This window comes from Bufo bufo, chromosome 5, assembly GCF_905171765.1.
Source record: "Bufo bufo chromosome 5, aBufBuf1.1, whole genome shotgun sequence".
NCBI lineage: Eukaryota > Metazoa > Chordata > Amphibia > Anura > Bufonidae > Bufo > Bufo bufo.
In genome coordinates this window covers 437,691,375-437,833,177 of record NC_053393.1, presented here as the reverse complement: position 1 = coordinate 437,833,177, position 141,803 = coordinate 437,691,375, and the positions used below count along the sequence as shown (strand labels likewise).

General features: G+C 44.3%; 1 protein-coding gene across 1 annotated transcript; it reads right to left on the bottom strand.

The window, feature by feature from the left end:
• Positions 1 to 24,010: 24,010 nt before the first annotated feature.
• Positions 24,011 to 135,589, bottom strand: LOC121002189 (cytidine monophosphate-N-acetylneuraminic acid hydroxylase-like). The gene is made up of 12 exons (XM_040433532.1): positions 135,457 to 135,589; positions 124,882 to 124,991; positions 114,167 to 114,357; positions 112,956 to 113,103; positions 111,781 to 111,862; positions 103,848 to 103,985; positions 85,111 to 85,246; positions 81,605 to 81,745; positions 76,548 to 76,722; positions 35,611 to 35,727; positions 33,102 to 33,217; positions 24,011 to 24,155 (listed from the first exon to the last, which is right to left on the bottom strand). Exons 1-12 carry the CDS (start codon positions 135,539 to 135,541, stop codon positions 24,044 to 24,046), a joined length of 1,551 nt encoding a protein of 516 aa, XP_040289466.1. The 5' UTR covers positions 135,542 to 135,589; the 3' UTR covers positions 24,011 to 24,043.
• Between the last annotated feature and the right edge of the window lie 6,214 nt (positions 135,590 to 141,803).

Below are 141,803 nucleotides of genomic sequence, written 5' to 3'. Positions count from 1 at the left end.
ATCGGTGTGAATGTCCCTCAAGCATTCACACAGATGCAATCTGGTTGATTGTATCAGAATGACCAGACTGAGGTCTGGTCATCCTGATAACTTCAAAGGTCTCAGATTCCACAGAATCTGAGCCCTTTGATATAATTGTCACCAGCGACGCTGGAGACAATTATACATGATAGAAGAAGGGGAGAAGCCTCCTCTCCTTCTATTATGCGCATTCCGGCAGCGAAATTAACATCTCGCTGGCCGGAATGCTGAATGCCACAGGCGGGAGATCAAAGGCTTCCCCCGCCTGTTGGCATGTAAGCGCGGCCCCGATGTGGGCAGTGCGGCAGTGCGGGCCGTGGGATATAAATATCCCACGGACCCAGCACTGTGGAAGAAGAGCCGTGCCGCCCCCCCGCCGCTGAAGGAGATCCCCCTTAGACGAACGAGCGACCCCTGGACAACGAGCATTAATCCTAAGTATCACTATATACCCCCCATACTCTATATCTATATACCCTCCGGACCCCCCTGCATTATCTGTATACCCTCCGGACCCCCCCTGCCATATACCCCACTACTCTCTCTCCCTATATACCCCCTACCACTCTCACCACCCACTATATACCTATATATCACCCCACTATATACCCCCCTACTATACCCCACTACTATATACCCCACTACTATATACCCCACTACTATATACCCCACTACTACTACTATATACCCCACTACTTTATACCCCACTACTACTATATACCCCACTACTATATACCCCACTACTATATACCCCACTACTACTATATACCCCACTACTATATACCCCACTACTATATACCCCACTCTGATATACTCCCCTGGTAACCCTATACTCCCCTGGTAACCCTATACTCCCCTGATAACCCTATACTCCCCTGGTAACCCTATACTCCCCTGGTAACCCTATACTCCCCTAGTAACCCTTTAATGCTTTGAGGTCGGCTTACACCCTTGTAAGACCACCGTCAACCTTCGTCTACCCCATAGGGATAGTTTATAGTACTAGGTGGGTGGGCTGTTAATATTGAATGTGTGTATCGTATAGTTAGTTTATGGGTGGAATTGGGAACGTGTAGCGTAGTTGAGTACTGTATAATTAGTGCTGTATTGTTAGTGTATTGCGCAGTGTATTGTTAATAAATACTGTTATATTTGTATCTATCTGTGTAACGTGTAGTTATTGGCGATAGTTAGTAAGGCGCATGCAGCTAGTGTAGCGATCAGTGTAAGGCATAGTGAAAATATTGTTATTGTTATATAAGAGCATAAATAGGCGGAGTTAACAATAGTTGGCTCCTCCTATTTATGAATATTAATTACCGATATTTACATAAATATCAGTGATTAATATTCCCCCTTTACATAACGCAGGTTCGTTCCACCCCAACTCAGTAGCCCATCTCCTAAACTCTACGCAGTAAACCTCTGCAGTATGTTCAACCTGTAATAAGTTACGCAATTTAGATTCTGCCACCGATCTGGGTCATCGTAAATCAATCCCAGGGCTTTGAAAAATTCCTCCACCGACCGGAGGGCCAGAGAACCGGGCGGCAGAGAAAAAGCCCAGGATTGCGCGTCCCCCTTAAGCAGAGACATGATGATACCAACCCTCTGACTTTCATCACCTGACGAAAATGGACGCAGTCGAAAATACAATTTGCTCTTTAAAGCGGACAAAATCATCCGCACCCCCTGTAAATTTCTCGGGAAGAGCGACTTTAGGCTCCCCACCAATTTGACCTGCACCTGATGCCAGAACACTCTGACACTGTGTGACCGAACTACACAGATCCGCAACCTCTAGGGATAATCCCTGCATGCGGTCAACCAGTGCATCAATTGACGCCATCACAAAACCGCTGAGTAATGGCAGTCACAGTATGGCGGGTTAAAATGTCAGGGCGGACAGGATCTCAGATACACAGACAACCAAATACACAAGTGTCTAGGCTAGATGCTGGGGAAAGGTCACCTCCTAGCACATCCCTGACTTCTCTCCCTATGCTGCTAAGCCCACATTCAGACCTTGATGGTAGGAATGATGTGTCCTCATGCCTGGACTGCAAACACCCTAGAATCCCTGAGATGGTGAAAGGGGAGAAGGGGCAGACGACACACAAATAGCCTAGACCGCAAACAACACAAACAGAAACCAAACTCATCTGAGCTGGAACAGACAATCCTTCCTTCCTTGAATCCAAGGCCAGACTGAATTCTATAACCCGCACAGCCCTCTGGGATATAAGGCAATTTAAGCCAATGACCCCACCCAGAGCACCTGAAAGAAGGCATGATTCCAAAACAAACAAAAGGTTTGACACGTGCTGCCAATCTGACAGACCTCCGCACACCGTCCGAGCAGGGCATGACAGCCCGACACTCACTGGCAGGCAACTGCAATTATATTACAGAGAAAAAATTCAATGACTTTCTTATCTGCAAGGTACTGTGCCACCTGATATGAGTGGTGGGCACTGGCAGTGGGCACAGTACAGTCAGTGGGCCTGACACACACTGGCAGGCAACTGCAATTATATTAAAGGGTAAAAATTAAATGACTTTTTTATCTGCAAGGTACTGTGCCACCCGATATGAGTGGTGGGCAGTGGGCACAGTACAGTCTGTGGGCCTGACGCTCACTGGCAGTTATATTACAGAGGAAAAAAAATATGTTGCTATTCGGAATTAGTGACTTTTAAAAATACATTTATTAGTGATAGTGCAGGTATAGGTATGTATATACCAACAGAGTGTACTACAATTTCAAAAGGATTAAATATAAATTTCTTTTGACAGGGGAGTAGTAACCCCTAACCAGAACATTTACTCGTGATACAAATACTGTCAATAGACTTAGGCGGTTGGAGGATCACATCAAAAATAAGACAGGGTCTGAGGAAAAAGGGCAGGGCAGACAGGTAGCTTACCCTAAAAGTCCTAAAAACTGCTCAGCCCAGGGTGACCCCCTGATGGTGGGGGTTCCCTGTCCCCGAACCTAAGACTGTCAAAACCCTAGATTGACCCTAGCCAGAGAAAGATAATGGGTATACAAAAACAGTAATAGAGATAAATCGGACGTGAGAGGTGGTTTAAATGATTAGGGTCGCCACCTATCCTCGCCGAAATACAAAAATATAAATAATGAATACAACAAAGAGTAGGAAGGGGGTCCAGATACTGGGGAGATCACCGTTCCTCTCAAGTATACAATACGCACGTTTTAAAATATCCACATCTTAATATACAGACCTCAACGCGTTTCACCTGTATAAAATCAGGCTCATCAGGAGGTAGGTAGAAATGTGGACAAGGTCCAACAAAGATATAGATGTGGTCAATGATAAAGGGACGATAATGTAAATAAAGCGATACTTAGCTACAGATGTTCAATGAAGGAGGCGTAGATACAGCATTTACCAGAAGGCAAGATAACTACATCCATAAGTGATACATGATGTTGGTGCTGGCCATTAGCTCCCCCAGTAGCCTGCTTTAGGCCCAGGTTACTGTCTATTGACAGTATTTGTATCACGAGTAAATGTTCTGGTTAGGGGTTACTACTCCCCTGTCAAAAGAAATTTATATTTAATCCTTTTGAAATTGAAGTACACTCTGTTGGTATATACATACCTATACCCGCACTATCACTAATAAAGGTATTTTTAAAAGTCACTAATTCCGAATAGCAATATATTTAAAACCCACGTGATAATATAATCCATTCAAAATCAAGTTACTAGGCAATTTATTGTTTGAAAAAAAAAAATGACTTTTTTATCTGCAAGTTACTGTGCCACCCGATATGAGTGGTGGGCAATGGGCACAGTACAGTCTGTGGGCCTGACACTCACTGGCAGGCAACTGCAATTATATTACAGAGAAAAAAATGAATGACTTTTTTATCTGCAAGGTACTGTGCCACCCGATATGAGTGGTGGGCACTGGCAGTGGGCACAGTACAGTCAGTGGGCCTGACACACACTGGCAGGCAACTGCAATTATATTACAGAGAAAAAATTAAATGACTTTTTTATCTGCAAGGTACTGTGCCACCCGATATGAGTGGTGTGCACACAGTACAGTCTTTGGGCCTGTGGCCTCTCACACACGGGCAGGCAACTGCAATATATATATATAAAAAATAAAATAAAAAAGCAGACTGATGTACCAGCCCTAAAAAGGGCTTTTTGGGGTGCTGTCAGGATGCTGTCCTTACAGCAGATGAGTATTTGAGGACTGGAGTGGACACAGAACACTGGCCTAGCTAACGATTTCCCTATTAATTCAGCAGCAGCAACACTCTCCCTGCTCTAACTAACACTGCAGCTTCAGAATGAATCTAAGATGGATGCTGTCCTTGCTTTTTGATAGGAGGTGGGAGGGTCTGGGAAGGAGGGTATGCTGATTGGCTGGAATGTGTCTGCTGACTGTGAGGTACAGGGTCAAAGTTTGCTCAATGATGACGTATAGGGGGCGGACCGAACATCGCATATGTTCGCCCGCCGCGGCGAACGCTAACAAGCAATGTTCGCCGGCGAATAGTTCGGGACATCTCTACTCAGAAGGCAGGGTTAGCATGGCCGAAATGTGGAAAAGCTTTGTCAGCACGCCACAACAACCAGCACCACCAGCTGATATGGAACGTCTTAGCAGGAGGCATTATTTTACCTGGTGGAGCAGTATGTGTGCACACGCCTATACGTATTGAATGACGGGTCTGCCCCCTTCAACTTCTGGGTCTCCAAATTGGGCACATGGTCTGAGCTTGCCCTTTATGCCTTGGAGGTGCTGGTCTGTCATGCAGCCAGTGTATTATCTGAACGTGTATTTAGCACGGCAGGAGGCATTATCACAGACAAGCTCAGCCGCCTGTCCACAGCCAATGTGGACAAGATCACATTCATTAAAATTAACCAGGCATGGATCCCACAGGACTTGTCCGTACCTTGTGCAGACTGGACATGTATACCTGCCTTAACCACCCATTGTTATACTGCAGCGCAATTGCTCATTCTTGGTTTTTGGATATTTCACACTCTTTTGGAGTGTACCCTAATTAAAAAAAATAATAATTAAAACAAAAAACCAGTGTTGGCTACCTCGTCCTCCTCCACCGCCGCTTCCACCTACACTGCTACGTCCACCGCCTCCTCAAACTCCTACTCCATATGGAATTTTTTCATTTTTTTATTTGTACATATTTTATTTTATGTCATTTCACTACTTTGTCAGTTACATTTTCGGGTGAATTTCACTAATTTTTGGGTGTGAAGTACCACTGCTATACCTAGAAGACAGGTAAAAAAAAAAAATGTCAGTTACATTTTCTGGTGAAATTCACCAATTTTGGGGTGTGATGTACCACTGCTATACCTATTAGACTAGTAAAAAATTAATAAAAAATTGTCAGTTACATTTTCTGGTGAAATTCACCAATTTTTGGGTGTGAAGTACCACTGCTATACCTAGTAGACAGGTTAAAAAAATAAAAATTGTCAGTTACATTTTCTGGTGAAATTCAGCAATTTATGGGTGTGATGTACCACTGCTATACCTAGTAGACAGGCAAAAAAATTTATAAAAAATTGTCAGTTACATTTTCGGGTGAAATTCACTAATTTTTGGGTGTGAAGTACCACTGCTATACCTAGTAGACAGGTTAAAAAAAAAATTGGTCAGTTACATTTTCTGGTGAAATTCAGAAATTTTTGGGTGTGATGTACCACTGCTATACCTAGAAGACAGGTAAAAAAAAAAAAAAATGTCAGTTACATTTTCTGGTGAAATTCACCAATTTTGGGGTGTGATGTACCACTGCTATAGCTATTAGACTAGTAAAAAATTAATAAAAAATTGTCAGTTACATTTTCTGGTGAAATTCACCAATTTTTGGGTGTGAAGTACCACTGCTATACCTAGTAGACAGGTTAAAAAAATAAAAATTGTCAGTTACATTTTCTGGTTAAATTCAGCAATTTTTGGGTGTGATGTACCACTGCTATACCTAGTAGACAGGTAAAAAATTTGTAAAAAATTGTCAGTTACATTTTCGGGTGAAATTCACTAATTTCTGGGTGGGAAGTACCACTGCTATACCTAGTAGACAGGTTAAAAAAATAATTGGTCAGTTACATTTTCTGGTGAAATTCAGCAATTTTTGGGTGTGATGTACCACTGCTATACCTAGAAGACAGGTAAAAAAAAAAAATGTCAGTTACATTTTCTGGTGAAATTCACCAATTTTTGGAGTGTACCCTAATTAAATTCACTAATATACTCTGTCTGACTCTATCACCTCTGGAATCTCATATCTGCAGACTAATTCTGACAATATTTTCTTAGCAGTGTTTTTGGCTTTAGCCGTAGTTACTGGCCAGGCTTCTAGCCAGCTTGAGAATACATCAATGGCTACAAGGACATACTCATACAAGCCCACCTTGGGTAGCTGTATGTAATCCACCTACACTCTTTGAAACGAGTACAAAGGTTTGGGATTGTGTTTCTTGGTGGTCTTTACAAACCTCCCAGGGTAATGTCTGGCACATGTAAGACATCCCTGAACAAACTTTTCAAAGAGGGTCTGAATTCCAGGGGCAAACCAATGTTCTAACACTACTGCGCTCATATGTCTGATCCAATGATCAGACACTACTTTGCCCTAAGAGGCCATCACAGCCATGCCTACTAATGGCATGGCTGTGATTGGCCGAGTGCAGCATGTGACCCAGCCTCTATATAAGCTGGAGTCACATAGCTCCGCACGTCACTCTGCTCTTGTCAGTGTAGGGAAAGCTGCTGCTGCTGTGAGGGACAGATTAGGGCAGAATTCTGGTGTTGTACAATCTGCAAACTACAGCGATAATTGAGGGTGCTATGCTACAATATTGTACCCAGCCCTGAGCCCAGTGATACTCCAAAATAATTTTTAATCCATCTGTTAGTGAGGTCGGCGTCGGCGGCAATTTTGTTAAATGCAGTCACCTTGAAACTGCATGTTAACTGCCTGTGTGCCAGGGACATTAGTCTACTTCTGTTCTGGTAGCTCAGTGGAGGTGAAATTCCCTTTTTTGGCAGGTCAAGTACCCCTACAGCCGGAAGTGCATACCTGGCATTGAAAATTATTCAATTACATTAGTCAGACTGTCACATATTTTTGTGACCTAAAGCGAGTTTTTTTATATGCACTGCATATCTGACAGTCCAATAAAACCGTTAAATAATGCAGTTACCTTGCTGCTGTAAAAAGCACAATTTTTGTGCTAGATAACACTTTTGCATACAGCGCAGTATTACCTATTTTATAATTAAGCAGTTCTAGTGCCACAGTGCACTTTTGCGTACACCTCAGTATTAATACCTATTTTATAATTAAGCAGTGAAATACTGCATTTCTATAGTTGGTTGCCAAAAAAAGTGTTTTAGTGCCACAGTGCACATTTGCGTACAGCGCAGTATTACCTATTTTATAATTAAGCAGTGAAATACTGCATTTCTATAGTTGCTTGCCAAAAAAAGTGTTTTAGTGCCCCAGAGCACTTTTGCGTACAACTCAGTATTAATACCTATTTTATAATTAAGCAATAAAATACTGCATTTCTATAGTTGGTTGCCAAAAAAAGTGTTTTAGTGCCCCAGAGCACTTTTGCGTACAACGCAGTATTACCTATTCGATAATTAAGCAGTGAAAAACAGCATTTCTAGAGTTGTTTGCAATAAACACTGGTTTTGGCCTATATAGCTGATCTGAGGCCTACCCTGTATTTCTTTCATGTGAAGTAACCAGTGGAACTCTGCATTTACACAGTTGGTTGCCAAAAAACACTGTACTATTGCCCCAGAGCACTTTTGCGTACAACGCAGTATTACCTATTTTATAATTAAGCTGTGAAATACTGCATTTCTACAGTTGTTTGCAATAAACACTGGTTTTGTGGTAGATTGCACATTTTCACTGTACGCTGCGTTTCTGACAGTCAAATTAAACCATTATCTTCTGCAGTTTTTGGGTGTGAAGTACCACTGCTATACCTAGTAGACAGGTTAAAAAAATTAAAATTGTCAGTTACATTTTCTGGTGAAATTCAGCAATTTTTGGGTGTGATGTACCACTGCTATACCTAGTAGACAGGTAAAAACAAACCCCAAAAAATTGTCAGTTACATTTTCGGGAGGAATTCACCAATTTTTGGGTGTGATGTACCACTGCTATACCGAGTAGACAGGTAAAAAAAAAAATAAAAAAATTGTCTGTTACATTTTCGGGTGAAATTCACAAATTTTTGGGTGTAATATACTCTGTCTGACTCTATCACCTCTGGAATCTCATATCTGCACATTTTCAGTGTACGCTGCGTTTCTGACAGTCAAATTAAACCATTATCTTCTGCAGTTAAATTGTTGGTTTGAAAATTAAAATATTTGGTCATAGTGAAGTAATTGTATTCAATTGCTCTGTTACACTGTTGTGTGACCTAAAAAAAACTGTTAATTGTTGACTATTGGCAGTTTAATTGACACCTGGTGGGTGAACGCAAATAATGAGGAGAACATCAAATAAGGGACGTGGACATGGTCGTGGTGGTGTTGGTGGAGATCCTGTTGCAGGGAGAGGACGTGGCCGTTCTGCGCCAGCTACACGTCCAAGTGAAACACCTTCCTCAGGTGCGAGTAGGCGCCAGAACCTGCAGCGTTATTTGGTAGGCCCCAATGCCGCTCTATGGATGGTGAGGCCAGAACAACTACAGGCGCTAGTAGATTGGGTGGCTGACAGTGGATCAAGTTCCTTCACGTTATCTCCCACCCAGTCCTCTGCAGAAAGCTCAGAGTTGGCACCTGCAGCCCATGCCCATCAGTCTTTCACCTCACCCCCTTGCAAATCAGCCAAGCAGTCTGAGCCCCAAGTCATGCAGCAGTCTCTTCTGCTTTTTGATGACTCTGCTGGCAGGGTTTCCCAGGGCCATCCACATAGTCCTGCCCCAGAAGTGGAAGACATTGAATGCACTGATGCCTAACCACTTATGTTTCAGGATGAGGACATGGGAATACCACTGCAGCACGTCTCTGATGAGGACGAAACACAGGTGCCAACTGTTGAGGATTTCTGCAGTGTGCAGACCGACAAGGAGGGCAGGGGTGAAGACTGGGTTGAAGATGATGTGGAGGACGATGAGGTCCTAGACCCCACATGGAATGAAGGTCATGCCAGTGACTTTCATAGTTCGGAGGAAGAGGCAGTGGTCACACCAAGCCAACAGCACAGCAAAAGAGGGAGCAGGGTGCAAAAGCAGAGCGGCCGTCTCGAAGACGCCTGCTACTGCCCACCGCACCCAGGGACCGAGCACACCAAAGCCAGCTCCAAGGAGTTCCCTGGCATGGCAGTTCTTCACACAATGTGCTGATGACAAGACCCGAGTGGTTTGCATGCTGTGCCATCAGAGCCTGAAGCGAGACATTAACATTCTGAATTTGACCACAACCTGGATGACCAGGCATCTACATGCGAAACACGAGCTGCAGTGGATGAGGACCTTAAAAACCAAGAAAGGACTCAGGACCCTCCTTCTCTCTCTTCTGCTGCAGTCTCGGCCTCTACCTCCACATCTGGAGTAACAGTGTCACCTGCCTCCCAGCAAACAGAGGATGTGCCACCAACACCACCAACTCCGTCATCAAGCATCTCCACCATGTGACACGGAAGCATTGGAGAGAAAGCACCCACCTACCCTCCCTGGCCCTGAATGCCAGCATTTCTAAATTACTGGCCTTTGAAATGCTGTCATTCCGTCTGGTGGAGATGGACTGTTTCAGACAGCTGATGACGGTTGCTGTCCCAAAGTACGTCGTTCCCAGCCTCTACTACTTCTCCAGGCGAGCCGTCCCTTCCCTTCACAACCAAGTGGCGGATAAAATCAAGTGTGCACTGCGCAATGCCATCTGTGGCAAGGTCCACCTAACCACAGATACATGGACCGGTAAGCACGGGCAGGGACGCTATATCTCTCTAACTGCACACTGGGTAAATGTAGTGGTGGCTGGGCCCCAGGCAGATAGCGGTTTGCGCATGTCCTTCCACCACCAAGGATCGCATGGCATTATTCTTTACCTCCTGTTGCCTCCTCCTCCTACTTGGATTCCTCCTCATCTTCTACCACCTCCTCATCCGGTCAGCAAAAGACCTTCACCACCAACTTCAGCACAGCTAGGGGTAAACGTCAGCAGGCGGTTTTAAAACTGATGTGTTTGGGGGACAAACCCCACACCATGCAGGAGCTGTGGAGGGGTATAGAAGAACAGACCGATGAGTGGTTGCTGCCAGTGAGCCTCAAGCCCGGCCTGGTGGTGTGCGATAATGGGCGAAATCTCGTTGCAGCTCTGGGACTAGTCGGTTTTACGCACATCCCTTGCCTGGCGCATGTGCTGAATTTGGTGGTGCCGAAATTCATTAACAACTTCCCAGACATGTCAGAGCTGCTGCTGCATAAAGTGCGGGCCGTCTGTGTGCGCTTTCGGCGTTCTCATCCTGCTGCTGCTCACCTGGCTGCGCTGCAGAGTAACTTCGGCCTTCCCGCTCACCGCCTCATGTGCGAGGTGCCCACCAGATGGAACCTTGCATATGCTAGAGAGACAGCAGCAGGCAATAGTGGAGTTTCAGCTGCAGCACGCATGGGTCAGTAGCTCTACAGAACAGCACCACTTCACCACCAATGAGTGGGCCTCCATGCGAGACCTGTGTGCCATGTTGCGCTGTTTCGAGTACTCCACCAACTTGGCCAGTGGCGATGACACAGTTATCAGCATTACAATACCACTTCTATTTCTCCTTGAGAAAACACTTAGGGATATGATGGAAGAGGATGTGGCACAGGAGGAGGAAGAGGAGGAAGAGGGGTCATTTCAAAGGGTTTCAGGCCAGTTATTTAGAAGTGGCTCAGAGGGTGGGTTCCTGCACCAGAGGCCAGGTACACATTTGGCCAGCCAGGGCACAGTTCTAGAGGAGGAGGAGGAACCATGTTCACATCAGGGTGGCACCCGACGCAGCTTGTGGCCATCACTGGAGCATGGCTTGGGGGATACGGAGGACACAGACGATACACCTCCAACAGAGGACAGCTTGTCATTACCTCTGGGCAGCCTGGCACACATGAGCGACTACATGCTGCAGTGCCTGCGCAATGACCGCAGAGTTGCCCACATTTTAACGTGTGTAGACTACTGGGTGGCCACCCTGCTGGATTCCCGTTACAAAGACAACGTGCCGTCCTTAATTCCCTGATAGGAAGAGGTGCGACTAAATGCGCACGCTGGTAGATGCGCTCCTAAGAGAATTCCCAACTGACACCGGGGGACAAGTGGAAGCACAAGGCGAAGGCAGAGGAAGAGGAGGAGAAAGAGGTCGCCAACGCAGCTGGGTCACCGCCAGCACCTCAGAAGGCAGGGTTAGCATGGGCAAAATGTGGAAAAGCTTTGTCACCTCGCCACAACAACCGGCACCACCAGCTGATATGGAACATCTTAGCAGGAGGCAGCATTTGAACAACATGGTGGAACAGTACCTGTGCACACGCCTACACGTACTGACTGATGGTTCTGCCCCATTCAACTTCTGGGTCTCCAAATTGTCCACATGGCCTGAGCTTGCCCTTTATGCCTTGGAGGTGCTGGCCTGCCCTGCAGCCAGTGTATTGTCTGAACGTGCATTTAGAAACGTCAGGGGGCGTCATTACAGACAAGCGCAGCCGCCTGTCCACAGCCAACGTGGACAAGCTCACGTTCATTAAAATTAACCAGGCTTGGATCGCACAGGACTTGTCTGTACCTCGTGCATAATAGACATTTATACCGCCATCAAATATACATTCTTGTACTCAAGTCAAGTGCAATGATTCTTTGTTTTCTTTTTTTATATTTGTCCCAATATTTTGGGGGCTACCTACCGCAAAAAATAAAAATAAAAAAATACATTGTTTGCTACCTCCTCCGTCGCTGCCTCCACCTATAACACCACGTTCACCGCCTCCTCAACCTCCGACTCCATATCCACCTCCTCCTCTGAGTTGCAGATTAATAATTTGTAATTCTGAGTTATTTTATTTTATTTTAAGTTATTTCTGTAAAGGATGCCCTTCTATGGTGGTTCGCATGTTTTCTGCTCCCTGCTTAAAAGACTTTTACTAAATTTTGAACCCTGGTCTAATTCGTGCCAGGTTGGGATATGTTACATGTCTATGTGTATTGTAAAGGGTGGGACATTGTATAGGTTGAGTGGTGATGTCTGTTCCATTGTCTATCTGTGTGTATTGGCGATTGCCCTCTGTCCTGAGAGATAATTGAATTACAACTCAGTTGTCTCCAGGACAGAGGACATTGTGTATTGTCCTGCCTGAGATGATTATGTTAACCATGGTGTACCATGATTATATCACAGGCAGACGGGAGGATGTTATGTGGGTTGTAACCTTTGTGTTATGGGTTAATGTATGCTTGTTGTGGGTGTCTCCCTTGCATGGGAGCAGGGGATAAAAGAAATTGTATTTTTGAATGTGGTGTGCTTCCACTAAAGTCTTGTTCCAGTATCCAGCTTTGGCTCATATGTGGAATTATTCAGCGCTACCAGTGATTTCTTATTTGGCGAATGGGGGATTCTTCAACTAATTGGAACTAAGGAATTACAAGGCGGTGAGATACAGAGATACCATCACAACTGGTTGGCAGCAGCGGGATTTTCCTTTTTCTCCCTAAACGAAGAAGTGGGTGTACAGCGAATGGAAAGCTGGTACACACAGCTCAAGCGCAGCACATTAAAGGACCTATTTGAAGTTTGTGGGAAAAGTGCAGGCGGCAAGGCTAAGCGGGTCATTATAGCCGAATTGATGGAGCTAGACCGAGGCACCTTGGCTGAGGCAGTAATGATCGGTCAGGAAATTGAAATACCGGCCGTTCGGGAGATGGATATACCAACGGTTCGGGAAACTGAATCTCACATGAACCGGGAGATGCGAGAGAGACTGGCATGGTTTGGACCGAACCCAACGCCGGAGATCATCATGCAGGTGATGAAAATCATAGCAGAAGAAAATACGCAGAAAGCACAGCTGGAGCTACAGTTAAAACTGGCAGAGACACAGCAAGCAGCCGTAAGTTCCCAGAGCGGAACCAGCAGCACTGGGGACTCCAGAAAGGTTCCCTTCAGTGCATTTAAAGCATTTGACGAAAAGGACTGTGAAATTGATGGGTACCTGGCAGACTTTGAGCGCCAGTGTATCCTACATCGAGTACCAGCAGAAGACTGGATTTCCATACTCGCAGGGAAGCTATCTGGCAAAGCAGCAGATGCCTTCCGAGCGGTACCCTGGGAGGACGTTCACAGCTATGCCCGGGTTAAGGAAGCCCTCCTCGCCCGGTATGCAATAACTCCAGAGGCATACCGGCGAAAATTCAGGGATTTACGGAAGCTGGAAAAGGACTCTTATGCAGAATGGGCCTGTCGCCTGCAACAATCAGCTACCCATTGGATCACCAGCTGCCAAGCTACAACCCTGGATGACATCCTGCAGTTGGTACTACTAGAGCAGTTCTACGACCACATCCAAGCAGAGGTGAAAGAGTGGGTAAGAGACCGCAAGCCCCTTTCCCTACCAGAGGCTACCAAATTGGCAGACGAGTATGCAGATACTCGGAGAACTACAGCACCTACTCCAAGAACCCAACCTCCATGTCCCACAGTACCCACAGCTTCAGCGGCCCCAGGTATCAACAGCCCAGCAGGCCGGTGACAGCTACACCTGGCTATTCCCGGCCACCCAACAACAACATCACTTGTCATTGGTGTCTCCAAGTGGGGCATATTCGGAACAACTGTCCATTGGAGCCCCCCAGAACCAGCTGGACCCGACCCGGTTTCCCTCAACCCCAGGCGGCCATTCACTGCGTGGATTACCAAGCACCCTCTGTGTGGGATGCTAAAGAATTAAGCCGGGAAGAACCCCTGGGTAACTTGTATGAAGCCCTTAGTGTTCAATCCACCATCATTGACAACCGCAAACATCATTGTCAGCTGGTGATGATTAATGGGAAAACTGCCCACGGACTACGAGACAGTGGCGCTACCATAACCCTGGTACAAAGGCACCTCATTGACAACAAAGAGAGACCGGGGAAATCGATTGCTGTGCGAGTGGCAGGGGGGGCAGTGTACCGGATTCCTACCGCTCAGGTACATCTGGACTGGGGTGCTGGAGCAGGCAACATACAGGTTGGGGTAATGAAAGAGTTACCCGCTGAGGTAGTGTTGGACAAAGATATTGGCACTTTGACTTCCGCTTTTGCAGCCACTTCTCCGCAAGAAGTACAAGCTGTGACAACCCAAGCCCAAAGTCGTGCTACCGAGAGCCACCCACAACCAACCGAGACCCAGGTAAGCAAACTGACTATACCCTTGACTGTAGCCCCCCTTCCCTGGGATACTCCAGAGGATTTTGGGAAGGAAGTGGGGGGGGGGGTCCCACCCTCAGCCATTACAGGGAAAAATCTCACCCTCAGCCATTACAGGGAAAAATCTCACCCTCAGCCATTACAGGGAAAAAGCTAAGGGAGGGCACGGGGGGTTAGAAAAGGAGCAGCTAGTATGGGAGGAAGGTTGCTTGTATCGTTTTACTGAGACTCAGGTCAATGCACCCGGGCCACAGCAAAAGCCCCAGCTGGTAATACCGAGCTAATACCGGCAAGAGCTATTGCGAGTAGCGCATGATGTCCCGTTAGCTGGACATTTAGGAAGACGCAAGACGTTACACCGGATAACCCAGAACTTCTTTTGGCCTGGGGTATCCAACGACGTCCGGGCGTACTGTCAAACCTGTGAAGTATGCCAACGGGTAGGTAAGAGAGGGGATCACCCGAAGGCTAAACTAATTCCCCTTCCTATAATAGAGGAGCCCTTTGCGAGGGTTGCAGTGGACATTGCAGGACCCCTAGCGAAGCCTAGTCACTCCGGTAAGCGCTATATACTTACCGTAGTAGACTACGCCACCCGTTATCCGGAGGCCGTAGCCCTCCCAAATATTCAGGCCGAGACAGTGGCGGATGCCCTGGTCAAGATATTCTCTTGAGTGGGATTTCCCAAAGAGATTCTATCAGACCAGGGCACACAGTTCACTGCCGAGGTCACCCAACAACTATGGAAGTTGTGTGGGGTTAACTCGATAACCAGCTCCCCGTACCACCCCCAGACCAATGGGCTCTGTGAGCGTTTCAACGGAACGTTGAAACAGATGTTGAAAGCGTTCATAGGAGCCTATGGGGACTGGGAGTGATTCCTGCCGCACTTACTGTTCGCCTACCGGGAGGTGCCGCAGGAATCCACCGGGTTTTCACCCTTTGAACTATTATACGGGAGGCGGGTGAGGGGGCCACTAGATCTCATTAAGGATCACTGGGAAGGTCACACTGAAATAGAAGGGACCCCGATTGTACCATATGTGTTGGAGCTGCGGGACCGCATGGAGGAGTTGACTCATGCTGTCCAGAACAACCTCCGGGCGGCCCAGCGGTGCCAGAAAGTATGGTATGACAGGAAAGCCAGGTACCGAAGCTTTTAAGTAGGACAGAAGGTGAAGGTACTGAGACCCGTCTGTACCGACAAGCTTCAGGCTGCCTGGCAGGGACCTTATAAGGTTATAGAGCAGGTATGTGATACAACCTATACTGTAGCTAGCTGTGAGAATGAGGAGATGAAACGGACGTTTCACATCAACATGCTCAAAGCATATCAGGAAAGAACGGAAGAGGTAACTGCCATCTACGCCCCTGCCGGCGAGGACACAGAGGCACTACCATTACCCGACATGTTAGGGGGTACCCGAGAAACAAGAACGATAGAGTTAGTCCAGTTAGAGGAACAACTAGCACCCCAGGAGAAAGCTCAGGCAGTCCTCTTACTCGAGTCCAAAAGCGCCACATTCTCCCAAGAACCCGGGTACACCCCACTGACTGTCCACAAAGTGGAAACTCCAGGGCAGACGCCACTAAGGAAACCCCCTTACCGCATCCCTGAAGCGGTCAGAGATGGGATGTGGAAAGAAATAGAAGAAATGCTCCGGCTAGGGGTAATAGAGCACTCAGAAAGTCCTTGGGCCTCCCCTGTAGTTCCAGTACCGAAGTGGGATGGTACAACCCCCTTCTGTGTAGACTACAGGCGACTCAATGACAAGACGGTCACAGACGCTTATCCCATGCCTCGGATGGATGAATTACTGGACCGCATATTCACGGGGAGGTATCTGACCACGATCGATCTATGTAAAGGGTACTGGCAGATTCCTCTCGCTGAGGATGCGATCCCTAATTCCGCTTTCATCACCCCGTTCGGCTTATACCAATTCCGGGTTATGCCGTTCGGGATGAAGAATGCCCCGGCCACATTCCAGTGGATGGTGGATCGCCTATTAGAGGGTCTCCAGGATTATGCATGTGCCTACCTGGATGATATCGCCATCCATAGCGATACCTGGGAGGCACACTTAGAACATGTAGGGGAAGTATTGGATAGGATTAGGGGGGCCGGTTTAACCTTGAAGCCAGACAAGTGTCACTTCGGTATGGCAGAGGTACAATACTTGGGCCATCGAGTAGGTTGCGTTAAGCAACGACCGGAACCGGCTAAAATCGAGGCCGTTGCTAATTGGCCCACTCCCCGTACCAAGACACAAGTCATGGCCTTCCTGGGGACAGTCGGCTACTCCCGATATTTCGTACCCGACTACAGCACCCTAGCCAAACCCCTGACTGACCTCACAAAAAAGAAATTACCCCGACAAGTCCTGTGGTCCGCGGAGTTTGAGGTGGCTTTCCAAGCTTTGAAAAATGCTCTAATTAATGCTCCTGTGTTGGCTGCCCCAGATTCTAACAAAAGGTTTATGGTTCACACAGATGCCTCAAGGTTTGGACTGGGGGCAATATTAAGCCAGGTCGGTGAGGATGGAGGGGAGCACCTGTTGATCTACCTGAGCCGGTCTGGGCCCTCAAAAAACTCACCCCCCATCTGTATGGCCGTGCCTCCACTCTCATGACTGACCACAACCCCTTGGTCTGGCTCAACCGGGTCTCTAGAGACAATGCTCGTTTATTACGGTGGAGCCTGGCCCTCCAACCCTATGATTTCACCATCCATTACCGCCCTGGCAAGCAAAACGGCAACGCGAACGGGCTGTCAAGGCAAACTGACTTACTATCTGACTGAGCCTGAAGCACCGCCAGCCCCTACTAGACCAGGAAAGGTCAAACCGTGTCTGCCGGAGCAGGGAGAAAAAGGGGGGCCATTGTAAAGGATGCCCTTCTATGGTGGTTCGCATGTTTTCCGCTCCCTGCTTAAAAGACTTTCACTAACTTTTGAACCCTGGTCTAATTCGTGCCAGGTTGGGATATGTTACATGTCTATGTGTATTGTAAAGGGTGGGACATTGTATAGGTTGAGTGGTGATGTCTGTTGCATTGTCTATCTGTGTGTATTGGCGATTGCCCTCTGTCCTGAGAGATAATTTAATTACAACTCGGTTGTCTCCAGGATAGAGGACATTGTGTATTGTCCTGCCTGAGATGATTATGTTAACCATGGTGTACCATGATTATATCACAGGCAGACGGGAGGATGTTATGTGGGTTGTAACCTTTGTGTTATGGGTTAATGTATGTTTGTTGTGGGTGTCTCCCTTGCATGGGAGCAGGGGATAAAAGAAATTGTATTTTTGAATGTGGTGTGCTTCCAGTAAAGTCTTGTTCCAGTATCCAGCTTTGGCTCATATGTGGAATTATTCAGCGCTACCAGCGATTTCTTATTTGGCGAATGGGGGATTATAGGGTGGGGGGGGGTCTGTGGATGGCACTGTTATAGGGTGGGGGTGGGGTCTGTGGATGACACTGTTATAGGGTGGGGGGGGGTCTGTGGATGGCACTGTTATAGGGTGGGGGGGGGTCTGTGGATGGCACTGTTATGGGGTGGGGGGGTCTGTGGATGGCACTGTTATAGGGTGGGGGGTCTGTGGATGGCACTGTTATAGGGTGGGGGGGTGTGTGTCTGTGGATGGCACTGTTATAGGGTGGGGGGTGGGGTCTGTGGATGGCACTGTTATAGGGTGGGGGGGGTCTGTGGATGGCACTGTTATAGGGTGGGGGGGTCTGTGGATGGCACTGTTATGGGGTGGGGGGGTCTGTGGATGGCACTGTTATAGGGTGGGGGGGTCTGTGGATGGCACTGTTATAGGATGGGGGGGTCTGTGGATGGCACTGTTATGGGGTGGGGGGGTTTGTGGATGGCACTGTTATAGGGTGGGGGGGGTCTGTGGATGGCACTGTTATAGGGTGGGGGGGGTCTGTGGATGGCACTGTTATAGGGTGGGGGGGGGTGTCTGTGGATGGCACTGTTATAGGGTGGGGGGCGTCTGTGGATGGCACTGTTATAGGGTGGGGGGTGGGGTCTGTGGATGGCACTGTTATAGGGTGGGGGGGGGGCTGTGGATGGCACTGTTATAGGGTGGGGGGGGGGTCTGTGGATGGCACTGTTATGGGGTGGGGGGGTCTGTGGATGGCACTGTTATGGGGTGGGGGGGTCTGTGGATGGCACTGTTATAGGGGGGTGGGGGGTCTGTGGATGGCACTGTTATAGGGTGGGGGGGTCTGTGGATGGCACTGTTATAGGATGGGGGGGTCTGTGGATGGCACTGTTATAGGATGGGGGGGTCTGTGGATGGCACTGTTATGGGGTGGGGGGGGTCTGTGGATGGCACTGTTATAGGATGGGGGGGTCTGTGGATGGCACTGTTATGGGGTGGGGGGGGTCTGTGGATGGCACTGTTATAGGGGGGTGGGGGGTCTGTGGATGGCACTGTTATAGGGTGGGGGGGGTCTGTGGATGGCACTGTTATAGGATGGGGGGGGTCTGTGGATGGCACTGTTATAGGATGGGGGGGTCTGTGGATGGCACTGTTATGGGGTGGGGGGGTCTGTGGATGGCACTGTTATAGGATGGGGGGGTCTGTGGATGGCACTGTTATGGGGTGGGGGGTCTGTGGATGGCACTGTTATAGGGTGGGGGGGGTCTGTGGATGGCACTGTTATAGGATGGGGGGTCTGTGGATGGCACTGTTATGGGGTGGGGGGGTCTGTGGATGGCACTGTTATGGGGTGGGGGGGTCTGTGGATGGCACTGGTATGGGGTGGGGGGGTCTGTGAATGCCAGGGGGAGAGGTGAGAGGCACTATGATACTACTGGCACATTGGGGGGAGGCACTATGATACGGGCACATTATAGGGGGAGATGGCACTATGATACGGGCACATTATGGGGGGAGGTGGCACTATGATACGGGCACATTATGGGGGGAGGTGGCACTATGATACGGGCACATTATGGGGGGAGGTGGCACTATGATACGGGCACATTATGGGGGGAGGTGGCACTATGATACGGGCACATTATGGGGGGAGGTGGCACTATGATACGGGCACATTGGGGGGGAGGTGGCACTATGATACGGGCACATTATGGGGGGAGGTGGCACTATGATACGGGCACATTGGGGGAGAGATGGCACTATGATACCGGCACATGGGGGGAGGAGAGAGGCACTCCGCACTTGATACTGGCACATGATTAGGGGGCATCTATGGGGACACTTACTGGCACATTATTGGGTGGCACTGTGGGGCCACTTCTTATTGGCACATTATTGGGGGGCACTATGGGGGCATCTACTGAGGCCACAAAGAAGGGGTATTTTTTATGGGGGGCTCTGTGTGGCGTTAGTATTATCAGGGGTATTATCTGTTTCTGCAGTATAGTATTGGGGAGCACAGCGGAACAGTATTGGGGGTGTTAGGATGATTTGTCCAGAAGATGGGAGGATGATGGAAAAGTAGTAAACTAAGATTTTTTTTTTTTGTCAAGCTGCAGAGACGAAAAATGGCTGAAAACTGGTGGTCTGGTCTGAAGGTCTGAAAGGAGAAGATGAGGAAAGAGAACATCTACATCAAAGAGACGTCACTGGATGTAAGAGGTATGTGGCTGTATTACCCTGTGTGTTCTGTAGTGATAGGAGCAGGGGTCATAGCGGTCATATAGGGTGCGACCGTGACTGGGAGGTGGAGGTTCAGACAAACTGACGCGGTCTGACTTTGTTTCTTACACCGCGCGTTCACACAATTATGTACAGGATTCGTAGGATTCGAGATTCGAAAGATTCGATATATTCGAGAACCTTTTCGGATTCGGATTTGAAAAAAATTGGATTCGTCCCACCTCTAATTTTAATGCAAAAAAAGTGCCCATTTTAGTGCCCTAAATTAAAAAAAATTCTTCTTTTTAATTGTCGGGTGACATGTTACCATGTTTTTCTGGGTATAAAACCCTGCTCTGCATAGGTGACAGGGACCTAAATATTAAAAATTCTTATTTTCAATTGTCGGGTGACATTTTACCATTTTTGGCGTATACAAACCCCTGCTGTGCCTGGGTGACAGGGGCCTAAATCTCTCAAAATCCTCTGTTCTATTGCTGGGTGACAAGAACCCCCTTTTGCCGTGAATGAACCCCTTCTGTACCTGGGTGACAGGGGGCCTCATTCTCTCAAAATCCTCTGTTCTATTGCTGGGTGACATGAACCCCCTTTTGCCGTGAATGAACCCCTGCTCTGCATTGCTGACAGAGAACTAAATTTAGTGAAAACATCTGTTACTGATCGGAAGATGTGCGACTACAAGCGCACGCTGGTAGACGCGCTGCTGATGGCATTCCCACCTGACAGAGGGGGCACAGTGGAAGCACAAGGTGAAGGCAGAGGAGGAGGAAGAGGTCGCCAACTCAGCTGGGGCACCGCCAGCACCTGAGAAGGCAGGGTTAGCATGGCCGAAATGTGGAAAAGCTTTGTCAGCCTTGGAGGTGCTGAGCTGCCCTGCAGCCAGTGTATAGTGTGAACTTGTTTAGCACGGCAGGGAGCATTATCACAGGCCACAGCCAATGTGGACAAGCTTACGTTTATTAAAATGAACCAGGCTTGGATCCCACAGGACTTGTCCGTATCTTGTGCAGAATATAAATTTATACCAGCCTTAACCATCCATTCTTGTACTCAAGTGCACAAATTCTTAGTTTTATTTTATTATATGTCCCAATATTTTGGGGGATACCCCAATTTAAAAATAAAAAATAACACAAATCAGTGTTGGCTACCTATTCCTCCTTCACCGCCGCTTCCACCTACACCGCCACGTCAACCTACACCGCCACATCCACCCATCCACTGCCTCCTCAACCTCCTACTCCTAGATCCAGATTGTTATTTTTTTTTCTGTATTTTATGTTAGTTTAAGTCATTTCCCTATCCACATTTGTTTGCAGAGCAGTTGCCATGCTCTTAAGCACATTTTGCTGCCTTTTGCAGCCCTCTAGCCCTTTCCAGAACTATTTTAGAGCCATTTTAGTGCCCAAAAGTTCGGGTCCCCATTGACTTCAATGGGGTTCGGGTTCAAGTTCGGGTCAAGTTCGGGTTCCGAACCCGAACTTTTTTTTCAAGTTCGGCCGAACTCATCGAACCCGAACATCCAGGTGTCCGCTCAACTCTAATTGTGAGCCAAAACCAGGATTGGAGCCTCCACAGAGATAAAGTATAAGGGGAAGATCTGCACGTGTTTAGAGCCGCACCTGGTTTTGACTCAAAATCACTGATGGAAATCACTGACCAAAACACTGACTGTGTGATAGAGGCATTACACAATAAAAGTATTATTGATAAAAACTTGTTTTTGTGTTGCCATTTTCTGAGAGCCATATTTTTTTAATTTTTCTGGTGATGGTCTTCTGTGACTACTTATTTATTGCCAAATAAGGTGATGTTTTCATTGGTACCATTTTGAAGTACGTATGACTTTTTGATCAATTGATATGCTTTTTGCGAGGCTAGGTGACCCAAAAAGGGCTGTTCTGGATTATTATTTTTTTTACAGTGTTCAACTGATGGGGTAGATCATGTGATAATTATATAGAGCCGGTCATTATCGATGCAGATATACCTAATATGCCTATTTTGTTTCATACCTAATATGCCTATTTTGTTTCAACTGTAAATGAAAAACTTTATTTTTATAAAATACTTATTTTTACTTTTTATTTTTGTCCCATGAAGAGACTTTTGGGGGTCTGATTCCTTCTACAATGCATTACAATTCTTAGTTTATTGTAATGCATTGTGACTGTCAGTATTAAACTGACAGTTCCTTATGAGACCCAGCCTAGGGTGCTGGGCCTCAAAGGCCTCCATAGCTGGCAGGCTCTGAGGCCTTTGTAAGGCCTCAGGCTGCCTTAACAGCCATCGGCACACCACAATCACATCATGAGAGCTATTGGGGTCAGAGAAAGATCTCCCTCCCTCTGTAAACCCCTTAGATAGAGCGGTCAGATTTGCTGGCATCAGAGTTTTCACTGGCAGTTACAACAGGGACCCAGCTGTCAGTCTTCTCCTGTGCCAGCTCAATCAGCGCGTCATAATAGAATGGCGCTGGTCATTAACTGGCTTCCAGTCTGATCAATAAGGGGTCAATATTAAGTATGTCAGAAAAACAAATTAATTGTAATGGATTTTTTGCTGTATGTTTTATTTAGTGACATTAACTTTGCTACAAGATGTAACTTTTGTAGCAATCACTACAAACCCTGTCATTTAACCCCTCGGATGTCACAATCAAATGTGACTGCTGCATCTGTGAGGTAAGGCAGAGGGATGCTGCTCCCTCTGATTTCTGATCTGAGCCCCCGTAGAGAAATTGTGGGGCCCCGATCAGTTACCATGACAGCCTGGGGCCTGCTGAGGCTTCCCAGGGTTGTCATAGTAATATTCCTGTTCAGCTATGCATGAGGCATTACTAAGTAAATAGAAAATAAAAAGTTATGGCTCTTGGAATTCGGGAGTTCAAAATGATAATGCACTTGGTTTTAAAGGGGTTACCTAAGCAAATTATTTTACAAGTCTGTACTAGGACTTGAACCCGAGACCTTCTATATAACAGGCATACCACTACTCTATAAAATTGCTCTTTTATAAAGAACAGATTTTCTATGCTTAAAAAACCTACTATATAGTGTTACTGTTTTCTTCACAGGCATAATATTAAATAGTATAAGTAGTAATACTATTTAGTTGCTTTTTAGGCACAGAATATCATTATAATAGTGTAGTTCTATAATATAGGGGTAAACCTGCTGCCTTCTATAAAGAAGGTATAGGGTTCAATTCTTAGTAAATATCTGCAAAATAATTGTTAAGGTTATGACAGAAAAAAATAACTTTTAGTTTCCAGCTTTCCTTTTATGGTTAAATGCTGAAAAGTTAAAGTTACATTTCTGTAAAAAAAAACATAACGGATGAAAAACCATTATAATAAATGCATTTTTGTAACATTATATATATATAAAAAAAGTATTTTGTAACATTGTAATCATAATAACCCTTACAATACAGTGAACACATTACTTATGGTGATCAATAGTGTAAATAAAAAACTGTGCAATTTTTTCACTTCATTTCAGTAACACTATTCCCACTATATGGATTCTGCTGAAACCTTTTCCAGTGAAAGCAACTTAATTTATAACATTTGTAGTAAATACATTTTACAATATAAATTAGAATACAGAGGTGATTTTAGAACTAATGTAATCAGCATCTTGAAAGGTTGAAGTGACTGTACAGTATATATGTCCTGAATGGATCACTTTGTTGATAATAGCGTTGGTTATTTTCCAAGGTACTAAAATGAGGTCTAAATACACAATAAAATGAGTTCAAACATAATGCAGGCAACTGTTTCTTCTATGTTAAATTACTTGATGATTTTCTGTTTCTTTCCGCTCATTTATTTTTATTAAAATATTAATTAAGATTGATTATTAAAATCAAAATCTGACAATCTCTGAGGTTACACATAAACTTCCCATAAAGCAGTAAGTTTGTGGCCTGCAAGCCATTCTTGATCCCATGGTTCACATCATGTTGCAGCTCTGTGAATTATTCCTATTTTGTTTCTCTCTCATCAAAAATGCATCCCACTCCGGTGGTGACAACGGCAGTTTGATCTGAAAATGGTTCCAAAATCTATAATGCATAGAAGAAACATGGAATGGTTATGTAAGGGAACAGTCAAACCATGTTACTAGTAGTATAGAATACATGGATTCTTCGCACAACATATCAGCAATCATGTTACATAGAATGCTGGATCTGTTACATAAATCAAATGCTTAATTATCAACATTTATTATATTGTACTTTCATGTTTGGAGCTACTTCAGTAGCATGTGACTAAACATGACTCAGGGTCACATCTTCTGTGGAACCTTGGCAAAAGCATCTTTCGACCTATTGTTTGTGCATAATCGCAAGGATTAAGCCTAGAAATGAATCTCATCTGGATCCTTCATTCATGTTTTGCAATGGAGTGGACCACTGTCTTAAAGATATTAGGTAAAGTTGATCGATACAGGCATCTACAGCCGTATGAACTCATGAGCCTTACACTTTTGCCTAGGCATTGAGTCAGGACAATGAAGAGATGGTTGGGAAAGACTGCCAGATACATTGTTAAGGGCAGTTTACAGCTTCAGCATATAAACAGCCATAGATAATAGCAGTGTCTATACAGTGACAGAAGGAATTATCAGTGTGTGTGCTATGCATAAGCAGATGTAACTCAAACACAGCATACTGTAGATTCGTCTAGCAAATTCACTGCCCACTTCTGTTCTATTTATCCTGTCTGTTATAGCTGAAATATAATTTGCATCGTCATTCAGTCGGAGCAACAAGAGAACATGGATCTCAATCTGAAATCCAGTGAGAAAGATTAAACGCTCAGCTAATCCTACTTGGAATTTTATAAAGAATCTTGAAACTATAGCTCCAATCACTATTCATGGTAAGATGCTACTGAGAGTTTACCACAGAGAACATATACAGGGACACTCCGCTACTTATTGAGAAACAACACAAGTGGGAGACCTAAATCAAATGCTTAATTATCAACATTTATTATATTGTACTTTCATGATTGGGGCTACTTCAGTACTTAAAAGACCTAGAAAATATATTTAAAAATATTGGAACAAATGTTATGATGTTATGCTCCCAGTTCCCTTTCAGCTGTTGCCAGAAGAAAAATCCATATTTTCTCAGATACATTTGTGAATTTGTCCTAGGTAAGGCCAAAATGACTTAAAAAACATGCACACATCTGCATTGACCTAAGCCCAGCTGATAATAAAACTTGATCTGTAGCTGCATCAAGCCTTTATGACATGTGGTTGATGCCCCCATAATTTTTGTCTAAGGATCCCTGTTTAATTCCTACTGACACCATCTATGAGATGACGGGTCCAAAGTCTGACAAGAAAATCAGGAACGTGGTCTTCCACAGTCCAAAGATAAGTCATCACTGAGCCGATGTTGGTTCTTACTATAGAAAGTAACTTAGTAACCTGAAGACGATTTTGTAAAATTTGATTTTGTGTAGAATCAGTTCACTCGTCTTTATTACTGGATTTTAGTATTTCAGACCAGATTTCCTCAGGGTCTAAATTATAGGGTGGACTTTTAGATTTATTGAAATTGTCCCATATTCAGTAAACCTATTTGGTTTCAGTGCAGTTTTCAGGAATTTTGTGGCCGTTAACACGTTTGTTCCTATTTTTGTTATGTTTGTGTGTTCATTTATTTATTTTTGTGGTATCCTTACTTGTATTATCTGTGGACCAAAATATTTATTATGTGATATAGATTGTATATTTGGCACGCTTGCGATTGACAAGCCTGATGTATTACATTAATGGGAAGTTTCATGTAACAATGTCATGCTATGATTAAGAATCAGTTGGTTTGAAATGTGTAAGCAGTTTATTCATACAGAAGCAATTTTTTAATGTATTTTCACAGCCTTGATTTTTATTTAACCGTGACAGATGCTGGCCAACTTTGGATTTCTCATCTTAAAGGGGTTATATTCCATGAAAAGTTATTACTATGCAATAAATCACACATTTCCAATGAAATTTTATTGTAATATATGTGCAATAAATATATTGTTTAGTTTTTTATGCACTGTATTGTTAGTGTATTTTGAAGAACTGATTAGTTCTGTCCTGTGAGTCTTAGTATTTGTTCACACAAAGGAAAGTCCAAAGCACAAAAACAGTCGCCTTGTTAGCAGGTTCTTTCAGCTTCCACAACAGTCTTTAGGGTGCCTGTTTCCCCGCATGCGGCTCTCAGCCCTTTAGTACAGCACCATGCATCAGATCCCAAGACAGAGACTCTGATTCTGAGCCCAGCTGCCTATTTAAAGGACAGCCACGTGCTGCCAAAACCCGGACCGGCACTAAACTCTGGTCCGGTATTTGATCTCACCTGGCTGAAAATCAGCCCAGCCGCCCATGTTGGAAGGGAAATACCTGCCTTCCCAAACAAAACCCCTTGCTATGTCACATACCCCCCCCTTTGTTCAACCCTGAGGGGGTGAACAGACGCCAGACAGTGTACCCGGGACAGGGCATCCGTGTTTCCCTGTAACCGACCTGCCCTATGTTTTACTGTAAACTTAAAGTTTTACAAGGACAAGAGCCATCTGGTGACCCGAGCATTTCTCTCTTTGGCCTGGCTCATCCACTTGAGAGGGGAGTGGTCGGTTACCAAATGGAACTTTCTCCCCAACAGATAATAGCGGAGAGACTCGAGTGCCCACTTGATGGCCAGGCACTCTCTCTCCACTATACTGTACCGGGTCATGGCTGGAGTGAGCTTACGGCTGTGGAAGACAACGGTATGCTCCTCCCCGTTGACTTCCTGAGACAGTACAGCACCGAGGCCTACTTCGGAGGCATCGGTCTGTACTATAAACTCTCTTTTGAAGTCGGGCGTCACCAAAACTGGGGACCCACACAGGGCCGACTTCAAAGCGGAGAAAGCCTCTTCCGCCTGGTCATTCCAGCGAACCATTACGGACTTCCGTCCCTTCAAGAGCCCTGTCAATGGAGCTGCTAAAGTGGCAAAATGGGGAACGAACCTCATATAATAGCCCACCATTCCCGGGAATGACTTTACTTGCCGGGAGGTGACAGGTCGGGGCGAATTCCTTATCGCCTATATTTTGTTTACTTGGGTTTTTAAGACTCCGCGCCCAATGACATACCCTAGGTATTTGGTCTCCTCTAACCCTATTTCACATTTTTTTAGGATTAGCTGTTAGACCAGCCTTTTAAAGGGAGTCCACTATGGCCTGTACTTTGGGCAGGTGACTTTCCCAGTCAGTGCTCTGAATGACAACATCATCCAGATAAGCCGAGGCGTATCACTGATGTGGACAAAGCACAATGTCCATTAGACGTTGAAAAGTGGCAGGGGTGCCATGCAGACCGAAGGGTAACACCTTATATTAGTACAGCCCCTCTGGTGTAATGAAGGCAGTTTAGTCTTTGGCAGCCTCCTTCAAGGGTACTTGCAAGTACCCTTTGGTGAGGTCCAAAACAGAAAAATACAGAGCTTGGCCTAACCTTTCAATAAGCTCATCCTCCCGAGGCATGGGATATGCATCGAATTTAGATATTTTGTTCAGCTTACGAAAATCGTTACAAAACCGTAACGTCCCGTCCGGCTTGGGTATTAAGACTATAGGACTGGCCTACTCACTTTTAGACTCCTCAATGATGTCTAGCCGCAGCATGAGCTGCACTTCCTTCGAGATGGCTTGTCGCCAAGCCTCGGGTACCCGTTATGGCTTTAACCGGACTTTTGCCTGAGGCTCAGTGACAATGTCATGTTGGATTGCGGAAGTGCGTCCAGGGAGGTCCGAGAACACATCCGTTTTCCAACTAACGAACTCCCTGATCTCCTGAACCTGTTTAGAGGAGAGGCTGTCAGCAGTTTTTACTGTGGCAACCGCCTCCCTTGCATCAGACATAGGAGCCGGAACCTATTCCCCTAGAAAACCCGACCACGGGCTGTATTCAGTACAGGTTTCCCTATCTTTCCAAGGTTTAAGTAAATTAACATGATAAACCTGTTCTGGCTGGTGTACCTTGTAATTTACCTCTCCAACTTTCTCGAGTACCTCGTAGGGCCCCTGCCATCTAGCCAGGAACTTACTGTCCACGGTAGGTACCAGAGCCAAAACCTGGTCACCAGGGTTAAAGATCCAGACCCGACCCTGTCGATTATAGATCTGACTCTGGGCTCGCTGAGCGACCTCCATATGCTCCCTGACAAGAGGTAAAACGGTCTCTATCCGCTGTTGCATCTTGACAACATACTTCATGACACTTTTATGTGGAGTGGGTTGCTGCTCCCACGCTTCTTTGGCCACGTCCAACAGACCACGAGGATGTCTGCGATAAAGCAATTCGAAGGGCGAGAACCCAGTAGAAGCCTGGGGTACCTCTTGCACTGAGAACATGAGATAGGGCAGAAGAAGTTCCCAATCCTTCCCATCTTTAGACACCACTCTTTTAACATAGTTTTTAGAGTTTTGTTAAACCTTTCTACCAGACCGTCCGTTTGCGGATGGTACACGGACGTGCGTAATTGTCTGATATGGAGCAACTTACAGAGTTCACTCATGACCTTGGACATAAAAGGGGTCCCCTGTTCAGAACCTCTTTAGGTAGCCCCACTCGGGAGAACATCTCCATTAGCTCCTTAGCTATAAGCTTCGCTGATGAATGTCGCAGTGGCACCGCCTCCGGGTACCAAGTGGCGTAGTCCAGGACGACCAAGATGTGTTGGTGTCCTCTAGCGGACTTCGGTATTGGGCCTACGAGGTCCATAGCGATTCGCTCAAACGGCACCTCGATGATCGGGAGAGGTACCAAGGGACTGTGAAAGAAGTGTTGGGGGCTAGTTGCCTGGCAGGTCAGGCAAGATTTACAGAATTCTTCCACCTCCCTAAACACACTGGGCCAGTAAAACTGCTGTAGTATCCGGTCCTGTGTCTTCTGCATTCCCAGATGACCCCCGAGAACATGTTGGTGGGCTAACTCTAACATGAGTTTGCAATAAGGCTGGGGCACCACCAACTGTTCAATGGATTCACCTCGCAGCTGGTTTACCCTGTACAACATCGCCTGATGAACCACAAAACAGGGGAACACCGACTCTGCCCCTGGTTGTTGTGGTTCACCGTCTACTATTATATCTTTAAAGAATAAATCAAGGCAACTGGACGTACTGTAGATTTCTTGAAAACGTTTCACTCGTTCTTCCAACGAGCTTTCTCAATTCTGAGTGACTGTACAAGAATTCTCTGGGAATAAATATGTAACTGAATCAACATCTGGTAATTATACCCAGCATGGGGTCAGAGGTCATTATACCCAGCATGGGGTCAAAGGTGTTGACCCCATGCTGGGTAAAGACTTCACAGAAAAAGGTGTCAAGACAGCATTGTATGTGGCAGACAATAGATGTCTAACCGCCCCGCCTCTATTCAAGCTTGGATTCTCCATTTTTACGCAGATGGCCTCCTTCACACCTCGTTTGTACCAATCTGCCTCCTTATCCAAAACACGTACTTGACTGTCTTCAAAGGTGTGACCTGTTTCTTTTAGATGTAAGTACACAGCTGAATCTTGACCAGAGGTTTTGGATCTTCTAAGCTGAGCCATACGCTGATGTAGTTGTTGTTTTGTTTCGCCGATATACAGTTCTGAGCATTCCTCATTGCACTGGACTGCGTACACAATGTTGTCCATCTTGTGTTTAGGCGTTGTGTATTTGGGGTGAACCAGTTGTTGCCTCAGTGTGTTGCTGGGTTTAAAGCAGACAGGGATGCTTTAAACCCAGTTGCCTTGATTTATTCTTTACAGATATACCATGACCTGGATAAATGAGAACCTTCACAGACACCGTCCAACTATTAATACATTTTCCCAGGCTCGGGATAGGGTTGGGTCCCGGTGTTGGGTGGTACAAAAATTATCCCTGGAGACATTGAGGTCTGCCAGCTCAGGACCCAGCAGCAAGTCCTCGATGTCTCCTACCATCACACTTAGTGGGGTTGTCTCCCCCTCTTCCACAGAAGTGGCGGTCACCCCTACCACTGGCCCTTCGGACTTAGGTTCCCAGGCCACAGTGCTAGGAAGCCCGGGAAGTCTCTCCCTATTATAAGTTTGTAGTGTAGATTGGTGGTGACAGCCACCTCATGGGTCCACCTGCCGGAAACCGTGAATAGAGACACCATAGCAGTGGGGTAGTCTTAAGTCACCATGAATACACATGACCCCAACTTTCTGGCCAGTATACTCAGGGGTCCGTACCAGGGGAGCCCTTACCAGGGTCACCAGACTCCCTGAGTCCAACAGAGCCTCCACTGGAGTTTCTCCCACCTCCACCTGGCACAGGTGATTTAGAGTCTATGGGGCACCCGCTGCACACAGCTTCCTAGCATATAACAACTGGCAGAAGCAATAGTTCATGTCCATAGGTTCCACCTGATGTGGACAGACAACTCATACATGGCCAGGCTCCGTCAGCAGACTATCGGAGCTGGGTCTACAGGGGGCACATCCCGGGTGGGTTCAAATCGCCGGGTCTGGGGTGGAGAGTTATGGGTTTTGACTACCCCCCTGTAAATTCCGGGTAACCTCATAGCGCTCCACCAGGTCGACCATCTCAAGAGCATTACCTGGAGAGACCTGGTCGATCCATTGCTGGAGAGGGGGTGGGGGTGGCAAAGCCCCCCAGAACATATCAGCCACTAGACGGTCCAGCATAGCAGTAGGGCTCAGCACGTCAGACTGTAGCCACTTTTGCAAGAGATTAAGCAAGTTATAATACTGGGGTCTCACGGGCTCAGCCAGCTTAAACCCCACTGATGCACCCGCTGGGCCCGGACCAACACATTCACCCCAGTCTTGCCAGAATCTCACCCTTGACTCTCCTGTAGTCGGCCGCTTGGCGTCCGGCAAGTCGAAATACACCTGCTGGTAATCGAATGTCAGGAACGGAGCGACGACCTCAGCTCACTGATCTCGGGGTAGATTCTCCCTTGTGGCCACCTTCTCATACATCGCCAGAAAGGTTTTGACATCATCTGATGGTGTCATCTTGGAGATCACCGCAAGGACCGCTTTCCGGACATCATGGACGCTCCTGCCGTCTGTAAAGCCATCACATGTTGTAACAGCAGCTGGTTTGTTTCTTGCTGGTGTTGATTAGCCTCCACGAGAGATTTTATACAACCTCCATTTTGTCACGTGACACAGGTTTAAATTTAGCTGGTTTAATCCAGGACATCCAGCCGTACCCGAAAAAAAATATTTCAGAGTTTATGCCAGCCTCACTGCGTGTGCCCGCATCCACCACCAATTGTGAGGATTCGCTCTGGTAGGCAGGGTAAGCGGACGCAGAACAGAGGCAAAAGAAACAGTTTGTAAAACAAAACTTCAGTGTTTATTCACACAGGAGAAAAAAAACAAAGCCACATTGACAGTCTTAGTGTTTGTTCACACAAAGGAAAGTCCAAAGCACAAAAACAGTCAGCTTGTTAGCAGGTTCTTTCAGCTTCCACAACAGGCTTTAGGGGGACTGTTTCCCCGTATGCGACTCTAAGCCCTCTAGTATGGCACCATGCCTCAGATCCCAAGACAGAGACTCTGATTCTGAGCCCAGCTGCCTATTTAAAGGACAGCCAGGTGCTGCCAAAACCCGGACCAGCACTAAACTCCGATCCAGTATTTGATCTCACCTGGCTGGAAATCAGCCCAGCCGCCCATGTTGGGAGGAAAATACCTGCATTCCCAAATAAAACCCCTTGCTATGTCACAGTCACCTTTCTGTGTAATGATGTGCCTTGTATTGTAGTGGGTTACATATAGTTAGTACCCATCCCCCAGTGTGTTGATAAGATTACATTCCTAAGAGACATGTACACTGGAGGACTGGAGGGGCTCAAAAGGTTTAAACTCTGTTACACATTTGTTGGCACTCCAAGTATTGATTTGCCCTATTTCTTGTACAACCTGGGGTGTCAGTCATGTGTTATAGCATGATTGACTCTGTCCCCCCCCCCCCATATTGTAGGCCAGTGATGATTATTTACTTTTTACTATTCTGTATGTGATTTGTCTGTGTTATCTTATATTTAGTCACACTTAGTAAATATATTTATTCACTTAGCCTGTGCAAGCTTATTCATTTTCAAATCTTTTGAATTCACGTTTTGAAACAATTATATTTTCCTTTCTGGTAATGCCCCTTGATGTTTATCCTTCCGATCCAGCTTCTCCTGCATTCAGTGGTTAATTTCCATGCTCAGCAGCTTTGGTGTGCTCTTCCTTCTCCCAGTGTAGGCATGGTGATCTTATTAAGAAGTGGGTGATGTGGCCAACACACCTTTCATTGATTGATTTAATCATTATTTCATTCATCACTACTTCTAAATTCATAGAAATATATAGATATCTGTCTCTAAACAGTGAAATAGTATATTGATAGGGTAATGCATACAATATGTATATGTAGGATTATATGTGAGGGACTATTATCTATGCAATGAGGAAGGGGTTAACAAAAGATAATTGCAATGCATCTCAGAAGGTGCAGGTGCTTGATTGTGTCATGTGAGAAGCTGGTGCTCACTTAGTGAAAGGGAAGAAAGTGTTCCAAATATTTGAGTAAAAAATGTTTCAATTTGTGGGATAGCTGAGAGCTGTTTGATTGAAGTATGTGAAGTGTGCGAGGTCAGGATGACCCCCACCTCTAAGGAATTTGTAGTCTATCTTGTAGATATGCCATATATTGTATACTTAAAGGGGGATGTCTCATAAAGACAACCCCTGTTCGCATGCCTTATTAGCCTATGGACATCATAGATGCTGGATTCTCACTGTCTGATGAGACAACCCATTTAATAAAAACCAAGTACAGGCAGCTAATCCTAATTTGATGTTATTTTCTTCCTTTTAGTCTATCAACTGTTAGAATATTTCCTTTTTAGTCAAACTGTTTATAAGATCCTAGCAGCAGTTACTATTGCATTCACTATGGAATCAGGAAACATACTGATGGTGGTAAATGTCTGGGTCCCGTTGAATACGAGTTTGAAATCCGATATACAAATCATCCCATAGAAGTCCATTCTTTACTACATGTCTCATGACCGTAGCTCGAGTTCGTATCTGTTATAAAAAAGAAAATTGTATTGTTAGCATTGATATTAAGCAGTATTATTTAATTGTGAAAAGACTAGTGGTAGCTGTTGGCAGACTGGAATTTCATGGTGTCCAAAATTGCATCAGGAGATTCCATCACAGGTCATATTGGTCATTCCAGTATTTTTGACACAGTCCAACGTCTAACACCTAAGCCCTTAAGGACCCAATTAAAGTCAATGGGGTCTGACAGTGTCATTTTCTGTTCATTGGATATAAGTAGATCTATCACAGTGTCATGGCCTCTGTTACAGAATAAAGCCATGAGGCTAGTATGAACAAAGTGTAATCTATTTATGTCTGAAGGAAGCAAGGGAGTTTGGAGCTACAGTATCCAGGAGCCAAATGGAACCCTGGCCCCATGAAGATACATATTGAAATTAATCTGTACAGAATTATGAATCTCTTTAGATAAAAAATAAGTGTACATGCACCCTATGGACAATTTCACAACCAATTTTTGTATTTCTTAAATGCATCTAAAAAAGCTTCATTAAAAATGTACTACCATTTTGCATCTACAGCATCCACGTAGACCAATGTGTCTCCATAGTTAAAGGGAATGTGTTACCTATTTTCCTGCCAAATTAAAACCAAATAGTGACACATCATTTTTTCTCATCTGTTTTATTTTCTGATTGCATTTTTTTTCTTTCAAATTCTATTTTTTATACATGATTATGGAGACATCTTGTTAACAGCCACCATGGGGCAATTTACTTGTAATGCCTTCTTCTCCACCCAGCAGCTGTCATTCTTGTCTAGGTGATTGTGCTGGGGGAGATCAGGAACTGATTAGTTCCCGGAAGGTTACTACACTAACCAGCCATGCTCTGGCTGATTGGCCTATCAGAGTGAGAGGACGCAGAGGCAGCCAGGGCTGTGTTTCAGCATCCAATCAGAAGGCTGGGTGGTGGATTTAAACTCAGCAGCGATTGTGAAACTCTCCCTGTGATTTTGTACCCTGGTCCTATATAGTGCTATATACTTATCCTGTATAGTGACCCTCCTGGTGAACTCACTACTGGCTTGCTTCATGATTAACCCTATGTTTGCTGTTCCTGCTTATATTGACACTCCTGATTGACTGACTACTGACTTGTTTTTGGATTAACCCTGTGTTTGTTGTTCCTGACATTTTATGCTGGTAAACTGACCTTGGCTTGTTTCTGGATTAACCCTTCAATCTCTGCATAGCCTATGTCAGTTCCTCCGGTTGTTGATTCTGCTTGGCAATTTCTCTATATACCTCCCTGGTCATTTTGGTAGGTCTGCCACTAGTGATCCTGCACCTGGTAGCAGTATTAGGGTCCACTGGCTGTGGTTGGATGGTTTGTGTGTGTGTATATATACATGTATATGAATATATATATATATATATATATATATATATATAGTATATTTATAAATACTTCATATTTAATCTGTCTTTGTAGTCCTGCCTGTGATAATAAAAAGATGACTGCTGGAAAGCATTCTGTGCCAACCGAGAAGTAACTCCCATTATTAGGCTTAGTGGCCAGTTTGAAATTTGCAGTAGTTTAGGCCTTTTTTAAATATAGTGAGGTGGAAACAAAAAATAACATCACAATAACATAACAATAACATCACAAAGTCTTTAAAGATCTTAAAAGTCTTTAAAATATGTTTAACACAAAATCTTAATTTAAACAATAGGTCATTTTTATATGACACATTCCCTTTACAGGAAAAAAGCAAACCTTGTGTAGTCTGATCCTACAGTAATACGTCCTTCTAATTGTCCCTTTTTTCTTTCTAAAATATGAATAGCAAGAAATAAGGATAGGAAGGAATTTGACTACAAGATCAGACTACACAGGGTTTGTTTGTAGTCTATTACCAGGGTGAAAAAAAAAATTTGTATAGCAGCTGAACATACATAAAGATATATTTTAATAGAACTTTATTTAAGTTTTTTCATTTTAACCGCATTGGAGAAGTAAAGAAAGTTGGTTGTACATGTGGCCATAGCCTTCAAGGGGGTTGTATCATCAGATATGAGCTGCCACAGTAATCAAGTGATCACCGCAGATCAAGCTCCTGGCACCTCCAGCAAACAGCTATTTTTGCCAGGAGAAACAATGGCCAGCTAGGCTTTCCTGTCTTTGTAGGAAAAATGCAATACTACATGGTGGCTATTAAAGTAAATGGCCTTCCATGTAATACACAAATAACTCTGCCAGAAAGGGAGCTGCTCTTACAGAGAGACCTCCCATATTAGGTCATAGAGGGGAACCTGGGTGGATAAGGCCCCTCATTGATGTCCATATGCATTAATAGGTGACACATTGCGAGACTGATATGAAATAGTAAATTACTATATGAATTAAATAACTCACCTCTTCATATGCATGGTCACGACTTGGTCTTACAGCAGGGAAAGATAAATCAGAGAAATCTACCAAGTAGGTATATCCTCTAGATAGATCATTAAAATCATCATCAGTTTCAATCATCTATATAAAAGGAAAATGTACAGTATGTCACTAAACTTTAACTATGGATAAAGTGACATTGTTTTTATCTGTCCCAGTCTATGGCAAAATGAACAAATCTTTATTAATTTCAAAAATTTCAAAATCACACTAAAAAGGCTAGAGACAATCCCACACTAATGTGGTAAAACAGGACTGCACAGAGATATTAAATACATAAAAATTAAATGACACATTAAGTGCTCATGCACACGAACGTGGTTTGGTTCCACATCAGAGCCGCATTTTTTGTGGCTCGGATGCGGACCCATTCACTTCAATGGGGCCACAAAAGATGCGGACAGCACTCTGTATGCTGTCCGCATCCATTGCTCTGTTCAGTGGGGCCCCAAAAAAATATATTATATAATCCGACGTCCCCAAATATGCATAGACATGAACGGGGACCACTTTCAGCATATTTTGCAACTTATGGGTAGTTAAAAAAAATTATTCAGTTGCTCATCCATCTTGTCATACTATCGCAAGAGAGAGGCTAATTTTCTACTTTTTCGTGGGCCACCCTGTAGAAGGGGAGAAGGGTGAAGATGGCGGTGTCGATGATTGTGTGTTGGACAGGGCCTGGGAGGAATTGGTGAGGAGAAGGTGACATCAGAGGAGGAGGGTAGTGGTGGAGGCAATAAAGAGCAGAGGCAACGTATGGTCAAAACCTCCTAAAAACTCTCATTTTATCACGGTCAACTCGGGAGCTGGTGATGCTGATGATACTGTGGGCGCAAGCGCAAGATGTGTCAGATCTAAGCCAAGTTCTGTGTGAGTATCTCCTGTCTGGCATTTTTTAATTCCACAGTGCCAGAAGACAAAAGCATTGCAAGCCATGAGTGTTCAAACACAAAGGCAGGCACCACAGCTCTATTAGGCAGCATCACTAGTTGCTGTGGGAAACCAGAAGTGTCTGCCAGGTAGCACAACAAGTGTCCTTCTCCCGGTCTCCTTTGTGGAAGCCAGGCTGCATCCATGTCCAACAGCGTGTCCTTTTCATAATCATCAGTAACTGCTTTTCCTGCTCATACTCCTCCTCTGCTCTGTCAATAATGGAATGTGTGGCCAGGAAAAAACTGTAAGTGCCCAGCAATACATTGGTGCGCAAGCTTAACTGTCACCTGGCCAAGTTGCTGGCGGTGCAGTGGATTCTGTTGCCTTTAGGGAACTGATGGAGTAGGCTCAGCCTCGCTGGAAGATACCTAGCTGATATTATTCCTCCAAAAAAACCTATCTCTGTCTTGGACTCTCACATGCTGGAGAATATGGGCTGCTCCTTGCTATAGCTGCTGTCCGGAAGGGTGCACGCGAAGATTACAGGCAGGGACAATGCATGTCTTTCACAGAACACTGGGTCAATGTTTTTCAATACTGCAGAGAGGCAGTACCCAAGCAACAAGGCCAGGATCTATTGACAACTCCAAATTTGTGTTGGTCTGGTTCCCACACCAGGCACTTATCCGCTTCCTCCATGTCCTTCTTCATGAAAATCCTCCCGTCCCTAACAGCAGTACAGCAGAGCGTCACTCCCACTCCTCCTATCATATGTGTAAAGTAAAGGGTTGCCATGCCATGTTAGAGCTGATTGGCTTGTGCGAGAGTAGCCATACAGCCAACCAGTTGCTAAAGTGCATCAAGCAACAGACATTTTGCTGGCACTAAATCCAACTGGGCAAGGTGGTCAGTGAAAATGGCAGGAACATTGTGGCTGCTCTGCATTTAAGGGAAATAACACATATAGGGTAATTTATCAGACTGGTGTAACGTAGAATTGGCTTAGTTGCCCATAACAACCAGTCAGATTCCACCTTTTATTTTTGACAGCTCCTTTGGAAAATTAAAAGTGGAATCTGATTGGTTGCTATGGGCAACTAAGCCAGTTCTACTTTACACCAGTTTGATGAATTACACCAATAGTCCCTGTAAGACACACGTGATAAATTTTGTCGTGCAACGCTTTTTGAAAAAGTACAGTGGCTTGCAGAGGATGCTGGCCATGTCCAGGAGACTGCCCTCACATATCAACCATTCTTATGTTGCAAGAAACTATCTCCTGGGCTTGCAGAGACAGAACAGACTGTCATAGTGCTGCTTGAGCAGCGACGTTCCGCCTCCCTGAAATTCCACCTTGCATATACTAGAGTTTAAAGTGGTGAATGATTTTGTCATGCACCAGACCGCTTTAGCAGGGGGCATGTGTCATTTTCAGGTCAGGCAGTGACAGCTCATCAGACGCAGATTTGTCAGTAGGGACAACTGTGGTAATGTCATAGCCCTTATATTTATCTTAGAGCATACGTTCAGGCTGATGCAACAAGGGAAGGTGGAAGAAGAACAGCTAACGCATCTTACTGTCTGCCTTGTAGTTGTTGGAAATTCACAAAGAGAGAGACCCGTGGAGGAAGAAGTGGAGGATAAGGAGCTACTACTGGAGAAAGAGGAGCAGCAGCAGGAGGAGGAGTGGCTTGTGCAGAGGATGAGGCTGATGATGATGATGATAACAACACTGGCCCTGATGACCAACATCTCACTGGGGGAGGAGCCAGAATAAGCCTTCTGGCACGCTGGCGAGAAAGGCAAGCTGCATGCTTGCCTGCTTACATAATGACAGGCGTATCCTTATTATCAATTAATCTCATGATTACTAGATAGCCATACTTTTAGACGCTCACGTCACTATCAATGCAAAATGGTGGAATGTTTTTCGCAGTTTGGCTGGAACTGGCCGAATATGCTTTCTCTGGACAGTCTTGTCCAGCCTCCGGTGTCAACTCAGAGAGGGTTTTCAACGTGGCAGGGGGCGTCATCGCATCCAAAAAGACAAAATTGTCCTCTGTCAGTGTTCAAAACACTGCTACTTCTTGCTGCTAATCCCCCTACTGCCAGTTCCATTATCCCTACTGCCACTATCATTATCCCTACACAGCTGCCACTACTACAACTACTCCCCAACAAAACTGCACACACAGTACCTGGAGCTACTATTGCTGCTACTATTACCCCTACACAACTTACCCTTTCTACAGCGTGATGCTGCTGCTCCCATATAAAAGGGAGATTGTTTTTTAGGCTTGTTTCACTTCAGAAGAAGCCACTCCACTGTTTTTTATGACAATTAATAGTGTGTGTATAAATACAGACAGGCATTCTGTCTCTGTTAATGCATAATTTTTGGAAACTTGTGCAGAATAAGCCATTGTCTGTGTGTAAACCGGGACGCTTGATCCTAACAAGCCACTGCTCTTTTCCGATAACACTGTGTAATTAAGCACCATCTGCCCACAACAAGGGACACTTTTTGGAAGGTTTCTAATATAAAAAAAAGCATGCATTGGTCCCGTTTTTAAACTATCTGTTTGTTAACACTGTCAACCATGCATTTACCCATAGCTATATATGTCAGTGTTACTATAATATTATTTGTTATCGCTGTCATTGCATTAAAGAGCTTAAAAGTATAAGAAGGAGGATTGAAGGAGCAAAAATTTGTAAAAAAAAAAATCCTTGGAGACGTCCGAGTGTCACATACCAATTTTCAGGACAATTCAAGCATATTTGATTGGAGTATAATGAATTTTGACTGTTAACTGGGCCTGGATGGATTGCTATCATCGAAGGAAAAATGAATTCCCAAGTTTATCAAGACATTTTGCAGGAGAACTTAAGGCCATCTGTCCACCAGCTGAAGCTCAACAGAAGATGGGTGTTGCAACAGGACAACGACCCAAAGCATAGAAGTAAATCAACAACAGACTGGCTTAAACAGAAGAAAATACGTCTTCTGGAGTGGCCCAGAGTTCTGACCTCAACCTGATTGTGATGCTGTGGCATGACCTCAAGAGAGCGATTCACACCAGAAATCCCAAGAATATTGCTGAACTGAAACAGTTCTGTAAAGAGAAATGGTCAAGAATTACTCCTGACCGTTGTGCACGTCTGATCTGAAACTACAGAAAAAGTTTGGTTGAAGTTATTGCTGCCAAAGGAGGTTCAACCAGTTATTAAATCCAAGGGTTCACATACTTTTTCCACCTGCACTGTGAAACATATTGCAATACAAATTGCATACAACCATACCAGATCATACTCAACCAATCTGCAAATAGTTACTGCTAACTGCATACCGCCATTTGGTGATATCTTTTCAACACGTGTTTTGTACATGGACTATCTGCTGCGAAGGCGGCAGTGTTATATATGAAGAAAAGTTGAAGTTAATAAAGAAGGTATTTGAAGCATTTGGTGTGCTCTTTAAACCTACTGTTTCCATAGAACAGCGCTAGTGGAATTACAGAGTAATAGACAGTCTGGTTAGACTAAAAGTCAGAGATATCAAAATTCTTCTATAGCCACAGCGCAAAAGGCACTTTCTTAGTGCTGCGCCTGCCACAGTGGAACTATAGCCCTCGGAGGGCGAAGTGATAGCGCTCCTCAACTTGCACAGTAAAGAGCATATTAGAACAGCGGAGCGCCAGCATATACTGCCGTGCAGCAACTGTTCCCTGAGTGAGCAAGCAAAGACACCTCAGTGAAGCTACCATAAAGGCCATAGAACGTGTGCATTAGTCAAACTGCAGCCGACTCTTAAAGTGGCAGACAAACGGCAAAGGCAAGATAGTCAGAGAAAGAGCGCCAACCCTCCTGCGATCCCTAGAGAGAAAGATACGCATGGTGGCAGGCCAATGTCCAGAGCTAGAGTGCCTGCACCGCTATCCACGGAGAGACCACGTACTGCAGTCAGCTAGTTTCCCACCACTAGGCCCAAAGCCTGCATCAGCGTATCCAAGCCAGCGTTTTGCAAGTCATCACAGATCATCGCAAGTCATCACAAAGCATCGGAAGTCTGCACAGAGCATCGCAAGTCTGCACAGAGCATCTCAAGTCTGCACAGTGCATCGCAAGTCAGCGCAGAGCATCGCATCACATCAAGAAAAGACAAGTCTCCTTTAAGACAGACATTTGTTCCAGCAACCTTCAGAACCTGCTCTTCAGAATAAGGTCAGAGCTTTCATTTTATTACTTATCATTGCATATAGGCTTTGGCATAAAGAAAACATTTTTGTGTTTAGAAATAAGAGACTTTAACGGACAGTTTGTAGTACACAGACTCTAAAGCATTTAAAGTGAAAGTCATTTAATGCCTGCATTTATCGCTGTTGTATTTAAAGTGACAGTCATTTATTTCTGCATTTGTCATTATTGAATTTAAAGTGAAAGGACTCTTAATATTCGTATTGATTGTCAGTATTGCATGTTTAGAAAAATGTCTGAACCTAGTATTACCATGCCACTGTTAGAGGATACAAAGATAGATAGAGTGGAGGAGGAAGATCAAGGGAACCTGTCTTAGGTAGAAGAGTCTGATGCAGCATTAAGTCTTGCCAAACAGATGAACTAAGACGTTCATCACGTGCCAGAATACCTACCTCAAAGATGCTGGAAAATTTGGAGCAAGAAGCAGCAGTAAAAGAAAAAAAGTTTGCCAGAATGTATCAGAAGTGGAAATCATACATTAAAGACATTTGTAGAAAGCTAAAGCAAGAAAGTATAAAAAGGAACTTGAGTGATATGGTAGAGATGGTAGAAGAATCTGAATCAAAGCTTATGGCAGCATATGTCAACCTGCGATCACTTACAACACCTTCCCATGTACTGCAGTCACTAAAGATTTAGTAAAGCTCATGAGAGAACTATCATCTGCAGCAAACTATGATGAAGTTAAAGCAAGAAGTAGAATAAATGAGCTTTTTATGAGAGACTATGCTAGGTCCTTAGGTGGTACCACAATCTCAAGTGCGACTTCCTTCGCTAGCAGAAGTGCCACCCACATATCAGAATCCTCAAATACTTCAGCCAAAAGAAAGGAATAAGCTGAACAATTTGCTGTCAAGAGAGCAGAAATTGAGATGGAAGCTGCCATCGAGGCGCAGCGCCAACTGATGGCTGAAAAGGATGCACAACGCCATCAGATGGAAGCTGAAAAGGAGGCACAGCGCCATCAAATGGAAGCTGAAATGTAAGCACAGCGCCAACAGATGAAAAGTCTGGAAAGGCAGAAAGAAATTAAGATCATAGAAGCCAGACTTAGAGTACACGAGGAAGATATGAGTCAGAGTAGTCATAGGTTCAAATCTGTACTAAGTGAAGAACAAGACACCTATTTTCCTTTATACACTCAAGAGAATGAAAGAAAATCTCCAGCTTGTAGTGAGGAAATAAGTTATTATCCTTCCATCCCTGCTCAGAAAAACAAAGAGAGGCCTCGTCCAGTGTTAGGAAAAAGGTGTGTGAATTTACCCTCTATCTCTACCAGAAAAGATAAAGAAAAGAACTCACCTAATTCAGAACTAAGTGAGAAAATAGAACCGGATGATTCTATTCCTAGATGTCATGGCAATGCTCAGGAGAGTGTTACAACTATTGTCCCAACAGGACAACAGAAAACAGTCCTTGCTAGACTTCCCGTGCCGGAACCCACTTTATTTTCAGGAGACGTACTGAAGTTCATAGAGTGGAGTTTTGAAATAATCATTGAGCATCATTGCTTCAGTCCAATCGACAAGTTATTCTACCTTCAGAGATATATTGGTGGGGAAGCAAAGAAAGTTCTTGAAGGTAAATTCTATAGAAAAGACGAAGAAGCCTACAAGCAAGCTTGGGAAAAATTTAATGCAAGATATGGTCATCCTTTCTTAGTACAAAGAGCTTTTAGAGAGAAATTTAATAACTGGCCTAAAATAGGCCCTAAAGAACACTTCAGACTCCAAGAGTACGGTGACTTCCTGCAAGCATGCAGCAATGCCATCCCACACGTTCAAGGACTGGAAGTACTGAATGACTATCTAGAAAACCACTGGATGCTAACTAAGCTACCTGAAGAAGTACCTTTTAGATGGAATCGCTATGTGACTGAACAGTTAGATCTAGGCAAGAACTTCCCAAGTTTTAAAGAGTTCTCCGAGTTCATCAATAATGAAGCACGGATAGCATGTAATCCAGTAACATCATCTTATTTCTTAAAATCTTTAGAAGAAAGGTCTGCAAGAGAGATAAGACGTGCAAGAGCAACTAGCTTTGCAACCAACACAGCAGCTAAAGGTCTAGATACCTACGAGAGTAAGTTTAAAGTCACTACTGGGATCAATAGAGGGACAGAACCGACAAATCTTCAGACTACCTTCAAGTGTATGTTCTGTGGAGAGAACCACTCCATACACAAGTGCCAACAATTGAAGGCAAAGTCCCCAAAAGAAAAAAAATTGTGTTGGATAACCAACTGTGTTTCGGATGTCTAAGAAAAGGCCATGTTACTAAGGAGTGTAAGAAAAAAGCCACATGCACCATTTACAAAGGACGGCATCCTACACCACTACATGAAGAACGTCCAAAGAAAGATAAATCCTCAATATCTAAAGATACTGAGGAAGGAAAGAAAGTATCAGTATTCTCTTGCAGTGTGAGGGAGGGAGAGAGCAATGGCACATCAATGGTTGTACCAGTGTGTATATTAAATCCTAAAAGGAGGAACAAGAAGGTATACGCCTATGCGCTACTGGATGCCCAGAGTAATGTCACCTTCATTGATCAAGAAATCTGCAAGAAATTACAAGTGGCTACAGAACCAGTGAAGCTCAAACTCACCACAATGACGGGGAGAGACACATTAGTTAACAGTCAAAGGGTCAAAGGACTGAGAGTTAGAGAACTTCATTCAAACTGCACATTAGATCTACCTCTAGCTTATACAAAAGAAGATATACCTATAGATCGAGATACCTACCTGTAAAACAGCCAATGAATGGAAGCACCTATCTGTCATATCTCATGAAATGTCCCCGCTGAAGGAGTTTGGTGTTGGACTGTTGATAGGCTACAATTATCCCAAAGCCTTGGTACCACGAAAGGTAATCACAGGAGGAAAGGGTGAACCCTATGCTCTTCAAACTGATGTAGGATGGGGTGTTGTTGGAGGAAAACAGCAGATCGCAAACTCAAGACAGGCGACAGGATTGTGTCATTGAATATCTGTCCAAGAGTTACCAACTGTAAGTACAGCAAAAGTAATCAAGATCCTTGAGTCTGACTTTGCAGACATAAGTTCTAAAGAAAATAGTGTATCCCAAGAAGACAAAAAGTTCGTACACACTCTAGAAGAAAGTATTCAGCAGAATCAACAAGGTCATCTTGAAATGCCCTTACCTTGTCTGCCAAATAACAGAAATCTTGCCCTAACAAGATTGAAATGTTTGAAGAAAAAGATGGGAAGAAATCCCAAGTTCAAGCAGGATTATTTGAAATTCATGGAAGGCATCTTTGAAGAAGGACATGCAGAGAAAGTTAATAACCAGCCTAAAGAAGGAGGAGTGTGGTACATACCACATCAGGGTGTTTACTGCTCAAAGAAATCAGATAAGATTAGAGTAGTATTTGATTGCTCAGCAAAGTACAATGGTGTTGCATTGAATGATCATCTACTAAAAGAACCAGATCTTACAAATGCTCTGCCTGGAGTACTCTGTAGATTCAGAAAGTATCCCGTTGCGGTCATGTGTGACGTTGAAAAGATGTTCCACCAGTTTCATGTGAAAAATGAAGATAGAGACTTCCTGAGTTTTCTATGGTGGGAGGATGGAGATACAGATACAGAGCCAGAAGAATTCAGAATGAAAGTACACTTCTTTGGAGCAGCATCATCTCCAGGTTGCGCCAATTATGGTATGAAGTACCTATCCAATCAGAATGAAAAGGATTGCCCATCAGCTAAAAATTTTCTGAAGAAAAACTTTTATGTAGATGATGGTCTCATAAGTATAGAGTCTACACAATCTGCTAACAAACTAGTGAAAGAAAGCCAAGAGTTATGCGTAAGAGGAAACCTGCGCCTTCACAAATTCATCTCAAACAACAGAGAGGTACTGGAATACATCAGTGACTCTGAACGTGCATCAACAATGAAGAATGTGAATATCAATTATGATCATCTTCCAGTTCAGAACGTACTTGGATTGGGATGGAATGTAGAGAACGACAAGTTCTTCTTTGAAGTATCTATTGAAGAGAAAGTTGCAAATAGACGAACCATTCTTTCCGCAGTGGCTTCTATATTTGATCCATTGGGATTCTTGGCCCCAGTAATCCTCAGAGCAAAATAAATACTGCAAGAATTATGCAGACAGAAGTTGGGATGGAAGAGCCCATTCCTTGAAAATTTGAGGCCAAGGTGGGAGAGTTGGATAAGAGACTTGCAAAACTTAAGAGAAGTTCGGATACCCAGATGTTTTGTACCTCATGATTTCGGAGAGTACAACAAAATAGTACTTCATCACTTTTCAGATGCCAGTAGTTATGGTTATGGTCAGTGCTCCTACATCAGAGTAATAGGAGAAGAAAAGATACACTGTGGCCTGGTTATGGGGAAGGCCAGAGTTGCACCTACCAGTATTCAGAGAATACCAAGACTTGAACTGACAGCAGCTGTTTGGAATTGGAATTGAAAATAGATGAAGAATATGGACAGACTCACAAGATGTCCTAGGATACATAAACAATGAAGCTCGAAGATTCCATATCTTTGTCGCCAACAGAGTTAAGAAAATTCGGGAAATAACAAATCTGGAACATTGGCATCACATTGACACAAAGCATAACCCAGCAGATCATGCTTCAAGAGGCCTGAATGTAACAGAATTTAAAAATTTAAATTGGTTCACAGGCCCAGAGTTCCTTTGGGAAAAGGAAATCACGCCCAGTAAAGGTTACACAGAATTGTCTATGGGTTATCCAGAAGTAAAAGTTGTACAAACATTGAGCACTGCTTCCAAGTGTCAAGATGACATACCTGAAAGACTAGCCAGATGTTCAAAATGGAATACAGTTATAAACGTAGTAGCTCGAATTCAATGTTTGGCAAAGGGAATCAGAAAGAAGCAATTGTTGAATGTAGAAGAAAGAATGAAAGCTGACGAAACCGTCATAAGACTCATTCAACAGAGATTCTACAGTGAAGAGTTAAAGAGACTTAGTCAAGAACCTAAAAGGCTTCCAAACAACCACCCATTGTAGAAGCCTAATATTCTGCAGGATGGTATACTGAAGGTGGGAGGGAGACTGGAAAATGCATTGTTACCTAGCAGAGTGAAGCATCCAGCAATTCTACCCAAAAACTCTAACTTTACGAGATTGATTATTGATCACTACCACAACAAATCCTTGCATCAAGGAAGAAGCTTTACCCAAAGCTGTTTGAGAGAAGGATTGTGGATTGTGAAAGGAAGCAAAGTTATAGCAAAGTATATAAGTAAATGTGTTGTCTGCAGAAAGGCACGTAGACCTACAAAAGAAAAAATAATGGCATATTTACTGGCAGATCATGTATACCCATCACCACCATTTCTTTATAGTAGAATGGATTGTTTTGGCCCATTCATCACCAAACAGAACCGCAAGGAGTACAAGAGATATGGACTAATATTTACATGTCTAAGCTCCAGAGCAATTCACCTGGAAATGTTAGAAGATATGTCAACTGATGCATTTATCAACGCCTTAAGATGTTTCATAGCCATTAGAGGTACCGTCAGAGAGCTTAGATCTGACCAAGGATATAATTTTGTCGGAGCAAAGAATGAATTGAAGAAAGGGCTAAAAGAAATCGATAAAGAAAAAGTAACTATTTGTTAGAGAAACAGTGTGATATTCATAAGAATGCTCCATATGCAAGGGATACAGGAGGAGTTTGGGAAAGACAAATCAGAACTGTGAGAAATGTGTTAAGTTCAGTGTTGAAAAAGAACGCCGGAAGAATAGATGATGCTTCACTTAGGACCCTATTCTATGAAGTAATGTCTATTGTTCATATAAGTCGTCCACTTACAGTTGATAACATCAACGATCCAACAAGTTTGGACCATTTAACTCCCAACCATCTAATTCACCTTAAGGGAGCATTCACACGACCGTATAAATGGATCCGCATCTATTCCGCAAGGTTGCGGACAAGAATAGGCATTCTCTATATATCACTGGCCATGCGCGGTCCGCAAAATGCGGAACACACAGGGCCGGTATCCTTGTTCTGGGAATCCGCAATTTGCGGACCGCAAAACACTTACGGCCGTGTGAATGCACCCTAAGTCTGATTACATACAGCCACCGCCTAGCAAGTTCACCAAAGAGGATTTATATGCCAGAAGGAGATGGCGAAGAGTTTAATATCTATCAGATCAGTTTTGGAATAGATGGAGGAAAAGGTACTTAGCCAATCTTATGCTAAGAAGTAAATGGCAAACACCCAGAAGAAAATTTAAAGTTGGTGACATAGTGTTAGCAAAAGAAGAAGATTTACCTAGAAGTCAATGGAAATTGGCCAAAGTTCTAGAAGTTCAAAAGGATGAAGACAAACTAGTAAGAAGAGTGTTGTTACAAATAGGAGACAAAAAAGGAAAACGTCTCACTACTCCTCTCAAGTTGGAATGTCCTATACAGAAGTTGAAGAAAAGTTGAAGTTAATAAAGAAGGTATTTAAAGCATTTGGTGTGCTCTTTAAACCTACTGTTTCCATAGAACAGTGCTAGTGGAATTACAGAATAATAGACAGTCTGGTTAGACTAAAAGTCAGAGATATCAAAATTCTTCTATAGCCACAGCGCAAAAGGCACTTTCTTAGTGCTGTGCCTGCCACAGTGTAACTATAGCCCTCAGAGGGTGAAATTATAGCGCTCCTCAACTTGGATGAAGACAAACTGTGTTGTTACAAATAGACTTAAAACTTGACAAAAAAGGAAAACGTCTCACTACTCCACTCAAGTTGGAATGTCCTATACAGAAGTTAGTTGTTCTACTTGAAAGTGATAAAAGACACTTGGAAGTTGAGAACCTGATGGAAAATTCCTCAAATTCATGTTCAAGTCCTACCACTAAGAACATAGAATTATAGGTAATTTTGGTGGGAGTGTAGCCGGCCAGCGACGACCTGTCCTAGGTTGCTAGTATAGCTTATATGTGTATACAGCTAGACCTGCCAATAACCCTAATACAGTTCCTATGTGTATGTGTTAAAGACAAAAGCAGAGTTATTTACTGTGACACCATGTTTTGGATGTCATATAACTGTTATATTTTGTGTTCACAGAAGCAGGAAAAGATAATATGCCTTTAAGATTCATTTTGTAATGTAAGGTAAACTCAGTGACACAGCAGAAACAACAGAAAGCATAGTGTTAATCTGTTGTTACTGGGCAGAAGTCTAGACCAATCACAGCCAGCTTCTCATACAGCAAGAGTTTTCACCAATCACAGCCAGCCTCACAGACAGCCTGTCTGGGAATTCCCCCAGCTCCTGCTGCTAGAATCATTATTTTTATTTTTTTTATAAACTTTATTTATCGATGAATAAACATTCCAAACATTTTTCATACAAATAGATCATTTATACATTGCTAGAATCATTATTCACCAGAGACAGGAGCTGAAGAGACATTCACTTCACTGAGAGCTGAGTTTTATGGGAACAAGAGGCCAATATAGGTATTTAAAACAAGTTATATAATGTTCATATTGTTAGCATTGTGTTTAGAACTGTATACTGAACTAGATATATATGTGATTACTTACAGTTCCACCAAATCAAACTACAAAGTTCAATTGCAAAGTACAAATACAAATTGCAAGCAACAGTTGCAAACTTTGAACTACTACAAATACCATACAAACATATTACAATCCAAATTTCATACAACCATACCAGATCATACTCAACCAATCTGCAAATAGTTACTGCTAACTGCATACCGCCATTTGGTGATATCTTTTCAACACGTGTTTTGTACATGGACTATCTGCTGCGAAGGCGGCAGTGTTATATATGAAGAAAAGTTGAAGTTAATAAAGAAGTTATTTAAAGCATTTGGTATGCTCTTTAAACCTACTGTTTCCATAGAACAGCGCTAGAGGAATTACAGAGTAATAGACAGTCTGGTTAGACTAAAAGTCAGAGATATCAAAATTCTTCTATAGCCACAGCGCAAAAGGCACTTCATAGTGCTGCGCCTGCCACAGTAATGAAGCCACTTTGTGGGGCTTACATAGTAGAAACTACCCATAAATTACCCAATTTTAGAAACCCTTCCCCTCAAGTTATTAAAAACAGATTTTACAAGCTTTGTAACCCTTTAGGTGTTCCCCAAGAATGAAAGGAAAATGGAGGTGAAATTTGTAAGGGCACAATGCAGGGCTCAGAAGAGAAAGAGCGCTATATGGTTTTTAGAGAGCAGATTTCACTGGGATAATTTTAAGTTGCTGTGTCGCATTTGAAGACCCTCCGATGCACCTCTACAGTAGAATATCAAAAAAAGTAAACCCATTTTGGAAACTACAGGATAAAGTGAAAGTTTTATTGGTACTATTTTAGAGTACATATGATTTTTGATCGCTCAATATTACACTTTTTGTGAGACAAGGAACCCAAAAATGTCTGTTCTAGTACAGTTTTTGTTTTTTTACACGGTTCACCTGACAAGACAGGTCATGTGTTATTTTTATAGAGCAGGTTGTTATGGATGTGACGACATCAAATATGTGTATTTTTTTTTTTTGTTTCAGTTTCAAATAATAAAGCATTTTTGAAGAGAAATCATGTTTTTGTGTCTCCATTTTCTGAAAACCATATTTTTTTTATTTTTCTGTTGATTGTCTTGTGTAGGGGCTAGTCTTTTGCAGGAAGAGTAGATGTTGATAATGTCCACCTCTGAGTCTGGTGCATTATGTTCAAAAGTCACTTCATCAGAACAGCTACAACAGATCCTAATTAGAGATAAGCGAATCAAAGCTGACAAAGTGGAATTCAATCCGAATTTCAGGAAAAATTTGATTCGCACCGAAGCCGAATTTTCTCGCGCTTCGTGGTAATAAACCGCATTTTTTTCTAAAATGGCTGCTGCACATGTGAGGACATGGAGAAAGGAACTCTGGGAAGGCGGGCCAATCAGCAGCCAGCCCTGTTATGTCACAGCCCTATAAATAGCGTCAGCCATCGTAGATTCTGCCATTTACCAGTGTACTTGTGTGCAGGGAGAGACGTCAGCAGGTGCTATGGACAGTGTTAGACAAAACTAAATTGTGCTAAAAAAAAGGATTTACAAGTGCAGGGCAAGCTTATTCAAGGTGTAGGGAAAGGATAGGGAGGAATCATTCCACAGCATTTATGTTGAACAGGGTTCAGTAGGGGAGGTTACAGCCTGGGTAATAGGAACAATCCTATTACACCTTGCTGCACTGACTGGACACCCAAATTGCCATTATACAGCTCTGTAATTCCAGCAAACTGTTCTTATTAGGGTGCAAGTGCTGTTTGAAACAGGCATTAACAAGGTTTATTACAAGTAAATATTTATATGTCTTATTTGCCCTTGTGCGGTGCAGTTATATGTTCGAAGCGTTTTTAGGCTTGTATTAGTGGGGAAAAAAAGGGCTCATTAGTCGTTGTGTGGTGAAGTGCTAAAATTACAGCCCTTTTTGTCATGTATTAGTGGCAAAAGAAAAATGTATTTGCCGCTCAGCAGTGCAGTTATCTGTTCTAAAGCCTTTTGTGGCGTGTATTAGTGGAAAAAGAAAAATATATTTTCTGGTCAGCGGTGCAGTTGAATGTTTTAAAGCCTTTCGTGGCATGTTTTAGTGGAAAAAGAAAAAATATATTTGCCGGTCAGTGGTGCAGTTATCTATTCTAAAGGTTTTTGTGGTGTGTATTAGTGGAAAAAATATATATATTTGCCGGTCAGCGGTGCAGTTATCTGTTCTAAAGCCTTTTGTGCAGTGGAAAAGTTGAAAAAAAATAAGGGCCTATTTGCCGTTCAGCTGTACAGTTACATGTTCTAAAGCCCTTTTTGGTGTGCATTAGTGGCATAAAAAAGTATTTGCCGTTGTGTGGTGAAGTGAATAAATTACAGCCCTTTTTGGTGTGTATTAGTGGTAAACAAAAAGAGCTTATTAGCTGTTGTGTGCTGAAGTGAGAAAAGTTTTGTAACGGACCGTTTCAGCAGACAAGGGGTTAAAATCCGTTTAGGCGATGCGCCCCTTTCTGAGAGACAGGCATAGCTACTGCAGAACACCAAACTCCCGAACAGGATACAAAGTAGCACTCCAAACTGGAACCTCACGAATAGCTGCTAGCAGACGAACAGGAATCAGCTTACACTCCTGGCAATCAGTCTCTAACAGCATACAGCGGATCCCCCCCAATAACGAGACAAGGCTCCGTGTTGAGGGTCAAGCAGTGGTCTGAGGTGCTGGCACACCCAGCCTGTTTTTTATTACAGTTGTTCCAATTACAGGTCCGCCCACAGGGAGGTATAAAACAACCAAGCCCATCTGGTGTACACGCCCCTAGGGGACCAGAATGAAGACTGTGACATAGGACAGATATGCAGCACTGTAGGATACACAGAGACAATACATCCCCACAATGCATCATGGTTTCCTTCTCTCTGCCCTGGAGACACCCGAGGCGTAATCCAATTATCTCTCAAGACAAAGAGAAATCACTAGGGATGAGCGAACCCGAACTGTATAGTTCGGGTTCGTACCGAATTTTGGGGTGTCCGTGACACGAACCCGAACATTTTCGTAAAAGTCCGGGTTCGGGTTCGGTGTTCGGCGCTTTCTTGGCGCTTTTTGAAAGGCTGCAAAGCAGCCAATCAACAAGCGTCATACTACTTGCCCCAAGAGGCCATCACAGCCTTGCCTACTATTGGCATGGCTGTGATTGGCCAGTGCAGCATGTGACCCAGCCTCTATATAAGCTTGGGTCACGTAGCGCTGCACGTCTTTCTGCTGATTCAAGCATAGGGAGAGGTTGCTGCTGCGACGTTAGGGCGAGATTAGGCAGATTAACTCCTCCAAAAGACTTAATTCAGTGATCGATCTCCAGCTGTGAATCATTGAAGCGCTGATATTCAATTGCTCACTTTTTTTAGGCTGCCCAGAGCATTTTTATATCACTTTTTTCTGGGGTGATCGGCGGCCATTTTGTGGCTTGTGGTGCGCCAGCACAAGCTATCACCAAGTGCATTTAACCATCAATAGTGTGGTTATTTTGTGCTATATCCTACATCAGGTGCAGGCTGAGCCTGTGTCACCCAAGTGCATTTAACCATCAACAGTGTGGATATTTTTTGGCCATATACTACATCAGGTGCAGGCTGAGCCTGTGTCACCCAAGTGCATTTAACCATCAACAGTGTGGATATTTTTTGGCCATATACTACATCAGGTGTAGGCTGAGCCTGTGTCACCCAAGTGCATTTAACCATCAACAGTGTGGTTATTTTTTGGCCATATACTACATCAGGTGCAGGCTGAGCCTGTGTCACCCAAGTGCATTTAACCATCAACAGTGTGGTTATTTTTTGGCCATATACTACATCAGGTGCAGGCTGAGCCTGTGTCACCCAAGTGCATTTAACCATCAATAGTGTGGTTATTTTTTGGCCATATACTACATCAGGGGCAAGTTGAGCCTGTCACCCAGCGCCTAAAAAATAGGCCTGACATTTATATTCAACCAAATCTGTAATGTTTTAGCTGGTCAAATTATTTGTAGTGACCGTAAAAGCACGGTTTTTGTTCTGGGTTGAAAAACTATTCCCAAATTTGCCATTCTCATAAATAAGTAGTTTCTGCTATATCAGGCCTACTTTAAATCTATCCCAAAAAGGATATCTTAGATTCAAGGTGCTGATAGTGTCATTCTGAAAAACTTAACACACACGCTACAGTGCAGATACAAGTCTAATTCTGTGATTAAAGGTATATCTGTCACACAGCGCGTAAAAAATAGGCCTCACATTTATATTTAACCAAATCTGTCATTACTTGTGTGCCTGTATTAGTGTAATACGGTACCTAAATAGATAGCCAGACAGTGTTAGGTGTCTGTAAAAAAAAGGCCTGAATTTTAATTCAATACATTGGCCCGAATTATATTTTTCTTATTGTGGTGAACGGTAACAATGAGGAAAACAACTAGTAAGGGACGCGGACGTGGACATGGTCGTGGTGGTGTTAGTGGACCCTCTGGTGCTGGGAGAGGACGTGGCCGTTCTGCCACAGCCACACGTCCTAGTGTACCAACTACCTCAGGTCCCAGTAGCCGCCAGAATTTACAGGGATATTTGGTGGGGCCCAATGCCGTTCTAAGGATGGTAAGGCCTGAGCAGGTACAGGCATTAGTCAATTTGGTGGCCGACACGGCATCCAGCACGTTCACATTATCTCCCACCCAGTCTTCTGCAGAAAGCGCACAGATGGCGCATGAAAACTAAACCCATCAGTCTGTCACATCACCCCCATGCATATCAGGGAAACTGTCTGAGCCTCAAGTTATGCAGCAGTCTCTTATGCTGTTTGAAGACTCTGCTGCCAGGGTTTCCCAAGGGCATCCACCTAGCCCTTCCCCAGGGGTAGAAGAGATAGAATGCACTAACGCACAACCACTTATGTTTCCTGATGATGAGGACATGGGAATACCACCTCAGCACGTCTCTGATGATGACGAAACACAGGTGCCAACTGCTGCGTCTTTCTGCAGGGTGCAGACTGAACAGGAGGTCAGGGATCAAGACTGGGTGGAAGACGATGCAGGGGACGATGAGGTACTAGACCCCACATGGAATGAAGGTCGTGCCACTGACTTTCACAGTTCAGAGGAAGAGGCAGTGGTGAGACCGAGCCTACAGCGTAGCAAAAGAGGGAGCAGTGGGCAAAATCAGAACACCCGCCGCCAAGAGACTCCGCCTGCTACTGACCGCCGCCATCTGGGACCGAGCACCCCAAAGGCAGCTTCAAGGAGTTCCCTGGCATGGCACTTCTTCAAACAATGTGCTGACAAGACCCGAGTGGTTTGCACGCTGTGCCATCAGAGCCTGAAGCGAGACATTAACGTTCTGAACCTTAGCACAACCTGCATGACCAGGCACCTGCATGCAAAGCATGAACTGCAGTGGAGTAAACACCTTAAAAACAAAGAAGTCACTCAGGCTCCCCCTGCTACCTCTTCTGCTGCTGCCGCCTCGGCCTCTTCTGCTGCTGCCGCCACTTCGGCCTCTTCCTCCGCCTCTGGAGGAACGTTGGCACCTGCCGCCCAACAAACATGGGATGTACCACCAACACCACCACCTGCGTCACCAAGCATCTCAACCATGTCACACGGCAGCGTTCAGCTCTCCATCTCACAAACATTTGAGAGAAAGCGTAAATTCCCACCTAGTCACCCTCGATCCCTGGCCCTGAATGCCAGCATTTCTAAACTACTGGCCTATGAAATGCTGTCATTTAGGCTGGTGGACACACACAGCTTCAAACTGCTCATGTCGCTTGCTGTCCCACAGTATGTTGTTCCCAGCCGGCACTACTTCTCCAAGAGAGCCGTTCCTTCCCTGCACAACCAAGTGTCCAATAAAATCAAGTGTGCACTGCACAACGCCATCTGTGGCAAGGTCCACCTAACCACAGATACGTGGACCAGTAAGCACGGCCAGGGACGCTATATCTCCCTAACTGCACACTGGGTAAATGTAGTGGCGGCTGGGCCCCAGGCGGAGAGCTGTTTGGCGCACGTCCTTCCGCCGCCAAGGATTGCAGGGCAACATTCTTTGCCTCCTGTCTCCTCCTCCTCAGCTTCCTCCTCCTCTTCTTCCACCTGCTCATCCAGTCAGCCACACACCTTCACCACCAACTTCAGCACAGCCCGGGGTAAACATCAGCAGGCCGTTCTTAAACTCATATGTTTGGGGGACAGGCCCCACACCGCACAGGAGTTGTGGCGGGGTATAGAACAACAGACTGACGAGTGGTTGCTGCCGGTGAGCCTCAAGCCCGGCCTGGTGGTGTGCGATAATGGGAGAAATCTCGTTGCAGCTCTGGGACTAGCCGGTTTGACGCACATCCCTTGCCTGGCGCATGTGCTGAATTTGGTGGTGCAGAGGTTTATTCGCGACTACCCCGACATGTCAGAGCTGCTGCATAAAGTGCGGGCCGTCTGTTCGCGCTTCCGGCGTTTACACCCTGCCGCTGCTCGCCTGTCTGCGCTACAGCGTAACTTCGGCCTTCCCGCTCACCGCCTCATATGCGACGTGCCCACCAGGTGGAACTCCACCTTGCACATGCTGGACAGACTGTGCGAGCAGCAACAGGCCATAGTGGAGTTTCAGCTGCAGCACGCACGGGTCAGTCGCACTGCGGATCAGCCCCACTTCACCACCAATGACTGGGCCTCCATGCAAGACCTGTGTGCCCTGTTGCGCTGTTTTGAGTACTCCACCAACATGGCCAGTGGCGTTGACGCCGTTATCAGCATTACAATACCACTTCTATGTCTCCTTGAGAAAACACTTAGGGCGATGATGGAAGAGGAGGTGGCCCAGGAGGAAGAGGAGGAAGAGGGGTCATTTTTAGCACTTTCAGGCCAGTCTCTTCGAAGTGACTCAGAGGGAGGTTTTTTGCAACAGCAGAGGCCAGGTACAAATGTGGCCAGACAGGGCCCACTACTGGAGGACGAGGAGGACGAGGATGAGGAGGATGAGGATGAAGCATGTTCACAGCAGGGTGGCACCCAAAGCAGCTCGGGCCCATCACTGGTGCGTGGCTGGGGGGAAACACAGGACGATGACGATACGCCTCCCACAGAGGACAGCTTGTCCTTACCTCTGGGCAGCCTGGCACACATGAGCGACTACATGCTGCAGTGCCTGCGCAACGACAGCAGAGTTGCCCACATTTTAACGTGTGCGGACTACTGGGTTGCCACCCTGCTGGATCCCCGGTACAAAGACAATGTGCCCACCTTACTTCCTACACTGGAGCGTGATAGGAAGATGTGCGAGTACAAGCGCACGTTGGTAGACGCGCTACTGAGAGCATTCCCAAATGTCACAGGGGAACCAGTGGAAGCCCAAGGCGAAGGCAGAGGAGGAGCAAGAGGTCGCCAACGCAGCTGTGTCACGGCCAGCTCCTCTGAGGGCAGGGTTAGCATGGCAGAGATGTGGAAAAGTTTTGTCACCACGCCACAGCTAACTGCACCACCACCTGATACGGAACGTGTTAGCAGGAGGCAACATTTCACTAACATGGTGGAACAGTACCTGTGCACACCCCTCCACGTACTGACTGATGGTTCGGCCCCATTCAACTTCTGGGTCTCCAAATTGTCCACGTGGCCAGAGCTAGCCTTTTATGCCTTGGAGGTGCTGGCCTGCCCGGCGGCCAGCGTTTTGTCTGAACGTGTATTCAGCATGGCAGGGGGCGTCATTACAGACAAACGCAGCCGTCTGTCTACAGCCAATGTGGACAAGCTGACGTTCATAAAAATGAACCAGGCATGGATCCCACAGGACCTGTCCATCCCTTGTGCAGATTAGATATTAACTACCTCCCCTTAACAATATATTATTCTACTCCAGGGCACTTCCTCATTCAATCCTATATTTGTTTTAATTTTACCATTATATTGCGGGGCAACCCAAAGTTGAATGAACCTCTCCTCTGTCTGGGTGCCGGGGCCTAAATGTGTGACAGTGGCCTGTTCCAGTGGTGGGTGACGTGAAGCCTGATTCTCTGCTATGACATGAAGACTGATTCTGTGCTGACATGAAGCCAGATTCTCTGTTACGCGACCTCTCTCCTCTGCCTGGGTGCCTGGGCCTAAATATGTGACAGTGGCCTCTTCCAGTGGTGTGTGACGTGAAGCCTGATTCTCTGCTATGACATGAAGACTGATTCTGTGCTAACATAAGGCCAGATTCTCTGTTACGCGACCTCTCTCCTCTGCCTGGGTGCCTGGGCCTAAATATGTGACAGTGGCCTCTTCCAGTGGTGGGTGACGTGAAGCCTGATTCTCTGCTATGACATGAAGACTGATTCTGTGCTGACATAAGGCCAGATTCTCTGTTACGGGACCTCTCTCCTCTGTCTGGGTGCCGGGGCTTAAATGTGTGACAGTGGCCTGTTCCAGTGGTGGGTGACGTGAAGCCTGATTCTCTGCTATGACATGAAGACTGATTCTGTGCTGACATAAGGCCAGATTCTCTGTTACAGGACCTCTCTCCTCTGTCTGGGTGCCGGGGCCTAAATATGTGACAGTGGCTTGTTCCAGTGGTGGGTGACGTGAAGCCTGATTTTCTGCTATGACATGAAGACTGATTCTGTGCTGACATGAAGCCAGATTCTCTGCTATGGCATGAAGAGACTGATTCTCTGCTGACATGAAGCCAGATTCTTTGCTATGGCATGAAGAGACTGATTCTCTGCTGACGTGAAGCCAGATTCTCTGCTATGGGACCTCTGTCCAATTGATATTGTTAATTTTTATTTTTTTTATTTTAATTCATTTCCCTATCCACATTTGTTTGCAGGGGATTTATCTACATGTTGCTGCCTTTTGCAGCCCTCTAGCTCTTTCCTGGGCTGTTTTACAGCCTTTTTAGTGCCCAAAAGTTCGGGTCCCCATTGACTTCAATGGGGTTCGGGTTCGGGACGAAATTCGGGTCGGGTTCGGATCCCGAACCCGAACATTTCCGGGAAGTTCGGCCGAACTTCTCGAACCCGAACATCCAGGTGTTCGCTCAACTCTAGAAATCACCGATCCACATGTGGATATAACAGGACAGACATCACCATTTAAACACACAATGGGACAATGGCACAATAGAAACACACCCAGCATATTCCTCCCAAGCTGATAAGTTACACTTATTATAAATTGTTACAACTTTGTGAGTTTACATTGGCCATACATATAACTAACATCAATTTAAACAGTATAACTTGGGGACAAACCTATCCAAAATTCACTTGAATAGGTTCAGGGGTTTAAAAGTTAGTATGGGCCATAATCCTGAGGCAAGAGGCTGATAAAACACCACAAGTTTTTTGGAGTGTTTTAATTTCCTTTTTATTTATTTATTTGATCTAACAGTATGTCAGACAGAGAAGTGCCAAGCTCTGCACAGGGGAGTTTCAGAGTCCTAAATGTTTCTAGCGCAGGCAGAGGTCACAGCAGAGTAAGGCTACTTTCACACTAGCGTTCGGGGCTCCGCTTGTGAGTTCCGTTCGCAGTAGTGGTTGCAGTGAGAGGCCTGAGCTCCCGGTGTCATCTAGCAGTTGTGTCTTGACCAGCAACCCAGCGGTTCTTGAATGGTTGACTCGGTCATCCACTTCATCCCAAGTGACATCAGACACCCCCAGCCAAGAGTCGGTGGGTTCCTCTGACGTGACGCTTAGTTGGCATGGCCCGGGAGCAGGCCCTGTGCCCTCACCTGTTCTTAACCTGCCTCTGTCCTTTTCTGTTCCCTCAGCCAGAGAAGTATTATATGCTGTGGACTCAGCTCCACTATTCAGTGAGGACAAGCTACTAGAAGACATACAGCAGCTACTGCCCAGCCAAGATCTGGAGGAGACATCTGCTGCTTCCTCTACTAAGCGGGCAAGTAGTGATGAGGAGAGTGGTGTGGGACCTGGTGTTGTGAACGGTCAGGCTCCTGACCCAGAGATGGTTGAGGAGGAAATCAGTGATGTGCAGACAGTACTCGATGATGATGATGTAGCTGATCATACTTGGGAGCCGGGTGACGAAGGGGCTTCATCATCATCTGGAGAAGAGGGTGGCAGCTTGACCGTGAGGCAGCAGCGGAGCTAGCAATTCGCTAGCGTGGCCAGAAGTCAGCAGGGTGGCAGCAGTGGGAGGTCCAGAGCCTACCTGCCTGGGAAGTAGCAGGAGCCTACCTGCCTGGGAAGTAGCGGTGCACGGGTTTATGGAGGCAGCGGCGGTAGCAGTCAGTCAGTGCGTAGTGTTGGAGGTAAAATCACCTACTTGGCAGTGTGGCAGTTTTTTGTTAAGACGCCGGAGGAAGTGAACATGGCCATATGTAGAATCTGTGGGCAGAAGGTGAAGCGTGGCCAGGGTGCCAATGTTGGCACCACGGCCCTGCGTCAACATATGGAGCGTCACCATAAAGTGGTCTGGGAGAACCGTGGCTCCAATGTGGTGGTCCAGCCTGTCACAGCAACCGCTGCATCACCCAGTGGCACACACCCAGTTTCAGGCAAGGCTCCACCACCTCAGCCGAAGGGAGATGTCTGTCCATCCCATCATCTGCTGGTCCTGATGCTCCTGCTCCTCGCCCTCCTACTCCTCATCAGTCATTCCGGCAGCAATCGATCACCGAAGCGATTGCCAAGAGACAACAGTATGCGTGCACTTATCCAACCGCGCAGAAGCTGAACGTGCTCCTGTTTATGTTGCTGGTGCTACAGTCCCTCCCTTACCAAGTGGTGGACTCTGCACCTTTCAGAGAACTGATGGCTTGTGGTGAGCCGAGGAGGTGGAGAGTCCCAAGTAGGGCTAATTCGACACAAAAAAATCCTCAATGCAAATTTTTTGCATCGAAGATTCGTTTGTGTCATATGACCACGGAGCAGGAGTGAAGCGCTTGCTATTACTCCCGCTCCGTGGTCTCCCGCTGCGCTTGGAATACTCACCTTTCCAGCAAGGGGCCTCTGGACACTTCACAGCACGTCCATGGTCCCGCGTTGCACTGACGTCCTGACGTACGCACGCCGTGACCTGACGCGCTGTGTGACATCAGGCGCAGAACAACGCGGAACGATGGAGTGTCGGCGGCACCCCTGCTGGAAAGGTAAGTTGGTGAAACCGAGGGGATGGGGGCGCGACTAATGCCGGGCGCCCGGAGTGCACAGCGTCATAGCAACCAATGACGCTGTGCAATCTGGGTGTCAGGAGTAGCAGGGCAGCAGAGACTATGGCACAAGGGGGGAGAGCTGATGGCACAATGGGGGGAGCGCTGATGGCACAATGTGGGTTGAGCTGATGGCACAATGGGGGGAGAGCTGATGGCACAGTGGGGGGAGAGCTGATGGCACAAGGGGGAGAGATGATGGCACAAGGGCGGAGAGATGATGGCACTAGGGGAGTAAAGCTGATGGCACAAGGGGGGAGCTGATGGCACAAGGGGGGACAGATGATGGCACAATGGGGGGAGAGATGATGGCACAATGGGGGAAGAGCTGATGGCACAAGGTGGGAGAGATGATGGCACTGGGGGAGAGCTGATGGCACAAGCGGGAGAGCTGATGGCACAAGGGGGCAGAGATGATGGCACTGGCGGATTAAAGCTGATGGCACAAGGGGGAGAGCTGATGGCACTGGGGGAGTAAAGCTGATGGCACAAGGGGGAGAGCTGATGGCACTGGGGGAGTAAAGCTGATGGCACAAGGGGAGAGCTGATGGCACAAGGGGGCAGAGCTGATGGCACAAGGGGGCAGAGCTGATGGCACAAGGGGGAAGAGCTAATGGCACAAGGGGGAAGAGCTAATGGCACAAGGAGGGAGAGATGATGGCACAAGGAGGGAGAGAGGATAGCACTGGGGGAGTAGAGCTGATGATTATGGGGTGGGGGAGAGCTGATGGCACTGGGGTGGGGGAGAGCTGATGGCACTGAGGTGGGGGAGAGGTGATGGCACTGGGTGGGGAGAGCTAAAGGCACTCGGGTGGGGGAGAGCTGATGGCACTGGGGGAGTGGAGCTGATGGCACTTGGGTGGGGAAGAGCTAATGGCACTGGTGGAACGGACCCGATGGCACGGGGGGGAGCTGATGACACCGGGGGATAATGGATCTGATGCCACTGGGGAATAGTGGAGCTGATAGCACTGGGGGAAACGGAGCTGATGGCACTGGGGGGAACTGATGCAATTGGGCTGATCGCACAGTGGGGAACGAAGGGTGTTGGGGACTAATGGTAGGGGGTCTTATGAGCTTTTATAAAGGAAAACCGTCTATTAATTCATTTTTTTAATTAGAGTACTCGATTAATCGTAAAAAATAATCGATAGAATACTCGTTTACTAAAATAATCGTTTACTGCAGCCCTAGTCCCAACCTGTCATTTCTTTGCCAAAAAGGCAGTACCAGCTATGCACACACATGTAGAACAGAAGGTGGGCCAGTCCTTGAGCCTGTTGGTGTCTGCCAAAGTGCACGGCAGCGCTAACTACGGTCAGAGACAATAGATGTAATTTACGGCCCACTGGGTGAATGTGGTTCCTGCATAGCCACACCAGCAACTTGGCCAGGTGACACTGCTTTCGCCTCCACGTTCTTATGCAGTTGGTCCTGCACAATGTCCACCTCTGCCTCCTCATCCTCCACCATGCCCTCAGCCTCCACTGCAGGTACAATTCACAGTGCCCCTCCAGCAGGGCACGGTGGTGTCACGCTGTTGTGCACCTCGTTTGCCTGGCCGAACTGAGTCACACAAGGGAGGAACTGCTCCGTGTCCTTCATCAAGAAATTGTCACGCCTTGCCCTGTGAATGTGCGGAGGTCTGTCAGACTGGCTGCACATGTCTGACTTCTCTGTTTGTTTTGATTTGGGTTTGAGCTGGATCCACCTTCCCTCAGGTGTACCGGGTTTCATTGTTAGTGAGGCTATTTATCCCTTCTTCCCCCAGTGGCCTATGCGGGTTATAGTTCTTTCCTGTGAGCTCTGGCTGTGTGGTGGATCGTCTGCTCCAGCTCTGCTCAAGATAAGTCCTCTCCGTTATTTCCCTTTGTGTGTTTTATCTAGGCCTCTAGGACGCTTCCTCCTGGTTTGAAGAAGCAGGTTGCCTCTTCCTTTTTCCCTGCTGCTTAGGGTTTGCCCAGGGTGTTTAGGTTTAGGCACAAGGGCATGTGCATATTCACCATAAGGGTATGCACATGGGCACAGCAGTTTAGGGAAAGTTTTTAGGGATCGCTAGGAAGTGATCCTTTTCTCCCTAGCTTTTGGGCCTAGTCGTTTGTTCTGTTTGTCTTCCTGTGTTTGGTTATTTCCCCGCTTACCTACATATCGTGACATTATAACCCGCCCAAAAAACTGTCATATCCCTGCTGTTGGAGGCTATGGATGCCTTGATTGATCGCATGCAGGGATTATCGCTGGAGGTTTCTGATCTCCGCAGTTCTGTTGCACGGTGTCAGAATGCTCTGGCGTCTGGCGCCGTTGGAGAAAATCAGGTCTGCTTAGAGCCTAAAGTTGCCCTCCCTGATAGGTTCTCAGGGGGTGGTGATGACTTTATTCGGTTCAGGGAGTCCTGCAGGTTGTATTTTCGTCTGCGGCCAATGTCATCTGGTGACGAGAATCAAAGAGTGGGGATCATTATATCTTTGCTCAAAGGGGACGCGCAGTCCTGGGCTTTTTCTCTGCCAACCGGTTCACCATCCCTCCGGTCGGTGGATGAATTTTTTTGAGCCTTGGGCTTGATTTATAATGACTTAGACCGGGTCTCTATGTCTGAATCTAAGCTGCACAGTTTTTCACAGGGAGCACGTACTGCGGAGTCTTATTGTGCAGAATTTAGAAGATGGGCAACTGACTCGGGGTGGAATGATCCTGCCCTCTGGAGTCAGTTTTGTCAGGGGCTATCTGAGAGGTTGAAATATGCCCTTCCTTTTCATGAGTATCCCGATTCATTGGAGGTGGCCATGTCTTTGGCAGTGCGGCTTGATAGGCGTCTTAGAGAGAGGTATAATATTCCTCTCGAGTGGGGGGTCCCGTCTGTAAGTAGATCCGTCCCACGGGGTAATATGACTTTTGAATCTGGGGCAGGAGAGGAGCCTATGCAGTTGGGCCAGGTTTCCTTTCGCTCAGATGATAGGGATTTTAGGAAGCTTAATAAGCTACTGTATGTTACTTCTGTTGAATACAAGGTCATTTTGTTTGTGCGTGTCCTTTTCTTAAAGCTCAAAGCAGTAATGAAAAACTATGGAGGTATTCACATAAAGAGTAGAAAAAACTTCCCTGACTCTTGGTAGTGTGAATGGGGAGTCTGAGCAAGCAAATATGCATTCTCCCTGCAATACCCATTTCCTCCTGCCTGCTATGGTGGCGCTAGATTTTGAGGTATTTGTTGACAGTGGTGTGGGGGTAAACCTTATTGATTTTCAGTTCCTCCAAAATCTTGGTTTTAGAATTATCACTTTAGATATACCAGTGTTTGCTATTGATTCCTCCCCTCTCTCACAAAAGAGTCTTACTCTTTTAAGTCTTGCATTCAGTTAAGGGTGGGTGATTCACATGTTGAGTCCATTTCTTGTTTTGTTATGAATGGCTTGCCTGCTCCGATGGTTCTGGGTTTACTGCGGTTGATAAAGCATAACCCTACTATTGACTGGCAAACAAGACAAATCAGCAGCTGGAGTGAATTTTGTTTGGACAACTGTCTTTGTGCTTCTATCTCAGGGGTGTCAAATACGGTCCTTCCTCAGTTTCTCTCCGATTTTGCGGATGTATTCTCGGAGGGTGGAGTTCAGGAGCTTCCCCCCCATCGAGAATATGATTGTCCGGTCAATCTCATCCCTGGAGCTAAACTGTCAAAATCTTGACTATACAACCTTTCGCAACCCGAAAGAGAAGCTATGCGGAAGTATATTGCAGAGAGTTTGGCAAAGGGACATATTAGACCATCTAAGTCCCCTGTGGCCGCCGGCTTCTTTTTTGCAAAAAAGAAAGACGGATCACTTAGACCGTGTTTAGATTTCTGGGAATTGAATCTCATTACGGTCCGTGATCCGTATCCCCTTCCTTTGATTTCTGATCTATTTGATCAAATTGTCAGAGCCAATGTGTTCTCCAAGTTGGATTTAAGAGGAGCTTATAATCTGATCAGAATTAAGGAAGAAGATGAGTGGAAAACGGCCTTCAATACACCCAAAGGTCATTTCGAGAATCTTGTCATGCCCTTTGGTTTAACTAATGCGCCAGCGATCTTTCAGCGATTTGTCAATGATATTTTCCATCATTTAGTGGGAAGGTTCATTGTTATTTACCTTGATGATATACTAATTTACTCACCCGATTTGGAGATCCATCAGGATAACGTGAGACAGGTGTTGTAAATCCTTCGGGAGAATAAATTGTATGCAAAATTGGAAAAATGTGTATTTGCTGTCCAGGAGCTACTGTTTTTAGGATACCTGCTTCCTGACTCTGGTTTTTGTATGGACCCCGAAAAGGTTCGGGCGGCCTGAGAATCAGAAAGCTCTGATGCGGTTTTTGGGTTTTACCAATTATTACAGAAAATTCATCTTGAATTATTCCACCATTGTAAAACCTTTGACAGATATGACTAAATAAGGCGCCAACTTTTCTGTCTGGTCGGATGAGGCATTACAGGCCTTTTCTGCTATTAAGAAATGTTTTGCGTCTGCTCCCATTCTGATGCAAAGTGTTATATCTCAGCCGTTCATCGTGGAGGTTAATGCATCAGAAGTGGGGGTCGGACCAGTTCTGTCGCAAGGTCCATCCCCTAGCAAATGGCGTCCGTATGCTTTTTTCTCCAAGAAACTCTCGGCCGCTGAAAGAAATTATGATGTAGGAGATAGAGTGTTGCTGGCCATTAAATTGGCCTTTGAGGAATGGCGTCATTGGTTGGAGGGGGCTACTCATCATATTACGGTATATACTGACCACAAGAATTTGGCTTACCTGCAGTCTGCTAAGCGCCTGAATCCTAGACAGGCTAGATGGTCACTGTTTTTACTAGGTTCAATGTTGTGGTCACCTTTCGCCCTGGGGTTGAAAACGTCAAGGCAGATGCGTTGTCACATAGTTTTCCTGGGGGGAGTGATTCGGAGGATCCCGCTCCGATTTTGGCTGATGGGGTGGTGGTTTCCGCTCTGTACACCGAGTTGGATATGGAGGTGTTGGGGGCCCAGGATGAGCCTCCTGATTCTTGTCCTCCAGACAAGTTGTTTGTTCCTGCTGAACTGCGATACAAGGTGTTCAAGGAACATCATGATACTGTCCTTGCGGGACATCCTAAAAGCAAATCCACCATAGATCTTATCTCCCGGAGATTCTGGTGGCCAGGTGTCACGGATGGTGTTGCAGAAAGCTGGAACTTATAAATAAACATCCGATCCCAAACTAAGGAGCATAAAGGTGACCCCTATAAAACCCTAAGAGCTCACCCTGACTGCTAAGCACATACAAGGGTCTCAGAGGTAGACGATTGCATGCCCTCGTACCTAGACAGTGTGACACCTGAAAACCCTATAATAGTGAGGGGACACGACCACCGGCTCCCTGCACTTAATACGGAGGGAGTCAGGGTCACCTAGAATCAAGCCAGCAAGGAAACACAATACATGAAAGGACTTATCTGAACAAGCAGCAACAGAAGTCTCCAACAGTGAACACTCCAATCCAGGAAGTATTATAAACCGCAAAGTGAGGCAGTATGGGAGGGAAAGAGGATTAGTCTAAATAGGTGACACCTGGGAGAAGGAAATGAGATGACAAAGTGAAACCAAAACAAAGAACATCATGCAAGAGGTAGAAAAGGACGTCTGTCAGACCTTCTCACAGAAGTGGCTGTGACAGTACCCCTCCCTCTACGGGTGGACTCCGGACACTCAGAACCCACCTTCTCAGGATGAGACCTATGGAAAGCCTTGATGAGACGAGTGGCCTTAATGTCCGCCACTGGGACCCACATCCTCTCCTCAGGACCATAACCCTCCCAATGAACAAGGTATTGGAGAGAACCACGGATAATGCGAGAATCCACAATCCTAGAGACCTGGAATTCAAGATTACCATCAACAAAAATCGGAGGAGGAGGCAAAGAGGAGGGTACAGTGGGTTGGACATAAGGTTTTAATAGGGACCTATGAAAAACATTATGGATCTTCCAAGTCTGAGGAAGATCAAGACGGAAGGCAACGGGATTGATGGCGGACAAGATCTTGTAAGGCCCAATAAACTTAGGACCCAACTTCCAGGAGGGTCCTATTCTTTGTAGACAACCACACCAGATCACCCACATTTAGGTCCGGACCAGGCACACGTCTCTTATCCGCCACACGCTTATATCTCTCACTCATCCTCTTCAGATTACCCTGAATCTTTTGCCAAATAAATGACAAAGACGAGGAAAATCTCTCCTCATCAGGTAAACCAGAAGAATACTCTCCAGAGAATGTCCCAAACTGTGGAAGAAACACATATGCACCAAAAAATTGAACTTATCAGAGGACTCCTGGCGACGGTTATTTAAAGCAAACTCAGCAAGGGCCAAAAAAGAATACCAATCCTCCTGATTCTCCGCCACAAAACAGCGCAGATATGTCTCCAGATTCTGATTGACGCGTTCGGTCTGACCATTCGACTGCGGGTGAAAAGCAGAAGAAAATGACAACTGAATCCCCAAGCGAGAACAGAAGGCCTTCCAGAATCTGGAAACAAATTGCGTGCCCCTATCAGAAACAATGTCTGAAGGAATGCCATGCAATTTAACAATGTGATCAACAAACGCTTGCGCCAACGTCTTAGCATTGGGTAACCCAGGAAAGGGAGTGAAATGCGCCATTTTGCTAAAACGGTCGACTACCACCAGAATCAAAGTCTTCCCCGAAGAACGAGGTAGGTCCGTAATGAAGTCCATGGACAGATGCGTCCAAGGACGGGAAGGAATTGGTAACGGGAGGAGAGAACCCGATGGCCGTGAATGAGGGACCTTGGCACGAGCACAGGTCTCGCAGGCTGCCACAAAACCCTCAACCGTCTTACGAAGAGCCGGCCACCAGAATCTCTGAGCAATGAGATCTACTGTGGCTCTACTCCCCGGGTGCCCAGCAAGGACAGTATCGTGGTGCTCCTTAAAAACCTTGTGTCATAAAGCGAGAGACACAAACAACCTCCCAAGAGGACAAAGACCAGGAGCCTCTGCCTGGGCTGCCTGAACCTCTGCCTCCAAATCAGGATAAAGAGCAGAGATGACCACCCCTTCAGCCAAAATGGGACCCGGGTCTTCAAAGTTCCCCCCTTCCGGAAAACAACGTGACAGGGCATCCGCCTTCACATTTTTAACCCCAGGGCGGAACGTGACAACAAAATTAAACCTAGAAAAGAATAAAGACCATCTGGCCTGTCTCGGGTTCAGACGCTTGGCTGATTCCAAGTAGGCCAGATTCATATGGTCGGTAAACACGGTAATAGGGTGTGTGGCTCCCTCTAGCTAATGGCGCCATTCCTCAAAAGCTAATTTAAAGGCCAACAACTCCCTATCTCCCACATCGTAATTTCTCTCTGCGGAGGAGAGTTTCCTTGAGAAAAAGGCACACGGTCGCCATTTGGCAGGAGAGGGACCCTGAGATAAGACCGCACCCACACCCACCTCAGAAGCGTCCACCTCAACAATAAATGGTAGAGAGACATCAGGTTGTACCAAAATTAGAGCGGAAGCAAAACTCTCTTTGATACTAGAAAAAGGCCTTAAGCGCATCTACCGACCAGGAGGAAAAATCTACCCCCTTTTTAGTCATATCAGTGAGCAGCTTAACAACAGAGGAATAATTCAAAATGAACTTTCTGTAATAATTGGCAAAACCCAAAAACCGCATCAGCGCCTTCTGATTCTCAGGAAGCTCCCAATCAAGCACAGCGCGGACCTTCTCAGGGTCCATGCGAAAACCAGAAGCGGAGAGAAGAAAACCAAGAAATTGAATCTCCGGAACTGAAAACACACATTTTTCCAGTTAACGTACAATTTATTCTCCCGCAGAATGAGCAAGACCTGACGTAGGTGGTCCCTATGAGTTTTAAATCAGGAGAAAAAATCAAAATGTCATCTAGATACACCAGTACAAATTTCCCCATTAAAATGATAAAAAATGCTGTTCACAAAATGTTGGAAGACGGCCGGAGCATTCATCAAACCAAAGGGCATAACCAAATTCTCAAAATGACCCTCAGGGGTATTGAAGGCCGTCTTCCATTCGTCCCCTTCCCTGACCCTGACTAGGTTGTAAGACCCTCTTAAATCCAACTTAGAAAAAACTTTAGCCCCAACAATCTGGTTAAACAGGTCTGGGATCAGAGGAAGCGGATATGGGTCACGAATTGTGATACAGTTCAGCTCCTTGAAATCCAGACAAGGTCTTAAAGAACCATCTTTTTTCTTAAAAAAAAAAAAACAGCGGCAACAGGTGACTTCGAGGGTTGGATGTGTCCCTTTCTCAGGCTCTCAGAGATATAAGTACGCATAGCGACTCTTTCAGGTTGGGAGAGATTGTATAAACGTGATTTTGGCAGCTTGGCGCCTGGGATGAGATTAATAGGGCAATCGTACTCCCGGTGAGGGGGCAGCTCCTGGACATCACTCTTGGAAAACACATCCGAAAATTCAGAGAGAAAAGATGGTACAGTCTTGGTAGAGACCTCTGAAAGAGACGCCGTAAGGCAATTCTCTCTGCAAAAATCACTCCAACCCTTTATTTGCCTTGCTTGCCAATCAATGGTGGGGTTATGCTTAGTGAGCCAGGGTAGCCCCAACACTAGAGGAGTAGGTAATCCGCTTAGGACGAAACATGACATATCCTCAACATGAGCGTCAGCCACAGTCAAACGGATATTGTGAACTATGCCCTTTAACGATCTTTGAGAAAGTGGAGCGGAATCGATAGCAAAAACAGGTATATCCTTTTCCAAAGTGCATACCTGAAAACCATGTATTTTAGCAAATTGATTATCTATGAGATTGACAGCTGCTCCACTATCTACAAAAATCTCACAAACAATTTTCTTGCTATCTAGCGCCACCCTGGCAGCTAGGAGAAAACGGGAACTACAAGCAAACGGCAAACCTTCAATTTCCGCATCAACCTTGCCAATAGTAGCAAATGGAAAGTTTTTAGAGGGTTTTTTTTCTTTTTGTTTCTTTATTACCCTCAGAAAACTCCCTGAATCTCCTAGAGGGGCAAACATTAGCCAAATGATTTATACCCCCACAACAGAAACAAACCCTCCTCTGAGAGCTGAATCCTCTACTATGAGAGGCAAGCAAACCCAGCTGCATGGCCTCCTGCTCAGAGGGGATTGAGAGAGACTGAGGCCCCTGCGCACTGAATGAGACCGCCCCACTGTCCTTGGACTGAATATGACAGGAAGGAGTGGTATCTCCTCTCTCTCTAAGACGCCTGTCAATACAAACAGCTAGAGACATGGCAGACTCCAACGAGGCAGGTCTCTCATGAAAAGCAAATGCATCTTTCAATCCCTCCGAAAGACCATGGCAAAATTAACTTCGGAGTGCAGCATCGTTCCAACCAGTATCAGCTGCCCATCTCTGAAATTCAGAACAATATATCTCTGCGGACTGTTTACCCTGGCATAAAAGACGCAGTTTAGATTCAGCCAGAGCAATACGATCCGGGTCATCATATATCTTCCCCAGGGCTACAAAAAATTCATCCACCGATCGGAGGGGCCGTTCCCCCACCGACAGCGAAAAGGCCCAAGACTGAGCGTTATCCCTGAGCAGCGAGATGATGATCCCAACCCTCTGCTCCTCATCACCAGAGGAATGGGGAAGTAGGCGAAAATGGAGTTTGCAAGCCTCTCTAAAGCGGACAAAATTCTCACTACCCCCGGAGAACGTATCCGGAAGCGAGATCTTAGGCTCGGAACAAACTCCATGAATGCAAGCAGAACCGGTCACCTGAAACTGAGACACAGTTTTACGGAGATCTGCTACCTCCAGTGAAAGACCTTGCATGCGGTCAATGAAGCGGAAACCGGATCCATGCCTAAGACGGTTATGGTGGTTTATAATGTCACGGATGGTGTTGCAGAAATCTGGAACTTATAAATAAACATCCGATCCCAAACTAAGGAGCATAAAGGTGACCCCTATAAAACCCTAAGAGCTCACCCTGACTGCTAAGCACATACAAGGGTCTCAGAGGTAGACGATTGCATGCCCTCGTACCTAGACAGTGTGACACCTGAAAACCCTATAATAGTGAGGGGACACGACCACCGGCTCCCTGCACTTAATACGGAGGGAGTCAGGGTCACCTAGAATCAAGCCAGCAAGGAAACACAATACATGAAAGGACTTATCTGAACAAGCAGCAACAGAAGTCTCCAACAGTGAACACTCCAATCCAGGAAGTAGTATAAACCGCAAAGTGAAGCAGTATGGGAGGGAATAAAAAGGAAAGAGGATTAGTCTAAATAGGTGACACCTGGGAGAAGGAAATGAGATGACAAAGTGAAACCAAAACAAAGAACATCATGCAAGAGGTAGAAAAGGACGTCTGTCAGACCTTCTCACAGAAGTGGCGGTGACAGCAGGGTTGCGCAAGGGTGTGGAGGGTTATGTGACAGCTTGTGAGACCTGTGCACGCACGAAGTTGGCTCACACTCGGCCTTCAGGATCCCTTCTTCTTTATCCATCCCATCTCGTCCTTGGACGCATTTGTCCATGGACTTTATTACCGATTTACTGAGTTTCTCTGGGAAAACTGTGATTCTGGTGGTAGTGGACCGCTTCAGTAACATGGCCCACTTTGTACCGTTACCTAGCTTGCCCAATGCCAAAACTCTCGCTCAGGTTTAACATTGTGGAACTACATGGCATTCCCTCTGATGTAGTGTCTGATAGGGGGACGCAATTTGTTTCCAGGTTTTGAAGGGCGTTCTGCTCTTGCCTGGGAATTCAACTGTCTTTTTCTTCGGCTTTTCATCCCCAGTCGAATGGTCAGACAGAGCGCACTAACCAAAAACTGGAGACCTATTTGAGGTGTTTTGTTGCCGAGAACCATAATGACTGGTCCTCGTTCTTGTCTCTAGCCGAATTTGCCTTAAATAACCGTAGACAGCAGTCCACTGATAAGTCACCATTTTTTGGCGCATATGGTTTTCACCCACAGTTTGGTATTTTTTCTGGGACTGGATGTTCTGTGATGCCAGAAGAGGAGAGATTCTCTTCCGCCTTGTCATCTATCTGGCGGAAGATCCAAGTTAACTTGGAAAAGATGGGTGAAAGATATAAACGGGTGGCTGACAGGAGATGACTGGTCCGGACCTGTGTGTAGGTGATTCAGTGTGGTTGTCCACTAAAACTGGGGTCCAAGATTTATTGGCCCTTACAAAATCTCTGCGATTGTCGACCCTGTAGCGTTTTGTCTGGATCTTCCGCAGACCTGGAAGATCCATAATGTGTTTCGCAGGTCTTTATTAAAGAAATATGTGGAACCATCTCCATTGCCATCTCCCCCTGTCCTGGTGGATGGCAATTTGGAGTTTGAGATCTCTAAGATTTTTGACTCACGTGTTTTTCGGGGGTTCCCTTCAGTTCCTGGTGCACTGGAAGGGATACAGTCCCGAGGAAAGAATGTGGATTCTGGCTACTGATGTCAGTGCTTGCCACCTGGTGAGGGCCTTTCACAGGGTACACCCGGATAAAGTTGGTCCGGGGTGTCCGGAGGTCACCTGTAGAAGGGGGGGGGGGGTAATGTCACACCTTGCCCTGTGAATGTGCAGAGGTCTGTCAGACTGGCTGCAAATGTCTGACTTCTCTGTTTGTTTTTATTTGGGTTTGAGCTGGATCCACCTTCCCTCAGGTGTACTGGGTTTCATTGTTAGTGAGGCTATTTATCCCTCCTTCCCCCAGTAACCTGTGCGGGTTATAATTCTTTCCTGTGAGCTCTGTATGTGTGGTGGATCACCTGCTCCAGCTCTGATCAAGATAAGTCCTCTCCGTTATTTCCCTTTGTGTGTTTTATCTAGGCCTCTAGGGAGACGCTTGCTTCCTCTTGGTTTGGAGAAGCAGGTTGGCTCTTCCCTTTTCCCTGCTGCTTAGGGTTTGCCCAGGGTGTTTAGGTTTAGTCACGAGGGCATGTGCATATCCACCATAAGGGTATGCACATGGGCAAAGCAGTTTAGAGAAAGCTTTTAGGGATCGCTAGGTGACCCTTTTCTCCCTAGTTTTTGGGCTTAGTCGTTTGTTCTGTTTGTTTTCTTGTGTTTGGTTATTTCCCCGCTTACCTACCGTGACAGAAATCGAATCCTGGCTTTCTCCGCGACAACTCAAAATCGGAAAAACATGGTGTCTGTGCTGCCTCAAGGAGGGCTCAGACATGCGCTCTGCATGGCACATGTGTTCAATCTGGTTGTCAAGCGGTTCCTGAAGTCTTCCACCCAACTACAAGACATCCTACAAATGGCCAGGAAACTTTGCATGCACTTCAGCCACTCGTACAACGCAAAGCACACCCTCCTCGAGCTGCAGCGGCAGAACAGCATCCTTAAACATAGGCTGATACGCGATGTTTCCACCCGTTGGAATTCCACCCTCCATATGTTGGACCGACTGTACGAACAGAGAAAGGCCATAAACGATTTCTTGATGATCCAAGCGGACAGGAGTACTCTCCTGTGTAACTTTGATGTCAGTCATTGGCAGCTCATGCGTGACACCTGCCGATTGCTCAGGCCCTTTGAGGAGACCCTGTTATTTGTCAGTCACCAGGACTACGGGATGAACAACGTCATTCCACTGCTTCATGTCCTAGAACAGATGCTGGTAAATCTGGCTGGTCAGGGGACAGGAGATGTGGCGCCTAGATCTCAAGGCCTCATAAGCCCTGTGAGGTCTGAACTGGAGGAGGACATTGAAGCACAAGCAATGTGTAGCAAAATGGGTGGTTTTGCCACACGGGTGACAGGAGAGGAGGAGCAGGAGCAGACAAAGGATCTACAGGACGATGAGGAAGAGGAAGCAGAGGACCCAGACACACCGTGGCAGTATGCACTGGAGATAGAGGCAGATCCAAGTCACTTGCACATATGGCCCGATGCATGTTTACTTGCTTGCGTAGTGACAGCCGAATTGTCACCATTTGGCAGAGGGATGACTTCTGGCTTTCCACTTTGTTGTACCCTTGCTTCTGGTCCAATATGGGGGCCTTTTTTACACCCGCTGTGAGGGAGGACAAACTGAACTAATATAGAGACATCCTATGTAGTCATTTGGCCGCTGCCTATCTGCGCCATCTCCATCCTCTTGCAGGTCTGACCGGGGGGCCCTCTGCGCTCACGTTTCTCTGCCATGGCTGCAGGGGGTAGGAGTTCCAGCTCCATCAGCAGAAACTTGAGTCTAGAGTCGCTGATGAGAAGCTTTCTTCACCCGCCTTGTAAAGAAACTACTCACCAGCAGCAGCATCTAGATCTGGAGCAGGACCTGAACCAGCAGGCGGTGGCATACTTGGACAGCATCCTGCCACCCCAAGTTAAAGATCCGCTGGACTACTAGGCAGCCAAACTGGATTTGTGGCCGCAACTAGCAGAGTTTGTCCTGGAAAAGCTGTCTTGCCCGGCCAGTAGTGTGGCAACAGAGCAGGTGTTTAGTGCGGCGGGAGCCATAGTTACCCCAAGAAGAACTTGCCTTTCCACCCGAAATGTGGAGAGACTGACTTTTGTCAAGATGAATCAGGCATGGATCAGCCAGGATTTCCACCCACCAATGCCTGATGCATCAGATTAGAACCTCCATGGTGCCACACTGTCACGATCCCTCCCGTAACAGTGGTTAGAAGATCTGAGAGACTTGCATCACGTGAGGTTATCTGCCAGCCTCTCGGTTTCACTTAGCATTGTTTCCTAGGCTTTACGGAGATGCTGGTTCGTTCATCTGGGAAGGAACAAGTGGTCTCAGACCCTATCACTACGCCTAGGACTTTTCAGGGTATCTAAGGCCTATGTATACGGTGTATGAATATTCCCACCTTCAGGGTCTATTTATACTGACAGGAGTCTGGCCTTGGTTTAGGGTTTTCCTAGGTGGTGAACTTTTCCATTCCCTAGCCGTGTTGCCTAGTTTCGGGTAATTTTCCTTCTGTTGTCATTCTGGTGTTCCTCCCCATCTCCTACATTGTGACACACACCATCACTTTTACTATTACTTTTACTATTCTACTATTCTGATGCTGTCACCTGCCTGATGCCACACATCTGATGCCAAGTGCTCCTTCTTTCACCCACCATCTTCAGCGGGTACTGGTATTGCCACCCACCTCCACACTATGTCTCCTTGTCACTCTGTGGCCTCTTGATGCTGCTGCCACCTCCACACTATGTCACCTTGCCACTCTGTGGCCTCCTCATGCTGCTGCCACCTCCACACTATGTCACCTTGCCACCCTGTGGTCTCCTCATGCTGCTGCCATCTCCACACCATGTCACCTTGCCACTCTGTGGTCTCCTTATGCTGCTTCCAGCTCCACACTATGTCACCTTGCCACTCTGTAGTCTTCTGATGCTGCTGCAACCTCCACACTATGTCTCCTTGCCACTCTGTGGTCTTCTGATGCTGCTGCCACCTCCACACTATGTCACCTTGCCACTCTGTGCTCTCCTAATGCTGCTGCCACCTCCACAATATGTCACCTTGCCACTCTGTGGTCTTCTGATGATGCTGCCACCTCCATACTATGTCACTTTGCCACTCTGCGGCCTCCTGGTGCTACTGCCACCTCCACACTGTCACCTTGCCACTCTGTGGTCTTCTCATGCTGCTACCACGTCCACACTATGTCACCTTGCCACTCTGTGGCCTCCTGATGCTGCACCACCTTCACACTGTCATTGTGCCACTCTGTGGCCTCCTGATGCTGCTTCCACCTCACCACTATATCATAGGGCCACTCTGTGGACTTTTCATGCTGTTCCTACCCTCCCCATGACTGGGCCACTATTTTGCCTTTCGGCCGGGCTGACATCATCATTTATTTGACCCTTCTTCTGATCTGTCAGAAGGAAGGAAAAATTAGATGCACAACAGATCCTGTCTGTGTAGCAGCTGTAAGGCCTGTATGGTCCCATCAGAATTGGCTTGTGATTTGCTAGCCAAAAGTAAGAGTGCCATGCAAATATTCCATTCATGTGTCATCTCTGTTTTGGATCCACTCCTGATTTCTTTGACATTAGCAATACTGATGGATTACTGACCAAATGCTGACCGAATGAAGGCGGATGCTCAACAGATAGGATCCATTTTTTGGGGGTTATTGTTTTGACGGATCAGAGGAAGGGCAAAATAATCAGTGACATCAACACAAAGTTGCTGCTGACACCCTCTCCCCTCTGTCGGGTGGCTCTTCTTGTATAAGCGTTTAATAGAACAGGTTCTATAGACATCTATGTGGCGTCATCTGACAACAGTGTAAAAGGAGTGCACTCCTTCTTGGCGCTAACATCGACCTGTAAGGCTGAGTCCATACTTGACTTATTTGGTCAGTTTTGGCCCCCTAACTGCCCAAATAAGTGAAGTGTGCAGTGATTCTAAGAGCGACGCCTGTCATCTGCATGTCATACGGCTCACAGTATTATTTCACTACCAAAATAGACTCCCTATGTGTGTTACTGCAAGGCACAGTGTTCCACACCACTATAAAGGCTCTCTGCAGCCAGGAAATAGCTGTTTTTTTTTAACGAAGCGCCGCAAATATATTCGGATCGAACTGAATTTTTTCAAAAAAATTCGGCGAACCGGCGAATCGAACAATTAGCAGATTTATTTAACCAATCACTGGTAACAGGAGTCATCCCAAAAGACTGGAAATTAGCAAATGTTGTGCCCATTCACAAGAAAGGTAGTAGGGAGGAATCGGGCAACTATAGCCCAGTAAGCCTGACATCAATAGTGGGGAAATTAATGGAAACCATACTTAAGGAGAGGATTGTTGAACATCTAAAATTCCATGTATTGAAAGATGATAAACAGCATGGGTTTACTTCAGGGAGATCATGTCAAACTAATCTTATTGATTTTTTTGATTGGGTGACAAAATAATAGATGGCAGAGGTGCAGTAGACATCGCTTATCTAGACTTTAGTAAGGCTTTTGATACTGTCCCACATAGAAGGCTTATCAATAAACTGCAGTCTTTGTGCTTGGGCTCCCATATTGTTGAATAGATTAGGCAGTGGCTGAGGGACAGACAACAGAGGGTTGTAATCAATGGAGTATATTCAGACCATGGTCTTGTTACCAGTGGGGTACCTCAGGAATCTGTTCTTGGACCCATATTGTTTAATATCTTTATCAGCGAAATTGCAGAAGGCCTCAATGGTAAGGTGTGTCTTTTTGCTGACGACACAAAGATTTGTAACAGGGTTGATGTTCCTGGAGGGATACACCAAATGGAAAAGGATTTAGGAAAACTAGAGGAATAGTAAAAAATCTGGCAACTAAAATTTAATGTTGACAAGTGCAAGATAATGCACCTGGGGCGTAAAAATCCAAGAGCAGAATATAAAATCAGTGATACAGTCCTAACCTCAGTACCTGAGGAAAGGGATTTAGGGGTGATTATTTCAGAAGACTTAAAGGTAGGCAGACAATGTCATAAAGCAGCAGGAAATGCTAGCAGAATGCTTGGGTGCATAGGGAGAGACATTAACAGTAGAAAGAGGGAGGTGCTCATGCCGCTCTACAGAGCACTAGTGAGACCTCATTTGGAGTGTGCGCAGTACTGGAGACCATATCTCCAGAAGAATATTGATACTTTGGAGAGAGTTCAGAGAAGAGCTACTAAACTAGTACATGGATTACAGGATAAAACAAAGGTTTAAAAGTAATATCAGGAAGTATTACTTTACTGAGAGAGTATTGGATGCATGGAATAGCCTTCCTGCAGAAATGGTAGCTGCAAAAACTGTGAATGAGTTTAAGCATGCATGAGATAGGCATAAGGACATCCTTCTTATAAGATAGGGCCAGGGGCTATTCATAGTATTCAGTATATTGGGCAGACTAGATGGGCCAAATGGTTCCTATCTGCCGACACATTCTATGTTTCTATGTTATAGCTGATAGTCATAGAAAATAAGCCTGCATTTGATCATTTAACATATAAACGAGTGTAATGAGTGTGTTAGTAAATGGCATACTTTATTTTATGTGCTTACCCTGACTACAAGATTATAGTCTTTAAATCCAGCCCAGGTAAAATATTCTATAACCCAGGATGGGTAGCTGAAGATCTCATCTTTAAATGAAACGGACATGGCATCTAGGTATGTATCAATGTCCCAAGACTCTTTAAAGATTTTTGTTCCTGGAGGCATTTGAACAATTCCATCTCTGAAAATAAAAATAAACTTGATATTTTTGCATATATTCGTAATGTGCAGGTTTACAATATAATTCAGAATTACTCTCAGCAGAATCAGAAATATGGTTAAACATTAACACTGGGCAATATAAGGACATGAACATACAGTAAATGTTAACATATATAGAAATTATAGTGACAACTATGGGTTTTTCTTTTTATTGATTTAATTTAATAGTTTTAGACATTTTAACATTAAAGTCAAATGGTCTGATCTACAATACCAGATACAGCCCATGGACAAAATGTTTAGTTTCTAATCTCAAAAAAACACTTTCTAAGATATTTTCATAGATTACTAAATGTATCTGTGAAACAGTTGGTTTTATAGCTGGACTATAGAATCCCCAAACAGGCGCCAAGCCATGCAGCTCCTACCCACTGGCAGGCATGTTATTATAACTATCGGAAATTTGTAGCCCCTGTTCTCTATAGGGCAACTTTTCTAGGGGATTTTCTTTTTGTCCTATTTGGCTCCACTGAATGATGGGATGACTTTGGGTTAACACTTCCCAATCCCCCCATTAAGTTTTTTCTTTTTCCCTATTTTTGGCCCCATTTGTGTTTGATGTGCTCAGTATACTTTAAACTCAGCAATTTGGTATTCAGTGTACTCAGCATATTTCTTTACTCAATATTTTTTTGTACTCAGCATCTTTGTACTCAGCATATTTGTTTATCCAGCATTTTTGTGCATTTGGTCTATTATGTACTCAGCATACCCTAAGTTTGTCCGTTTCCCCTGATGAGTTATTCCAATGAAACGTGGCACGTCGGGAACTTCTATTTAGGGTGCATTAGGGATTTTGCCCTGGGCTAAGGACAGGTATCCAGATGGGGTCGCCGTTTTCGGGGCGAGTGCTCTGTATAGATAGGTAGGGCAATCTCAGTCCCTCCCCTTACTGTAGGGTGATATAGGGCGAGCTGTTCCTGTAACCGTCTTGACACCAAAAAATAAGAGCCACCCGTCCGCTTGCCTGTTTTGCAACTATGAATATTCAACCTGCCCAGCTGTATACAGACTACGTATCCAAGTGAGCACACCAAGGAACAATTTTTTTCCATTGGGGTTCGTGAATGATCTACATCCTCTGAAGGACCTACTACGTTCGGACTGGTGAGATTGTTCCTTTTTATTCCCCTCCTATCATGATTCTATGGACCTTACAATACTGCATAGTGTGCTACAACCTGCTACAGTTTAGGTGATTGTTTATATAACTGTGATTTGTATGTCTTTTTGGTGTGGCGCGATTTTTATGTTAATACTAGTAAAGATTAGGTTTTAATTCCCTATATCGCCCTGTTTGGGGATTCTATAGTCTAGTATTGGGAGTGCATAGGAGAGGCACCATCAGTCTCTCTTTATCTACTGTTTTTCTGGTTTTATAGCTGCCAAAAACTCCAATAAAGAATGTCTTCATTTTGAAAGCAAAAATCTTTGTAAAAAATGTCAGTAAAAAATACTCTGTGATATGTAATATCAAAGAGGGGAAGAACTTGTATATAATAACCTGTACATATGGAGGAAAATCAAGGGGAAAAGTTACATGGATAGGGAGTGAAGGGGTGCAGGGAAATAGCAGGATTTCCAAGAAGAAATAGGAAAGGAAAGAAAAAACAGGAGATGAATATACACAAAGAAGTCCTAAGAGGGTATTGACTCAGAGTTGATTGCAGGGCTCAACAACCCTGGACCCCAGACCTTATTAAACTTAGTAGGACACCAGCAAGAATGCAATATTATAGTTTTTCCTTTTCAATATATGCAATATATTAGCCTACCGCTAAACTACCTATCGTGTGTGAACACAGTCCGATAGGTGCTGAGGAGCGACTCATAGCCAAGCTCCTACATACCTCCATAGTAAGATCACTAATACAATGAGAGGGAGGAGGAGGCTGTGAGCCCCACCTATAACAGGCCATGTGACACAGGCTACCAGGTGCACCAGAATGTTACCAATGACAAGCATTAGCACATTCAATACATGTAAAGAAAAATCACTGAATAAAGTGGCCTAAATGGTAGGAAATGCTCAACCCCAAACACTGTAGTGTGTTTATAATCAAGGGAGCAATTCCTCCGCAAGTGATCCGTTGCTAATGGCAATCCCCAGCAAAAATGCATACAATGGAGGATGCCGGCAGCGGACCACATGCACCACAAAAACATCCTACATAAGAAGAAGTAGTGTGTGGATGAAAAACTGAAAAAAGGTGCACCACAATAATATGCGACTGACCTGTAGCCTGTTTCAGATGGCCTGTTATAGGTGGGGCTCGCAGCCTCCTCCTCCCTTTCATTGTATTAGTGATCTTACTATGGAGGTATTTAAGAGCTCGGCTGTGAGTCGGTCCTCAGCACCTATCAGACCGTGTTCACACACGATAGGTAGTTTATAGCGGTAGGACCCACGCCACACTTATATCCCTTGATGGGATGCGCAGGGCTCCGATATGTTCCTGACTGAAATATATTGGCTAAAGTCTCAGCTTTTAACATCAGCCTGAGGGTCTAGTCAGTATGGTCAGTCGCATATTATTGTGGTGCACCTTTTTTCAGCGATTTCTGAAAAAAAGTCCTTCCCAACTCCAATCAGGCAGATGAAGATGAAGCATCACTTTTAAGGGAGGGCCATCTAAACATTGCAAACAATAAACTATAGGGTCTGTCTATTAGTTTTGCAATTAATGTTGCAATTAAAGTTTAGTAATTAGCATTGTTTGTTTTAAAAAAAACATTTAAGAAAAATGCTAGTATAAGGAGAACAGCAGCAAGTGAACTACTGTAGCTGCTGTTGTTGGATCTTATATTTATTTAATTCTAGTTATGATTTCTATAACTATCCAAAAAAGCCTGGTTCATTAGAACTTGAATACATTAGATAATAATGCCACTTCAGGGCTCCACCAATAACCAATTACTTGTCTTAACAAATTAGCTATTCTTTCCCAGAAGCTCCCCAACCCAGAGCAGTGCCACCAGACATGCATCGGTGTCTCAACCTCTTTAGCACATTGTCAGCAAATAGGGTAGGTCTGTTGATTTATTTTGGACAGCCGATATGGCGTATAGTACCACCTATATAGCAGTTAACTTGAAGCTTCCAAATGATTGATACATTTGGATGTGGCAACACTAAGTGTAAATATATATCGCCACTGCTCCAAAGTAAAGGAGTGTTTCAAATCCAATTCCCATTTAGATTGGAATGGCAATGACTCTCGAAAGTGTACTGATAGGATAGCCTGATAACTTTTAGACGGCCCTCTCTTAAGTAGAGTCGAGTTGGAAAAAAAAAATCTTGAAAAGGGTCATCGGAGGCTCAGGTGGAAGATGTCTCACTTGAAGATATTTGTAAAAATCCTTTTTATCAATTCCAAACTTTCAATTCCAAACATAATGGAGAACATGCCTATTGCTGATGTGACATATCCCATATACTTACAGTAACCAGGACATTAGTTGCCCAACATGAGTAATCTACTAATCTCCTCAACGTGGTAAAGTAGTCATGGCTGTTGAGTGGTGGGAGAAATGGTCCATATTTATAAGATCACACAGGACTTGAGATATCCTTACAAGGCGATCATTGCGGTTTGCATTTCTTTTCTTTTCTATCTCTGGATCCATTATTCTCCAATTTCCGTTACTACCTTTTCCTACATAATGATTGATACACAACTAGATCCTAGGTGTGGGATGCCTAAGGTTTCACTGACAACACTGCTGTAACTTTACTAGGCAATCTGTGTTTGTTGTCAAGTTATCTCTTGTAATACGGTTTTGACTTATGTTTTATTGTTACAAAAATCAGTAAGTAAAAAAAACAACATATACTATAAAATATTAGTCAGGCACTCGCATCATTTGTGCACCAGAGAGCAAAAGAGCACGGGTAATTGATATGATTAATTGTATTTTATTGACACTATACTAAATAAAAACGCATGCGAAAATTCAGAAAAAATAAACTTCTAGGTTAGAATTTAAAAAATGTAAAATATAAAAGGAATGATGCACTTTATATGTGGCACATGTAATTGCATCTGTTCTCTGCCAGATGGTGCCGTTCTTCAATAGGCATGTATTGCTGGTAAGTACAAAAGTTATTGCGTCTATTCACCACCAGATGGTGGTGTTCCACAATACCTTTTGTACTTACCAGCAATACGGCACGATCTGGCGGAGAACAGATGCAATTACATGTTCCACATGGAAAGTATTAGAGTTTGAAAGACTGTATTATTTCTTTTATATATTTATTTTATATTTATACTGTATAAGGGTCCATTCACACGTCCGTTTTTTCTTTCCTGATCTGTTCCGTTTTTTGCGGAACAGATCAGGACCAGATCTGGACCCATTCATTTTCAATGGGTCCTGTAAAAAAATCGGACAGCACAATGTGTGCTGTCCGTTTCCGTTGTTCCGTTCCGCATGTCCGTTTAAATATAAAACATGTCCTATTCTTTTCCTGAAAAATCGGATCCTGGTACAATACAAAGTCAATGGATCCGCAAAAAACGGATGACATACGGATGTCATTCCGTATGTCATCCGTTTTATACGGAATCCGTTCCTGGAAATTACATTTTAATTTATTTTTTTTTTTAAAGAAATCCAAACAACTTTATTTGCTTATTGAAATTTATACATGTTTCAGTTTTTTGCGGATCCGCAAAAAACGGATGACATACGGATGACATACGGAAACATTTTCAGGAACAACGGATCCGCAAAAAACGGACAGAAAATCGGATTATAGAAAAATACTGACGTGTGAATGTAGCCTAAGGCTGGATAATCTTTGTAATATAAAGAAATAAAAATAGTATAATAATCACCTATCAGCTGGGTCTTTCAGTAACCTCCCCACATCCAGTATGTCTCCTGGCTTCGGGGTCCATGTAATGACATTTGATACTTGATTAATAAGTTGATTTAATGTTGCAGCATCATTCTTCAAGTTGGTTTCCTTAATGTATCTGTTTTGAAAAAAAAAATCTGATCTATATTCATATACAAGCAGCACCACTTCTTAAATCACTTTTTTTAGCAGTCATCTCATTATCACCACAGGCATAATTACAATGACAGATATCCCATATACTCTGTATATCCTCTCTCTCTCTCTCTCTCTCTATCTATATATATATATATATATATATATATATATATATATATATATATATACAGTGGGATGCGAAAGTTTGGGCAACCTTGTTAATCGTCATGATTTTCCTGTATAAATCGTTGGTTGTTACGATAAAAAATGTCAGTTAAATATATCATATAGGAGACACACACAGTGATATTTGAGAAGTGAAATTAAGTTTATTCGATTTACAGAAAGTGTGCTATAATTGTTTAAACAAAATTAGGCAGGTGCATAGATTTGGGCACTGTTGTCATTTTATTGATTCCAAAACCTTTAGAACTAATTATTGGAACTCAAATTGGCTTGGTAAGCTCAGTGACCCCTGACCTACATACACAGGTGAATCCAATTATGAGAAAGAGTATTTAAGGGGGTCAATTGTAAGTTTCCCTCCTCAATTTTCTCTGAAGAGTAGCAACATGGGGGTCTCAAGACAACTCTCAAATGACCTGAAGACAAAGATTGTTCACCATCATGGTTTAGGGGAAGGATACAGAAATGTGTCTCAGAGATTTCAGCTGTCTATTTCCACAGTTAGGAACATATTAAGGAAATGGAAGACCACAGGCTCAGTTCAAGTTAGGGCTCGAAGTGGCAGACCAAGAAAAATCTCGAATAGACAGAAGCGAAAAATGGTGAGAACAGTCAGAGTCAACCCACAGACCAGCACCAAAGACCTACAACATCATCTTGCTGCAGATGGAGTCACTGTGCATCGTTCAACCATTCGGCGCACTTTACACAAGGAGATGCTGTATGCGAGAGTGATGCAGAGGAAGCCTTTTCTCCGCCCACAGCACAAAAAGTGCCGCTTGAGGTGGGCTAAAGCACATTTGGACAAGCCAGCTTAATTTTGGAATAAGGTGCTGTGGACTGATGAAACTAAAATTGAGTTATTTGGCCATAACAAGGGGCGTTATGCATGGAGGAAAAAGAACACAGCATTCCAAGAAAAACACCTGCTACTTACAGTAAAATATGGTGGTGGTTCCATCATGCTGTGGGGCTGTGTGGCCAGTACACAGACTGGGAATCTTGTCAAAGTTGAGGGACGCATGGATTCCACTCAGTATCAGCAGATTCTGGAGACCAATGTCCAGGAATCAGTGACAAAGCTGAAGCTGCGCCGGGGCTGGATCTTTCAACAAGACAACAACCCTAAACACTGCTCAAAATCCACTAAGGCATTTATGCAGAGGAACAAGTACAACGTTCTGGAATGGCCATCTCAGTCCCCAGACCTGAATATAATTGAAAATCTGTGGTGTGACTTAAAGATAGCTGTCCATGCTCGGAAGCCATCAAACCTGAATGAACTAAAGATGTTTTGTAAAGAGGAATGGTCCAAAATACCTTCAACCAGAATCCAGACTCTCATTGGAACCTACAGGAAGCGTTTAGAGGCTGTAATTTCTGCAAAAGGAGGATCTACTAAATATTGATTTCATTTCTTTTTTGTGGTGCCCAAATTTATGCACCTGCCTAATTTTGTTTAAACAATTTTAGCACACTTTCTGTAAATCCAATAAACTTCATTTCACTTCTCAAATATCACTGTGTGTGTCTCCTATATGATATATTTAACTGACATTTTTTATCGTAACAACCAACGATTTAGGCCTCCTGCACACGACCGTTGTGTGCACCCGTGGCCGTTGTGCCGTTTTCCGTTTTTTTTTCGCGGACCCATTGACTTTCAATGGGTCCGTGGAAAAATCGGAAAATGCACCGTTTTGCAGCCGCATCCGTGATCCGTGTTTCCTGGCCGTGAAAAAAATATGACCTGTCCTATTTTTTTCACGGCCAACGGTTCGCGGACCCATTCAAGTCAATGGGTCCGTGAAAAATCACGGATGCACACAAGATTGTCATCAGTGTCCGTGATCCGTGTCCGTGATCCGTGTCCGTTTTTTCCTATCATTTCAATGGCAAACTTGACTTAGATTTTTTTTTCATTTTTCATGTCCGTGGATCCTCCAAAAATCAAGGAAGACCCACGGACGAAAAAACGGTCACGGATCACGGACCAACGGAACCCCGTTTTGCGGACCGTGAAAAAATACTGTCGTGTGCAGGAGGCCTTATACAGGAAAATCATGATGATTAACAAGGTTGCCCAAACTTTCGCATCCCACTGTATATATATATATGTATACACAGTACAGACCAAAAGTTTTCTTTATTTTCATGACTATGAAAATTGTAGATTCACACTGAAGGCATCAAAACTATGAAACACATGTGGAATTATATACATAACAAACAAGTGTGAAACAACTGAAAATATGTCATATTCTAGGTTCTTCAAAGTAGCCACCTTTTGCTTTGATTACTGCTTTGCACACTCTTGGCATTCTCTTGATGAGCTTCAAGAGGTAGTCCCCTGAAATGGTTTTCACTTCACAGGTGTGCCCTGTCAGGTTTAATATGTGGGATTTCTTGCCTTATAAATGGGGTTGGGACCATCAGTTGCGTTGAGGAGAAGTCAGGTGGATACACAGCTGATAGTCCTACTTAATAGACTGTTAGAAATTGTATTATGGCAAGAAAAAAGCAGCTAAGTAAAGAAAAACTAGTGCCCATCATTACTTTAAGAAATTAAGGTCAGTCAGTCAGCCGAAAAATTGGGAAACCTTTGAAAGTAAGGGCTATTTGACCATGAAGGAGAGTGATGGGGTGCTGCGCCAGATGACCTGGCCTCCACAGTCACCGGACCTGAACCCAATCGAGATGGTTTGGGGTGAGCTGGACCGTAGAGTGAAGGCAAAAGGGCCAACAAGTGCTAAGCATCTCTGGGAACTCCTTCAAGACTGCTGGAAGACCATTTCAGGGGACTACCTCTTGAAGCTCATCAAGAGAATGCCAAGAGTGTGCAAAGCAGTAATCAAAGCAAAAGGTGGCTACTTTGAAGAACCTAGAATATGACATATTTTCAGTTGTTTCACACTTGTTTGTTATGTATATAATTCCACATGTGTTAATTCATAGTTTTGATGCCTTCATAGTCATGAAAATAAAGAAAACTCTTTGAATGAGAAGGTGTGTCCAAACTTTTGGTCTGTACTGTACATGACCTCTGGGTAAGCTAATATTATCATACATATACCTGAGTAATTTAAGATGATCTAAGAATGAGTTTGTCTATTCATTTTGTAATGTGTAAGGCAGCTTTTAATATCCCTTTAAACATACTTATCTGATAGGTGGGCCTCAACAAAGTAACCAGCAAACGGGCAGAAGATACGAGGGTTCAAATCCTTTACCAGCTGAGTTTTGTAGTTTAGCAGTTTCTTTCTCTCTGTTTTGATGAACTGTGACTTCCATTCCTCTGTAGACAAAAATCACAACTTGATATTCATTTATTGAATGTATTGGAATGTATTATTCTTAATGTATCATCATTCTCGAGGTAATGTAATTAAACAGCTATTAAATTTAGATTTTTATACTGATGACCTTTCCTCTGGAAAGGTAATCAGTATTAGTGTTGATCACAAATATTCAAATTGTGAATTTTTAGCGCAAATATCGGCACTTCGAGAATTTCCGAATATTTAAAATATAGTGATATATATTCAATTTTTTATATTCGTGGGCCAATGAAAAGGCTGCAATATCTTTGACTTTAGGAGTAGTGTCTATTGTGAATTTTCGTAATGAGAATTTTTGTAATGAGAATTTTTGTAATGAGAATCGATGAGATAGTGAAAACTCAGATCCAATCGTATATTCTAACCCCCAGGCATTCCCATGGTGACGGGGACTCTTGTCGGGGAGGAGTATCCCAAAGTGGAACAACTGTACAGATTTAAAAAAACAAAACGAATATTCTAAAAAACTAATATATTAGTTTTTTTAGAATATTCGTAATATTCAAAAACAAGAATATATAGCAATATAGAGAATTTTTTTCCATCTGAAGTCATGATTCCTCCCTGCTTAAGTAACTTAAGCAGGGAGGAATCATGACTTCAGATGGAAAAAAAGGCGAATATTCTAAAAAACGAATATATTCGATATAGTGCTATATATTAGTTTTTTCGAATATTCGTAATATTCTAAAACAAGAATATATAGCAATATAGCGAATATTCGGAAAAAAACAAATGTAGAACAATTTAGCTAATATAGTGCTATAATCTTTTTTTTTATAGTTGTATTTTTTTTCCAATCTGAACTACAGATGAGAAAAAAATTACAACTATTAGACAAAGAAGATTATAGCACTATTTTAGCTGAATTGCTCTATATTCGTTTGTTTTTATTTTCGAATATTCGCTACATTGCTATATATTCTTGTTTTTGAATATTATGAATATTCTAAAAAACAAATATATTCGTTTTCTAGAATATTCGTCTTTTTTTTTAAATCTGTACAGTTGTTCCACTTTGGCATACACTTCCCCGACAAGCGTCCCCGTCACCATGGGAACACCTGGGGGTTAGAATATACCATCGAATCTGAGTTTTCACGATCTCATTAATTCTCATTGCGAAAATTCTCATTACAAAAATTCTCATTACGAAAATTCGCAATAAACACTACTCCTAACGAATACTCGTATTTGTGAATATTCTATGAATATTCTACGAAATATTTTCGAAATATTGCGAATTAGAATAAGACCCCTGCCGCTCATCACTAATCAGTATCTGATCGATTGGAGTCTGACACCCAGGACCCCTGCCGATCAGCTATTTGAGAAGGCACCGCAGTCTTCTCGCAGCTTAGCCTAGGAAATGTGACCTCACGTTCATCAGTTACAGTTGCAAGAAAAAGTATGTGAACCCTTTGGAATAATTTGGATTTCTGCACAAATTAGTCATAAAATGTGATCTGATCTTCATCTAAGTCACAACAATAGACAATCACAACCTGCTAAAACTAATAACACACAAAGAATTAAATGTTACCATGTTTTTATTGAACACACCATGTAAACATTTACAGTGCAGGTGGAAAAAGTATGTGAACCCCTAGACTAATGACATCTCCAAGAGCTAATTGGAGTGAGGTGTCAGCCAACTGGAGTCCAATCAATGAGATGAGATTGGAGGTGTTGGTTAAAGCTGCCCTGCCCTATAAAAAACACACACCAGTTCTGGGTTTGCTTTTCACAAGAAGCATTGCCTGATGTGAATGATGCCTCGCACAAAAGAGCTCTCAGAAGACCTACGATTAAGAATTGTTGACTTGCATAAAGCTGGAAAGGGTTATAAAAGTATCTTCAAAAGCCTTGCTGTTCATTAGTCCACGGTAAGACAAATTGTTCATAAATGGAGAAAATTGGGCACTGCTGCTACTCTCCCTAGGAGTGGCCGTCCTATAAAGATGATTGCAAGAGCACAGCACAGACTGCTGAATGAGTTGAAGAAGAATCCTAGAGTGTCAGCTAAAGACTTACAAAAGTCTCTGGCATATGCTAACATCCCTTTTAGCGAATCTACGATACGTAAAACACTAAACAAGAATTGATTTCATGGGCGGATACCACAGAGGAAGCCACTGCTGTCCAAAAAAACATTGCTGCATGTTTACAGTTTGTACAAGAGCACCTGGATGTTCCACAGCAGTACTGGCAAAATATTCTGTGGACAGATGAAACCAAAGTTGAGTTGTTTGGAAGAAACACACAACACTATGTGTGGAGAAAAAGAGGCACAGCACACCAACATCAAAACCTCATCCCAACTGTGAAGTATGGTGGTGGGGGCATCATGGTTTGGGGCTGCTTTGCTGCGTCAGGGCCTGGACGGATTGCTATCATCGAAGGAAAAATTTATTCCCAAGTTTATCAAGACATTTTGCAGGAGGACTTAAGGCTATCTGTCCACCAGCTGAAGCTCAACAGAAGATGAGTGTCGCAACAGGACAACGACCCCAAGCATAGAAGTAAATCAACAACAGAATGGCTTAAACAGAAGAAAATACGCCTTCTGGAGTGGCCCAGTCAGAGTCCTGACCTCAAACCGATTGAGATGCTGTGGCATGACCTCAAGAAAGCGATTCACACCAGACATCCCAAGAATATTGCTGAACTGAAACAGTTCTGTAAAGAGGAATGGTCAAGAATTACTTCTGACCGTTGTGCACGTGTGATCTGCAACTACAGGAAACGTTTGGTTGAAGTTATTGCTGCCAAAGGAGGTTCAACCAGTTATTAAATCCAAGGGTTCACATACTTTTTCCACCTGCACTGTGAATGTTTACATGGTGTGTTCAATAAAAACATGGTAACATTTAATTCTTTGTGTGTTATTAGTTTAAGCAGACTGTGATTGTCTATTGTTGTGACTTAGATGAAGATCAGATCACATTTTATGACCAATTTGTGCAGAAATCCATATCATTCCAAAGGGTTCACATACTTTTTCTTGCAACTGTATGTGGCCTAGGTGCAACTCAATTCCATTGAAGTTAATGGAGCTGAAACTGCAATACCAAGCACAGATGCTGTACAATGTATGGCGCTGTGCTTGGCGAGCTGAGAGAAGGCTAGGTCATCAGTATAAATGTCTCGGAAAACCCTTTTACACATTGATGTCACTTAGAGAAACCTCTAATACACAGGCAGAGCAGCATAATGGTACAGTGGCATGAGGTGGTAATGGTGATGCTGGAGGCTATTCTCCTGAGGATAGGTCATCAATAGATACTGCCTGCACAACCCCTTTAAAGGGTTTCTGTCATCAGAAAAATGGGTATTAAACTGGCTGACATTAGCGATGTGCTAATGTCAGCTGAACATAACTACAGGGTGGGCATTTATATGGATACACCTTAATAAAATGGGAATGGTTGGTGATATTAACTTCCTGTTTGTGGCACATTAGTATATGTGAGGGGGGGGAAACTTTTTAAGATGGGCGGTGACCATGGTGGCCATTTTGAAGTTGGCCATTTTGAATCCAACTTTTGTTTTTTCAATAGGAAGAGGGTCATGTGACACATCAAACTTATTGGGAATTTCACAAGAAAAACAATGGTGTGCTTGGTTTTAACGTAACTTTATTCTTTCATAAGTTATTTACAAGTTTCTGACCACTTATAAAATGTGTTCAATGTGCTGCCCATTGTGTTGGATTGTCAATGCAACCCTCTTCTCCCACTCTTCACACACTGATAGCAACACCGCAGGATAAATGCTAGCACAGGCTTCCAGTGTCCGTAGTTTCAGGTGCTGCACATCTCGTATCTTCACAGCATAGACAATTGCCTTCAGATGACCCCAAAGATAAAAGTCTAAGGGGGTCAGATCGGGAGACCTTGGGGGCCATTCAACTGGCCCACGACGACCAATCCACTTTCCAGGAAACTGTTCATCTAGGAATGCTCGGACCTGACACCCATAATGTGGTGGTGCACCATCTTGCTGGAAAAACTTAGAGAACGTGCCAGCTTCAGTGCATAAAGAGGGAAACACATCATCATGTAGCAATTTCACATATCCAGTGGCCTTGAGGTTTCCATTGATGAAGAATGGCCCCACTATCTTTGTACCCCATATACCACACCATACCATAAATGTTTTTGTTCCAACAGTCTTGGAGGGATCTATCCAATGTGGGTTAGTGTCAGTCCAATAGCGGTGGTTTTGTTTGTTAACTTCACCATTCACATAAAAGTTTGCCTCATCACTGAACAAAATCTTCTGCGCAAACTGAGGGTCCTGTTCCAATTTTTGTTTTGCCCATTCTGCAAATTCAGTGCGCCGATCTGGGTCATCCTCGTTGAGATGCTGCAGTAGCTGGAGTTTGTAAGGGTGCCATTTGTGAGTAGCTAATATCCGCCGAAGGGATGTTCGACTAATGCCACTCTCCAGTGACATGCGGCGAGTGCTACGCTGTGGGCTCTTGCTACGCTGTGGGCTCTTGCTGAATAAAGCTAGGACAGCCACTGATGTTTCTTTATTAGAGACAGATTTCATGCGTCCACATTTTGGCAAATCCAACACTGAACCAGTTTCACGAAACTTAGCAAGCAGTTTTCTAACTGTAGCATGGGAGATGGGTGGTCTCGTAGGGTGTCTTGCATTGAAATCTGCTGCAATGACCCGGTTACTGCGTTCACCAGACATCAACACAATTTCTATCCGCTCCTCACGTGTTAACCTCGGCGACATGTCAATGGCTGTAAACAAAGAGAAACTTGTAAATAACTCATGAAAGAATAAAGTTATGTTAAAACCAAGCACACCATTGTTTTTCGTGTGAAATTCCCAATAAGTCTGATGTGTCACATGACCCTCTTCCTATTGAAAAAACAAAAGTTGGATTCAAAATAACCGACTTCGAAATGGCCGCCATGGTCACCACCCATCTTGAAAAGTTTCCCCCCCTCACATATACTAATGTGCCATGAACAGGAAGTTAATATCACCAACCATTCCCATTTTATTAAGGTGTAGCCATATAAATGGCCCACCCTGTATATTAGTCACTATGTGCCGCTGTTATTTAGAAAAACTAACTTTTATAATATGCATTTGAGCCTCTAGGGGCAGGGGGGGGGCATTGTACCTGCTCTTAGAGGCTCCGTTGGCTTACCTCTTTCCACGCCCTTCTACACTTGATTGACAGGGCAAGGCCAGCGCTGGTCTCCTGTCTGCCGGGAAAATCTTGCGCCTGCGCCGTTCCATTCAGTATTCGGCGCAGGCGCAATCAGGAAAGGACACTCGTCAGCTGCCAGCTTCCTCACTGCGTCTGCGCTGAATACGTCGCAGTGAGGATGCCGTCAGCCGGCGAGCGTCCTTCCCTCACTGCGCCTGCGCAGGAGACTAACGCTGGCCTGGCCTTGTCAATCAAGTGTAGAAGGGCCAACGGAGCCTCTAATAGCAGGTGCAATGCCCCCCCCCCCCGCCTGCTCCTAGAGGCTCATTTGCATATTATAAACGTTTGTTTTTCTAAATAACGGCGGCACATAGTGACATGGGACTAATATAGTTATGTTCAGCTGACATTAGCACATCGCTAATGTCAGCCAGGTTAATAACCATTTTTATGATTACAGAAACCCTTTAAACCTGCCAGAAATTTTGATAGGCTTTAAGCCTAGTGCCTGTGGCCTATCAGAGTAAATGGTGGGGCAGGTGGACATCACTCCCAGGCCCCGTCTCAGTAACCCCGTCTTGTGGATGGCGATACAGTTAAATATCAGGAGGCTATCCTGCGTAAATTAGAATGTAATAACAGATGTTACGGATAATAGACACGTAATAATTAAATTAACATAAGTGAGAAAGAGAAATGTATATGCTTCTAAAATTACCTTTATTTATATATTATGGGTAACAGGACAAACCTGATAATAACCAAAGTGTGAAAGATTAACACTCGCCTAACAATAAAAATCTATGGAGTAAATAGGTTGACAGGGACGCGGTGCAGGTATTAGAGGTATCTCTGGGGTGACAGATGTAAGGAGGCTGGGTAGATACAAGATCTATCCCTATCCGACCCTAATGGTAATCTCTGCCCAGGGATGCCCCCTGATAGTGGAGGCACCCTGTCCCCATACCTAAACCCTGAACAACACCCTGTTAAGGGCCTACATATAAGTACATACCCAGGTTGTATATACTACTTAAAATATTCAGGTATACAGATAACCTGGAATATAGTGACCCTGATGCATTTCATCCGCAACTCGCGGTTCATCAGAGGGTGATCACTAAAGAAAATCGTAGGGATAAAGTAATAGAGCAATAGATAAAAGGTTACTAAGCTCTCTGAGGTCACTTGTGGGGTTAAAATGAAGCGCACCATGTCAGTGGATACATAGAGCTGAAAAAAATACATTTGGAGAGAATATGTCACCATCCAATTGTATAACCAACAGTAGACTTGTATCACACATAGCTATACTTACTGGCATGGGTAACCCACAGCGCCTGACACACCGATATTCGTGGGAGCTATCGTAGCTAGTGACGGACGACGTCGCTCAAAATTTAAGCGCAGGCGCCACTAGTAACTTCAGGACGCCGGAGAGAGGACTTCCGGCCAATTGAGCGCATAGGTGAAGCGCAAGCACGTGACTTCCGGTACTCGGAACGCACGTGTGGAACGCAAAGCTCCGATTAAGAAGAGAAGGCACAGAGGTCAAAAAGAGAGGGCCACTAAGAATATAAACTCTGCGCCCCCGAAAGATACTTATAATCGACCCCAGAAATCCTTTTGTGTGTATTCAATAATAATATGCTTGGTGTATATAAATTATCACTAGCTACCTATTACTGAAAGGGGAGAAAGACATATAAAGGATTTTAGCAGTAGTGAGAAGGACCTCATGCTATGATGGGGTATCACCGGACACTAATAGACAGATAAAGGGACCCAGATAAAAGGGGTCACCATAAATAATTTAGGTGCTTCTCGCACCAAATTGGACCAGATGGGGACAATAACAGTGTTACTTGAGGCAGAGCCCATGGGCAGGAGAGACTGTTCAAATAAAACACGTATAGGTCAGTCTCTCATTAAGACCATCTGGTGACTGGGATCGGAAGTGATAAATCCACTCAGTTTCCTTTTGGAGAATCTTTCGATCCCAGTTACCCCTCCTTGGAGACAGTGGAACGACCTCCAGTGCTGAAAAAGTGATGGAATTCAGGTTACCCCCATGGCATTGGTTAACGTGATTAGCAATGGGGGTGTCCTTACGTTTAATAATATCATTAGTATGCTCACACACTCTCCGTCTGAATTCTCTGAAGGTCTTTCCAATATAATCCTTGGGGCAGGGGCATTGGCATATGTAAACGACTCCCTTAGTCTTGCAATTGATAAAGTCTCTAATCGTATGAATATAATTAGTTACAGAACATGTCACAGTTTTAGATGTTTGTATAAACTTACAAGCCTTGCACGTGCCACATCTGAAGACTCCTATTGGTCTTCTATCAAGCCAAGTACCCTGATGTTTTGGGCCAGTGTAATGACTGTGTACTAAACGGTCCTTAAGACTTCTGCCCTTACGGTAAGTGATCTGTGGAAAGGGTACAATGGCTTTAGGTCCTTATCCATGGCTAAAATTGGCCAGTAGGTTTTTAGAATGTTCACAACTTCCTTATTAGCTACATCAAATGTCGCAATCAAACGGATCAGATTATCGTCTTTTTTGACCCTCGGTACAAGGAGATCACTCCTCCTACTTTCCTCTGCTAGATACCTCTAATACCTGCACCGTCCCTGTCTACCTATCTACTCCATACATTTTTATTGTTCGGCGAGTGTTAATCTTTCACATTTTGGTTATCAGGTTTATCCTTTTACCCATAATATATAAATAAAGGTAATTTTAGAAGCACGTACATTTCTCTTTCTCACTTGGGCTCTCCTGCGTACCCTCTCAACCTGCAGCCCTTTGGATGTTGCTTACCACAGGTTATGATTCACTAGTTTATAGGATAGAAAAAAATGTGGATGCATAACTCGCATATCTGCACATGAAGCACATTTTATTCTGCTGGTAAACTTTGGATCCTTCCTTTCATTTTGAAATGTACAACCTACCGTACCTAAGCATTGTTGCAGACCAAGTACATGCCATCATACATACCCTAATGGTAATGGCCTCTTTCAACAACATAATAAACCCTGAAAGACTGCAAAAATTGTTCAAGAATGGTTAGAGGAACTGCAAATGAGCAGTTAAGTGCACTGAGAGTTGGCCCAAGTCACTCTGCGCATCCTTGTTCCTCCAGCTTACTCTGCCAGCCCCACTCTCTCCTTATTGATAGACATGGCCAGGTTCCTGCATAGTCAACTTGTCTCACCCTATATCAAGGAGCTATTGTTTTCAAAGATGAGGCCACCGTCTTTCATCACTCTAAAGGACCCTTTACATGGGCCGATAATTGTACAGATTACTATGAACGCTCGTTAGCAATAATCGGGCAGTGTAAATGTGCCGCAGATTAATCAATGAACAAGCTAAATGCTCATTCATAGAGTAATGTGATCGTTTCTGCGCACAGAAAAACGATTGTTTACCGGCAGCAGATCGTGCAAGTCAGTATGCGGAAAAGTGATGGCATTAGCTATCGCCCCTTCCCATATATGCAGCGATCTGCTCCACCAGCCATTAGCAGATTGTCGGGAAGGAACGCTTTCTGGCTATCTGCTGTAATATCGTCCCATATAAAGGGACCTTAATGACAGTATTTTTGATGCTCATAAGGCACACACAGATCTCATAGGGCCCCATAACAAAACCATTGTAAGTATGAGCCCCCCCACCGAGTTTTCCAGTACAAGTGCATCAATCACGCTCAGGCAATTTGTTTTTAAGCATGCAAAAATAACAAAAATTATAATAAAGTCACCCTTCTGTGCCGGTAAAGTGGAACAGGTGCTTCATAAATATGGCCCTCATTCTGACATCATATTTCTCAATGTATTCATGGTGCTTCCCATCTATTAGCTTGCTTGCAGTCACCACTAAGAGGAGGTCAATGCATAGTAATTTAAGCAGTTACAATGGACTAACATTAAAGCTGTAATATTCTGTTTGCACTGAGCTCCCCCTAGTGGTGGCTGCATGAAAATGCAATGATTTCACATTGGAAAAAGGAGTTCTGTGTGGGCCCCCCTTGCCAGGGCCCCATAGCATTTGCATGGTCTGCCTCCATTAAAGTTATGCCACTGCATTGTGGTTTTTATTTAGCAATGGAGTCAGCATGGACATACCGACTGGTCTGCAGCTACACAGCCAACTGCAATGTGCTGTTTTCTGACACATTTCTGTATTAATGCTTTCAACAATTTGCGCTAAACTAGCTTTCCTATGGGGTGGATGTACAGGCTATACACTTGTATCACCATGACCCTGTTGTCAGTTCACCAGTTGCCCTTCCTTGGACAACTTTTGGTAGGTACAAGAGCCACAAGACCTGCTATTCCAGACAGTGACGTGCTTAAGGTGTATGGCAGCAGGGGCGGGACCTGTCTCTGGCACCCCCACCCAATACTTAAAGAAATTGTGCAACCTCACAGTAGCATTACCCTCATTGTACAACCTTAACAGTAGTTATGTCCACATTGTGCCCCCTTAAAGTACTTATGCCTTCATTGTGCCCCATCCACAGTGGTTATGCTGTCATTGTGCCCTCCTCACAGCAGTTATGCCCTCTCTGTGCCCCTTTCACAGTATTAATGCCCTATCTGTGCCCCGTTCACAGTGGTAATACTGTTTGTCTCCCTTCATAAGAGCTATGCCCTCTCTGTGCCTCTTCAGAGTAGTTATGCCCTCTGTGCCCCTTCATAGTAGTAATGCCCTCTCTGTGCCAAATTCACAGTAGTAATGCCCTCTCTGTGACCCTTTATATTAGTAATGCCCATTGTGACCCCTTTACAGTAGTAATGTCCGATGAGCCCCTTCATTGTAGTTATGCCCATTGTGCCTCCTTCATAGTAATAATGCCCATTGTGCCCCCTCATAGTTATTATGCTCATTGTGCCCCTTCACAGTACTAATGCCCATTGTGCCCCCTTAATAGTAGTAATTACCTCTGTGCCCCCTTCACAGTAGTAATGCCCATTGTGCCCCCTTCATAGTAATACACATTGTGCCTTCTTCATAGTAGTAATGTTCTCTGAGTCTGAGCCCCCTTTGCAGTAGTAATGCCCATTGTGCCCTCTTCATAGTAGTAATGTCCTCTGTGCCCCCTTCTTAGTAGTAATTCCGTTGGTGACCACATCAGAATAATAATGCCTATTGGGCCCACTTCATAGAAGTAAAGCCCTCTGTGCCACCTCTTTGTTAATAAAACAAACAAAAGAACAGTAACTACTCACCTTGTCCCGTTCCTGAAGCTCACACCCAGCTCACCCCCTGCAAACATAGATTGCTCTGCAGCACTGTGAGGGAGGAGCACAGGCAGATTCCCGGGCTGCAGGCTCCTCCCAAACAGGCTGGCAGTGTGAGCTGTGTCTGCAGGCTGAATGTTGGAGCACTATATCATTCAGTGCAGGGGAGACAGAGCGCTAGGGGCTGGTCAGTGAGTGAAAGAACCACAGCTCCCCGGCGCTTCCATCTATATTGATGGAATCGCTAATTGCTCCTTGCACCCCCCTGAGAGTGGGCACTGGGGATGGACTACCCCAGGTCCCTCCCCTTGGCATGACACTGATTCCAGAGGTGCTTTGACAGAGTTGTCCAGTCATCACAATCTGATTCTTGTCAAAATGTTACAATCAGCAGAAATTTTCCTGCTGTTTCATCGTCTCCTATTAATTCGGGGCAGTTACTATGTAACTAACAGCTGATCTATTAGTGTTGGTTAGCTGGCCTCTCTCCTGCAGCTGTGCTGAATTGGAAGATTCCTGGCTAGTCTCTGTTCAAATATCTTTGACTTCAGCAATGGGTTGCTGCAGATACTGTAGTGTTCTGTGTGTTTGTATCCACTAAATACTTCTAGTATTTCTAGGATCTAGTTCTTTGTGTATTTTGTTCTTACGAGTATTCTTGCCCAGTCCTTGTTTCTGCGTTTTGTGGTTTATAGTTAGTTTTGGTTTCTTCCTTGCCTTGTTCAGCTTGGCTCAGTTTTGGTTCTTGTCTCCAGGGCCGCCATCAGGGGGGTACAGCCGATACCCCAGTAAGGGGCCCGGACCCCAGGGGGGCCCGGCCAGTTCTAAATTAATTTTTTTTTTATTTTTTTTGTGTCAGCAGGGGGGCAATTGATTATTCCTTGCCCCGTTGCCCGACCCTCCCCCCGCTGCGCTGATTCGGCCGTATTATTATAATTTATACCTAGTAGCTGTGTAGTAGTACAACCTAACCTGCGGACGGTATTCCGGCTGCATTCCCCTTTAAAAGATTCTGGAGCCGCTGCGCACTTGCGCAGAGGAACGTGGCTGCGCAACGGCAGGTGACGTCAGACGCTGTGCCTGTAGCCTGTCACTGCCTGCTGCTGCCTCACGCCTGGACGCCGCCGGCATTCAGATTAGCGCGGCGGGAACTTCTGTTCTGGCCTCTGGCTGACTGGCTAGCCTGGGAGAGGGAGGGACGGACTGCCTGGCCCTGGAATAATCAAATCTGGAAAAAATAATTTGTGGAGGTAACTAAGTTGTGGAAGCCTGCCCAGCTGCCCTAGTGCCCTCGCCCCTCCTCCATCACACACATGATCTTGGACTTGGATGGACCCCCATAATGATTCATTAGGTCCATTAGGTTAGGTTATTACTTTTACTTGCCTTGTTTCCATAAGGCAAGGGGGCTGGGTGGGCTGGCAGGGGAGGGGTTAATAACAATAAGTGATGGAGGATCATGGCCCTGTGGGATATAATCCAGAAAACAGCTTTGCAACATTATCCAGGGCCATGATGATCCTCCATGATCCATCACTTATTGTTATTAACCCCTCCCTTGCCAGCCCACCCAGCCCCATTTAGCTGTGTGTTCTGCTTTGAAAAAAATTTTTTAGGCCCTGAAGGGGTTAATTAAGTGTTGGAGGGGTGGGGGTGTTATTATTGTGCATATTGTGTTTGGGATCCATTTAACAAGTTTGACCAGTTGGGTTTGAGAGTGGTTGAGTGTCATCCACAGATCCCCCCATAAAAATGTGTCATCCACAGATCCCCCATAAAAATGTGTCATCCACAGATCCCCCATAAAAATGTGTCATCCACAGATCCCCCATAAAAATGTGTCATCCACAGATCCCCCATAAAAATGTGTCATCCACAGATCCCCCATAAAAATGTGTCATCCACAGATCCCCCATAAAAATGTGTCATCCACAGATCCCCCATAAAAATGTGTCATCCACAGATCCCCCATAAAAATGTGTCATCCACAGATCCCCCATAAAAATGTGTCATCCACAGATCCCCCATAAAAATGTGTCATCCACAGATCCCCCATAAAAATGTGTCATCCACAGATCCCCCATAAAAATGTGTCATCCACAGATCCCCCATAAAAATGTGTCATCCACAGATCCCCCATAAAAATGTGTCATCCACAGATCCCCCATAAAAATGTGTCATCCACAGATCCCCCATAAAAGTGTGTCATCCACAGATCCCCCCATAACAGTGTGTCATCCACAGATCCCCCCATAACAGTGTGTCATCCACGGATCCTCCCCAAAACAGTGTGTCATCCACAAATCCCCCCCCCATAACAGTGTGTCATCCACAGATCCCCCCATAACAGTGTGTCATCCACAGATCCCCCCATAACAGTGTGTCATCCACAGATCCCCCCATAACAGTGGGTCATCCACAGATCCCCCCCATAACAGTGTGTCATCCACAGATCCCCCCATAACAGTGTGTCATCCACAGATCCCCCCCATAACAGTGTGTCATCCACAGATCCCCCCCATAACAGTGTGTCATCCACAGATCCCCCCCATAACAGTGTGTCATCCACAGATCCCCCCATAACAATGTGTCATCCACAGATCCCCCATAACAGTGTGTCATCCACAGATCCCCATAACAGTGTGTCATCCACAGATCCCCCATAACAGTGTGTCATCCACAGATCCCCCATAACAGTGTGTCATCCACAGATCCATCCCATAACAGTGTCACAGTGTGTCATCCACAGATCCCCCCATAACAGTGTGTCATCCACAGATCCATCCCATAACAGTGTCACAGTGTGTCATCCACAGATCCCCCCCATAAGTGTGTCATCCACAGATCCCCCCCATAAGTGTGTCATCCACAGATCCCCCCCATAAGTGTGTCATCCACAGATCCCCCCCCATAAGTGTGTCATCCACAGATCCCCCCCATAAGTGTGTCATCCACAGATCCCCCATAACAGTGTGTCATCCACAGATCCATCCCATAACAGTGTCACAGTGTGTCATCCACAGATCCCCCCCATAACAGTGTGTCATCCACAGATCCCCCCCATAACAGTGTGTCATCCACAGATCCCCCCATAACAGTGTGTCATCCACAGATCCCCCATAACAGTGTGTCATCCACAGATCCCCCCCATAACAGTGTGTCATCCACAGATCCCCCCCATAACAGTGTGTCATCCACAGATCCCCCATAACAGTGTGCCCTCAACAGATCCCCCATAACAGTGTGCCCTCAACAGATCCCCCATAACAGTGTGTCCTCCACAGATCCCCCATAACAGTGTGTCCTCCACAGATCCCCCATAACAGTGTGCCTGCGCACTGAGGAAGAGAGAGAAAGGAGGGGAAAGAATCCTCAAAAGCAAGCACAGCAGACGACTGAATAGCTTCTTTTGTAAGTAAATTGCTTTATTATAAATGCAGTTTAATGTCTGTTTTTGTCTTTTATTATATTCTGTCTTTTGCTTAAAGGGACAGTAAAAAAGTTTTTTTTTTAGTTATGTATGATGCTTTTTGATAATAAATAAATGTAAATGTAGTGCCAGTGGTGCTATAATGTGGCATCCCTGCATACTGCAATACTCTCGTATTTATATATCTTATTTATATATACTTATTTAGTTTTTTCAGTAGTATGATTAAGCGGTGAAAATTATTAGTGCCCCCCACCTTTTTGACTGTGGTATCTTATGTGCCCCTCCTATATATTGTTACTAGAGTTGCTACTGACCTGACTGGCTGATTGCAATTTGTACTCAGTGCAGTCAATCGATCAGTCAGTCACACTCACACACACTGACATCATACACTTTCATGCAGCACCCGGTCATACCACTGGGTCTGTCCACTGAGGTACGTCCACTGCGCTATGATGTCACTCGTTACCTTACCTCAGTAGCGCTGTGGCGGAGCTCAGAAGAGGTGCACTTTTTACTGTCTTTGTAGTTGTAAAAAAATAATGAAATTGGGGGTGGGTCCTTGGAGGTGGAGGGGGGCCGGGAGGAGGAGTCAGGACAGATTCTAAAGGGGCGGGGTAAAAGGGGGGGGCCCAGGCCTTGAGCTGTGTAAGGGGCCCCAACATTTCTGATGGCAGCCCTGCTTGTCTCTGTCACCTAGAGTCCTCCTTATGTTGTCTTCGGGTCAGTATTTCAGATGAGAGTTTTCCATAAAAAGAAAGGGATGCAAATGAGCTCTTATCAAGCTCTGCCTCTTATGCCACCAGATGTAAGACAGCTATCCTATAAGTCAATGCTCGGCTCTTTTAATAAGCCTTGAGACATGATTCAGATATTAAATAAGCCAGCACTTTATCTATGGACAGCTGTTTCAGGGTGATTGCCCCTCATCAGTGCAAAGCAGAGCGTATTGGCTTAACTGGGTGAGAGGCCTGTCAGGGTTTGGGGGTACTATATTTCCTTGGGGACAGAGCGACTTAATCATCGTGGGGAGACTTATAGGCCATTCATGTTCCTCTGGAATTCTGAGAAGAAAGGGACGCAAATGAGCTCTTAACAAGCTCTGCCTCTAATGCCACCAGATGGAAGTCAGCTATCCTATAAGTCAATGTTCAGCTCTTTAAAAAGGCCTTGAGACATGACTCGGATATTAAAGAAGCCAACACCTCATCTGCAGACAGCTCTTTCGGGGTGATTGCCCCTCATCAGTGCAGAGCAGAGAGTACTGGCTTAACTGGCACTGGTTTTCCATAAGGATGTCCTTAGGGACAGTGGAGGTCAGTGGTGTTTGCTTTGAGGGTCCGTATTCAGGTAATTACTTTACTACACTCACTCAGCTTTGTGTTCACCTTTCACTCAGGCTCCAAATTGAGCATAAATCACACCCCACCACAGTCCGCGTACTCTTGATACACACTGCCACCATCTACTGAATTCCAGCTCAATAAGTACCCCAACACACACTCCCTGCTCTCCAGCAGTCAGAGGACAAGACATATTCTATTAGGCAATGAATCCATGGAGCATTCTGGGACCAACTTTAAAGCAAAGACTTTAATACAAAAGGGATCAAGGCTTCCGAAAAGAAAAAAAAAAAGAGACAAAATAAAACACATACAACAAGAAAAAAGAAAATAAATGAGAGAAAATGCCATAAAAAAACCCAACTATAGTCCTTCTGATTCCGTGGGGGTAGGAGGAAATTAAGGGTACACACTAACTTGTTTGACCCCCTCATGTGTAACCCTGTTCATGTGATCGACCACATATTTTAGTGACTGGGCAGCAGACTAATAAGGGGGCAAGTACCATGAATATTAGTTTGTATCCGGTTTATTAAGTCACCTGTATTGGGTGGGGGTGCTCAGCTGGGGTAGACAAATGTCTATTTGACCATTCTTTGAAGATTGTGCAAGCCAGAACCAGGTGTCAGAAGTCACACATTCCTTTCTCCAAGGGCTCTGGCCAGGGGCATACATAGAAAACACTGGGCCCCATCGCAATAATCTAATTTAGGCCCCCATGCTCCAAGCATGGCACCTCCCACTACACATTCCTGGCCAGTATATACATCAGTGTGCTGATATGTGAGGTATGAGGTATAAATTACAGCTTGTACCTCCCACGTTAATACACTGCTGTAAATACTATTTATATTAGCTCATTGCATCTATTGTACCTTGTACCTCATATATCAGTACACTGTTGTATATAATATACAGTATATCTGTACACACTGCATTTATTATACTTGTCACGTACGCACCCGCGTCTCGTGACCAGGGATGTGTCTGCCAGGGGCCAGACTACCTCCAAGCTCTTACTCCGCACACACCACACACTCAGGCCGCAGAGTGAGTGTAGATCACCCCCGGACACACACAGACCCGACACCCCAAACACCAGCTGCCACCACAGACTTTAACGTAAGCCGGAAAAGTTGCAAAATCCACATATAACGTTCTGCTCACAAGCAATCACATGTTCAGGCTATGGATTCTTTAGAGCAACAAGGCGGACTTATAAAGGGAATATTTTATACACAGAAATAGTGCAGAGCTTACAAAACAGATATAAAATGAGACAAGATAAAAAGAACATACAAAACAGCAAAAGTAAAATAAAATGGGAGAAAAACTGTAATAAGAACTTACTGCCCTGGGAGAAGGGGAGGAAATGGCTACCCGTCAGTTTGGCTGTGACTCCCACACGGTGTAACAACTGAAATATGTCCATGCACTATTTTATAGAACCAGGATTGGTTTCCAGTTTCCGGTCGGCCCAGTCATTGACTAAACAAATCCCAGTTCTTCCATTGGGGGGGAATTAATGAGGGGGGTGGAGGGCATTGAGAATTGAAATCTCTTTGTTTTAAAGTTTTCAAATCTGCCTCCAAAATGAGTACCCTTCCCCCAGTATCCGGTTTAGCAGGGGGGAGCAGATGCTTCTTTGAAGTTAGTACCTGGCAGCTAGAGGTGCTAGATACGACTGGATGATGAGGAGAAATGTCCATTTGCTCATCTTGTAGCTGGCAGAGGCCCAGCCTGCCCAACCCCATCCTGCTGGGATAGACCGGAGGCTTCAGAGCAGTCAGCCATTTGGTGAATGACTCTTCTATCCAGCAGAAATCACACCTTATACAACAGAAGCTGTACAAGTACAAGTATGCACCCACACATCATATTTATGACAATACTGTATAATAGATAGTGTATATATATATATATATATATACAAAATGTAATGAATGGCAGCACCAACCTTGAAATAGGGAAGTTGGGTGCAAGCTCCAATGGGAATAGCGTCCCAGGATGATCTGAATAAAAAATAGAGCAGCACTCCAGTATGGTGAAAAAAGAAAGCTGCTTATTCACCCAGTGGTGATGCAACATTTCGGCTCCAACATGAAGCCTTTCTCAAAGCTTGAGAAAGGCTTCATGTTGGATCCGAAACGTCGCGTCACCACTGGGTGAATAAACAGCTTTCTTTTTTCACCATACTGGAGTGCTGCTCTATTTTTTTTATTCATATATATATATCCATATATATATATATATATATATATATACTCAATTGCCAAGTACAAAGTATAATAATGCAGTCTGTACATTTTGCACAACTTGCTGTTTCCTAATAAGGAGCTTATGGGCAAAATTCACAACAGGTGTTTGATCCATGAATAGCCCAATACATTTCCTGGTTCAATTAGAATTGGTATTTCAACAGTCCTCCTCATCATGCTGTTCACAATTTGACATCATGAGACCAAGACGATGCATAACAATTGATCAACAGTACCTCCCCATTGCGAGGCTTCAAGCAGGATGTTCTCAGACAGTAGTGGCTACTGAGCTTAAAGTGTCACAGAGTGTCATCAGCAGGTTTCAACAGAGATACAGAGATTCTGGTAGAGTCATAGACAGGCATAGAAGTGGACGTTCTTTGGTATCTAAAGCCTCATTCACACAACCTTATCCGTTTTGCAGTCTGCAATTTGTGGATCTACTAAATAAGGATACTGTCCATGTGCGACCCACATTTTTTTGCTTCTTTGGGCTTGAGGTCTGGCTCGGCTATTTCCATCGGCCGCGTAGAAATGAATGGAAACGATGGCCACACAAGTCCACTCCCTTTCACTATAGGGAGAGCGCTTGGTTCTGGCTGGACCCAGGAAAACCCGAGGTCACCAGCCATCACTTTCCCAGTTCCGTTCTCAATAGAGGTGCAAGTCCCAGTGGTGGGACCCGCATCTATCAGACAATATGGACATATGTTAGCGCTATGCCCCCATTGTCACAGATGGCAATACCCCTTTAATGTTCTTATGCAACTTTGTGTGCATATTTTTGTGACATTTGGCCAAATTTTGCGACATTTGGTTAGCCTCGACAGTTTGAAATGCAAAATTGGTTGTAATTAGAGATTAGAACAGTGTTATGCCTCATTTAGTATGTGTCGCAAAAATGTTGCATCTCCCTGGCGTATTTTCACTGATAGTGGCTAAATCACATCTCACTTGCTCCAAATTTAATAAACCCGAGAGCCACTTTATAAATTTGGTGCAGCAAATACAAACCAAAGACAGACTTAAAACGGAAACCAAAAACACAGCAAATGATAAATGCCTCCCAAAGTGTTTATATTTTACCTGTAAACTTTCCGCCACTGAATGTCATTGGAAATCCTGATGCACCTCCAGCAAAGTCACTCATCATTACAGCAACATCTGTGGGGAGTTTTCCCCCATTTGGCCTAGTACAGTCTACTGTATTAAGTATTTTATGACCTGCAGATTAAAAAGTTATTATTTATTATAAAACTCCTAACTGACAAAGGTAGTAGAAATGGACAAATTAATTTGTAAAAATCGGTTCACCTCATGAAGCACAGTTCTGCACCTGCGACAGGATGTTCACTAAATTGCAGAAGTTTCACCTGCTTCTTGACTGAAGGGGCCATATGCAGCGTCCCACTAGCTTATGTGGGAACTGCAAAAGCTTTTTGTCTTCTTCTATGATTTCATGCTGCATTGTATTACCATGTGAAATCCCTTTTTTTACCAGGCTGTCAGGTACACCACATACAGCACACCACTAGGTGGGGGTAGCACCACAGTATATATAGTGCAGTTTAGGCCTAGTTAGTCCGTTGAGAGAAGTAGGAGGTGAAGGAGTGAGAGTGCAGCTGTTAGCTGAGTGTAATGCAAGGCAATTCAAGGGAAACAGAGAGGATAAAAACACAAAGGACAGTAGCCATTTATTCAGTCTTTAAGGACCTTTGGATTCAAGGTGAAGGAATTATTGGCTTCTGGCAGCCTCACCATTAAAGAGCTGGAGAAACAGAACCAGATTAAGGAGCTGAATATCAGTGAGTACCTAACTAACTACCCTAGCCTGACACATTACCACCAGCACAGCCTGTTAATGGGATTCCTCACATACAACTTGCATGTATACCAGAGACTGTTTTATTACTGGATGTAAACTGTTATCAAGAACCTGGTTATAGTAAAGTTTACAGTTGGATTCAAACCTGCCTCATTCTTCTAACTCCATACCACTACCTCTCAACCCTTTGCACCATCAAGGTGCTGGCGTCACGACAATACTTAAGTCAGGGACCCAGCCGCACAAGCACTCAGCACCCATTCCCCATCAAGGGCACCTCAATAACCACCTGGCCGGTCTTCCCTGTAACCGAGTGTGCCCCGGAGAATGCAGTGCTCTTCTCCCCTTCACTGCACTGCTGGCTCAGGGAGGCGCCTGCTAAACCGTGAGTAACCGATGAACTGTTTGTACATTTCAGCCCACCGTGAACCTCACGTGTTCTACCCCTGCAGACTGGCACGTTGCACATATATCTCGGCTGGCCCTGACAATCTGGTGCCTGTGCTGCTGCTTTGAGTAGTGGCGCATGTGCAGAGGCTCTCCTTCCCTTTCTGGAGCAGCGACTGTTAATGCGCTGCTACCTGGAAGTGTAGCGACGCATGCACAGTTGCTGCTCCAATAGCTGAAGCAGAACCTCTCTGCTTGCGCTGCTACTTGGAGCTCTGGTACAGGTGAGAGATTGTCAGGACTGGCAGAGATGTCCGGCCCTGTCAGTCAAGTGGTAGGAGGAGCGCCCTTAGCTTCGGGGACACCTGGTCGCAGGTGCAGATCTGTGCTTCATGAGGTGAACCGATTCTTACAAATCAATTTGCTCATCTCTAAAGGGAGGACAGAAAATCATAGTTGCCACCAGTGTCAAATTTGCAGGGACTGTCCCTAATTTTCTGAGATTGTACCTTCAAATTTGGGTTGTCCCAAGCTGGAATTGGGCAGGGCTTTTGCAAGCTCATCCATAAACTGGAATTCCTGGGCAGGTCTAAATGCATGGCTCAACAATGTTGGTACATATGGAAGGTTCTTATTTTTTTTTGTTATATATAAATTAAATGTGGAGGAATAAAGAGAACATTGAGCCAAATGTGCCAAATTCATCAACAGCGCATACATCCTGTTCATAGATTGGGCTTAGGATAAAGCAATGCCAGGTTGGCAAATTTAGAAAAGTAGTGAAAAATGTTACTAAATCCCATGTGCAACTCTAAATCCCCACCTGCACCATTTTGAACACAGAAGACATGAATGGGGACATTTTTTTTCAAGACTGGTGCTAAGAAAAACCTTTCATTTTTTAGAGCTCCTTTGGAAAATGAAATAATCCATCTGTTTGCTTGCTATGGACAACTAAACAAGCATTACTTAGCACCAGTTTTGATAAATGTCAATCTGAGTCTTAGACTAAGTGGGAGATTAATGAAAATTGCTTAAAAGAAGAACTGTCATAGCCTCCAATCACAGCACAGCTTTCATTTTTCAAGAGCAGCTACTCTCTATTACAGTTGTAGTAGAGTTAACACTCAAACTCTTAACTCAAATTTCTTATTTTTTTTTTATTTTTTATAAATATATTTTATTTTCCAAAAGATAGAATACAGCAATCTTCTGTTTCAATATCACAACGCAATGAAGTAGGAATACATTAATAAATTCATCTCATCCTATACTGAGTTTCCATTTTATTTATAAACCCCCCTGTCCCTCCCTCCACCCCCCCTTTTTCTTTCCGCGGGGCTGCCGTGTCTACATCTTTGTCATTATTTCCAGTTACCCCCTTTCTTTTCCGCAGAACTGCCGCATCTACCTCGACTGTCGTTATTTCCAGTTACCCCAGATCCGCAGCCAGACTGCCTTTTTCCCTGCTGTTTGGGCTAGAATATGTTCGTACTGCCTAACCCTATTCATCCACTCCATCCACTCCTGAAAACTGGGGTATTTCATGGTGCCCCAGTGTTTAACAATTATTATTTTGGCTAGTGCGATGCCCCGAAACCACAGTATCTGCTCAGTTTTGTTTTTGTCTGTCTCTGGGAGTGTACCCAGGATGGCATAGTCAATGCATGCCTGGTACTTCATAGGGGAGCGATCCTGCAGTTTCCGGAATATTTTAATCCAATATCCATTTATCCCTGGGCATTCCCACAGCAGATGTTTATAGCCTCCTCTGTCTTTGTTACATTTATAGCAGTTCTGTTTCCTATCTTTATAAATGGTATGCAGTAATGCTGGTGTATAATAGAGGCGGTGTATGATTTTCAAAAGGATCCATGCATGGGCGGGTGACACAGTCGATCTTTTAATATTTCTGTACACAGTGTTCCACATAATAGGTTCCCCTTTATGTAGGTCTCTTTCCCATTTAGCCTCACCCCTAAATGTGATCATTTTTGTATGTTCATATTTTAACTTAGCGTAGATGTGTGATATAGAAGTGTTAAATGTCATATCTTGACAGAAATCTAAAAAAGTGTTCCTTACTATCTTCAAATAATTCTTATTCTCCGTGTAATATATAGTGTGACGTAGTTGTTCATATCGAAATTTATCAGTGAATCTTAATTTAACGTCTGGTAATATTTCATTTAAGGGCTTAATCAGTCCTTGATGAAAAACTTGTGCAATTAAATATATCCCATGTTTTTCCCAATATTCAGCGTGGCCTAGTTGCATAACTTGTGGTAAATGTGCATTCCCCCACAGTGGGGTGTACTGAACTGATTCAGATACGCCCACCATATCTCTAATTTGTTGCCAGATATACCCAAGCATTCTACTAAACGGGTTTGTTATTGTATTCTTCTTAAAAATACCGTTTTCAAGAATATGAAAAAGATCCGCCCATGGTCTACAATGCTCCCCAAAAAGAAGACGAACGCATTTATTCTTTCGATTCCTCACACACCATCTCAATTGGGCAGCTAGATAATATCCTTTTAAAAAAGGGATGGACATTCCACCCTCTTCTTTATACAGATATCGAATCTTAATTCTGACTCGTTTGCGGCCCCATATCAGTTCATTAAAGAGGGTCTCTAACTTATTAAAAAACTTGTCTTCTATCATAATTGGGCTAGCGTTGAAGACATATAATAACATTGGTAATAATGTCATTTTAATAAGCGCTATTCGATTAATTTGTGACAGAGGGAGTTTTAACCATGTTCTAATTTTTTCCCTAACTTTGTCTATTATTGGGAGTATATTCAGTTTCAGATAATATTCCAGTTTGGTCCCTATCTGGATACCCAGATACAATAAGTAGTCTGCTGGGGTCAGTATACTAACCCGGAAATTGTGGCCCAGTCGAACCGGGCGTCTTAATGGAAGAAATTTAGATTTTTCCCAGTTTATATCGTATCCAGATAGGGATCCAAACTCATCCAGACTTTCCATAACTCTGGGCAAGTTTATATACCCCTTCCCCAGGAAGAGCAGCATATCGTCCGCGTATAAACTAATTTTGTCAGCTTCTCCCTCGCACCCGAAGCCGGATATTTCCACATCTGTTCTAATTTTGCATGCAATTGGCTCCAGGAACAGAGAGAAGAGCAAAGGGGAGAGGGGGCAGCCCTGGCGTGTTCCTCGGTTCAGGGGAAAAGGGGCACAGTACTCACCATTGATTCGGACCCTAGATACCGGGTTTTGGTACAGAATGCGAACCCATCTGGAGAAATATTCGCCTATCCTCACCCGCGACAATACTCTCCAAAGGAAGGACCACTCCACCCTGTCAAAGGCCTTAGCGGCATCCAAGGACAGGATGGAGCAGTCCTCCCCATCCCCCATCTGGATGTTCAAGAAAGCCCGCCTTATATTATCCTGTATGTTCCTTTTGGGAATGAACCCGGTTTGATCTACATGGACGACTTTGTGTATGACAGTTTTTAATCTATTGGCTAACAGTTTGGCAAGAATTTTATAGTCTGTATTCAACAGAGAGATGGGGCGATAGGAAGTAGCTAACAGCGGATCTTTCCCTCTTTTGGGGATCAATGTGATAGTGGCTTCCATCCATGAGGGGGGTAGGGAACCCATTGTCCAAGATTGGTTTAGTACCTCCAACATTTGGGGAAGGATAGTTCCCTCATGTTTCCGGTATAGTTCAAATGGGAAACCGTCCACCCCTGGGGATGTATTGCCCTTGATAGATTGCAACGTAGTCTGTAGCTCAGTCAGTTGGATAGGTCTATTTAACCAGTCAATGTCTTGTTGGTCAAATTCAGGGATGTCAATATTATCCAGATATTGATCTATTTTTCCTCCCTGATTTTTAGACCCGGTTTGATATAGTGTCGAAAAATACCTAGTAAATTCCCTTAGGATGTCATCAGGGTCTCGTAACATGTTTCCTGCCTCTGTCCTAATTCCGATGATATTAGTACCTCCCCTTAGATTTTTTACTATCATAGATAATAATCTACTTGGCTTGCTGGACTCGCTGAAGCTCCTCAACCCTGAAAAGAACATTTTGTTCTGTGCTTTTTTGTGTAAATATTGTTTATATTCATCTTGTGCTTTTTTAAGTTGAAGTTGTTTTTCTGGGGTATTTACGTGGCTAATCTCATTCGTTATCTGGTAGAGCCTCCCTTCTATTTCTTTTTGAGTTTGGACGAAGAGGTTTTTCTGTTTCCTGATTTCGTGTGAATATATACCCCGAAGGTATGCCTTGAGCGAGTCCCAAACCATATGGATATGTGTTGAATTAACATTATCCCTCCAAAAGAGTTTTATTTCTTCATTAATCTTATCTAGATCCTTTATCAATGACATCCAGTGGGGGTTAAGTTTAAAAGTTCTATTTTGATTTGGTTTATTAGGACTGTCCAGTATTACCATAACCGGGCAATGGTCAGAGATGCCATGACATTCATAATTCATTTTTTTAACCCTATTAATGAGCCTGGGGCTGGTGAGGGCCAGATCAACTCGGGACATGGACCTATATGTGTTACTAAAGCATGAAAATACTTGCTTATTTCCATAAAGAGATCGCCATATATCGACCAGTGCCATCTCTGTACAGATTCTAGATAGTACTGTACTTGATCCTAAATTTGATCCATAATTGGTTATGGTGGAAATCCTATCTTTTTTAAATGTCCATGACCGAGTTGAAATCGCCCATCACCAGCACCCGGGCACTCCTCTCGTGCTGCAATATAGTCCATCAATTTACATAATACAGTGGTAGTAAAGGGGGGCGGGATATATATAAATGCTATAATTCTCCTTTGCCCCTGCCAGTAGCAGTGCAGAAAGATGTACCGGCCCTCTTGATCGATTAGCTGTTCTATTGGGTCATAATCTACCTGTCTATGAATATAAACACTAATTCCCCTGGAATATATAGAGTGACAGGAATGGTATTCGTGAGAGGCCCATCTCCTTCCGCCCAGCGCTGCTATTTTTTCACCTGTAAGATGTGTTTCTAACAGGGCCACTATTGCTGGTAAATGTCTAGAGACTAAATCGAACACTGCGCACCTCTTAATTTTATCCGCAAAACCGCGGATATTCCATGTCAATATACTAGACATTTTAAAGAATAAGGCAGCACTGAGCGGAAGAGCAGGGGAACCCCCAGCGACGTACCCTCAACACCACGACAATCCCCCGCGGAAAGAAACCCCCTCCCCAACCCCCCAACCCTTCCACCTCCCCAATCCCCCACTCCCATCATGACCTGCGAGTCGCAAACTGTGACTCATAGGTCTCTTACTATAGACTATCCCCCCCCTTCCCCCCCGCCGTCGACCCCCCCAGCTCCTCCTCGCAGCAACACGGGCAGACTATTTAATGCCCTTAGAGTCCATCCAGTCAGCTACCTCATTTAGGTTAGAGAAAAATTGGACAGCTTCTTTGTAGATGACCCGTAGTTTCGCAAGGTACATCATAGAGTATTTTAGTTGTGCTTGTATCAATCTCTTTTTTACGTCCTTATATTCTCTTCTTTTATCTTGCGTAACTTTAGAAAAGTCCGGATATATCTCTATATTAACGTCATTGTATTTCACCGTTTGTATCTCTCTTTTCCACCTAAGGATGTAGTCCCGATCTCTTGAAGAGGTCATTTTAATTAACAATGGCCTTGGTGCTGACCCTGGTGGGGGTTTTCTTGTTGGAATGCGATGTGCTCTCTCCACTGTGAGTGTTGTAGCTGCCTCTGCGGTTGTTACAGTATTTGCCGACCATTTTTGGATAAAGCCTGTGGGGTCATCTTTTTCTGCTCCTTCCGGGAAACCCACTAATTTCAGATTATCTCTCCGAGATCTGTCTTCCAGGTCCGCCATTTTTTCCTTCAGTGCTTTATTATCACTTTCTACTGTTTCTAACCTTTTTTTAATCTGCCTGGATTCTTTTTGCAATTCTGTTGTTAGAGTTGCGTACTCTTTAACACGTTGCCTCATTTTATTTAGGTCATCTCGGATTAATGAGATATCAGTCTGCACTGCTGCCACTGTGGTTGTCAGGGTGCTTAATGATTGATTAGTAGTTTCGACTGCCTCCAGTATACCCGCTAATTTGCGATCAATATTGCTCATCTGGTTATCTGCTTCTGCTACCCGATTTTCTCTTGCTCTATTTTCGTTCTCTTCACAGTCCTCCGTTTGTGATGTTTGTTTCTGATTGCTCCTTGTTTTAGCTGATGGGGGTGGAGATTTGAGATATTTATCTACCTGTGTCCTTGCGATGCCCCCTTTAGGTGAAGATGTTCCAATAGACTTTCTATTGGGTAATTTAGGGGCCATTTAAAAAAAAAAAAATTCCACCCTCTTTTCCTTCCCCCCTTCCCCTTCTCTCCCCCTCCTCCCCTTATTCCGCCTCCTCTTGCCCTCTTTTCCTACTCTTGCGAAGCTACCTTAGGAGTTAGTATTATTCAAATTATTCAAATCTCTGTGTTTCTAAACAAAATGTCATAAATAACATATAAAGATAGTCAGAGAGTCTTACGTATCCGATCTTCTTCTTCGTTCTTAAGTCTCTAGACATTGTTATCTAAACTAATAAGCAAACATCTTCAATTGTTTTTCAATGGCTTTTGTTTCAAGTTAATACGATGAGTTAAGAAATTTGAGTTAAGAGTTTGAGTGTTAACTCTGCTACATCTGTAATTTACTATGGACAACAAAAACTGTTTTTCTTTTAGACAGTATCAGATATCTTCCCAATTTTTATAAATAATCCCTAGCATTGATTTACCTTTATATTCTACTATGATGCATGTATCAATTTCAGGGTGAATACCATCCATCAGAATCATAAAGCGGAGATGTTCATTGACCTAAATAAAAATAATAGTGTTTATGAAGGCATCACTGGTTTCTAATTTAGGTAGCTATCTATCCAGTAACCTGGATTACAATATTGCATCATTATACACTGAGGTAGGGAATAACAACATGTACAACTACAGCCAAATTTCTAATCAATAAAAATAAATCAGCCATTTTTTTATATAAGGCTGGGTAACATTACATTTTAGCCGTCTTCTGGCCTTTCCATCGGGGGTATAAGTTTGAATGTCCAAAATTGGTATTGACATTTGTACCACAACTGATCCATTCACTTCAGTTAGGCAAATGGTAGTCCAAAACATTTATATTTTGAGGCTCCATTCACACGTCCGTATAATGGGTCCGCAATTTGCGGAACAGGTGCGGACCCGTTCGCAATTGCGAACAAGAATAGGCAGTTCTATGGGGCTGCCGGCCGGCTATATTGCAGATCCGCAATTTGCGGACTCAGTTTGAAAAGATTTTCAGCCACTTCTATGCTTTCTGCCAGACAGAATAGCATAGTCTACCATGCTAGTCTGTCTGGCAAAAAGGATGGAAATGAACAGAAAGTCCATCAAACAGAGTATACACATGAATGGGAAATTGTACCATTTTTGGGTATTCAAACGTATAGCCGAAAGAGAAAGTTTATCAGAGCCTAAGGCTACTTTCACACTAGCGTTTTTGCTGGATCCGGCAGGGTTCAGCAAAAATGCTTCCGTTACTGATAATACAACCATCTGCATCCGTTATGAACGGATCCGGTTGTATTATCTTTAACATAGCCAAGACTGATCCGTTATGAACTCCATTGAAAGTCGATGGGGGACGAATCCATTTTCTTTTGTGTCAGATTGTGTCAGAGAAAACGGTGTTTCCCAGTACGGAAAGCAAACCATAGCCAATTGGATCTGTTAGGTTCCGTTCATGTCAGTTATGTGCCGAATGCGGCACTTCCGTTATTTTCATTCTTCTGCTCCTATAGCAGAGCAGAAGAATGGAAAATAATAGCAAAGATGTGAACGAGCCCCAATCAGTTTAATTATATTGTGTCTATAATATTTTCAATCATTATTTAAAAGAAACAATTTGGCTGACCTGCTGCCATATTCCAAAAGGAACAGCATTGACATTTGTTAGATTAATGCCACTCTTTTCCAAGTACCAAAAGACTGGGCGTTCAGTTTTGCCCACAAATATTGGAACATCTGGTCTTCTTTCAGAAAGCTTCTTCAATGTTGGATAACTGAGGAACAATTAGCACAAAAAAAAAAATCTTACTTGTGGTAATAAAGCTTGTCAAATGTCAAGTCAGTGGGGGTTTGCCCTCAAGGCATTATTTGTGAAACTTGGCCATCCTTTAAAAAACAACTGAAAACTTTGCTAATGGTTCACCAACAGTTGGACTCTTGTTGGACAAGGTAATGAAGGTCTACAATATATACTGTACACTCAGTATTATTATCTAGAGAAATGCAAAATTGTATCAGGTCAGCAGAGACAATTTAAAGTGGTTGTGCAGCATCAGGATACTGATGACCTATCCTCAGGATCAGCTGGTTGAAATGGCTATGGCGCCCATGTTAATTTGTATGGAAAGGAAGGTGTAATTATACTTCACCACCTCTACAAGGGAGACAGCATGCAGGAACACTGAAGAAGATGCAGCACTCGCATGAGTGCCTCAGCCTCTTCCACCAGCTGATTGTCCTGACCTTCACTAAGCCTACATTCACATGACCGTATGTGTTTTGCCGTCCGCAAATTGCAGATCTGCAAAAAAACGGATGACGTTCCGTATGGCATTTAATTTTTTGCCGAATCCATTGTAACAATGCCTATCCTTGTCCACAAAATGGACTAGAATAGGATATGTTCTATTTTTTTTGCTGGGTTATGGGACGGACATACTGATGCGGTTAGCACATGGTGTGCTGTCCGCATTTTTTGCGGACCCATTGAAATGAATGGGTTCTCATCCAGTCCAGCAAAAAAAAAAATGGAATAGACACGGAAACAAATTGCGTTCGTGTGAATGTAGCCTAATCCAGAGTATAGGTCATCAATATCCTAACACTACAAAACCACTTTAAGAATTGATTTACAGTGAATGGGTGCTACACCATTGGCTATCCAGTGATGAGATGTTGTATGAGTATGTCACTAGGGACTGAAGGGTTGTAGGGGAGAGAAAGGATTGTGATAAATTTCATTTTAAAAGAATAATTTAGCAATTTGCAACTTTCTCATGAGAACCACTCTGTTGCTACATTTCTAGAAAATATTTTTTTGTATCTGAACATACATACCTTAGATGATCAGAATGCATGTGACTTATATAAATTAAATCTGCCCTGCACAATCTCTCCAACCAATCAGAAGGAGGCTCATGAAGCAGCCACCATCCTCGAGCAAAGGCTGGACCAGTCAGCCAGGGATCAAAAACCATGTATGTTTCACCAAGCTTCAACTCCATGCAGGCATGAGTGAGATAGGTAATCTATAAAAACATGACATTTGTTACTATTATTCTTTACTAAACCACCTTGTTTATAAGTGCAGTGAAATATATTTGATACAGCCACCTAAAATGGTTTTCCACAGTACACTGTCAATACCTAGGTTATAAGGGAATTTAAAATCTGTAAATATGTAACATAAATTTAGGGGTTGGCTTCTGAAGAATTTTCACTGTATTTGCTTGTAACATAATGTGAATTCAAAAGATTTGAGAATGAGTAAGCTTACGGAGGCTAAGTGAATAAATATATTTACTAAGTGTGATTAAATATATCACAGACAAATCACATACGGAATAATAAAAAAGTAAATACATCACTAGCCTAAATATGCAACATGCAATATGGAGTGAGACTCCGTCGGTCATGCTATAAGTTATGTGTGTTCTTTTGTTTTAATTCACCATGCCTTTCAGCATGTGTTGTCAATTTCATTTAAAGGAGGAGCTTGTAGTTAGTGCGTCCACCTGTTTCTAAGTGGAGGCGCTATATATTCAACCTCCTCCTCAGTATGTGTATGTAATGAGGAAGGATCGCTATTGTCCTTGATCCGAAACATGTAGACTGGAGTGTAACTGGCTTTTAATCTGCACTGAAAAATAAAGGTAACATTTTAATCGAGCTGGACTTTTCTCTCTCCTTTACTTTTGGAAAATGAAAGGTGGAATCTAATTGGTTGCTATGGGCACCTAAGCTAAGTTTTAATTTACACCAGTTTTAATATATCTCCCCAATATGTTTTGTGCAGAAAAATGCATTGCAGCACCTTGTATTATGTTCTTGAATCATTTGCATTTTCCATAATATTAGCGCCATTTCAAAGGAAAATTCTGTAATGAACTTTGTATAAATGTGCCCAATTTGCTTCCAGTGAAGGTAAAAAGTCAGCAGCAAAACAAGACTTAGTTCACAGACAAAAGGGGTCATTTATCAAACTGGTGTAAGGTAGAACTGACTCCACCTTTCTTTTTGGACAGCTACTTTGGAAAATGAAAGGTGGAATCTGATTGTTTGTTATGGGCAACTAAGCCAGTTCTACTTGACACCAGTTTAATAAAGGACCCCATTTGTCTTTTTCTAATGGTTCTGTGAGGAAATTATACCTTTAACCCCTTCTACCCCGGGCCAGTTTTCACTTTCCTGCCCAGGCCATATTTTGCAAATCTGACATGTGTCACTTTATGTGGTAATAACTTTAAAATGCTTTTACTTCTACAGGCCATTCTAAGATTGTTTTCTCATCACATATTGTACTTCATGACAGTGGTAAAAATGAGTCAAAATTTTTATTTATTTATAAAAAATATCAAATTTACCAAACGTTTTGAAAAATTAGCAAATTTCAAAATGTAAAATGTTCTACTTTTATAATAGATAGTAATACCTCCAAAAATCATTTTCATGTTTGGATCATTTTGAAAATTACATTTTATTTTTTGGGGACGTTAGAAGGCTTAGAAGTTTAGAAGCAAATCTTAGAATGTTTAATAACATATCCAAAACCCAATTTTTTTGCTTCTAAACCTATGTGCACTACCTGCATAGTTGTCCTTATGCCCACAACACAAGTGGGAGTCAACTATTCATGCTCACGCTCACACGCTGCCCACCTATTTCTGCCTTGACAATACATTGATTAGGGGGTATTCAAATTTTTAATGTGAAAGAAAATATTTCAAGGTGTGTAGTGAGCATTTTGACCCATTGGGCATTTCACAGAATTAGGAAACGCTTGGCTTTGAAAAAGAAAAATTACATTTTTTTCCAGAAAAAGTTTTGTTATACCCACATTTTTCACTTTCACGCAGCCCCTTTCACTTCTATGGGGCCTGCGTTGCATGAAAAACGCAGAATATAGAATATGCTGCAATTTTAACGCAACGCACAAGTGATGCGTGAAAATCACCACTCATCTGCACAGCCCCATTGAAACGAAGGGGTCCAGATTCAGTGCAGGTGCAATGTGTTCACCTCATGCATTGCACCCCCGCGGAAAACTCACCCGTGTGAAAGGGGCCTAAGGCTCTCTGCCATGAGAACATCCTGGCCGTTAAGGACAAGAGGGATGTCCTTGTACTGACCACCATTCACACTCACACCAGTTCTCCTGCCCGAGTGCGAGGTACCACAACCACTGTCAACAAGCCAGACTGCATCCTTGATTACAACAGGCACATGGGAGGGGTTGATCTGTCTGATCAAGTTCTGAAGCCCTACAGTGCCATGCGTAAAACTAAGGTGTGGTACAAAAAGCTGGCTTTATACATTGTACACATGGCACTGTACAATGCGTACATTTTACGCAGGCCACACAGGAACTTTCCTTCAGTTCCAAGAGGTGATCATCAAGGCCCTAATTTTCCAAAGTCAGGAAGGGGAGGGCCCGAGTACTTCGGGAGGTCATGGTTCCCGTGTTGTACCGGGACAACATTTCCCCGGTGAAGTCCCACAAACAGCGAAGAGGGGAAAGACCCAAAAAAGATGTTGGGTTTGTTACAAAAGGAGAATACGAAAAGACACCACTTATCAGTACAACACATGCCCAGATAAACCTGGCCTCTGCATAAGGGATTGTTTCCGAACCTTGCATATCCACTTTTTAACAACCACTACATTCTTTTCTTTGAGACAACTGTTAAGTCAAAAGTGCCTTTTCACCCCTTAAAATGTTCGTTCTTGGGTGCTCTTTCCGAAATGGGGTCACTTCTTGGGGTTTTTCATTTCTGAGGACCTCAGGAAATTTATTTAATGCGACATGGCAGCTAAAATCCATGTCTGCCAATTCAGGCCTGTCAGCAAAATTCATATTTTGCCGTTTGCCTGCTGTGCGCCCATACAGCAGGCTACAAGCACATATGGGGTGTTTCCTGAATGGGGAAAAAATGGGGAACACAACCTGGGTTGCATTTTCTTCGTTAACCCCTTGTAGGGAAAAATTGGGGTCTGCTAGTATATATTTTTTTTCACAAATGTTTTCATTATTTCTCAAGTATTTCTGTCTTCTGTGCGAAATCTGTTCGCTGAAAAAGTTCCCTTTCTACTATTTAAAATGTTCATATGGGGGTGCTTTTTCCAAAATGAGGTCACTTCTTGGGGTTTTTCATTTCTGGGGACCTCAGGAATTTATTTAATGTGACATGACACCTAAAATCCATGTCTGCCAATTCAGGTCAGCTAAATCCATATTTAGTGGTTTGATTCTAGAGCCCTGCCATACACATCATTTTTTTTAGCACATATGTGGTGTTGGCGTATTCGGAGGGAAATGGGGAACAAAATGTGGGGTGCATTTTGTCCTGTCCCGGTAGCATGTGCGGATGCGGTGCGATTTTCACACATGGTTGCTAGGAGATGATAGGGATGAGCAACCCCGAACCCCATTAAAGTAAATTCACTGTATTGTTTTCCCTTATAACATGGTTATAAGGGAAAATAATAGCATTGTTAATACAGAATGCATACTAAAATGTGGCTTGAGGGGTTAAAATAAAATAAAATCCTTCTATCTTCATTCAGCAGGACCTGCGCTGACGTCACCACGCTCACCACATGGTGAGCGCAATTACGTCAAAGGTCCTTTTGCAGGTCCTGAAAGAAGAAGAAAGAAGACTATGCCGGCTGCGCAAACAAGTGGATGAGGTGAGTTAATTTTTATATATTTTTTTTAACCCTTCAAGCCACATTTTAGTAAACATTCTGTATTCAGAATGCTATTATTTTCCATTATAACCATGTTATAAGGGAAAATAATAAAATCTACAGAACACCTAACCCAAACCCGAACTTCAGTGAAGAAGTCTGAGTTCGGGTCTGGGTACCACATTCAGTTTTTTATCATGCGCGTGCAAAACGCATTGCACCCGCGCGATAAAAACTGAACAACGCAACGCAATTGCACTCAAAACTGACTGAAATTGCGTGCACACTCGCGCAGGTTTCCCGCAGTGCACACGCGATCCGGAGGAAATCCGGGACGCCCGTGTGAAAGAGGCCTTACTGTCGCCTTTTTGGAGTAGTTGCCCTACCAGGGATCTAGGGAGGCCTCTCAGATTTTTTCTTACTGTGCCGCAAGCAACAGTACCTCTGGCTTTTAGGGACATGAATAGGGGGGTATGCTGGTATAATAGTTATCCACATAGAAGTGGTAACCCTTACCCAGCCGTGGGTGCAGTAAGTCCCACACGATCTTCCCAGTAACTCCTAGGATGGGGGGGCTTTCAGGGGGTTGTATCCAGGAATCTTTCCCTTCATAAACCCGGAACCTGTAGGTGTACCCGGAGGTACTCTCGCACAGCTTGTACATTTTAATTCTGTACCATGCCCGCTTTCAATTATGTATTTATATTAAAGGGAATCTGTCATCTACTTTTACTATTTTAAGCTGTCACCATCGCTATGTTCACTAAAGTACCTTATTTCCAGCAGTCTTCTTTCTACTTGATTTCGTTTTGTCCTTTTGATATAAAAGCGCTTTTTATGATATGCTAATTAGGGTCCAAGGTGCCCAGAGGGGCGTTTTTTTCCCTCTCCGGTGCCCAGTGACGCCCCCCTGCAGTGCCCAAGAACGCCTCCTGATCCTCAAATAACCTCCCACAGCCCCGGCAAACTGATCCGCCCCCTCCCCACGTCATAGTCTACCTTCTAGAAATGCCCCGTCCTTCTTCCTGTCGGCGGCCAGAAAACTTGCGCAGGCGCAGTACCGCCTGTGGCCTGCGCCTGCGCTATCATCAACCTCCTCAGGGCAACAGCGCTCAGGTTACATCACTGGGCTCGGCGCATGCCGAGTGAGACTTTTGAGGCTGTTGCCCTTAGGAGGTTGATGATCGCGCAGGCCCCAGACGGTACTGTGCCTGCGCGAGTTTTCTGGCCGCCGACAGGAAGAAGGACGGGGCATTTCTAGAAGGTAGACGATGATGTTGGGAGGGGGCGGAACCGATTGCCGGGCTGTGGGAGGTTATTTCAGATTCAGGAGGCATTCTTGGACACTGCAGTGGGGCGTCACTGGGCACCGGAGAGGGAAAAAAACGCCCCTCTGGGCACCTTGGACCCTCATTAGCATATCATAAAAAGCGCTTTTATATCAAAAGGACAAAACGAAATCAAGTAAAAAGAAGACTGCTGGAAATAAGGTACTTTAGTGAACATAGCGATGGTGACAGCTTAAAATGCTAAAAGCAGGTGACAGATTCCCTTTAAGCTTCTCTTTGTTTATGTGTTCTTAATTATCCATATGTATATATTTACTGTTCTTTTTATTTTCATCTAGTTCACCTGGTCCACCATGTACAAGTGTTGTTATTTTCATTTCTTGATGACCCCCGGAGAAACTCAGGAAGGAGTATATCAGATGTCTGTCGATTTCATCAGCCTGTATTGTTGATATTGATATGTGGGTATATGTGTGTATGCATGCATGGTATATGTGTGCATGCATACATAGATATATGTATGTGCATATGTGCGAAAAAATTAATAAATCTTTTTTCACTTACTATGACAGTATATATTTTATTTATTTTATAACAATCACTGTATTATGCATTTTTGGCATACACCCCCTTTTTTTTAATTTACTAATTATAATCGTGTTCACTTATGAATTATGTATTTTTCACTTTTTTAATTTATTTATGAGTTGGAATTTTTATGTATTTATGATATATATTTTATTTATTGTATTCACATATAATATTATTTATATTTTTGCACTTATCCATTTATGAATTGTATATGTATATTATATATGATATTTATTTGTATCATAATTGTGTTCACTTATGAATTATGCATATTTCAAATTTTTTCCCTTCTAATTCATTCATGAGGTGCATTTTTTATTTTAATTCTCTTTGTTGTATTTGTTATGCATTTATGATTTATACATATTTTAATTTTTGTATTCACTTATTAACCCCTTAAGGACTTGGCCAGGGACCATGGGGATCAGAAACTGCAGAAAGCGCTGCAAACCGCAGGACTGAATTGACCTGCGGTTTGCGGTGATCGCCGATACGGGGGGCGACCCCCCATGGCGTTGTGACAAGATGCCCGCTGGCATCCCGTTCCGATTAACCCCCGCGGCGCCGCAATCGCATTTTAAAGCCATGACGTATTGGTACGTCATGGGTCCTTAAGGACTCGGGAAACATGCCGTACTGGTACGTCATGCGTCCCTAAGGGGTTAATTATGTGCACTTATTCACTTATGAATTGTAATATCTATATGTACTATTATGTAGAATGATACTAGGCTGTGCCGTTGAGTAATCTGGGACATCGATTCCATTATACTATTGCACTTTAGATGTTTCTATTCCATTATTATCTATTTCTGATAAATAGTAGTTTATGGTTTGAGGACCTTCCTGGGTTGTGACGCGAGCGGTCACATGACTGGCCATCACATGACCGCCGTGTCATGAGGCGGGTTTATGCGTTCAGTCACCTAACTGGCCATCGGGCGGCTGGGCACATCCCACCTATTCTCCGTGGACGCCATCTACGGCAGACACATGGTGAGCCTGCTGTTTTAATTTTTTCTAATAACATACAGGTGAGCAAGGCATTTTAAATATGGGCACAACTACAGGGTGAGCCACATCCCCCAGAGGAAGGCATTTTCAATAATTCAATAATTTCACTATTGAAACGTCACAGATTATACAAGGCCTCATCTCTTGTGGAATACAGTACCCCGAATTAGCACAAATCACACCCTGCCAGTTGGTGAACATAATAGCACCTTCCTCCCTTAGAAAAGGTTATTTAAAATCACACCTCACATGCAATGACAGCAACCTATGACAAGTCATTCAACTTATTAGCATTTAGATCAACCTGGTCAATATGTAAAATAACCCTTTCATGTATTGTATATAGCAGATACCAGTATTGTTTAACAAAGTTTCAGTTGTACTTTGCCACACATTATGTTCCTACCCCCAAGGCCCCCTAAGAATACCAGTATTGTTTCAATTGTATCTTGCCAGACACTATGTTCCCACCCCCAAATGCCCTATAAGTATGTGCTGCGAAATACAGATTTCAGATATTGACAACCCAAGTTCAGTCTGGGCTGATCTTTACCTCCTGGCCAGAGCAAATCGGATATTCGTTGTACAGGGAAATATTCACGGGTTGGAGGTCTGATGCCTCATCGTATAACCATCATAAACCTGCCTGAAGGAAAACCGTTAACAGCATTCTAGCTGAAACGCGCTTCGGGGTACGTGGCTCTCCTGAGGTCGACATTACTATTTTATGGGTATGTTACGCTATGGTGTGAGGTCTTTTACATGAGTGGTTGGGGCCTGCATATGTTATCTTTGATACACTTGCCCATTTGCCATATGTTATAGGGACATCGCTCTTTATATTTATCTGGTGCGATCTCTCTTTCTTAAAGATTTTGTGCTCACTAACAGTGGGCATGGCCATTTAAGTGATTGATCTATATACATATATACATTTTTGCTTACGGCCCCATTCTTAGGGCATTGATAGTCATTTCCTTTGCACATAGAGCACTACGCACTTGCACTTTTTGATATGATCTGGATACTCGTGATATTTGTGTGATTTCTGTATATATCAGTGTATCTAGTGTATAATCTAGCCAATTGTGGTTGTCTCATTACCCACTGGTTTATGGTGTCATGTCCCCTCGGGTGTAGTCCACTTTTTTATCCGATGTATTACATAATATATATTTTTTATGAGAATTATTGAATAAAGTATATTTACATTTTGCTACTAAACCCGTTTAGTCTCAGTTTATCTTTTGTTTGTGTATGTTCACTATATGTGAACGCAAATCTGTGTATTTTGTGATTTGTTTAACTGCTTGCTGAGCAGGTACTGGCGGAATTTAACCCTTCCTTTAAAATGTACAAGGGACTTGTCTATGCTAATTTCTTTTTCTGGGGTGAACACCTCTGTAAATTTGGAGTTGAGGTGCTCCAGGAGGAATAGACGGTCAAATTGTGGGTCATTTATCATTATAATGTAGGAATTTCAAAATGGATTCAAATCTTGAGCGGGACATGGCCATATTGTAAATTGGAGTGTTGTACAAGACATCTGAACTCAATTATTGTCTCATTTCGGATTTTTTTTTTTACCAGGCCCATATGCAGCAATCCTCAGGCGGTGTGGTCCATAGGGGATCACTATGGGGGGTGGAGCTACTTCATCTCTCCTGGGGCGTCTCCTTGAGGGTCCCTCATCACCAGATGACGATGATTATGAAGGAGTAGAGGAATGTGGCATCCTCTTCTCCCTCACTTGCAGACTCTGTTTCAGAGGCAAGGATGGTGTATGCCTTTTGAACGGAGTACATTCTCTGGGATGGATGGACGGACATTTTTATTTTTATTGGTATGTGCAAAATGAAAAGTGTCAGGGGGTTGTATGTAGTGATTTAACATGTTAGGGGGCTTGTAATGAATTTAAAATAAAATTTATGATAAAAAAAAAAAAGAGAAAGAAATTAAAAAGAGAAAAAGAAAAGAGAAAAAGATATAAATGAATAAGATACAAATAAAAAAAAAGGCTAAAAAAAATAAAGCACTGAAACCTGAGCAGAGGCTGTCAGTAATTGACAGTACTGACCGCCGCTCAGCAGGTGCAGGACCCACGCACGTGCGTAGGTGTAAAAATCTAACCTAGTGCTAAAAAAAATTTATATATATATATATATATATATATATATATATATATAGCTAGGTGGCACAAAAAAAACCACAAGTGCTGATCAGCACTTGCCAGTCACAGCTCACACACAGAAAAAGTGGTGCAGAGCTGGAAAATTCCAAAAAAAAAAAAAAAAATAAAGGCAAAAAATGCAAAAACAAAAAAAGGACAGACTGGAGTCCGCCGGGGAGAGGGAGGGGGGTTGGAGGGACAGGAGCAGGGAATATGGGGATCTGAGACTGCTGCAGATGAGCCAAAGATGTTCCAGATGTTGTTGTTATTCTTCTTCTGAAAGTGAAAAGTAGTGAAAGGCACCCATTTGTGGTGGTACCACAAGTCCCAGCTGACAACCAGCATCATAATAGGGAACAAGTCCTCTCTGCAAGCAGTCACCGAGCTAGAATGGCTGCCTGCAGAGAGGCACCAACTGTTCTTTTAGCTGTATAGCGCTGCCATTGGCTGGAGCGTTGTTCCAGCCAATCGCAGCGCTGGGAGGGGACATCAGTGTCTGATGTCCCCTACCTGGCCTCGGAGGTGACATAGACTGATGTAATCAACCTGAATCACCTTTCGTCCCAGCCACCAGCAGCCCTACAGATTAGCTAATAGTAGCATAGTGCTGCCATTGGCTGGAGCGTTCCTCCAGCCAATCGCAGCCCTGGGAAGGGACACCTGTGTCTGGTGTCCCCTCCCTGACCTAGGTGATATGGGCTGTGTGTCATCCCACCTCTAGCCAAGCACCCCTGTAGCACCATACATTGCTGGCGCTGCGATGGGCCGGTCTTCACTAACCGGCCAATCGGGGCTGCAGGGGGGCGGAAAAACTCTGTCACCCTCAGTTAAGATGGCTGCCTGCCGATTAGTGCTGCATCGCGCGGTGACCGGAGTTAACCATGACGTACTATTACGTCAAGATGCGGGAACGCACTGGCTTCCATGACATAATAGTAAGTCATGTCCTCCGCTCCGCTCAGCAGGCGGACCCCTGAACGCAGCTTGCAGCGTTCGGGTGTCCGCCTGGCCGTGCGGAGGCAAACGGATCCGTTCAGACTTACAATGTAAGTCAATGGGGACGGATCCGTTTGAAGTTGACACAATATGGCTCAATTTTCAAACGGATCCGTCCCCCATTGACTTTCAATGTAAAATCTAAACGGATCCGTTTGCATTATCATGATGGTAATGCAAACGGATCCGTTCTGAACGGATCTAAGCGTTTGCATTATAGGTGCGGATCCGTCTGTGCAGATACCAGACGTATCCGCACCTAACGCAGGTGTGAAAGTAGCCTAAGCAAATATCTCATCAAATATGGGGACAAATTAATTCCTTAATTCCACATTAATCTCCTGCACCCCTTTAATACTTTATTCCTTTACTCTTTGGCCAGATTAGAATCACAAATCGCCACAACCCCAGCATTGCAAAAAATCCAACAGTGCTGATTTTTTTTAGCAATTTTGGGATCATGGTTGCGACAACTTTCCGCTTTGGTTGCATGATGCTTGTTGCGGCCAAAGTCATCATGTAGCCTCAGGTTATATGTGGTTTTAAATTATGTGTTCTTTTTCACTTGGGTTCAACATGACCACCTTTCCTAGAGAATTGATTTGGAAAGTAAATCAGTGGTTCTCTGGATACCAATGTCCAAACCTTTCCCTAGAATGTATGCTAGAAAAGTGATTAAAGCCATAGATTTTTCATGAATGTTCTTCCGACATGTGACAAATTCTGTGGAAAAGCTAATGTTGGAGCAGTGTGGGCATGTCATGTGTATGTGACATCTCATACTGTATTATAGCATGACACCTTACCTGAAGTTCTCCAATTTCTAAATCCTTTGGAATTTGAGGGTCAGTATCCCAGGGATTTGGTGGATTTAATTCAACAAGTGACATGCCATCGTCTTCACCCTTTTCAATGACTGAACAATAACAAGGAAATATGGTGTAATTATATAAATAGTTCCATATAGTTATGCATCAAGGTGAATTATTGACATCTTGTGCAATGCATAACAAGCCATGTTAAATGGCTTATCTCATGAATAATGTAAAAAATGGAAATCATAATAATATAGTACATGACAACTTCTTTCTAACAAAGCTGATAGAAGCAGCCCTGTACCTCAAATGCTCTGCTAGATTTATTTCAAGCTGTCAGCTTAGGGTGTGTGTGTATGTGTCCTTTCTGCTGCAGCTGGTGGAAGTTGATGGATGGAATGTGCTGCCTTCTCAGTGAGGACAGAGAAATTAGAAAAAAAAGCTGCAGGTTGTGCTATACAAATTGTTTTCATTGAATAACTTAAGAGCTTTATTACAGTTTTAATTACATGCAATTGCAAAAGTAGATCCAGGTGCTGGTTTAACCTTTTCCATACAGCGGTCCGTACGGACCGCTGTATGGAGAGGGTTAAACGGCTGACATCGCATCACCGATGTCAGCCGTTTATACCAGGGTGTCAGCAATGTGCTGGCACCCTGGTATACCCACTAGACGCCAACGATTATTCAAGGGGAGGCGGGCGGGGGATCGCGATCCAGCCTGCCGCACCGCCTGCCTCCCGCACCGCCTGCGACACGCCCCCTGCACCACCCGCCCACATAATATCATTCAGGGGTGCAGGGGGGGGTTAATAAAACTTTATTTTGGGCATTTTAAAGTTTGATCCCCACGGTCAGAGACCGCGGGGATCAGAATCGGCTAAAAGCGCAGCAAACCGCAGGTCTAAATTGACCTGCGGTTTTCTGCGATCGTCGATACGAGGGGGTCAAATGACCCCCTCCCCCCGCGTTGTTACGGGATGCCGGCTGAATGATTTCAGCCAGCATCCCGTTCCGATTAATCCCCGCGGCGCCGTAATCGCGAATTAAAGCCATGACGTACCGGTACGTCATGGGTCCTTAAGGATTCGGGACCCACGCCGTACCGGGACGTCCTAAGTCCTTAAGGGGTTAAAGAGGCCGCAGAGAGGGGCTCAGAGCGGCCACGGGCCCCGCTGCAGTGTGGCTCGCCTGGCTCAGCCTCTTTCCATTAGTCCGTCCGCTTACCGCTGCCCGCCACGGCACCACCGCCACGAAAATATAGTTAGTTGCGGGCCGGTGTTGGGTGGTGGGCTTGGGGGCCCCCTTGGACTCAGGGGCCTGGGGGCAATTTCCCCCCTTGCCTATATGGAAGCGCCGGCCCTGCAGCTGGGTGAGATAACTGAAATCCAGAAAGCTGCAGTGGTTTCAGCAAAGTGTAGTTTGCTGAGACAGTTTTGTCTAGATGTTTTTCTGGGCTGGATTTCATGTGGACTGGTGGATAGGTTTGGTAGTGGGATCTGCCAGTCCACATCCTACCACTACATGTATTGTCTTTTGCCAGAGGTAATTGCAGGTGAGGCCTGCTGCTTTGGCTGAGGGGCCACGAGACTTTGTAAAGCCTGAGGTTTGGGGGCCCAGCGTCGCCTACGCAAAGAGGGTCACACGGTCAGAGTCGGGAGGACTTCTGGACCATCTACTTCAAGGGTGCTGGTGTGGTCACAGCATGGAGGCTGCTGGACCGTATATGGCTGAGGAAGCCTGATCTCTTCCCCGTCTGGACTTGTGTCTGATGAGCAGACCTGTTAAGGCTTGGAGCCTGAAACCCTGTGTACAAGCTGTGCTTAGAGGTGAGTCAGGGAAAACTACTGTGCATTAGGAAGTGCCTAGACGGGTAGGTGTTTATTTGATGCTTATGTTTGTGCGTGTGCTTAAGTGCCACAATAAAGCACCAGTTTGGACATTAAATCCTGTTGTCTGTGAAGAAGTACTTTTTTAACTATTTTAAACTTTTTTTAAGTCACCCTAGGTGACTATTGCTAGCAATCATTGGATTGCCAACTATGTTCTGTGATGGGTATATATCTATCACAGAACACACCATGTACTGTATTCAAATACACTGCTGTTACCTGCTGGCCTGTATTTGAATATTCTGGTGATGGGTATCAGAGCCTGCTTGAAGCTCCGAGCCATCACCGGCACATAACAGCTTCCTCAATCTCAGCCATTGAATGTTGTTACGGGTGCAGAAGTGCTCGGCTCCCGCATCCGCACCAGATGCCATGGTAACATTTGATCACGGTATCTGAGGGGTTAAATATGTGTGATGGCCTTATGGCTGATCACATACTTTTCCCCTGGGCCTGCTGACCGTGGGTGCCATATTCAAAGTGCAAACCTCTACTGTACATGTACGGCGGAGGTTGTGAAGGGGTTAATGGGGCTAGCGGGCCTTCAGATAGCTTCCAGCAGTGTCGGATCCAGACATCTCCAGCATGCTACTGTCTGCCAGAACAGCCTGCCGGAAATGCTAAGCGCTACTGCAAAAATAGCCTTACATACTATTCCCACCAGGGTTTCCATAATTTTCGCAGTTAGCGACGTCTTCTATCCTGTAAAATTGCATTTTGTTAATCCATTCCTTATGGGAGGGTCGGGGAGTGGAATTTACAGTTTAGACGACGCTATGATATATTTGAAAAGGTTTGATTTTGAGGGGGTTTGCAAAAACACAGTAAAGACAATGATGTTGGTTTGATATATTTGACTTATAACAGAAATGGATTATTATGTTTATTACCTAGCTCTTCTTGGCAGAAACTATCCGGAGGGTTGACGTATTTCATGGTGCTAACATCCAGCTTCCAGTTGTGTTTGGTACAGCGAACAGTTCTAAATTTCATCAGAAAAAAAAGTATTAACAAGTTAATAACTACACTATCAGTTTAAAACATGAAATATCTGTTAAGTCAGCAGGTTCGGGTACGGACACAAATACCTTATTACAATTTTTTTTTTTTTAAATGCGCATTGGAACCAGCAAACCCACGTACCGGGCTTCTCCTCACTATGCTAGGCGGAGACTTCTAACTGTTTTGGAGGCAGGTACTATAGTAACAGCCTAGGGCTGTCCTACTGACCGCCCATTTGTGCCGGTGATGTTACCGGGCTCACCGCTAGGGTGGAAGTCTCTTCCTAACAAAGTGAGGAGAAGCCTGGTATGTCACCGGCAATAAACAAGTAGATCTTGTACTGCGAGATACAGCACAAGCCAAGGGGGAGCATCGGAGCCAGGAAAAGCTCCGGTGCTCCACTCATATAGAGCAAAAGAATAGCTGATATCCGGGTTCAGCCCTGAATCTGGACAACCCCTATAAACACTGAAGAGGAAACAGTGTTCACACGAGTGCCACGGCCTCTTCAAACAGTTAATCAGCAGGGTGCCAAGTGTCAGACTCCCACTGATCTGATATTGATGATCTACAGTATTTTGCTGCAATAGCGCAGATTAACTGAAAGGGATCAATACCTGTGAGGTTATATTCACAAGGAGCAGATTTGTTGCAGAATTTTCTATTTTATTCATCTGAAGACACCTTGCACATGCTGCAGAAACAACTCCATTGAGACATAATGGACAGATTTTCAGTCACAGAAAGTGGTAATCTTTTTAACTCAGTTTGCTATTAATAAAGTGACTTAAAAAAAAAAGTGTGCTATAAAACATGCTTTGCACTGCAAGACACGTTTTTTAATGGCACGTTAAAGGAACATTTTTTGACTACCTAGTGACCGGATTTGCAGGGCTAGTTCGCAGTCGCAATAAATCCAACATAACATTAAAAAAAAACATTGTTCCCTGTAGACATGAACAAACCAGTTCTTAAAAAAAATTGTTTGTTATTAACTTTGCAAAATTGCGCCCGGCATCTGAACCAGAAGAATTTTAGGTTTGTTTAGGATGAATCCTGTAAAACTGCGCCATTTTACTGCACATGTCAGTTGGAAAAAGCACTAGGGAGAAAAAAGAAAAGATGACCATGAAAAGTGGGGGATTGTCCTGATTGGCTCCCAGGCTGACAGACAGCCTGGATGAGCCAATCAGTGCTGCAGCAGGCAGGGAGGTACCCTTGCAGAACAAGAAGAACGTTATACTGTGTTGGGCTGTGAATGAGGGTGCATGGGTCTATTCAGTGTCTGACAGAAAACCGATCTTAATGACAGTGTACATTTACAGTTAAGCTTCTATTCTACTGTCAGGGACACTGAAGGGAAAGGCTACAAAGAAGAAGAATCGTGTGTGGGAGTGAGAAGTGAGGAGCTGAGGCTGGGTGTGCCTGGCAGTACATTCCAGCTAAAATTACTGCCTTATAAAACAGCGGCAGCTGCTGTATGACCTCAAAAGCAGCTACCTGCAAGGACATTCCTTTTATTTTTTTCCCATTTTAACAGAAATATATTTTTTTGTTGTGGTGGGGGTATAAATCAGTGTTGGTGCATCTCCACACAGTTGAACTTTAATATTTTTGGGGGTTGAAGTTTGGAAAAAAAGAGCGAGAGTTGAGCGAATCAAAGTTGACGAAGTGAAATTCGATCCGAATTTTAGGAAAAATTTGATTCGCACCAAATCCGAATTTCCTCACGCTTTGTGGTAACGAATGGCATTTTCTCCTAAAATGGCTGCTGCACGTGTTAGGACATGGAGCAAAGAACTCTGGGAACGAGAGATCACCCACAATACCATGCAACCAATCAGCAGCCAGCCAGCCCTGTGAGGTCACAGCCCTATAAATAGCCTCAGCCATCTTGAATTCAGCCATTTTCCAGTGTACTTAGTGCAGGGAGAGATGCCAGCAGGCGCTAGGGACAGTGGTAGAAAAAACGTAAAAACTTTTATTTTGATGTAAGTTCAGGGAAAGGATAGGGAGGAATCATTCCACAGTATTGAAGCAGAACAGGGTTCAGTAGGGGACTTTACAGCCTGGGTAATAGGAATAATCCTATTACACCTTGCTGCACTGACTGCGGATCCAAATTGCCATTGTACAGCTGTGTAATTCCAGCAAACCGTTCTAGTTATTGGGGTGCAAGTGCTGTTTGATACAACCATTAACAGGGTTTATTACAGGGAAATTTTTCTACAACTTATTTGCCCTTGTGCGGTGCAGTTATATGTTCTGAAGCATTTTTGGCTTGTATTAGTGGGGAAAAAAAGGGTTTATTAGCCGTTGTGTTGTGACGTGAGAAAATTACAGCCCTTTTTGGCATGTACTAGTGGCAAAAAATATTTATTTTCCGTTCAGTGGTGCAGTTATATGTTCTAAAGCCCTTTTTGGCGTGTATTAGTGAAAAAAATTGTCTTTTTAGCCGTTGTGTGGTGAAGTGATAAAGTTACAGACTTTTTTGGGGCGTTTTAATTTCCTTTTTATTTATTTGATCTAACAATATGTCAGACAGAGAAGTGCCAGGCCCTGGACAGGGGAGTGGCAGAGGCCTAAATGTTTCTGCCGCAGGTACAGGTCGCAGCAGAGTAATGGGGCGTGGCAGCAGGAGTCGCAGCGAGAGGCCTGAGATCCCAGTGTCATCTAGCGGTCATGACCAGCAACCCAGCAGTTCTTGAATGGTTGACTCAGTCATCCACTTCGTTCCAAGTGAAATCAGATACCCCCAGCCAAGAGTCGGTGGGTTCGTCAGATACAACCCTTAGCTGGCATGGTGTCACGGTGGGGAGTGGGTGAAACCCCCCCACCATGCGGTGTCAAAGGGTAAAAGGGGATCAGCCTGGCCAAAAGGAGTAATAAGGGAGCAGGTCACCTCCTACAGCAGGGATCAGCAACCTTTGGCACTCCAGCTGTGGTGAAACTACAACTCCCAGCATACAAACATGCTTGGCTGTTGTTGGAACTCCCATGGAAGTCGATAGAGCATGCTGGGAGTTGTAGTTTCACCACAGCTGGAGTGCCGGAGGTTGCTAACCTCTGTCCTACAGCATCCCTAATCCTCTCCCTGACTCCTCACTGTATTAGCGGACCCCGATGGTAGGACGACTCATACTCAGGATTCCTAGAGACCCTAAGTCACCCTGGTAATCCCTCACCAAGGAGCAGGGAAGAGACGACCTGTTCATCCCAGTCATGGATGAACAGGAGTCTCTATCTAAGGCCAGGCTGCAAGGAGAGGGGAGCACATACAGCGTAAGGAGATGGCAGGTAAGCAAAACCCACATAACACACTTACCTGCCACAGACACACTGACTGGAACCTGTGCACAAGTGCTGCTGTCCACACCAACATTAAAGGACACAGCACACACCACAAACCACACAGGAACCCAGGACACCCATAGCTGCAATAAACATGAGACAGGGGAATGTCTAGCAAACATGCTGGACACCAAACACCACCAGACATGTAACACCAAACTAGACATACCAACACCCTTAACATAACCCACTCAATACAAATAGGGACAGGAAGGGAAGGAGACACCGGGATGACATTGATGACCACAAGGGTGGCCCTCACTAGACAGATGGAACACCCTGGACTGGAGCAGAGCTCCAGCAGCAACGACAGCTGAAATACAACTGACTCCAGCCAGGAAACCACAGAAGATAAAAGCCAAGTGACCACACCCAGTCAGGGAATTAACCCTTACAGCACCAGACAGAGGGAGGCTACAATTTAAAGGGGAAGTGCACACACAAGCATACTAAACACGTGACCACCAGCAACAGCATGCGTGGCAACCATGTCACGGCAATCATCCAGAAGGCCAAGACACTGCCACCGCATGCTCTCACAGCAACACGTTGCCGCGGGCAACTGCAAGTGTGGCAACAGTGTCACAGCGTACACCATAGGCCGTGACACATGGCCCAGGTGCAGGCCCTGTGCCTCACCTGTCCTCAACCTGCCTCTGTCCTTTTCTGTTCCCTCAGCCAGAGAAGTATTATATGCTGTGGGCTCAGATCCACGATACAGCGAGGATGAGCTACTAGAGGACAGTCAGCAGCTACTGGCCAGCCAAGATGTGGAGGAGACATCGGCTGCTTCCTCCTGTAGGTGGGCAAGTAGTGATGAGGAGAATGGCATGGGAGCTGGTGTTGCAAGTGGCTCCTGACCCAGAGACCCTTGAGGAGGACATCAGTGACGTACAGACAGGACTTAATAATGATGATGTAGCTGATCGCATTTGGGAGCCGGGTGAATTAGGGGCTTCATTGTCATCGGGAGAAGAGGGTGGCAGCTTGCCCGTGAGGCAGCAGTGGAGACAGCAAGTCTGGGAGTCAGCAAGGTGGCAGCAATGGGAGGTCGGGAGCCAAACGTGCCCGGGGTAGACTACCCGCTTCGTAGTGGTGCAGAGGTTCACGGAAGCAGCAACGGTAGCAGTCAGTGCGGAGTATTGGGGTTAAAATAACCTACTCGGCAGTGTTTTTTGTTAAGCCGCCGAAGGAGGTGAACATGGCCATTTGTAGAATCTGTGGGCAGAAGCTGAAGCGTGGCCAGGGTGCCAATGTTGGCACCATGGCCCTGCGTCAACATATGGAGTGTTACCATAAAGTGGCCTGGGGGAACCGTGGCCCCGATGTGGTGGTCCTTTTTATCATCTGCTGGTCCTGATGCTCCTGCTCCTCCCCCTACTCCTCATCAGTTATTCCGTCAGCAATCGATCACTGAAGCAATTGCCAAGAGACAACAGTATGCGTGCACTCATCCAAAGGCGCAGAAGCTGAATATGCTCCTGGCCAAGTTGCTGCTGCTGCAGTCCCTCCCTTTCCAAGTGGTGGACTCTGCACCTTTCAGAGAACTTATGGCTTGTGCCAATCCAAGGTGGAGAGTCCAAGCCGTCATTTATTTGCCAAAAAGGCAGTACCATCCCTGCACATATATGTAGAACAGAAGGTGGGCCAGTCCTTGAGCCTGTCGGTGTCTGCCAAAGTGCACGGCAGCGCCGACGTGTGGAGCTGTAACTATGGTCAGGGACAATACATGTCCTTTACGGCTCACTGGGTGAATGTGGTTCCTGCACAGCCACACCAGCAACTTGGCCAGGTGACGCCGCTTCCGCCTCCACGTTCTCACGCTGTTGGTACTGCGACAATGTCTGCCTCCTCATCCTCCAACGTGTCCTCCGCCTCCACTGCAGGGACAATTCACAGTGCCCATCCAACATACCACATGTGCAGGGCACGGCGGTGTCACACTGTTGTGCACCTCGTTTGCCTGGGCGAACAGAGTCCCACAGGGGAGGAACTGCTCCGTGTCCTTCATCAAGAAATCGAATCCTGTCTTTCTCCACAGGAACTCAAAATCGGAACCATGGTGACCGACAACGGGAAGAACATGGTGTCTGCAATGCGTCAAGGAGTTCTGAGCCATGCGCCCCGCATGGCAAATGTATTCAATCTGGTTGTCAAGCGGTTCCTGAAGACATCCTAAAAATGGCCAGAAAACTTTGCATGCACTTCAGATACTCGTACACCGCAAAGCACACCCTCCTTGAGCTGCAGAGGCAGAACGGCATCCCCCAACATAGGCTGATATGCAACATTGCTAGCCGTTGGAATTTAACCCTCCATATGTTGAGCCGACTATACGAACAGAAAGAGGCCATAAATGATTTCTTGATGATCCAAGCGGACAGGAGTACTTCTTTGTGTAACTTCGATGTCAGCCAATGGCAGCTCATGCGGGACACCTGCCATTTGCTCAGGCCCTTTGAGGAGGCCATGTTATTTGTCAGTCGCCAGGACTACGGGATGAACAACGTCATTCCACGGCTTCATGTCCTAAAATAGATGCTGGTAAATCTGGCTGGTCAGGGGACTGGAGACATGGTGCCTAGATCTCACGGCCACATGAGCCCTGTGGGGGCTGAACTGGAGGAGGAGGAGGACATTGGAGCACACGCAATGTGTAGTGAAATGGGTGGTTTTTACACACAGGTAACAGGAAAGAAGGATCAGGAGCAGCTAGTGGGAGATGAGGAAGACGAGGCAGAGGACCCAGACCCACTGTGGCAGTATGCAGTGGAGATGGAGGCAGGGAGTCCCTTCGAGTCCCTTGCACAAATGGCCCGATGCATGCTCACTTGCTTGCATAGTGACTGCCGAATTGTCACCATTCGGCAGAGGGACTTCTGGTTCTCCACCTTGTTGGACCCTCGCTACAGGTCCAAAATGGGGGCCTTTTTTACACCCGCTGAGAGGAAGGACAAACTGAAGTACTATAGAGACATCCTATGTAGTGAGTTGGCCGCTGCCTATCTGTGCCATCGTCCATCCTCTCGCAGCTCTCTGCACTCGTGTTCCTCTGCCATGGCTGCTGTGGTAGGGTGGGGGGTAGGAGCAGTTCCAGCTCCATCAGCAGCAACTTGAGTCTAGAGTCGCTGATGAGCAGATTTCTTCACCCACCTAGTGAAGACACTACTCACCAGCAGCAGCAGCTAGACCTGGAACACAACCTGAACCAGCAGATGGTGGTATACTTGGACAGTACCCTGCCACATCACATTGAAGATCCGCTGGACTACTGGGCAGCCAAACTTGATTTGTGGTTGCAACTAGCAGAGTTTGCCCTGGAAAAGCTGTCCTGCCCAGCCAGTAGTGTGGCATCAGAGCGGGTGTTTAGTGCGGCGGGGGCCATAGTTACCCCAAAAAGAACTCGTCTATCCACCCAAAATGTGGAGAGACTGACCTTTGTCAAGATTAATCAGGCGTGGATCAGCCAGGATTTCCACCAACCAATGCCTGATGCATCAGTCTAGATCATCCATGGTGCCACACCAACACTTTGACAAAAGAGACCGGTTTCTTCTGGCTACCTGCCTCAGCTACTATTCTGATGCTGCCACCCGCCTGATGCCACACATCTGATGCCAAGTGCTCCTTCTTTTACCCACCATCTTCATCTGGTACTCGTATTGCCACCCACCTCCCCACTCTGTCACCGGGTCACTCTGTGGTCTCCTGATGCTGCTATCACCTCCTCACTATACACAACCTACATAGAAAATGCCAGACCGCTTGTACTATATTGTACCGCCTGATGAAGGTACGCTGAAACGCGCGTTGGGGTTGGCGCCATCTTGGAGGAGACACAGAATGGGTAATTGTCCTACATTCCTGTTTTCCATGTATGAATTCATTGCATATGCACTTTAGTGAACAATCATGTTGGATGAACAAGGACTTATATCCACTGTATGTTTCCTCCAGTGATGTCGTTTTATCTCCTGCACCAATTTCTTTCTTTTAATCATGTATGTAATCAATTGTGATTTTTTTGTAATAAAGGATTTAATATAGTACAAGCGGTCTGGCATTTTCTATGTAGGTTGTGCATTTAGTATTATGATTGCCACAGGCTTAGTCATTACTTGAATAAGTAATCATCCCACGGTTGGGGTATATAATCGGATGTTGCACCTCCTCACTATGTCCCCTTGCCACTCTGTGCTCTCTGGTGAAAATACCAACATGATAGTGTTGTGAAATATAGTAAGCTTTTCCTGGACAGTCTGACATTTACACAAAGATATAACAATGTGATAAAGTATATTTAGAAAAGAAACAATGTTACCTGCTATCCAGGTCTTCAATGTCTCTAATGAAGGTTCCACCTTGATGCTTACATACATTTTTACACGCCCGCAATACTTCACCATCTTTAAATACAATAAAGTTCTTTCCTGTTTCCTTATTCCTGAAGAAGTTGATTCCATCATTCAGACTTTCAACTTCACTAGGATTTATATGGAAGAGAATGTTTGCCGTTTGTCCCACGCTATTTAAGATGAAAACACAAAAAAGGTTACATGTCAGGTGGAGTAAAGACCCTTTATTAAAATGTATTGTTAAATGATTCCTGTACTTTACACCCACACTACAGTAGTTTGTGAATGACAGATGTCATTTTTCTCAGTCATCCTATACGCTTAGAATTTCTACCAATGGATGCAGGCTTCACAGGTAAGCACCTTCTTACCATGTCAAATGATATCAGATGCACCCAGCTATCAGTTTCACAGAGAATCTGCGAAGCACTACAATACAAAGCAATTGCATCTACGATTATTCACACAGTTCAGTTCTTTAGATCTCCTAAGAGATCTGATCCCTTATGATAATGCTTTTTATCACAATGTTTAATAGCTCATTTATACTGACTAACAATGTATCATGTTCGATTGATTATAGGAAACCTGATTAAAAAATTTATATCAACACAGCAGAATATGGAAATGAGAGGAGGAACTCCTTTGGGCAAGTTTTTATGAACAAAAGCTGAGGATAGTTTACTTTTGCTATACTTTTAAAGGGCATCTGTCAGCAGATTTGTACCTATGAAACTGGCTGACCTGTTACATGTGCATTTGGCAGCTGAAGGCGTCTGTGTTGGTCCCATGTTCAGATGTGCCCACATTGCTGAGAAAAATAATGTTTTAATATATGCAATAGCACCAGCCCCTTGTACTGTTAGCAATCATACAGTGACCACCTCAGAGTTTCAGCCCCTCATTCAGCATCCCCCTCAATGAAGCAGCCCCTCATATTGTGACCCCCACAGTCGGTTTCAAAACAATAATCACATCTGTCACGAATTAGTAGCTTAATAAGTACAAAAATTACAAAGAGCTTATAGATAAAAAATATACAAAGTCCAGCTTGTTTCCCCCAATCCAAGTTGTGGGGGTTCATCAGGGGCTAAAGTGGCACACAATATTTCAATGAATAACCTACAGATGTAACAGATAACCACAACGCTATAGATTTCACTTTAGCTCATAAAACAAGGTAAAGGCTTTATTACACTGTCAGATAGTCTGCCAGAACATCGCTAACAAGCATTCGTAGGAACGCTCGTTAGCGATGATCTGCCAGTGTCATACTGCCACTCATTACCAGATGAAGAGAAATCCAGATTTTTTAACTTGTTTAAAAATCATCATTTGCTGCTGGCAGATCGTGCTCTCTAATCATGACCGGCTGCCGACAAACACCTAGCCAGTATAGGGACAAGTGATGGCATTAATGATCACTGCTCCCAATACTGTGGAGGAGATTGCTGTATGTAATAGCAGCAGTCTCCTCTGCTGATGAGCAGGTAATTGCTGGGAAAGAACGCTTCCCTCCCGACAATCGTCTGCATGATCGCAATAACAGACTACGTAAAGCACTAGGTGCTAAATTACTATCAGATTTAAAATGCAGTCATCTATTACACGATAAGTATGTTCATAATGGCACAAAGATTAGACACAATAGGGAGCAATGTCCTCAGTGGTCATGCAGTATTGTGGAAGCATATCTAGATGTGGAACATACTGTATACTATATTACAGAGAGACTTTTAATACTGATCTGTATGTTGTTAAAGGGGTTCTCCGGGCTTTTGATATTAATGACATCCTCAGGATAGGTCATCAATATCAGATTAGCAAGGGTTCGACACCCGACACCCCTGCCGATGAGCTGCATGAGGAGACAGTGTGCATAGTGTGCACGTGCTGTCTTCCAACTCTCTTCCTGCTTTGCTGCTGCTTTGCCATAATCTATGGCAAAGCAGCAGCAGAGCAGGAAGAGAGAAGGGAGACGGCACATTCACACTGCGTGCGCCGTCTCCTCATGCACCTGATTGGCGTGGGTGCCAAGTGCGGGACACCCACTGCTCTGATATTGATGACCTATCCTGAGTTTATATTTATAAAGGTGATGACAAATAGTCTTTAGACAACTTTAGACTATAAGGAGAGGGCAAGCAACAGTTTATTGAGATGGGATAATTTTCACCCTTATGGTTGTATTACACCAACAGATTATCTGTCAGATTTTCTTACCAATCATTGGTCAGATGGCCGTTTGCACACACAGATCTTTTGTTATACAATACCAACTATTGCTCTCATTGGCCAGAAATTGGTTGGTGTAATACATCCCTTCATGCAATAGTTGGTGGCACAATCAATCAATAGTTGGTGGCACAATCAATAGCACAACAGGACCACCAAAGTGCATGAACGTCGATATGCCAACTCGACACTAATTCACACTTCAAGTAAAAAACTGCACCAAAACACAATTAGTTACATAGTTAATACATAGTTAATACGGTTGAAAAAAGGCAAAAGTCCATTAATTTTAACCAGGAAACCAAGTTTTCTCTTTAAATCAAAAGCACATATAATAGTATAAAAGTCCATACCTAATAAAGTCCTTTGTGCTTGGGTCCTTTTTGAGGTTCAGCACATGTAGCGCCTAGCAAAAATGTAGCTACGTTTCGGGGGGTCTACCCCCTTTGTCAAGCATGAGGGCTAGTCTGCTGATCTCCATTAAATAGGCACTGCCTTATATTAGTGTTGCTCGGCACATGGCGGTATTCGGCCGAATACTGCATGTCCTCGAGTCTCCTCCCCGCACGTTTCTTTGCTGCTACGCATCCAATAAACGTGCATGTAAGTACTGCCCTCACTGTAATTCTGTAGCCATGTTGGTTAATGGCATTACGGTGATTGGCTGGCCGGAAAGCGTCATCGGTGCTATATAGCACCCCGATGACGCATGTTCGGCTCAGTCTTAGTCAGGCAGAGCTGTGCTGAGGAAGGGACAGACAGTGTAGGGAGTGATATACGAATATTTTTAGTAGAAAAACTTTACAGAGACCCAAAATTCCTTTTAAGGACTATTGTTGTGTGTGGCAGCAGCAATATATATTTTTAGCGCAACCTGCACTAAATTGCTAAAATTTTACAGACCAAAAACTCCTTTTAAGGACTATTGTTGTGTGTGACAGCAGCAGTATCTATTTTTAGTGCAAACTGAGCTAAAACTTTACAGACCCAAAAGTCCTTTTAAGGACTGTTGTGTGTGGCAGCAATATCTAATTTTAGTGCATCCTGCGCTAAATAGCGTGCAATAGTTAGGCCGCTGCAGATAGTGACATTAGCTGCGCCACATCTCCAGTGTAAAGTCTGCACATCCAAAAAATATCTGTTACATCCAGTGTCCTTTTTACATAGACGGTGTCCACTGCGGACAGTGACATTAGCTGTGCCACATCTCCAATGTAAAGTGTGTGCATCCAAAAAATATCTGTGACATTCAGTGTCCGTTTTCGGTAGATGGTGTCCATTGCGGACAGTGACATTACCAGCATCTGCAGTGTAATGTGTGTAGCTGGCCAGCTAAGACCTGTCCTAGGTAGCTAATATAGCTTATATGTTTATATAGCTAGACCTGCCAATAACCTTAATAAAGTTCCTATGTGTGTATGTTTAAAGACAAAAGAAGAGTTATTTACAGTAACTTCATGTTTGGATGTCATATAACTGTTATATATACTGTGTTCAAATTCCATATTGCAATCCAAATTGCATACAACCATATCAGATCATACTCAACAAATCTGCAAATAGTTACTGCTAACTGCATATTGCAAATTGCAACCAAATTCAGCAAGTGAACTATTAGTTAGACCTCAGATATACCTCTCAAAGAGATCATAAAGTGCTTAAATAACTTAAAGTAAGAGTACAGATACTGAAGAGAGAAATATATCCACCATTTTATGTTGAATAACAAGATTGAACAGTTAAACCACCATTTTATGCATACTGCCATTTTGTGATATCTTTTCAACATGTGTTATTTACATGGACTATCTGCTGCGGAGGCGGCAGTGTTATATATGAAGAAAAAATGAAGTTAATAAAGAAGTTATTTCAAGCATTTGGTGTGCTCTTTAAACTTAATGTTTCCATATCACGGCGCTAGAGGAATTACAGAGTAATAGACTGTCTGGTTAGACTAAAAATCCCAGACATCAAAATTCTTCTAATGCCACAACTCAAAAGGCACTTCATAGTGCTGCGCCTGCCACAGTGGAACTATTACCCTCAGAGGGCAAAGTGATAGTGCTCCTCAACTTGCACAGTAAAGAGCGCATTAGAGCAGCGGAGCGCCAGCATATACCGCCGCACAACAACTGTTCCCTGATTAAGCAAGCCAAGACACCTCAGCAGAGCTACCATAGAGGCCATAGAAATTGTCTATTAGTCAAACTGCAGCCGACTCTTATAGTGGCAGAATGGCAAAGGCAAAATAGTCAGAGAAAAGAGCGCCAACCCTCCTGCGATCCCTAGAGAGAGAAAGAGACACATGGTGGGAGGCCAAAGTCCAGAGCTAGAGTGCCCGCAATGCTATCCACGGAGAGACCACGTACTGCAGCCAGCTAGTTTCCCACCACTAGGCCCAAAGCCTGCAGCAGCGTATCCAAGCCAGCGCATCGCAAGTCTGCACAGAGCATCGCAAGTCTGCAAAGAACATCGTAAGTCTGCACAGAGCATCGCAAGTCATCACAAAGCATCGCAAGTCAATACAGAGCATTGCAAGTAAGTGACATTTTCGTGTTCAGGAATAAAAGACAAAGGACAGTTTGTAATACACGGTCTCTATTACATTTAAAGGGAAAGTCATTTATTGCCTGCATTTATCGCTGTTACATTTAAAGTGAAAGTCATTTTTTTCTGCATTTGTATTAAGATGCCTTTTTGTATTAAAGGCATCTTAATATTCTTATTGATTGTTATAGCATTTAAACTAAATTGTCTGAGCCTAGTATTACCATGCTGCTGTTAGAGGATACAAAGATAGATAAAGTAGAAGTTAAAGAGCAAGGTAACCTGTCTGAGGTAGAAGAGTCTGATTAAGCATTAGTCTCGCCTCAAACAAATATAACCCAAAAAGATGAACTAAGACCTTCATCACGTGCCAGAAAACCGACCTCAAAGATGCTGGAAAATTTGGAGCAAGAAGCAGCATTAAAAGAGAAAAAGTTTGTACGGATGTATGATAAGTGGAAATCATACATTAAAGACATTCGTAGAAAGCTAAAGCAAAAAAGTATAAAAAGGAACTTGAGTGATATGGTAGAGACGGTAGAAGAATCTGAATCAGAGCTTATGGCAGCATTTGTCAACCTGCGGTCGTTTACAACACCTTCCCAGTATATTGTAAGGAATATGGACACATGTACTGCGGTCACTAAAGATTTGGTAATGCTCATGAGAGACCTATCATCTGCAGAAAACTATGATAAAGGTAAAGCAAGAAGTAGAATGAATGAGCCTTTTATGAGAGACTATGCTAGGTCCTTAGGTGGTACCACAATCTCAAGTGCGACATCCTTTGCTAGCAGAAGTGACACCCACATATCAGAGTCCTCAAATACTTCAATCAAATTCATCATGAAAAAATCACTACCAACTGCAAATGCATCAACACATGCTGCTAAAGCTTTCGCCAACAGATCGACTTCGATACAGTCTGATAGAGAAAGTGACAATGAAGACTCAATGGACACTTTAACAGACCTTCCCATATCAAGATCTTTTATATCTCAAGCTCTGTCGAAGGCTCTAAATCCTGTACTTGAAGAACTAGCCGAAATAAAAAAAGAAATGAGACAAATTGGCCACCGAGTGGAAAACCTGGAGACCACTCAATCAGTTCTGATAGATTATACCAGAAAGAATTCAATTATTTGTATGACCACTTGGAAGACCAGGATAATAGGGGAAGAAGAAATAATATCCGCTTACGAGGTATCCCTGAATCAGCAGCCCCAGAGGCAGTTCCAAAAGCAGTCACAGAAATATGCTTATCCCTACTAGGGGAGAAGTTTGCTGAACCCATAATACTAGAACGTGAACATCGTGCTCTTCGCCCAAAGCCAAAACCCACAGACTCTCCTAGGGATATTATTTGCAAGTTTTTAAATTAATTAAAAAAGAGCTTGTGATGAAAAAGGCTAGAGAATGCACAAATATTGAATATGAAAGTTCCAGCGTACAACAGTTTCAAGACCTAGCTCCGGCTACCTTACAAAAGAGAAGAATACTTAAACCACTGACCAATCACCTGAGTCACAAA

What these genes read in the sequence shown, in the direction of transcription:
- LOC121002189 (XM_040433532.1), bottom strand. Translation starts at nt 135,541, where the DNA reads ATGGTGAAGTATTGCGGGCGTGTAAAAATGTATGTAAGCATCAAGGTG. An exon ending in TAGAAATTGGAGAACTTCAG is followed by an intron (nt 114,358 to 124,881) that starts GTAAGGTGTCAT and finishes ATGTTTTTATAG; the next exon opens with ATTACCTATCTCACTCATGC. An exon ending in ACTATAATCTTGTAGTCAGG is followed by an intron (nt 35,728 to 76,547) that starts GTAAGCACATAA and finishes CCTTTTATATAG; the next exon opens with ATGATTGAAACTGATGATGA.